The sequence below is a fragment of the Copadichromis virginalis genome, linkage group LG1 (genome assembly GCF_057382275.1).
Source record: "Copadichromis virginalis isolate Kocher_CV1m ecotype Utaka linkage group LG1, C_Virginalis_male_GT1.1, whole genome shotgun sequence".
Lineage (NCBI taxonomy): Eukaryota > Metazoa > Chordata > Actinopteri > Cichliformes > Cichlidae > Copadichromis > Copadichromis virginalis.
Window position 1 is genome coordinate 2,789,930 of NC_140618.1, and position 114,670 is coordinate 2,904,599.

Here is a 114,670-nt window from a genome sequence, read left to right on the forward strand (position 1 = left end):
AAAGAAGCATAAAATGAAAGTAACTTAAAAAATATACTTAGTTACTTTACAGGATGAAAACAATGGTCCAGATTAGTTTTGATAAATCTGGTTTAACCTGAGGGTTCGATCAGTTAGGAAGCTCTCTCTTTTGGCAGTTATCTGAAAGTCTAAAAAGAATAACCAGTCAATTCGAAAAGTTCTACTGCTTTCCTAAACCAGCTGATTCGCTCACCTGGCGAAAGAGCCAACTAGCTTAGCAGCTACTTTATAGACAAAAACAAAAAGTGAGAGAGACACAGACACCATGAAGACACAGACAGATGAATCCTTAAGTTTTACTTTTTAAAGCTAGACTTGCGTATATTTAAAAAAAAAAAAAAGGTGAGTCTGTGATGTTATCTGCTAATACAACCCGGCTTGATTAGCTTTGCGACGGTAATCAAGATGCTAATTGTAGCATATGAAACCAGGCTAGCTAACCTAGCTAAATATATTAAAACTAAATATAAATATAAAAAATAAACAGCTGATTCTTTAGTGTGACTTAGTCCAACTAAACACTGAAAAAGACATTTTTAGTCGACCAACCTTTAAACTCCAGAAAAACAAAGAGACTTCAGGCTGTTAGATGAGTCCATTATTTCAATGCACGCAACATACTTTCACATTGCTGCGCCTTGATCCTGATGCCAGGTCGTCATGAGTCAGTCGGTGGTTTTTGTGGGACAGCCCTAAAATGGTAACATCTGTACCCTAAAAACACATTGCATAATGCTAACGTTGCATTTTATCACAATAATCATGCAGCTTTACCAGTTAACGCGTCAACTTTGTTCTGTGGTTGAAAACAAGCCAGATAGAGACTAATAACATAAACACAATATACTTCAGTGTTAAATTTATGGTAATGTTGTTGTATTTCATTATCAAATGCAGTGTTTTAGAATATAAATATAACATGTTCACATCTTTCCATGTTGGCTTTCCTTTTTTAGAACTGGAAAAAAGGAAAACTGACTAACAAATTAGTCAGCTTCCCAACTGGTTAATTGGCACATACCCCAATTAGAAAGTAAAAGTGCCAAACTGGAGACCAGTGTAAATGAACGTATGGCTGCAGTGAAAAGCCGTTTTGTGCTGCCAGGCCTCCTGTGGAGGATTAGGGTCAGCATCGGTCTGATCTAATTCGGACTGACACTCAGCCAGACATGATCTAAACACCATTAAGTGCAGCGGGAAGCTAATTGTGTTTGGTTTCCATGTGTCCTCATATCCACAGGCGTTTCCGTAGTGATTGTAAACACAGAGCCTGCCCTGACATGAAGAAGACGATAATATTTAGTAATAGGTTCACACTGTAATGGCTGACAGTGTCTGTTCTTCTTCTTTGAGGATGTTGAGCTGGGTGGTCAAAGTTGTTCCCCAGCCGCCTGAGCCCAAAAAATCAGAAGAACAGAAGGATGCTGCCCCGCCCCCTGCTCCTGCCCCGCCCCCTGCAGCTGCTCCGCCTCCAGTTACTGTAAGCTTTGCCCAACTAAAAAATGTTTTATTGTGTCATGTTTACGGAGCATTGTGAGGCAGAATGGGTTGTTTGCCTTAATAACTCAAATTTTTGTGCTGTTCTGGAAACCACAAGTCTGTGTGGTACCGCCACACTTTAACAAAAACACATGTTATTAACAATGTCTAATATTAAACTGAAACAACAATGTTGGTGATTGGCGGAGGTTACCGTTACTATGGAAATGTTGAGACCCATTATTTGAACCTGAAACTCATCATCAAAATCAAATATTTTTTTTAATAATCTTGATTCAGCTTGGAGCTAATTGGCTTGTTTCAAGGCTTAAAACTCTTTTTTCTGAAACTGATCAGAGAAAATGAACAGGAAATTCACTACGGTCACTGTCAAATCCATATGGACTATCATGATTCTGTAAACTATGGTGTTGAAGTGTGTGTGCTAAATGTCCATCATGATACTAATACTTTTATCCAGAAGTAGTATTTGCACTGTTACTTTTTATGCATTATTTTAGTTAAATATATATAAGATGACTTTGTGTGTTAAACAGGAGAAGAAAGTGAAGTTTCAAGATGAAGTCAAAAGTGAAAGTAAGATCATTCACATGCAAATCGTTTAACTTTGTGTAGCTCAGTCGGCATCTTTGTTTTTTAAAAATATTAAACATATATCAATGTTTGACTGACAGCACCAAAAGCTGAAAAACCAATGCAGGAACCTCAGACAGGAGCGGAGAATGGGTAAGTTATAACCTGCAAATATACCACACAAGACACAATGTTTAAACTTAAACACAATGTTAAACCTAAACTATACAAAAGGAGCCAGCAGTGCAGCTCATATTTTCCTCCTTATTTCCTGAAACCTTTCCTCATAGTTGCATAAAAATTAGTTGTTATTTATACGCAAGTTACAACTGTATTTCCAGCAAATCCCAACACACACTGGTTTTATTTATAAGGACAAATATTTTTCCAAATGAGTTTATTTGTTTGGAAAAGTACACATGAACAGTATTATAACAAACATTATGGTACAACTGATAAATATACAACTCTGAGTTCCCAGTTCAAGCTATGGCTGATAGCTACATTAGCCTAAACTGCTGCTAAATTAGCTGAAATCTAATGCTAACCTAGTCCTTCAAAGATAACTGAAAAACTAATTTTCCTCTGAATTTTCTTAATACTTCTATAGAAAAAATAGCTGGATATTTATGACATTTTATAAAATGTTTTTTTTTATTGTTTTTATTTTTATTATTATTTTTCAGTAAAACCTAACTTAAAGGTTTTATTAATCCTAAAACCTAATATTATACAGATTTACTAATGAGTACTAATAGCTCTAAAATTCCTGTTTGATTCAGCTGTTAGACTTTATTAACAGTTACCGTATTTTTCGGCCTATAAGGCGCACTTAAAATCCTTTAATTTTCTCAAAAATCAACAGTGCCCCTTATAATCCGGTGCGCCTTATATAAGAATTCTGGTTGTGCTTACTGACCTCGAACTGATTTTATGTGCTACACGGCACTCAAAAATCTTTCAAAAAAATGTTTTAGTACGACTTTGGTAAGCTATGAAGCCGCACCGCTTGATGGATTGTTGGAGCATTACGGCTGCCATAGTCAGGAGCCTCGCAGAGTAATCTGGATCCAAAACTCCGTCCGCTTCAGGTCCCAAAGTCAAACGAACACTGCAGCATCACTGAGAGTTACAAACTGTCTAAATTCTTTCATCTGTAATAAAATGATCAGCGTTGCTGCTTTACCAGGTGTAACAATTAAGTTTAAAATCCAGGCATCCATGAAAACAGGATTTATTAAATTTAACAGAGTTAGAAGTTAGCAGGAAGTTAGCTCGCTAGCTTCCACCTGAGCATGATATAGCACGTTCTGACTGAGAGATTTCTGAAACAATTCAAACGTACAGCTCTGCTACCACTTCCAACATAAATGAAGACAGAAAACTAAACAGTAGTGACGTTTGTAGGGTTACTGAAGTTGGGCTAGCTGGTATATAATGATGTGCTACGTGGTGGCTAGCGGCACAGCTATGTTAGCATAACATAAACACCGTGAAGCTGGTGGATAAACACTAACTTTTTTCCATTCAATAAAAGTTAACGTGAGGGTTCCCGATCATTAGGGACAAATGCCAAACTTCAGTCAGGAGAACAACTGAGATAATCCATCCACAATACAAGTTAGTCTTTAATATACTGCAATAACATGGGAATAGAGCAGCTGTGAGAGAATTCAATATTAATGAATCATTGGTACAGAAGTGGAGGAAGCAAGAAGAACTAGTTGAGTAAAGTGTTTTGTTTTGCTCCTTATAATCCGGTGTGCCTTATGGTCCAAAAATACAGTACTACACGATGGAAACATGATGTTAATGATCGAGTCTTCACTGTGAATGTCTCATAGTTTAATTTTATCTGTGATAATACTCCCCTGGAGAATGCACCATTAGCTTGCTAAGAGACTTTTCCCTTCTTAATGATTTTAGTACCTTTTTTCTTACCTCTGACTCCAGTGAGGGAAGTAACCAGGGACATTTTCCTTGTACACACTAAAGATTAAATATCTCTTTATGTTTTTCAGCCTTTAAACAAGTTGCATAATTTCAGTAGCATTTTTGATTTTGAGCCCTGATTATATTTCGGTTCAGTGTTACTTTAGAAGGGGAAAAAAATCTTTGCTTTGTTCCAGGAGAGTGAATAAAAAGCCTGAATTTAAACGTTTACATCCTCAGCCCAGCAGCTGGGTCTCAGAGTGGCATGCTGACGTGGATCAGCGGCGCTTTGCCTCAACCCGCAGTCTCACCGAAAATGAGCCGAGCAAACTCCACTGCCAAGGTGAGGTCCTGATAAACGACCCTGGGTCTGACGCAGAGTCAGACTCAAGCTTCATTTTTCAAAAAGATAAGTCTGTGAGGTTTTCATAAACATCAGATGAAATCTCTGTTGGTTTACAAGGTGGCAGTCCTGATTTTAGCCCTTAGTCAGTTTTTCAGTTTTTCAGATTTAGATTTTCAAAAAACAGAAAATTGATCGCAGCTTACACACACAGAGCCACTAGTCACAAACACTGTTGCATGTCAAGGTAGAGATCGACAACAATGAGGTCAATAAATAAATAAATACATTAAAAGTAAGATAAAAACTAGAATACAAGGAGAAATGTCTAAAAATGATCAACTACATAATCATTTTCTTTGTTATTGACACATTTAACTCCAGATAGTTATCATCACACCACTTTACAAATTCAGGTAAAACGGGATCACAGTGCTCTGTTCTCATAAGACGTCCTGCAGATGTCGGTGTACATAATAAAAAGAAGATGTGCCAGAACAAAGCCCTGAGGTGAACCAGAGCTTCACACAATCCCACTGGACATTTGTCCGTTAACAAGGACCTGGACAGACTCGCGCTCTCGCACAAATATGAGGCTGCATCTTGTTAAAAGCAGAGGAGAAATCAGCAAACGGAAGTCTTGCATAATAATGATACTTTTTAAAATCTCACTAGTGGTTTAAGTGTGCTGTGAACCTTCCAGAACATAAACTGTTCCTTCTTTTAATAATAGGAGTCACAAAAAGACAAAAATAAACAGAAGCAGAGACACAAAGAGACCACTTACAGTCAGAAACTGATCTCTTTTCTTCTGCTGACTTATATTCTCCAAGCATGATCGACTCTTCTAGTGTCCAGACCTGACCTGACCCTGAATGCTCACTATCTTTATAATTGGCTAACAATCTCACCATAACAGTTTCCCAGGATTATACCTGTAGTCCTTCCTGAAAGCTTCATCTGAACCCCACACCTGCTTGATGTCTCTCTGAAAGCGCTCGTAGGGCCAGTTTGAGAAGTTAGTTTGTGATTCAGAAAACGCTGATGTTTTTACGAGTCTTGGTCTGATCGATTTGAACATCTGCTGCAGCTGGATCCAGCAGTTCTTTCAGGTCCAGCTCTTTTATTGTTCTCATAGTGTTTCCTTCTCTTTTCACTCATGCTGCCTACTCACAGGAGGAAGTTGAACCAGCCAGGTAAACAGCTGTGTGTGAAACAGCTCTGTGTTCAGTCTCGTGATATTTGTGTAGAAGCCGGAAACGTCAGAACTGTTAGACTCAGTAATGGACTTTGCATTTTCTGCCCTGACAGTAAACCCGAAGACGAGTGAGTAACCACCATAATAAAAACTAAATACTAATCTGATTCATAAGCCGATCAGCAGGCATATTGCCAAATAGTGAGCAGCTTGAAAAGCCTATCAATGAGCGGAATGCCAAATAGTGAGCAGCTTATCAAAGGCAGGATGCCAGAGATCGAGATTCTTTACGAAAAGCACCAATAGATCAGATGCCAGATAGCGAGCTCCTGTTTAATCCTTCATTAAGCTTCGCTGGATCTTCTGCAGCGCCTCCTAGTGTCCCGTAAAATCCCTCTCACAGTTATTAATGCATGTTTCTTCCTTAGCAAAGGGATGATTGCCTGGATATCTCAGGGTCTGGAGAAGGTTGTTCCTCAGCCTGAGTTGAAGAGCAAAGAGCCGCCCACAGCTGAGCAGCCGGCAGAGGTACGCCAGCACTGACTGATGGACTCCAGCAGCTTCATCTGAAAGCTGTTCATGTCTCGGCCAAGTTACTCCTGGCCAGTCCTTAATTGCACCTAAGCAGTCAGCATATTAAGTATCTGACCAAACCCGGCCATCGACTGTCAGCTAAAGTTATTAAAGCTAATTTACATCTCTGATTTCAATTTTATTTTAAACAAAAACACACATCTGACTCTGGAGTGTTTAGATCATTAATAGTTCTTTTTTTTAAAGTTCTGCTAAAGTCCAACATCCACCACAATCATTTAAAGAAATCCTGAACACAATCTGAAACCCCAACAGTGTGTGGAAAGCTAAAAGTAATCTTAAACATTGGGAAATCATTGATTACAGATTCTGCAGTGTTTCCATCTCCATGATCATATTTTTAGCTTTTACCAAAAATATTCCTGCTTTGGTTACATGCTTGTTTCTCCTCAGGTGCGTCAGGCTGCACCTGCTCCAGGTGAGAACAGACCTGAATATGTTTGCAGACACGGACTGGATTTTAGCTGCTGCTCAGTCAATCATCAGTTTCCTTGTCTTTCAGCTGCAGAGCCTCCGGTTACTGTGGTGGAGGTGAAACCGGACCGAGATGACAAAACTGAAAACAAGCCACCGAGGTCAGCGTCCTGTTTTACAACATTATCTTTCCTTTAAATAAGCGTCTGTGTTTTATTAAGATGCAGGGGCGGACAGAACTATTTATACATTAGATCAGCGGTCCCCAACCCCCGGGCCATTTGGTACCGGGCCACTAGGGCTGAGGCTCAGGTGTGAAATTCATGGTTTTCAAGATTTTTATCGTTTTTTAATTTTATTTTTTAAATGTCTTTATTGTTAACTCTGTTTCCCCAGGTCTTTTCCTTGTGTTATGAATAAATCTTTTTTGTGGTACTGGTTCTGGTTTTATTTTGTTGTATTTATCTTTGACACCTTAAAGGCCGGTCCGTGAAAATATTGTCTGGCATAAAAGGTTGTGGACCGCTGCATCAGATGTTAGAGGTGAGAGATGGATGGGTAAATGAGACTCAGGTGAAGATAATTAAGCAAAACAAGAAGTAAAACTTGAGATAGACAGAGGAGAAAATGAGACAAACAAGACATAAACAGAAGGTTAACACAAAGAAACAGAACTCAGCCACCTCACAGGAGCTAACTGTTCATGTGATATTTCAATCTGCCTGTGTTCTTACTCACAGCATGATAGACTGGATCAAACAGGGCATCGAGAAGGTGGTTCCTCAGCCAGAGATCCATGTTCGCTCAAAAACGGAGGCTGAAGCTCCAGCTCCAGCTAAAGGTATCTTTACTTCTCATTCAGCCACAAATCATCATTATAGACCTATTTAGCTCAGAGATTTTCTTTCATGTTGTGGTGGTAAATATTTGATTTGAACTGCTTTGCTTGGTTGAGCTCACCTGAAACATCATGTTCTGCTGACAGCTGGAGAAAAGAGAGTACTTATTCTTTCTAAAACAAACATTTGGACATTTAATCACCTTCGACTGGCTGTACTTTTGTGATATTTGGTCCTGGTTGAAAACACAGAGGTCAGCATAGTTGTAGATAACCTTCACAAAAACCAATAGAATCAGCATTTTATGGAAATACATGTTTAGATATTATTCAGCAAGAAAATCTTTACGAACTGATGACAGCTTTCTGATTTTTTTTTAACTATAAATGCAGTTGCTAACAGCAGTGTAAGCTGCGTCCAACATCTGTAATTCTACTTAGCCTCTTTCTGCCAGATGCCTTTTCTTGGACATGTAAAACTTTAGGATTCAGTGATGCCGTTTTGTAAAATTGTGCTAATATGATTTGCTCCTCCCCTTTTAAACAGCTGAAGCTCCGCCTCCAGCTCCTCCACCTGTCCCCAAACCAGCCCCAGAGACCGAGAAGTGAGTCAAACCTTTGTCACGGTGTTGTGTCCTGTTTTAAAGTCTTTAAAAGGGAATCAGGCCCTGCGGAATGATCTATTTTACTCTAAATTGGACCATAATTTACAAAATGAGCATCATGTTTCATTCGGTAAGATTTAAAACTAGTGATTGAGACCATAAACTCACCGGAAGGTGTTACTTAGCTCAGAGATCAGGTGAGCAGGAAGTACATTTTCTCACAGCCTTCTACAAAATCATGCCAGAGGAGTCGCCCCCTGCTGGTTATTAGGAAGAATGCAGGTTTAAGGCAGCTTTGCTTGATTTTTCAAAGCTGGAAGCTCAGGTCTCTCCTACTTTTGTCCTCACAGGTCCACCAAGGAAGCCGAGGAGCCACCAAAGTAAGTGGAAACATGTTTATGTTGAGATAGAAAAGTATTTTGTCCTTGTTAGCAGGGAAGCTAGCGTTAGTCCAGACAGAAGAAAAGCAGTTCAGCGTCAGGTTTGGTCCTGAAAACCAAACAAACCATACCTCCATGATTCTATGCGGATGTTGACTGTAGTCAACTCTTCTTGTTGTTCTTCCAGCATGATGGGCTGGATCGTCAATGGGATCGGTCGCATGTTGCCTCAGCCCGTGCAGAAGTCGGTGAGTTGCTGTTACACGACGCTCAGCTCTCGCAAACATGCCATAAAATTCCAGTTAGGTCAGGTGACCTGAAGGTGTCATCTGTTTCCTTCATACAGGATGCAGGAAATGACGAGGTGCAGACCAGTAAGTACAACAACAAACCAACATCAGAGTTGCATCACACTCAGTTGTGAGTTTATTAGTGGCCAATTGTACGATGAGCAGCTTGGACAGAAAATACTGAGATACAGATAATTTACATCCATCCATCCCAAAGGGAACAATACAACAGGAAACGCAGCTCGATGATCCGATATAAATGCACGTGAAAAGGAGACTTTTTATATGCTGTAGCTTGTTTTGAGCAGCCACCACTGACACATGAAGATCCCAATATAGACTTTCTGAAGTTGGCTGAAAGTTGGTTATAGAAATCATGCTGACTGAAAACCTGGTTCATCCTTACACTGTGACTCTTGGAGTGGGTGTAAAATGCATTTGGTTGTTTGGATGCCTTCATTAAATATACTAAAGTTCTATATAAAAACATTTACTGATTTAATAGAAGTGAGGTGGGAAATTTCTCGCGTTTCATTGTTACAACCAAACTTTTCGATGACAAACACCCTAAACCGAGCTACAGATTTAAGTCAATTAAAAAGTAATTTTCTTACTACATCTATTTTTTTAGAAGACCCCATTTATATTATTCTGTGACACGTGCACTGGCGAATTGATTGATTGGTTAGTGGTAGGTCAGGGGTTGGTGTCAGTGATGAGGCAGACTGTAACTGGGCTGCTCTTCTCCTTCTGTTTCAGGGGGGAAAGGCGGACAGAGCCCCTTAAAATAAAAGGAGAAGGAAGAGCGGGACAGAGTCGCTCACACTGACACTGACAGCAGCAGACACTTTAACTGACTGACGGACACTCAGAGCTGTTTGCGCACAGCTACGGCAAGATTCAGTCCTGTAGCGCTCACAAAGCTGCACTGCTTTTGTTTTGCACAGCCATCGTGCGGAACTTAAACTTAGAAAAGGGGCACAATTGTATGATTTTATTCAAGGGGACTCATTCTGCTTCTGCTCCCTGTTTTGATTGTTTGACTCTAACAGAGTAGCTTTGCATGATTCAAAGTCCAAAATAATCCTTTGTCTCACACCGGGTCGTTGTTCATTCACAAAGTTCTTTCTTTGTCTAAAACATTATGTTAGCTCCTCCCCCTTTCTTATGATAAGCTGCCCTTTATAAGGTGGGCGGGGCATCCGTGTCTGAGATGACCATATTAGGGTTAATCTCACTCTTTGCCCATGTTTAATATGAACTTCCACCATCTGAACAGGAGATATTTGAAGGAAAACAAACAAAAAGCAGAATATGTCCCCTTTAATGAACACCAGTTATGATTAGGAAGTCTTTATTGCTATGCTCTGTTTAAAGTCCAAGCCTTTGGTGCCCCTTCATACTGGGAACTCTGGATTGCTGGTAGTCCACGTCAACTGCTTGCTTGGTAAAGGGGACCAGTTGTTCTCATTTCCAGCTCTTTAATCTTTTAATCCTGGAACTTAACCAGAGTAACTTGGCAAGATTCTCAGGTGAAAATAATTCTTATTTATCGTATATTGCCCCTTTATGTAGTTTCCTGTCTGAAACTAGCTGCTTTAGCTCCCGTCTCTTCAAGGTACCCATCTCTAAAAGCCCAATGCCTTCTGATTGCCTGACTTATGGAAGCCTACAGAGGGGCAGCACCTTGTGTTTTTGAGATGTACTGCCTGTACGTCATGAGGGTGCTGTTCCTGTAGCAAGTGACTTCTGCGTAGTCTTTGAAACTTTGAATACAAATAAACATAAATATGTTTATTCATATTAAAATGATACCAGCCAGAAACTGAGGTAAAGCACAACTGGTCCCCTTTGAAGGTTTTTGCTAAATCATTGCAGACGACTACAAAGGAAGCCTTTTGCTTAATATTCATTATAATAAAGACATTATTTGGAAAAAAGGTGTCTGTTGTGTTGTTGTTATAAACCTGAAAAGGGCAATAGACCTATCAATCAACCAACCAATCAATCAGTTATCAACTGTTCAAAAATCTAATCATTTCTAGCAACTTAAGCTTTTTTAGGACTCAAAGCACATTTATTTCTAAATTCTTCAATTAAAATATTTATTTCAGACATGCCAGTTAAGTAGCAGGTGCTTAAATACTTCACAATATGGATCAAAAGGAGCCGTTTGAAAATCTAGACGTTCTAATAATTAAACCCGCACATCTAAAACAAATGAAAATGCAGTTACTCAGTATGAATTACCTGAATTACCCCAAACACAGTCCATTTCTTTACTTTAACCTTTTTAAAGCAAAAGTTTCATACTAGCCATCTGTTAGGATTACTAGATTGATGTATGTTTCTTATTACAACCTTTTAAATGAATACTCCAGCTTTTACTGCACCTTCTTGGAGACTTCTAAACACATAAATATAGAGAAAGTCTTCAGCCCTGTTCTTCCTGCCATGTGCCATTCAGTCAGTATCATACAGAAGAACACAGACCTGGTGCTGGAGGACATTGAACAGGAAGAAGTCAAGGAAACAAAGCCGGAGGTGAAGGAAGAGCCACAGCTGGAGAAGAAAGAGGATGTGAAGCCATCCAAAAAGGAGGTGAGCCTGACCTGACCGCATGATTGTAACACACAGCTCTGAGCCACACCAGTGTAATATGCTCACTATGAACATAAGTATTTTAAATCAAATTGTAGTTCTGCCACAGGTAACATGGTACTAACATGGTACTAACCCATGTGGAAGAATGGTATGGTAGCAGCTCTGCAGTCGTAGTCCCAGAAAGGCATGACAGCACTTCAGTTACCAGTACATGTCCTTCAGGATATCAGTATCCCAATGCCATGGGACAATCAACATGGTAGTACCAGTGTAGGCACTGTGTCTATTTATATGGTACCATGTTTGGTATTATGGTTTCACAGTAACTACAGGGCACTCTACTATGGTAGCACCAAAGTAATGGCAGCACTTCTATTACCACTGTAGTAAAGATTGTAGATGGTGTATAAACTTTTGTCCTTAAGAACAAGGGTCCAATAACCCCAGTGGCATTTGGAAGGATAAGTGTTAATACCAGTGCTGGTACTGTGGCCATCTAAATGTTACCACGGTCATTTTTGAATTAACACTTTCAGTGGGAAACTGGTACTACCAGAATAAGTTATTTAGTAAGCACTTTAGGTACTGCAGCACTTCAAATACCACTGTAGTACTGGTTGTACCATAGTATGTTTTGCAGACCCAGGATACCAGTATTCCAGTACCATGGCAAAAGTGAAATGGCAGGAGAACTGTAAACACTGTGGTAAATAGTGTGATATATGACAGCAGTCCCCAACCTTTTTTGCGCCATGGACCGGTTTATGTCTGACAATGTTTTCAGAATCAGACTCCAGTCTCAGCACTATGGGGAAGGATAAGGTAATACTAACAAAGGCCTTGTGTAAATGTTATCATGGTGCTACCAGAGTTCATTAGGTGACTGATGACTGCTCGAGTGAACTGTTGCTAAGTAACTAAAATCATGGCTGGTTGCAGACTGGAGATGCAGAATCACAGGTGGATGAGTTGAGTCCACTGATTGACAGCATCAAAAAGGAGGCTGGAGAGGCAGTCCTAGCTCACATGGAGGAAAGGTTAGCCTCAGTCTTTTGTCTCATATGTGCAATAAGGATGATGATGATGATGATGATGTCTCTTGGGCGTTCTTGGGGAGCAATTTTAGCAAGATGTCTTTGTTATTTAAGTCACATAAATTCTTCTATCCATGACTATTGATTGATCTTGTTACAGGCTGCAGCAGGAGCGTCTGGAGGCAGCTCGTGTGGCCGAGGAGATGGCCAGAAAGGCAGCGGAGGAGGCAGTCCGCCAGCTCGAGGTGGAGCATTCAGCTAAGATTGTAATAGAAACACTACCAGAGTCCAATGAACAGTAAGTAACATCAATTCAAAACATCACGCATGAGCAGCGCCATGGCAAAGTGCTCTAACCTATGAGCTTATTGGGATTTATCAAAAAAGATCCTTGTTGTATCTCAAACATCTGAGCAGTAGTATGATAAACAGAAAACAATCCAACGTGACCTGAAACCTCGAATTGCTCCTGTTTGCTTTGAACAGGCTGCCCAATATCCTGGAAGAAGAAAATGAGGATGATCCAGAGTAAGTTTCCTTTGGTGAAGCCCAAATAACAATGCTGTGGGTCTTACATGCTGCTTTTGTGCTCCTAGCTTAGGCTGCTGCAGCTTTTATATCACCTGAAAGTGATGGGACAGGTGAGACAATGTTCTTATCTCAAACACAATCCACATAGCACTTTATATTCCAAGTGTTGGGTTGAACAGTGTGTTAAATAACTTACATGCTACTGCTGAACTCCTATCAGCAACATGTACGCTTTCATGAAAAGAGAAATTTCCCAGCTCTCTTTGATGCCTTTAACAACAGGCTGGTTTCTCTCATCTTTGATTGCACTCAAATCAAAGGATGCCACATTAGCTAGCAACATTAGATAACAATAACTAGAAAAAAATCTTTTTCATCTAATGAATGCTGTCTAGCCAAATTGAAGTGTGGGGAAATGAGGATTATCGTCAGCAGAGCATTTTATTGATGGGGGCTCTTTGATTGAAAGCTGTCAATCTTGGCTAATATAAGCAAACACTAGCTTACTTGTTAGTCTTAAAGATTTGTAAGCTACCTCACACACCTCACTCCCAGGGCTGTTTGTGCAGATAAATTAGTTTTTTCTAAGTTACTTTATCAGCTAACATTAGCTAACATATTTAGCTAATAGTGTTATATTTAGCTAATAACACAGCTAATATATTTCTGTAGATAGCTATGTAAGCTAAGTTAGCTAGCTAGCTAACCGTAGTGTCCTCAAGTTACTACTTGAGAAAATCGCTGGAATGTAAATGCTTATTGGCTAGTTGGCTACATCTAAGTTAAAAACAACTGCTAACACTAACTAGTACTACATGTAACATTATACTGTACTGACCTTAGCCAACAGTAAGTCATGTAACAACACAAAGCCAAGGTGTATGGCATCAATGTCACTGTACAGGACATACAGGTCATACAGACCCCTGATGTCGGTGTGTCATTCATAACAGCTGTTTTTATGTCACGCCATCTGTAAGATCCTTCCCTGAACACTGACCTTCCACATCAGTCAGGTTCCGCAAACCAGTCGACTAGTTATTAAATGTCAAAAAAAATAAAACCTTGAAAAATTCCAACTTCTATATGTTATAATTATGAGAACATCTAAAACAATTAGAGCACGAAATCGTAAAAATACTATACATTCAGGTCCCATTCAAAGAACAGGCTGTTGGAATAGGAAGCGTTATTGTTGGATTCAGCCTGTTTTTCTTTAAATTGATAGAAAATTGATTTGAGATCGCTGCTGTCGCTCTGTGCGACTTGTTTCTGTTCTTGTAGAGTTATGAAATATTTTATCAACATTTTCAACATAAGGCCTCCAAAGGTTTGCTGTGTGCATATCCATGTGTCCATGGATAACAGTAGTGTAGTTTGTGGACAGTTTCTGCTGGTCTAGCCTTTTTAGTTTATAGTTTAACAGCAGGCTTCATCTTCATGCACCTTCGCTGCTCTCTGCTTAGCTCTGTCGCTACCGCCTTTAGCTTCAGAATGGTTGAAAGATGAGCTCAGCTGTCTCAGGTGTCTGACTGGGACTCTCCATCTTATTTAACATTTGCTGCACGCTGTTCAGGTTACAAAACCTGCAGGAGGACAGTGAAGACAGCACAGAGAATCAGAGTCCTGAGGAAAATAAAGTGACAGAGGAAGATAAAATCAAGACCACTGTTGAGGAAGAGACTAAATCTGATCAGTAAGTTTGGTCATAGAATTTGGTCTGCTTGTAGAGTAAGAAACTAAAAGATACTCAAATAGTTTGCACACACAAGTGTGCACTAAGAGGCTGATGTGCCTGCTGGCATTATCAGATTTATGAAGCTTTAAACCTTTTACATCTTTTTAGAGCAAACTGAAGTCCTGCCCCGTTCCTGGCTGGTATCTCTTCTTTTTAACAGGTGTTTGTTCGAACTCGACTCGCTCCACTAGGAGCTGAAATCAGTTTTGTCACTTGGAGAACATTCTGAAGGATAAAACCAGAGGGCCGCACTGTCAGTTCTCCCATAGCTTTTTCCTCAAACTTGGTTCACAGCTCGTTTACTTTTCCATAGCACTAATGTTGCCTGGGTACTAAAGAGTCCAATGTATTTGCAGGAGTTGGTTGGCCAAATAAAACACTACCCGGTTTTATTTGGCTCCTTTCTAGCGCCAATGAATAAGACCTAACGAGAAATGGTCATTTCAAATCTTCAAGTTGTCATTCGGTTGTTAAACTAAAGCTTTCAGCGCCTTGAGGTAACTGGTATTGTGATTTGGTGCTACAGAAATAAAATTGAATTGAATTAAACTGTATACCCAAGATGAATGTTAGAGACTTTTTTAAAATTTGCCATGTAGTTAAAACAAAATCCAGCCCTTCCTATGATGGGTCACTGATGACGTCCAGCCCACACATTGTTTAATTTCCTACATGTGTTTTGGCCATACAGTGCTTCTGTGAAAACATTTTAAATGTGTCACATCAGTGACACCTGTACATAAATGCATATTTATAAAAAGTTCAAACCTAATCTGCACCAGCGTAGCCAGCTGTCATAACAGCTCGGCCCCAAAAAGCACAGCAGGCCAGACTTTGAACAACACAACCTCACACCACAGATTTAACCTAAGAAGAATCAGCTGATTCCTGTTGTTAACGGTGAATGTCAGACACAGCCAGCTGAAGTAGCTCAGTTGGGAGAGCGTTACACCGAAGATCTAAAGGTCCCTGGTTCAATCCTGGGGTTTGGTAAGCAGACAATGGGCAAGCTTTTGGCAGCTGAATAGTGTAGTGGTAAGTTTGATTCCTTCCGAGTATCCAGTAAGGGTCCTGGCTAGGTCCAAAGGAATGGTAAATGGCCTGTATTTAAATAGCGCTTTTCTAGTCCCTAAGGACCCCAAAGCGCTTTACACATCCAGTCATCCACCCATTCACACACTGGTGATGGCAGCTACATTGTAGCCACAGCCACCCTGGGGCGCACTGACAGAGGCGAGGCTGCCAGACACTGGCGCCACCGGGCCCTCTGACCACCACCAGTAGGCAACGGGTGAAGTGTCTTGCCCAAGGACACAACGACCGAGACTGTCTGAGCCGGGGCTCGAACCGGCAACCTTCCGATTACAAGGCGAACTCCCAACTCTTGAGCCACGATCGCCACGAATGCCCTGGAATGGTGTGGCTACGTCTGCAGCTCGGACGCAACACATTTCACTGCATGTTGTACTTGTTTCGTTACGCTGACAAAGGCCTGACTTCAGCAAACTGGCATGATGGGTTCACGTGGAGTCTCCTGGTAAAGCTCTCTTTGGTCTCCAACAACTAACTTTCTGTCGTTAGATGTTTCCTTTGTTGTATGTATAGAGGGGCTTTCAGAGTTTATGGTTATCCAGAAATCAGGGCAGGACTTTGGTTCAAATAGTTTTTATGCCCAGACGTTTACTATGCACTACTCCTGTAGAAGTTGCTTCTTTCAGTTTTTCCAGTGATTACATTTACCTTTTATTTTCTGCTGCGTCTTGCCTACTTTTCTTCTGTGAATCAGGGCAGATCTCAAAAGGTAGGTTGGATTTTTTTATAGGCGGTATAACCACACAGAATAAAGCAGTTCTGTTTTTGTCAGCCAGCTACTGTGTTTCACCTGCTTCTGGTGGCTTCATTATGGTTAACTATAGTTGAAGATTCAGTCCAAGATACAGCCAAGAGGGCACATTTTGCTTTGTATAATCGATTACCTTGATTACTTAGAACAAAAAAATACTAACAGGCCCAGACACAGCCCAGTGTTGTCTTCTTTAGCAGTGTTGCTTGAACAGGGCAGGTATTGTAATCGATTATATTGATGTTCCCAAATAATGCTGACAGCATCCTGTTATTTCTAATATAACTGCCAACAATTAACAAAATAAACCAAACTAAACTGGCTCACCATTTCTAGAAAGAATTTGATGTGTTTAAATGCGATTCGTGTCCTCTGTACACACTTACCCATAATAACAACGTTATCCAGTGAACGGCAAAAATGAGAAAAGATCTCACCTCAGATATTTGCCCCATGGGGTTCAGGGTACAACCTTATGCCTGAATGTTTGACCAGTTGCAAACATTTTGTCTCATAATTTAGAAAAACAGGACCCAAGAGTACAAATGTCAGTATTTCCCTATCAGATCCTTCCACAGTAGATTATACCTCAAACAGAAGCCACTTACATTGCAATTGTAAGTTTTCCTGTGCCCACGTGCTTCTCATAGGAAACTCACTGAGATATTCACCTCACACTGTAAACTCTGACATGAACGTTGCTGTGAATTGTTGCTTGTCAGTGCAGATGATGTCAGTGGAAGGATCAGCTCTGCAGCTTTTGTGCAGGTCTGGTTCGCTCTTCTATGATGTTAATGACGGCTGCTCCTCTTCACCAGGTGCATGGTAGACGTCTGCCCAGCTGAAGATGAAATCAAAGCAACAACTCAAGTGGAAAAGGTGGAGCCTGCTCCAGACAAAACCCACAAGCCCCCAACTCCACCCACTGAATCTGAAGCACCAGAGGAAGCCACTCCTTCAACAGATGCAGAACCAGTCTCCCAACAACCTGAGCCACTGCCTCCAGAAACTCCACCCACTACCACGGATCAGGTGATGGTCTCCTGGATTCTGCTTCAGTAGATGGTAGTTTGATCCAAGCAGAAGAGTTCGAGTATGTTGACAGGTGAGCGGTAGATTGACAGAAGGGCTGTTTGATCTAGTTTCCTACCCTCACCTTTGGTCATGAGTAGGGATGGGTATCATTTAGGTTTTATCCGATACCAGTACCAAACCGGTACTTTTGAAACGGTGCTGGTGCTTAAACGGTGCTCGAACTGGTGCTCGAACTGGTGCTTAAAGAATGGAGAACACACACTTTGTCCAAAAACCTCGTTTAGCTGTCTTTTTGTAAAAAGATAACAATGTTAGCCTTTTCTGCAGCTATGGGGCATATATGGTATCACTCTTGGCTGGAAGCAGTGCTTAAACAATGGAAAAAACACAAACTTTGTCCTAAACCTCTCATGTTTAACTGTTTTCCACTTTTTCTTTGGTCATTTTAGCCTTTTTGGCCAGGGTGAAGGGAGTATCTGCCATCAAACAAGAAGACAGCCGCATGTAACTACGTCTGTTTGCTAGTTCACCTTACATGCATTAATGTAATAACGTGGTTAGCCTACTCAACGTAAATTACACATGAACAACATGAAGCTACTCATGCAGAGAAGAACGGCTGCTGCTGCATCATCATCCTCATCATTTCTGCTACACTGGCAGGGCTAGGGGCCAGGACTCTCCTCTTTGGGTTCTTGGGGGATATTGCTAACTCCGGGTCCGATAACAGGCACCACACCCGCAGTAGATGTGCTCGGTGTGAGGTCTCGCAGCAAGCTATCAAATACGGCGCATTTCTCGGCTTTTAAAAAAATGCTATGCGTTGCCAGGTGTTTCATCAGATTCGAGGTGTTACCTCCTTTGCACAGTATCACAGTATCAGCTTAAAGCACTTGTTGCTGCTGAGTTTGCATCTTTTGCTGTGAAGTACAGCCAGACTTTGACCGCTTCGCCTTGGGCATTTTTAATCTGTAGCTCTGCTCTAAAAGAACGGACGTACCTGGGCCTGCCTACTACGCTCGCAAAGGTAAAATGATTGGCTAGAATCCAAAGTGTGTGACATCTCAGTAAAAAAAAAAAAAGGACCGAAATAAAGCACTGAAATGTGCGCTGCTTTTCGGTCTGGTTACTACCGTTTATGTCAGAACCGGTGCCATCATGGCACCGGATACCGGTACACATCCCTAGTCATGAGGTAGTGACCCAAAGAATGAGATCGAGGACACATCCTGTGGAAAAGAGCTTCTCCTGAAGGGACTCTGGACGGAAGGGGAGGAACTCATTTAGAGTAGAGCCATGACTCCTACACACTGAAAAGGAGCCACCTGCAGTGGTTCATCATTTGCCCAGGATGTCTCCTGCATGCCTGCTGCATGTCGAACCAGGAGGAGACCCCATGTGAGGTAGAACCAACACAAGCTGGAGAGATTGTCTCTCGACTGGTTGGGAATGAATCGGTGTCCCTCCATGAGCTTGAAGGTGGAAGAGTACAGAGGGAGGTGTAGCTGAGAACCTGAGGAATGTAAGGAGGAATGTACAAAAGACCGAGTCAAAGTGGCTCTGAATCTTTGTGGCTTCTTTCCCAGAGAGCAAGAGGAAGAACCTGGTGAAAGTCAAAGAGACAATCTAGGAACTTGAAGAACTTATTATTGGAGGACACATTAGAAAAAGTTCTGGACTTGAAAGATCTGCTGACCTGGTGCCAGATACCACTGGCATTGTTATTTATTGGTCTTAATTTTTTTGGTATGTTCTCACTTCCTAAACCAGCACTCTACAACCTGAATTATACGTACTTCGAAGAGTTAATCTCTGATTAATTTCTTCTGATTATCCCAGATATTTCACCTAAAATGTCAGAAAGGAGTTCCAGCTGCTTGACTTTGTCCTGAGCTTTCAGTGTATTGAGTGGTCTCCATCAGAGGACCGAGCTGGCTAAGCTGTCGTGGAGATCAGTCTGTTGGTGTTAAAGGTCATTAGTTCGTGTGGACGTCGGTGAGAAATCCAATTCCTGTGGTTCCTTGGAAACAGTTGGAAAAGAGCATCTCTACTTGAGAATCACTCACTGGTTTTCTAAGGAAATTTCAACCATGTCATGTTCCTGTGACTGCAGGGCGGATTGACAGTTATATCTTGTTTTTAATAATTGTTTTCTTCTTAATTCTCAGACCAGCACAGCAGAAGCAGAAGAAGGTGGATGTGGAGGTGAGACTGAAAAATCAGGTTTTATCTGTTCGGTCTTCTTGTTTCTCTTGTTCCGACTGCTCTCTTCATGGATTTCTTTGCCCTTTGTTACCTTCACTGGTCCGGTTTTAGGACCCTAACGCTAACCCTTCTCACTGCTGTTTCTCTGTCTAGTTCCTGACATTTGCTCTCCGATAAAGAGCTTTCTGCTTCGATTCCCTCATGCTGCCGAGTGCCTGGAGAGCTGCACAAAGCTGATGCGTAACCATAACCTCACCCCTCCCACGCTGTCCGTGCCGGCACCACCGCCAGAGCTCGCCCAGCTGACCCAGGAGCTGTTGCAGCTCACCAAGCAGGCGCAGCAGTGCTGTATGAGCATCTACAGCCGCTTCAGGGGCCTTAACTCCAAGTCCCAGGATCCTTAGCAGCCGTAACCCCCACCCCCCTCCAGCAGACTCCTAGAGACACCTTATAGATTATAGACTAGATAATCTGTGTAGATCGAAACCTTTGAAGTGCCAAACCAAACAAACACACTTCCAGTGCCTCCGAACGTCCTATTTCCCCCTCATCCTCACTCCTATCATGCTCTGCAGCTCTGATGTGCTTCACCATCAGCTGCCAACTAAGCGCGCCACAGGTAATCAGGAGGAGGTGGATGTCTGAGCTGCTGTAGGCTGTGTGCTTGTCCCTTTGCTGTTTTTAATGAGTCGTTTAGAGCTGAATCACCAACAAAACTGGGCAACAGAATCTCCATGTTTACCTCGCGATAGTCTGTGTGATGGGATTTGTTACTGAAGAGTTCTTTATCTGCCACGTTGTTGCCCCTGGTGATGGATTTTCATGAAGCAGCGTGATGCAGATTTCCTGTTGAGGCCGAAATATTTAAGCAAGCATGAATCAGTTTTTGCTCCATTTATGTGGACACAGGAAATCAAAACTGGACTTCAGTCCTGTGATTCTCATTTAAGACTGAAGAGAAACTCTGTGACTTTACCTGCATCATATTTTCTGTGACCTGTTAGAATAAGAGAGGCCATTTATCGAGCTGGTAACATTAAATGCAGGGGGGCTTCTGTGGATTTGGGGTTATTTCCAGACAGTTTTACATATTTAATGCTGAATAACTCTTGTAAACACCACACATCTGTAAACTGGAGAACACACTTGGCCCGTAAACGTATAAAAATTTATATATTTATTTAAATACACATTTTTCTTACCATAAAACCTCATCAGTTCTTTTTTTTTTTTTCCTCTGGATGTGTCCAGAGGCAACAATCAGCATTTTATCATCTACAAATAAATGAAAGCAGAAGTTTAAAGTTGCGCTGGTGCTTTGGAAACAGCAGTTTAACACGTCGACCTGAAATGCGGTTCAGTTGAGGGCGAGTTGATTCGTGTAGGAAGACGTTGCCTGAGGTCCAACTGCATTTATTTTCTGGTCCTCAGAAAACTGCAGTAAACGTTTGGCTGAAGCTTCAGAGCTGAAGGTGGAGGCGATGGATGTGATGGAAGGGAAAGGTCTGAACATCCCCCAGATTATCACCACCCCAGAACCAGAACCGAACAATCTCACAGCCCCAGAGCTCAGGTAACACACAACGTGTATGCTGCTGCTCACGGCCTTCAGGGGGCGCTGTTACCACGCTAAGACATGTAAATGTATGAAAGAATCCATGTTTAATGTCTGTGTTATCCTGTCTTCATGTCCAACTTTGCATCCTTTCATGGTTGTTCTTGTCCTGCTAAAAGTTGCTGAGCGAAACATCTAACAGCTCCAAATATGATTAAAAACACAACTCTGAGTTAAAATCAATGTAAATGGTTTCCTTAAATCTTTCTTTAGCTCCATCCTTTCTGAAACTGTTTGAACTGATTCATATCTCCATGTTCAGAGGCCTGCACACCAAAGGACGTTTGACATACCCATGTTATCACTGTCAGGGTCAGAGGTCACCTGAAGGTGGTCTTCAGCTCCATAAGTTAACCCAGTTAACCTTCAGCACACAAACATCCAAGGAATTTTACAGGAATGGAGACGTGCTTTTCCAGAGATCCGATTGGCCAGTAGGTGGTATTTTTGTATCTGCTGATCTCAAAGATAACCAGAAATCTTCAGATATCAATAAAATTCCTCGACGTGTAGCAACAAGAGACGGAATAAACACGCAGTGGGCGGGTCCCAAGTCAATATTCTCGCAACTTTAATGAAAGCAGGCACCAATGGGAGCAAAGAATATTTGTAAATGACCAGTAGTGACAAACACTGCTGGTCAATACACACTACAATATACACAACTTTGTCAGTATTGACAAGCAGAGCAATGCACGGTTGCTCTGCTTGAAGGGTCTTCATCCCAAATCTTCCTGCGCAGTATCGGCCTCCGATGGTCTTTGAGGTAAGTCGTATGTTCAGATGACGTCTCGGTGGAATAAAAATAAAACAGAGCTACACGAAGCCAAAATCTTTAAAGCAGTTTTTAACCCAAAGAATTAAATTAGAATCACTTTTCACAGTGGTTCAGTCTAAATATCAGGAGAGCAAATCAATATGCTTTCAGATGTGTGGCCACAACTGAAGATTAGCTTCAGAGAGTCTGACAGTGTAAATGTAGGGGAGTACAGAGCTCGAATAAAAGCTTTGTGAATCTGAAACTGTGTTTGAAACCATTAATGAAGCTGACTTGTTAATCTGGTCGAAATTAGAAGCTGGTCTCGCCGCTCAGCAGCCGTGTGAGTAACGTCTTGGGTGGTTATTGGGGCAGTTATTCTAAGGCTACTATCTGAATGAGTCAGTGGAGAGTCTTGACTTTATTGTCATTGATCACTGAGACCAGTTAACAACAGTTTAAAGAGCTTTTTTTCTGCTTCTACTACACAAGTTAGACAACCATCAGTTGATTCAGGGGCCAATGCGATGTTCTGTTGTACCACGATAAACACATCTTTAAGATTGTCTGTCTCCACAGACGGTATGTGAGCATCATATGGACACCTGCGCTTTTGGTGAACTTCTCTCACTATAGTACAATAGTACTGTGACCTCAAAGCAGCCATATTATTGGTCACATGATGTCATTAACCCATTTAATCCCACTGGCAAAATTTTTTGCCGTTTTAACCCTCTATGACACAAAAAGTAAACTTATTGTGTGTAGGGGAAGTCTAAGGAGTAAAGTTATTTTGCAAAAGGCTCCAACAGCACAAACACGGTGCAGAGGTCCAGTTCAGGGTTCACCATCCCCCTCTGTCACAGAGGCCACGCCCACTAATATTGCAAATTTTAATCCCGATTGGCTCTCTGTTGAAAGAGCAGACAAATTTCTGTCCAGGACTCCCGTCTGGTCCCTGTCTGATGAAGATAAAAGCAAGTCTGAAGTCTGTGTTTGAACTCACAAGAGCTTCGGGTTCTCTGTGGGCCTTGAAACACCAAGCGTCTCCTGGAAATGTTGAAAATGATTCACAGTTTCTGATTTGACTGAGCTCTCTTCAGTATTGTGATTGGTGCTGTTGTTGATTTGTTGAGCTCACTAACGTTTTAGAGGCATTTTTTATCGTGCTGTGTTCTGGATGGAGGGACTTCCTTTAACCTCAGTAAGAGCATCAGTCTCTGACAGCTTTAATGTGTTCTGCCATTCTGAATCTGGACTAAATGCAGGCTGGAACATCTTATTGTTTCCTCTCCACGTGTCCGTGTTGATGTCTGTAGTGTTGCAGGTGATGTGTCTGCAGACGAGGACGATCCCGAGCTGCTGAGGGTCGGTTTGAAAGTCTGGTCCACTCAGGGAGACCACCTGTCTGCAGACGACGAGTGAGAGAAACCCCACAGACTCACAATGAGCTCCCTGCTTCCATCTGTCTGTCCACCATGTTTACCTTCCCGTTCTTCCTCCTGCAGGACACGTCCGCTGTCGGCGACCAGCGTCGGCAGCGTGATGGTCCAGGACCGCCTCAACGAGCTCGTCAGACTGTTCAAAGGTCGGACGGAGCGGCAGAAAGAACGGCTGATCGACCCGGACGAATCGGAGGAAGAAAGTCCCGCAGCCTGTACGTAGAAACCGGTTTCACGAGTCAGGTCGAGTCAGAAGCTTTGATAAGATAGAACCAAATCCTGCATCAAAACGCCGCTGCAGTGGTTTGCTCAGTGATTGTATGAGTTTAACAATATTCGTGCATGAAGGATTTGAATAAATGATGAGATTAAACAGTTTGCATCAAATACTGAATGATTTTCAGCTGCATCAGTGTAAAACCATCAAAATGATGTTCTCGCGCTTCCTGTCTGATCCCTACAGCTCCAAGCAAAGCTCCGCCTCCCCCGCCTCCCCCGCCTCCCCCAGGAGAGGAGAAGAAAGACACAGCAGCAGGAGGAGGAGAAGAGGAAAAGGAGGAGGAAAAGGAGTTTAAATTTGAGCTTCTGGGATATGAGGTCAAAATTCCCAATCTGCCCAAACTTCCCCAGATGCCTGGCTGGCTCCGAGCCATCCTGGAGTTCCGCTTCCCCTCGAGCATCGACCCGTTCACCGGTGAGAAATCGAGTTCTCCATCACCGCACTTTTCAGGACAGCCATATTCACCCACTGCTTCAGCTTCTGGAGTTGGGTGGAGATGAGTTTCAGGGGTAATTTGTGACAGAAGGGAAGGGGAGGTTTACAGGATGGCAGTGAGACCTGCTGTGATTCGTTGGCACAGACACAAACACGGGAAGCCGAGCTGAAGATGTTCAGATGTTTATTGGGAGCGAGCGTCCATCAGGGGGACAGCTCAGAGAGGCTCAGATGGTTTGGACATGTGCAGAGGAGGGAGGGTGGAGGATGAAGACGGAGCTGCCAGGAAGACCTCAGTGGAGGTTCATGGATGTAGTGAAGGAGGACTGCAGGGGGTTGGTGTGACAGAGCTGGTGTGGTGGCCCCTAAAGGGAGGAGCCAAGAGACAAAGAAGTAGATTGTTTCCCCGTTGAATGGCAGTGCGCACCTTGCTTTGGTGTCCTTTCACCTTGTCGTGCACCTCTGGATCTTCAAACTCTGGCCCAGCAGGTGCAGCTCGGTCTTTAATATCTTTTCAGAGATAGATCAGTGAGGAGCTCAGAGGGTCCCAGACGAGTGAGAGGGCGATGCTGCAGCAGCATCAGGGCACCTTCTGGAGCAAAGTGTAAAACACAAGCTGTGCAGTCTCTCATGTATCCTGTGGAGGAGACACCTCAGAAGGTGCAGAGAGGCCAGAACACCGTAAGTGCCTGTATCAGGGGTCACAGGGATCTGATGATGTCACACTTGACGCACTGACCATAAAGTTTTAAGGTTGGATCGAAATTTGATTGAACTTGATTTTTATTTGTGGGACGTGGACGAAGTCAGAGGAAGTGAAATCTGGTGAGCAAAGGTCACGCTGGTGGCCAAAAAGTTTCTGAGCTGGTTTGAGATGAAACATGACGCGTCAGGTGAGGTCATCCCCCCGGGTCAGACTGTCACCGGGGGGGACGAATTTACGATGCGCTACACAAAGATCAGGTTCTTGGTTATCTGAAGTTCAGGTCACCACAAACAGGTGGCGCTGCAGTAAGAACATGAAGTTAAATGATAGTCAGCTCTCTGCTACCAGGGTTTTTTTATGGGTTCTTCTTTTTCCGTCATGTACGGAGGTCAGAGAGACGTTTGACTGTGGATTTCTGCCCCATAGACCTGATCTACGTCATCTGGCTGTTCTTCGTGGTGGCGGCGTGGAACTGGAACGTATGGCTGATCCCCGTCCGCTGGGCGTTTCCTTACCAAACCCCCGAAAACATCCACCTGTGGCTGCTGGCCGACTACACCTTCGACTTCATCTACATCATTGATATCCTCGTCTTCCAGCCCAGGTTGCAGTTCGTCCGCGGAGGAGACATCGTGGTCAGCAGAAATGAAACGATAAATAAAACTTTGATTTTATCTCATAAACTCTCACAAACACCTTTGATCTGGAACTTCTTTTCCACAGTGCGACAAGAAGGACATGAGGGAGCACTACATGACCACAGAGAGATTTAAGGTGAGAACTTTGGGCCAGGGCCACCTGGTGGATGGTAAAGGTACTGCAAGCGGGCCACAGGAAGTTAGAAAATACAATGAATAATTAAAAAAAATTATGTTTTAATTGGGTTTACATTTTAATATTCCCTTTTTAAAAAACAAATCAAATCACTTAAAATAACAAACGTTATTCTCCCTTTGACCTTTTCTCAACCCGGAACTCTCTTTTTTCAAATAGCAGGAAAAACTAAAATGATGAGATCAAAAATAATAATAAAGAAACACAGCTGTCACTAAAGCTTCGGCTGGGATAGAAAAGATTTTCATATTTCTAAAACTGCTGCATTCATCTGAAGTTTAGGATCTGCTGTTGTATATAAAAACCATAACTCTCTGTGGAAGCCTGCATTCTCTCTAACGTCCAGCAGGGGGCGAATGTAAAGTCTGACCTCAGTAAACACAGTTTATAGTCTCAGTCTCTAGTTTTAAATATTAGTACATTAAAGTTGATCTTTATTTTGTGAATCATGGTCACATTACAGGGGAAAAGTGATAAAGCACATTTATGAGGTCTGGCTTCAAAAATCTAAGATGCCAATGGACAAGTCTTAAAAACAGGACCAGTGGGTTTATAAGATGTATAAATATAAACCGGTTTATAAAATCTGGCTTCTAGTGATGGCTGATGTATCTGGTAATGGTCATAATGTGGATGCTAAAATATGTGTACGCTGCTGGAAAAAAGATGTTATAATCCTATAGATTCATGAATCCTAACAAAACAAACGAGTCTGCATCTTTGATATTTTTGCGTCTTTACATTGTGCACACAGTTTTTTAAACTCAGCACAACCTCAGCTGTCTCCGTACTTTATATTCAGGTTCTCTGAATATAAAGTACGGATTGATTCAGATCTCTAGAACTTCTTTAACCCTTTGGTTTCCCCCTGGTGAGTGTTTGCTGTGTGCTTTGCAGATGGACATCATCAGCCTGTTTCCTTTGGAGGTATTTTACTATTTCACTGGAGTCAACTCTCTGCTGAGGTTCCCTCGCCTGCTGAAGGTCAGAAGGTTTTTCTGCTTTGTTCACAGCTGATCTTTGTGGTCGGGATGAACAGCTGACCTCTGTTTTCCTCTCTCAGTACATGGTTTTCTCTGAGTTCAACGACAGAATGGAATCTGTGATGAAGAAAGCGTACATCTATAGGTGAGAAGGTCTCCAGCCTCACTCTCCACTGTTTGTCCTGGACATAACATCACTCAGGATCACTGTTCAGGTTGGAGGTGTGAAGGTGAAAATGTAAAGAAAATGTTTTAAAGACCTCAGCAGTGACCGGTGTCCACCTGTTCCTGTTCCTGTGTTTGATGTTTGAACCCATCCTGGCACAAAATACCAAGACGCACCCAAAATTTGTAGGTCTTCAGATCTTGTCCCGTATAATTTGAGGCGTTGTTGATGACATAATGAAATCGTCATCACAGCATCAAACACGCCCGGAGGCAGTAAGTAAACATAAGCCCTCAATTTCTCCACGTAACAGGCACGATGGTCACCCTGGAAGTGTTTCACTTCATTGCTGAGGGTGTAGTTTGTCCCGTTTACCTTCAGCAGGTTTATCAGTCGTTTAGGTCTCAGTCACACAGGCTTGCAGTCCATCCAGCAGCCTTTTGTCTTTACCGAAAGCATATTCCCTGACTGGCTGGTGAGTGGTTGCTGGCTGTTGCTGGATGTCATCAGTCCCAAAGAGTGCGATGCACCAAAACCGTCCATAGGATTGCTGCGGTCGTCTGTTATTTGATGGAAGACTCTGAATTGTCTGTAAACACTAACTGAATTCTTAGCTGCAGTGAAACTTGAAAAAGTGCAAGAAATGGAGAACGTTTGCCTCCAAGCCCATAATGCCAAGATGTGTACAATCAGACACATGCAGTCCTACTGTGAGCAATAACCAGGAAACACCAGGAACTATTCACAAACCAGTCAGGGAAGCACATTCTATATTTGTTACTAAGTTAAGTTACTTGAAAAAAGTAATCAGTAACTAATTACTGATTACTTCCCCCAAAAAGTAATCCCGTTACTTTACTGATTACTTATTTTCAAAAGTAATTAATTGCTTAGTTACTTTTTAAAAACACGATTTACAACCTGAAGAGGTGATAAAGCGATAGATCTTTCAGCCCAATTCTACTTTTTCTGCATAATCCATCATACAAAATGTAATCAAATGGAAAAGTCTCTTTTTAAAACTTGTTTTATTAGTTTTAATCTTTTAACTTTATGCATCAAGCAAAAATTTAATTATATGCAACATTCTCTGACTGGAAGAAATTAGTTTAACATTTAAACCTATTTTCTGCACATTCCAGCTCATAAAATAAAATATTTTTTGTGTTTACTTTCAAAGTAAGTAAGTAAAACACTGCAGAAAATAAATCAAATCAAAGACTCAGCGGTCCTGTTGCTCTATTTTCACCTGTAAAGCAGGAGTGGGGTAGGCGGAGGTTTACCCTGGTGCAGGTGAGCTGCAGCGGTCAGTTGAAGAATCCGGGGGGGGTTCTTCAACTGGGGGGGTGTTCGTCTTGTAATCGGAAGGTTGCTGGTTCGAGCCCCGGCTGACAGTCTCGGTCGTTGTGTCCTTGGGCAAGACACTTCACCTACCACCTACTGGTGTTGGCCAGAGGGGCCGATGGCGCGATATGGCAGCCTCGCCTCTGTCAGTCTGCCCCAGGGCAGCTGTGGCTACAACTATAGCTGCCTCCACCAGTGTGTGAATGTGAGAGTGAATGAATAGTGGTATTGTAAAGTGCTTTGAGGCATCCCAATATAAATGCAATCCATTATTATTATTAATCCGCGAGTTTCTCTGTGAGTTTCCCATTACGTCGTAGCTACTCGGTGCTTGTTTGGAAGTTTGAGGGTTTTTTTCGCTGTAAAAAGAAGTTTTCTTCCCACACAGTGAGCAACGGACACTAATGTTTTTGTCACTTTTTATGGAATCAAACTCAAAGTAAGGTCAGTACTTCCACGCTTTAAACGCTGCACGCTCATACTCTCTCTGCACTCGATATATGATCCACTGTTGATCTGCACACAGCTGTTGTCACGAACGTCGCACTCGCTTACGTCACTGTCATGAGACATTCTCGCAAAAAAAATCATGGTTTTAGTAACGCAGCAACGCAGCGCTCCTACGGGAAAGTAACGGTAATCTATTTACCGTTTTTGCAATAGTAATCCCTTACTTTACTCGTGACTTGAAAAAAGTAATCAGATTACTGCCCATCTCTGATTACCGGAGGTTCCCAGAAGGTTGCCAGTCTTGTCTCTAGCTCTATATGAATCTTCACACATCTAAACTGACAAGTGATGATGTCACAAACCTCGTTAAACTTCTTTTCTCCGATCAGGATAAATGTTTTTTTTGACTCTGCCCTGTAAGAAATATTTACCTCAGAGATCATAGAAAATATGAAAATAGCAACATAAAAATGGTAAAATATTACATTTAACAGCATAAAAATATAAAATACACACCCAGAAAAACTATTTTATTCTTTTACTTTAGTTTAGTTTTCAGTGGCAGGGTTCAGGGACATGGTGCAGTTTTTTCAGCTGACAAGAATGGTCATCATTTTAGTTTTATTTTGATGGGAGAAGGTTTTGTCATTTAGGCACCAAAAAATGGCCAAAAGAGTTTTTACCCAGAGCAACAAAAACAGTGTACCATCTGCAAAAAGCCTAAATGCATTCGTAGTGGCCCCAGTTTGGATCCTTGAGGAACGCCCAGGTTAAATATAATTTATTTCAGTAGATCTCTTTCTTGTTGCTGTTCTTGAATTTTTGATGTTATTTTTGTTTCTGCCGCTGTATGTCAGGGTGATCCGAACCTCAATGTACCTGCTGTACTCCCTGCACATCAACGCCTGCCTCTTCTACTGGGGCTCCGATTATGAAGGACTGGGATCCACCAAGTGGGTCTACAATGGAAAAGGCAACGCGTAAGAATTCAGATTTATATTTTTGCAATAAGAAGGGTTCAATGTTAACGATGTGAGACTGATTCTGTCTGTTTCTGGATGTCAGAATGAGGAAGAAAGAGGAAATCTGAATATAGAAGAGCCATAACTGTTTGCTCTTCAACAGGGCAAACAGACTGTATGGCAGTTACGTCATCTGTAAAACTGGAGCAGTGTGATCGTGCTTCATTTTCACTATGTCTGATTTGGTTATAGTTGTAGCTCAGACATCAGTGGACAGATCTACTAACATCAGGGTCACCGACTTATTGTAACAAAACCTTTTATTCACTGTAATTGACAGGAAATTTCTGATGTGAATGTGTTATACTGTGTCTCTGATCCACAGGTGATGGTTAGTTTGGCCTCACAGCTGTGGCTGGGTTATTGATTGAATTTACCCATATAATTACATTTTAACTATCACAGATTCGTCAGCTTTATGTTGCATTTTGCTGAAATCCTTGAAGGAATCAAAACCCAGTAGAAGTTTGAATTTTAAAATGTTCTAGGTTCTTCAAATCAGGTTAGAATATCTTAAAAGTGCATTTCCACTAAACTAAAGCTGAAGCTCTTCATAAATCGATGGACTGTTTTCATTCCTGCAGGTACATCCGCTGTTACTACTTTGCCGTGAAGACGCTGATCACCATTGGAGGACTGCCCGACCCAACCACTGTCTTTGAAATCTGCTTCCAACTCATTAATTACTTTGTTGGCGTCTTTGCTTTCTCCATCATGATCGGTCAGGTCGGTAAAACCACCATTTACAGCTCTGCTTCTTTTTGGCCATCCATGACCTAACGTGGTTCCGCCCCCTTTGGTTTTTGGTGCAATGTGTCAGATGAGGGATGTAGTTGGAGCGGCGACTGCCGGGGAGAACTACTACCGTGCCTGTATGGACAGCACGGTTAAGTACATGACCTCCTACAACATCCCTCGCGAGGTCCAGAACCGCATCAAGACCTGGTACGACTACACCTGGAAGAGCCAGGGCATGCTGGGTAAGAAATGTCTGAGAGAAGCTGTCTGAGACCTGGTCCCTGAACGCCTCGAGTTCAAAGTAACAGTGACCATTGTGGTGTCCCGTGTGCAGATGAGCAGGAGCTTCTGATCCAGCTTCCCGATAAGATGAGGATGGACATCGCCGTGGACGTTAACTACGCCATCGTCAGTAAAGTCGCCCTGTTTCAGGTCAGAAACGGCGAATAAAAAATAAAAACATTTTTATACACATGAATGCATAAATGTGTGTGTGTGTGTGTGTGTGTGTGTGTGTGTGTGTGTGTGTGTGTGTGTGTGTGTGTGTGTGTGTGTGTGTCTCAGGGCTGTGACAGGCAGATGGTGTTTGACATGCTAATGAGGCTCAAGTCTGTCGTGTACCTGCCCGGAGACTTTGTTTGTAAAAAGGTAAGAACGCACCTGTCGAGCCGGCAGAGGTGTTACTGAGCTGATGGTGACACAGACTCTGTGTGTGTGTGTGTGTGTGTGTGTGTGTGTGTGTGTGTGTGTGTGTGTGTGTGTGTGTGTGTGTGTTTGTGTTTCAGGGGGAGATCGGCAGGGAGATGTACATCATCAAGCAGGGCGAGGTTCAGGTGGTGGGCGGTCCTGACCTGGAGACGGTGTTCGTCACCATCAGAGCCGGCTCGGTGTTTGGAGAGATCAGGTCAGAGCTGCTTCCCGTCATCCTGTTAAACAATTAAAAACCTGCACGTGGCGGCTGCAAATAAAGACGTTCAATCGTTCTCAGGATGTGCGGCTGGGCAGCACGCCAGACTGAAATATATTATAGATATATCATCATACTGTGATTATGTTTTGTTAAAATGATAAAAATAAGACAACTTTCATACCACAGAGGGAGAATGAAATTTACCCAACAGGGTGTTAAATGTTTCAAAAAAGTGAAATCATGTCAGTAGATTAGTTTTTCATGATCAATAATCATAATAAAGGATGTTTTGAAAAAACTCTCTGTGGTCTCTGATTGGTCAGTCTGCTGGCGGGAGGCGGAGGAAACCGGCGCACAGCCAACGTGAAGGCCCACGGATTTGCCAATTTGTTCATCCTGGATAAGAATGACCTGGCAGAGATCCTGGTGCATTACCCCGAGTCCGAAAAACTGCTGCGCAAGAAGGCCAAGTAAGACCGAGACCCTGTTAGAGCGGAACGCAGTTTAATTATTTTAATCCAAATGCGAGTCCTTTCACACCGAATTACGACATTTAAACACAACCAGCTCGTCTTCGAGTCAGCATCTTTACTCTCGCAGCAGCAAAGACTTCAGCTACAACCTTCTGGTTTATGGCTGCCATCGTAACCCCAAGAAACCTTCTTGGCATTTTTTAAAGCATATTGTCAGGGTTTATTGGGAAGTTAAGGTGGAGAACTATTACAGAACCTGCTAACCTGCAACACGTTGTCCAAACCACGGCCGTCGGGTGGAGAGACAACGAGGTTAGTGTTTGCGTCCCACCAGCTCTGTTTTATAAACAGCAGTAAAGACTCTCACACTGAGCTGGAAGGGTTAGGTCCTGTTGTCCTGTCACAGTAGGAACACTATTATTAATAAATACTGATTCACTGCATTCATGACCTTGCAGAGTCTGTAGAGACACACTTATGTTACCACAGTTTACAGATGAATACCTGAGGACAGATTTGTACTTTAACCAGCCGGACTCTGGTCACCATCCGGCTGGAGGCGGATCCAGCATGTCAGTAAAGCAGCCCCACTTGCTAATAACAACCATCAGTTAATAGGAGGCTGATTGTTTCTGCTGCTTCCTCAGCTCGCCTTCCTCTCGTTTGTCTGATCTCTCTGTCTGGGACAGGATTAGACTCACCTCTAATCAGCTCACGGCGCTCGCTCTAGTTTGTGTTTGAGAATCGGGTCAGCTCATTGAGGTGATCCACCTTCCTTTATCTGCTCAGTCAGGCCATGGCGCTGAAGCAGACCGGCCGGAGCCGCGGCAGCCGCCGGAGCTGCTGAATGTCAGATTGTGGAGGTTTGGAGATGTAGGAGCAAGGTTTTCAGTTTCTGAGCTTGTCTGGACTGCCGCCCTGTGTTTGTCTTTGTGCAGGAAGATGCTGACGAAGGACAAGAAGCCGGAGGAGAAGGAGGAGGGTAAAGGTGCAAAGACAGTCATCCCGCCACGACCGGACACACCAGAAATGTTCAAGGCCGCCCTGAAGGTGACGGAGCAGGCAGGCATCGAGGGAACCTTCGCCAAGCTGAAGAAAGTATACAGACCGTCTGAGGCGGGAGAGGCACAGGTAGGCCAGCATCACCACATCACCTCTGTGCAGCTGCAGGGAAGGAAGGATAGATAGATAAAGTGAGGAGACTGAAAGGTTCTTTTCAGTGCTTTATTCAGTGACTCCACCAGAGCAGCTTTGAATGATTCACAGTTTATAATAAGCCACCTTAATCTGATGCTGCACTGTTGTGGAGGCCCTCACGTTATCCCTTGTCTGAAATGAGCTGTTTAACTCCTCCTCTTTAAACCAGCTTTATTCTGACTGGGTCTTCTTCATGGACAGAAGGTTTGATCAGCAGGTGGGAGGGGCTACTGCGTCCACTGCCATATTAGGAATATCAGTAATGTGTCAAAACTGAAATGAAACGATTCATGTCCTAATGCGTGCTGATTGGTAAGAAACAGATTTAGAACATCATCCCTTGATAGAAATGTTCATATAAAAGCTAATTTGCTCGTTTGTTTTCGGGAAACATTCACCTCAATCACTAAAACTGCTTGACCTTAACTTACTTGATAACGTTAAACGCTCTCAGAACCTGGATCAGCTTTTATTTTTGTGCCCACATAGAGTTTTCTCAAATTAGCAGACTCCATTTCTTAGGTAGAGGTAGCTAACGTTAGCTAATGTTAGCTCATGTCAGCTAATGTTAGCTAATGTTAGCCATGGAGTTCTGTAGAGGAGCAAAGCACCTGGGAGACAGCACAAACTAGGAGGGAAGGAAGGAACAGTGGGGGGCGGTAAGGAATTTTAGAAAAAAAGTAGAAATGATGAAAGAAAGCAAGGAGGAGGTGAGGAAGGAAGTAACGGTGCAAGGAAGAAAGGAAATAATAAAGAAGTGAAGAAAGGAAAGGTGGAAAGAAAAGAAAGCAAGGAAAGAAGGGAGGAAGGAAAAGAGGAAGGAAGGATGTTTGTGAAGGAAAGAGGAAATAAAGGAAAGGAGCAGTTAGAAAGGAAGAAAGTGAGGAAGGATGGAAGGTAAAAAGAAGAAAAGAAGAGTGGGTAGGAAGAAAGAAAAGATGGAAGGAAGAAAGGAAGGGTGGAAGGACAGAAGAATGAAAGTTGGAAAGGAAAGAAGGAATAAAGAAAAGCATGAAGGAAGTAAAAAGAAAGACTGTAAAGGAAAGATGGAAAGGAAGGAAGATAAAAGGGATCAAAAATTAATCGTGGGTTTTTCAGGATTTGGATTTTTCCTGTGTGTTTTGGAGACGCCCTTAGAGACCAGCAGCAAAGGAAAGTCATTTTGTCCTCCATCTTTCATCCTGTCCTTTCCTTCTTTGTTCTTCAGGCTCCTCCCTCCATTTCTCCAATCCCGCCCCCTTCTCCAATGCACCGCCGGTCTCCGGTACCCCTGAGTCCAGCTCCGGAAGACGGAGAGGAAACGGTGGCAGAAACAGCCGACAGCTCGGTCATCATCAGGATGACGCCGCGGCACAAAGGGGAGGAGGTTCTCACCGTGGAGATGAAGGCAGGAGAGAGAGGGGGGGAGGAGGAGAAGGAGGAGAAGGAGGAGACGAAGGAGAAGGAAGAGGAGCCGTCAAAGGAGTGAGCTGACAGGAAGCTGCTGCCCTCCACCTGCTCCAAGGAGGAAACAGGACACTCTCAGGTGTAGGACATGCTTCTTCTTCTGTGGTGGATTTTATTGTCACAGAAAAACACATTTCATCTAAACTGTCACATGACAGGAAGGAAGGAGAAGAATGATGTAAATGAAAGGAAGCAGGAAATAAAGCAAGGACGGAAAGAATACTTCCTTCTTTTCTTCCTTCCTCCCACCTTAATTCAGGTTTTTTCAGGTCTCAGAGCTTCAGAGAACTTTGATCTCACGGAGGTTACTGTCTGGCTGCAGTACCGTCTTTGGCCACACGAACTGACTTACATGTACCAGCCATTAGAACCCAGAGGGGCGCTGTTTCACCACGCAGGAGGAGTGTGTCTGTAACAGAAATGATTAAAGAAACTCATTTTCCCAGAATCCCCGGTTTCTGTCCTGCAGCTTCTTAACCACTGACTTTCTGGGGCCCTCCCTCAGCTGATTTTAGAGGCATGTGTTGGGAACTACAGGAAGCAGCGGGAAGAAGAAGAAGAAAGGCGTGAGCTGCGTCTTCTTCATGTAAAAACAGACTGAACATGTATTTGTGGCGTGTGAGAGATCTGACAGCCGCTGATTGATTTTCCACCGAGAGCTGCTCGATAACGCTGTCTGACATCAGCTGAGCTCTGAGGACATCCAATGATTTTAGCCGGCAGCTTCCAGGTCATTCAGGGTCACCAGGCTGACGGTTCAGGTTTAGCGGGTCAGTTTGGACCTCTGAGTCATGAGGTCTTCATCAGCACGCACAAAAGTGCAGCATATATTTTAATGTCTGAACATGTTGCTTTTCCTATAACACAGTAAAAAATATCATAGTTAGAACAAATGGTTCACTGTTTGAACTCTGGAAGCTTGTTTCTATCATAGAAAAAAAGATTTTCTGCCATTTATGAACCAAAATTTGCCCAAAAAGTTTGACTAAGTAAGATAAAATTTGGGGATACTGAACCTGAAATTTTGAATTTATGATGTCAAAAATGTACTGAAACAAGCTTCTGTTCATAACAAAAACCGCACATGAAAAATCTAAAATAAGCAATTAAAAATGAAATCATGAGGCAAGCTTTAATACAATAAAGCCTACAGTCATTTTAGCTGTAGCTGCTGGAGGGCGCTGCTGAGCTTTATGATAGGATAAAGAGCCTGGGGGTAGAAGCTCCTGCCCACAGAGCTGCTGTAGTGTTTATACAGGACAGGAAAAGCTTCAGGAAGCGCAGGAAACTGTGTCGGCCGAGCCGAGAAAAAGGCGGGAAAACAGAAACAATGCAGCACAGGAAGCTTCGTGATTACTGCTGATTGTCGAGAGTAGAAGAAGAAACATGTGACAGTGCTGCTTTGGCTCAGAATTCAGGTTTTATTGTATTTGTACTGAAGCAACGACGTCACTGTAAGAATTAAAAACCAGTTTGTAAATAAAATGATTATAACGAGCGTCTGTGTTTCAGCTAAGATTGCTGCACATTTCATTTCTTCATATTTTGTAGGGAAACATGCAAACACACATGGAAATAAAGGCAAAATCAGAGTTTGCGCGACTCCGGTGAGCTTAAAGCGAATATTTGGTGTAGCACCTTTATTCTCAGGGCTTCTTGAAGGATGTTCAAAGCTCTTCTTTGGGTGTTTCTGCCTTTCCTTCTGTTCTCTGTCAGGATGATCCCACACTGCTTCAGTAACGCTGAGGTCCGACTCTGGGGAGGCCGACCCATGACCGATAGACCAGGTGTGCTTTTACGGCATTGTTATGCTGAAAATGAAGCTGCTGCCAATATGCACATAGTAATAAAACCAGACATAGCAATAAAATAAAAAATAAGAATGAATCAGTTATCCACAGAGTTAAAAGCCAGGGAATAAAAATAGGTTTTTAACAAAGACTTAAAACTGGCACTGATGCAGCCTGTCTAATGTGGAGAGGAAGGTTATTCCAAAGCATCGGCGCAGCAACAGAGAACGCTCGGTCTCCTCTCAGTTTCAGCCGTGACTTTGGGACCGAAAGCAGCAACTGCTCAGCTGACCGAAGGGAACGAGTGGGGACGTGGGGCTGTCAGACAAATAAACAGGTGCCAGACCATTTTAGAGATTTAAAAACCAATAAAAGGACTTTAAAACGGATCCTAAATTCAATAGGAAGCCAGTGTAAAGAGGCCAAAATCGGAGTGATGTGATCAAATTTCCTTCTGCCAGATAAAAATCGTGCTGCAGCATTTTGCACTAATTGCAAGCGTGACAAACTGCCCTGCCCAACCCCTATTAAAAGAGAATTGCAATAATCTAAACATGAGGTAATAAAGGCATGAATAACACTTTCCAAGTCACGCTTGGAAAGAAAGGGCTTAACCTTTGATAAACGTCTGAGTTGATAAAATGCTGATTGTACAGAAGTGCAGAATTTTAACTCCGAGATTTGTGATCAAACTCTTTAGTTGGGAAGTCAAAGCTGCAAGATCAACATCCAGAGTATGAGAAGAACGATTTGGGCCAAATAAAATCGCTTCTGTCTTCCGATCATTAAAATTTAAAACGTTTTTTGCCATCCATGCTTTGACATCAGTAAGGCAGTCAAGCAGAGGTCCAGTTGGGAGACTATCAGAATGACTAAAAGGTAAGTAGAGCTGGCAGTCATCTGCGTATAGATGGAATGGCACTTTATGCTTTCGGAAAATCGCGCCAAGAGGCAAAAGGTACAACGAAAACAATAACGGCCCAAGAATAGATCCCTGTGGAACACCCCAAAGCAGAGGGGCCACAGAGGATGAGGCCGACCCCAACTTAACACAAAAGGTCCTACATAAGAGATAGGACTTTAACCACAAAAGTGCCAAACCAGAAATTCCCACACAGTGCTGCAAGCTGGAGATCAGCAAATCGTGATCCACTGTGTCAAATGCAGCGGTCACATCCAACAAGACCAGCACTGCATATTTACCACAGTCTGTTGCTATCAGGAAGTCATTCATAACTTTTACGAGGGCTGTCTCCGTACTGTGGAATGGCTTAAAGCCGGACTGAAAGATTTCTGACAATTTAGAGTCATTCAAGTAGTCCATCAACTGAGTATAAACAATCCTTTCCAGAATCTTACTAAGAAAGGGAAGCTTAGAGATCGGTCTAAAATTTGACATGACTGAACTGTCTTAAGTAAAGGATGCATGACTGCATGCTTAAATTACCTAGGTACCTGACCAGACAAAAGACTAGTATTAATAATGTTCAGAATGTGTGGTCCGATGATAGGAAATACCTTTTTAAGAAAACGGGGAGGAACAACGTCATTTGGAGAGCCACACGGTTTAGCATTCAGCACAAGTTTCTCTGAATCAGATAAAACAATTGGTAGAAAAGCAGAGAACAAACTTGAGCAAGAACCATGCATGGCTGGGTCAGCAATAGGTAGAGTCGGAGGTCTCAAACTAGCAACCTTGTCCACAAAATAATTAAGAAACTTATTAGCCGTCAGTGATGTGTTTCTGTGACAGGCGGCTCGTAACAAAGAGCCTGAAGCTCAAACAGGTTCTTTGCTAACTTGTCTGTTACGTGTCGACACAACACCAATTCATCCCTTCAGTTGGGAGCCTTTTTATGCTTGAATGATTCATAGATTGGGATTAAGAGGTTTAAGCAAACAAAAGCATTCCTCTGAGAATGGTCATCCCAAAGACTGGAAATGAACCTCGTGACACCAAGTCTGACTGCTTAATATCAGCATGGACTTTGCTTCCAAGTGTCGGTCCTTTAAAGCTCGCACTCTGTCACTCAACCATCCGGATGTGTTCCATCACTTCCATGACCACAGGTGTAGAAATGCAGATAGCTTCTACAAACCTGAAGGCACTGAGACCAAAGTCATCAGGTAAGTGTTCACTGAGCTGAGGTGAGGCTCCTTGTCTCATAGACGTCCTCCTCTCACTCCTGACCAGCCACAGCAGATGATTACCAGGTTTCTTCCTGTTAAAGGGGAGTTTTTGCTTCCCACTGTGGCCATGTGCTTGCTCATAGAGGGGTTGCGTGATTGTTGAGGTTTTCTCTGTGTTATTGTAGCCCCCTGCTGGCTGTTGCAAACAATGCAGGTCTAGGTCGTCACTCAGAGGCTATGTGTCTCTTATAAACACTGCATGGATGCAAACTGTTGTTTTAGAAAACAGGAAGGTATTTGGGGGGTTTCGGTTTGTGATCTCGAGTCGATTAACGATCTCTGCGTTTCCTTGTTTTCAGCACTGATGGAAAAACTATGAAACCCTTCAGTTTACCTTTAAAGAGGCTGCTGTCTTTAACTGCTTCACTGTTTGAGGCCTTGATGTGTTTCACGTGTTTGTGTGAGCATAAGAGGTGCTGCCTTCAGGGTCCATGGGTAAACATAAACTCTCTTAACTGAAACTAAACTAAAAACTAAAACCAGATGTGAAAAAAATACTTTCTTAGTAGAAATAGAATATAAACTATACTTGCAAAGTAAAATGGGCGATCGTGGCTCAAGAGTTGGCAGTTCGTCTTGTAATTGGAAGGTTGCCGGTTCTGACAGTCTCAGTCGTTGTGTCCTTGGGCGAGACACTTCACCTACTGCCTACTGGTGGTGGTCAGAGGGCCCGGTGGCGCCAGTATCCGGCAGCCTCGCCTCTGTCAGTGCGCCCCAGGGTGGCTGTGGCTACAATGTAGCTGCCATCACCAGTGTGTGGATGTGTGGATGACTGAATGTAGTGTAAAGTACTTTGGAGTCCTTAGGGAATAAGTAAAGCGCTATACAAATACAGGCCATTTACCAAAATCTAACATGTCAGTTTTAGTTTCTGTTAGTTTGATCAAACGTGAAGAAGCTGAAACTCAAAAATGAAACTGAAACAAACAAACCTGCACGTCCTCAAACCAAAGTGAACAAATGAACAATACAAACATAAAAAGCTTCCTTTAAACGTGGGTGTTGTGTGAAGTCTTTGGCTTCTTTAGACAGAAAACGCTGAGTTAGTTCAAAGGTTTAATTGTGCTTTGATTAAAATAAGACGATTTTAGATTTCAGACTTCTTGCTGGATCGCGGCAACTATTTCTAAGTGATTTTTGAAGCTTCCTGATGGATATCAGTGAGGAGACGAGGACAGGAAGTGGAAATGACTCTCAGCCCAAACACATGCGCTTCACATGTTCAGCTCTGACTGAGTAATGGTTTCATAACCTCAGAGAATATGGAATTTTTCTCACAGCAGAGACCTGCGGGTCATCCTCGCACGTCCTGATTGGCTGCAGTGTTTGAGACTCAGCCCTATAACAGACCCACAGGCCTCCAGCCTCCACGTCGCCGTCTTTTTCCACGAAGCCTGAGGTGGAAAATCACCAAAAGTCTGAAGCCACACAGACGTCTGTGGGATATGATGAAACTTCCACCACCAGTAAAATGAAATGCAGCAGCAGCAGAACAGACTGGGAGGCTTCCAGTTGCTGGATGAAACTGGTGGGAGGTGCATTGGAGAGCATTTTCATGTGTTCATCAGTTTTCCTGTGAATCTTGAAACCTGCAGCTCAGCAACAGATGTGCCTGCTGACAGATGCTGAAAGATTTTTACACAAAGCAGCGACTGAAATAGCCGCTGACAACATTTTAAAGGTTAGTCTGATAAAACAGAATATTCAGGAGGAGGCGTCACGCTGCTGTTTGCATCTTCTCCCTGTGCCTGTTTGGGCTGTTAGATAAACTGCTGCTGGATCCAGAGAACACGTGGGTCAGTTTGCTGCTCGCTCTGCCTCATGGATAACTGTGCGCTCACCTTGGTAATGACAGGTTTCTGCTGTGGCGACAGTCTGAGGACCAGCTGCTTGTTTCGGTGCACACACGATGCATTTCTTTCTCCGAGGCTTAAAGATGAAGCTCTGCGTGACCTCAGGTCCTTTCCGTTTACTTGCATGGACAGGAAGCGACACATCCAGATGTTCAGAATGAACGTTCTCCTGTTCTCCTTCATATTGATTTGGGGATTTCTGCATGAAGGTAAACCTGGCCTCCTCATAAACCCCATGGCAGCACTGAGCCAGAGGAGCAGCACTATGCAGCGCACCGTTGCAGGGCAGGTTCCTGCATCTTTTTTCAAATGGTTAACATAGTGCCAGTTCAGTTCAGTTTCATTTACACATCATCAAATCACAACAACAATCACCTCAAGGTGCTTTATATTGTAAGGTTAAGATGCTAATAATACAGAGAAGACCCCCAAACTCAAACATCTTCCTATGAGCAAGCAGGAAAAGCCCGATTTAAACGAGAATCCTAAATCTTTAAATCTGCTTCCTTCACCAAGATGAAGGATGAAGATCACTGTGTCACTTTTTTTTCAAGTGAAGAAGTTAGAAACACTTTCTAAATTTGACTTTTTTGCATTTAGAATTATATATAAAATTCGATTTATCCTCAGCAGCAGAGGTGACTCCTGGTCTTCCCTTCCTGGGGCGGTCCTCATGTGAACCAGTTTCCTCGTAGTGCTTGATGGTTTTTGGGGACACATTCAAAGTTTTCTGGACTGACTGACCTTCAGTTCTTAAAGTAATGATGGGCTGTCGTTTCTCTTTACTTAGCTGATTGGTTCTTGCCATAATATGAATTCTAACAGTTGTCAAGTAGGGCTGTGAGCTGTGAACCAACCTGACTTCTGCACAACACAACTGATGGTCCCAACCAGATTAAGAAATTCCACAAATGAACCCTGACAGGCTCACCTGTGAAGTGAAATCATTCAGGTGACTACATCATGAAGCTCACTGAGAGAAGGCAGCGAGGTTTGCAGCGCTGCCAACAAAGCAAAGGGCGGCTACAGGAAACTAAAATCTAAAACATATTTAGAGTTAGTTGTCATTTTTTTCAGTTTGTGTTTACATTTTAGAGAGAAGTAAAAATAAAGAAAAACCATTCAATGAGAAGGTGTGTCCAAACATTGTGCTGGTGTGTACATTTACAGTGATGCATTCAGGAGGGTGGCACTGAGGTCCAAAGTCCGGATTAAGTCACACCCCCACACCTGTTATTTCTTCCTTTCTTCAAGCTTCCCTTAATGTGCCGCTCACCTGCATCTGCAAATACTGCATAAATAGATGCATTTATATAAAGTCTGAAGTCTTATTGTTGTGGTTTTATCTCACAAAGTGAAAACATGTCTCGCGCTCTCTTTGCAGGTTTTATGTAAAAATATGTCACATTTGCCCAAAAACACCAAGATGAGAGCTTCTGTTATGTAAACAGTTTCAGCTGCAGTGGGTCAACGTGACACACTGGCCACTTTGTACTGTCTGTAAAGATGTCTGTATCAGTCATATTACTGACATGTTGTCACCTGTTTGACTCTTTGCAGTGATACATACTGACACATGTGCGGGTCATGCTGATGTTTTAGAAAACAAAAAAGAATAATCATGAAATAAAGAAAAATCTAAATTTTAAAGAGCTCATCTGAGCTGATGACGTGTGTGTGCCAGATCTTAGCCTGATGTTTTTCACTGACAGTCTCACAGTCAGACCCGCCCTCCGTCTATAAAAGTGCCATTTTTTCCACTCCGCCCATGCGCGCTCAAACACACACGCAACCACAGAGTCACCGCATATCCCACAGTCCGTGAAGGCAGCAGCACCAAGCAAGCAGTCCGGAGTTTCCAGCGGCGCAGGGCAGGAGGCGCACACGGATTCGGGGCCTCGGAGATCCGCAGGTTTCACTTTGAATCCGCGTCTGGTTGCTGGAGAGTCTGCCCGAGTCTGCAGAAGACTTCACTGCGAGGAAGGAGCGGGAGAAGAGGAGAAGGAGGGAGAGGAGGCGCTGCTCGGGACCGGGAGGTAAGGAGAAGTCTGCTTCCTCTAAACTTTTCCTTCCGTCGGGCTGTCAGCTGTTCAGAGTCTGGGTTCTGGGTGCTGTCCTTCACATGACCCGGGTCTGACCCGGCTCGGCCCGCCTGTTTCTGCCTCTTTTCATCCGGCCGTCCAGCAGCTTCCACCGCTTCAAAGCTCTTTTCTTTCTCAGCGGTTTTTACGCGGACAAAAGCCCCGCGGCCTCACCTGGCCAGCTCTCCACGTGTTAGTTTCCATGGTGATGATGACGACAGGCCCGCCGGCTGTCAATACCGCTCCATCAGTTCATGCCCTGATCGATGGCAGGGGTTCAGTTTGACCTGCAGCACAGAGGTCCGAAACCTGCGTTTACGCAATCCCGCTGATCAGAGCTCAGCTTCACCATCAGCAGACGACCAAGTTTCTGTCAGCAGCAGCTTCTTTACCTCACAGGAGCAGAAAGCAGCAGCTCTCTGCTTTACTGCTGGGAAAACACGTTTTCAGCTCATCGGAGTTTCAGTAAAAAGTCAGAAAAGTGAAATATTTGCACGCACGTGTTCTCGGACACTTTGTCCACATCACAGAAAACTTCTGCTTCGCGTCCGGTTTGTTTTTAGAGTTTATTCTCAGAGTGGCAGCAGATGCATGCTCGTGGAAATGACACAGACGGTGTCCACCTCATCGACTAATCGATTAATCGTCTGCCCTGCTGTTAGCTTTGATCAGCAGATCGCAGGTTTAGTCTGTGAGTGTACAAACGCTGAAGAGGGAGAGATGCAGGAGAACAAATATCTGGATTTTCTCCTTCAAAGATCTTAAACTTATTTTCAAACTTGATCTAAACGATCATCGGAGCAGAAAAATAAAAATGAATATTTGGTTCGGTTTGTCGTTGCTGTGGTTTCGTGTCCTTGAGCAGCAGCTGTGCAGAGCGGAGGAGGAACAGCGAGGAGTTTATTTACTGAAAGTTGCATTTAAACAGCAGCAGGAGAAACCGTCACATTTAAGGCAGTTTACAGACGGAGGGAATAAATTTGCCTTCTTTTATCTGATATCCATCAATAACTGGAGCAAGAATGAGCAAAATGGTCATAAGTCAGAACAACTTTAAATATAGTGACGCGTTTAAAGAACTTCTGAGGAGAACAGTAGACCTACAACCTCACGTTTAGGACCATCGGGTCCGCCTGGGGTGGGATGGTGATCTATTTACATTTATTTCTGGAGAGCAGGAGTCTTCTGACTTCTGTTAAAAATGATCGATTATCGTTTTTGCTGAGACGCATCAATGAGAAATGTTCTGGATCTTCATCATTGATGTTCACAGTTAAGTCTTAGAAAGCAGAACCAATAAAGGTGTCACGTTTTCACATCTGAGCACCTGTAAACGCCGAGTCAGCTGACTGTTACCACTCTGTGGTCGTTGCTGTTGTTGCTTTGGTTGCCGTGGTTGCATTGGTTGCAGGAGTTGCTTCAGCGTGTTGGTCTTGCTTCCTGGTCTTTTGCGGGTTTCTTTCAGCTGAATAAACTGTTTAAACCTGAAGTCAAACATTCGCCGTTGCGGCGCTTTGAATCGGGCCGAGAGCTCGGCTCAGGAAAGATGCTGGAAACTTTTCAGCTGAGAGGTGTGTGTGTGTGTGTGTGTGTGTGTGTGTGTGTGTGTGTGTGTGGCGAGCATGTGAGGCCTGAAGCGAGCTGCACGAGAAGCTGCTGAAGTTTTTCCTCTGGAGTCAGACGCTTCCTGTTCCTGCAGCAGTGATGGAGGAGGTTGGCCTGCAGGGTGTGTCTGCACACGCTGACCACCGCAGCACAAAACCTTCTATAAATACAGTCTCCTCTCCGAAGAAGCCTCGTCACACTTCACTGGCGTGGACAGACTCCTTCTTTAACCCTTAAACTTCCAGGTTTCCAGAGTTCGGAGCTTCTTTCTCTCTCTGGAGCTTTCCGGTTTCTCCTGTGATAACTGAGAAAATGTCCTTTAACATGAGAGCAGGAGAAGCAGGAACCCCACACAGTGTCACCACAGGAGCCCGACTATGACCGGTCTCTTTTAATTTCACCAACAGCTCCAAATATTTAACGTAAAAGCAGGAAAAGGAACAAATTAAACCGTTTTGTTGTCGGGCGTCTTTCAGCACACGTTCTTCAGAAAACTGTGTTTTTCTGTTCTTAGTGTTCGATTCCCCGTCACGTCTGACGTGACGTGTTTTTAGTCTGCGGCGTACACACAGCACCGCTTTTATCCAGCCGGCTACGACCGAAGCGTGGCCTACAAAAGGTCGATTGTGAAAGCTTCGCCAGGTGTGCTGCGTCACTGTGCTGCCACAATTCAGACAAGAGTGACCACAAAGCTTTGTTGGGTTTTGTAGCTTCCAGGTAACAGGGAGTTGCACCTTGTTTACTGCACCGTTCCCAGGACGGCCTCTGCAGGCTCACGTGTGTTTACGCCGACTTCCTGCATCAGCCTAACTTCCACGTTTCAGAGCGACCGTCTCTGCGTGGATCCTTTTACGGCGCCCGTCAGAGCCAAAAAAAAGAGCTCGTCATTTTCCTTCTTAAATCTGTTTTTATGTTTTACTTTGTTGCCTGAACTCGCCCGGCCTCACAGCTTGTGTGTCTTTCATATTCAGGCTGCTTACAGGACGAAATGATTGGGCGTGCATCAGAAGTTGGTGACGGTGAGCTCTGCCCGTGCAGCTACCCATCAAAACATCTGGAAACGATTCTAATGGTCATCAAAGCACAACTTTATTGATATACACAGAGGTGTCAAAACTCGTCATTGAGGGCACAGAGGAGTTGGTCAGATGTCGTCTTTTTGGGGTAGCGGGATAAAGGCGGGAGCTGCAGATGTGTCAGTGAACATGTTGGCAGGTCAGCAGTGATTTTACACTTCAGACTCTGAACTCAGCAAACAGCCGGTTAACCTTTAATGAGCCGAGCGGCTGAAGCTGGTTCCTGTAAAGCTGAGCAGCTGGAGTCAGAGCTAGTGTGATGCTCAGTTAAACCGGATACCAGCGAACGCCTTGTCTCAGCAGCTGTTAGCACATCTGCTTTATCAGGAAGATGACTTAAATGAAAGCTCACGTTTGCTCCTGTTTGGTGTCTTTCTATTGGTTTCTGCCGTCGCTGCTTCGGTTTGGTTCTAAATCTGATTTCTGACAGCAGAGATCACAGAGGAGTCGTGAAGGCAGCACGAGCTCTTCTGTTGTGTGAGGAAATTTAGTTTACTGCCGTTTGACTTGTTCGTGGACTCGATTTACTCGTCAGATGTGACGCTGCTGTGAGACGCCCGCGGGCCTGCAGGGAGGGTGTGGTGCTTAATGTGTAACGTCTTTTCAAGTATGGTGATGACGACGATGATGATGATAGTTATTATGTCATCTTGACTTCACGCTGAGAGACTGAACCCAGCATGAGAGGGGGAGTGTGTGCACTCACACACTCCCCCTCTTGTTTGTGTGTCTTAGTGGGGACTTGAATAAATTTGAGACATTTTGAGGACTTTTTGTTGAGCAAGACGGAGTCCAGATTCAAAAATGTAGTAGTTGTTTTGTTTTTTTTTTCTTGTCATTTCTAACTTTATGTGACTCCATCACTCTGTATGCATTGGGGTGTCTTGCTCTGCACTATGACCAAAATCTCATATCCCGATATAACACTTCTTATCCCGATAACGATATATATCGCACAAATTTTACATTTTCGGTAAATTCTGTGGATCTCGGGCAGCTCGACCTGTGTGAAGTGTTTTCAGCTGTGCGTCGTGTACCTGGAGTCGAGTGTTTTGTCTGATGCCTAAAGCAATACGTTTTTAGACAGAAGTTGTAACCGCCGTCATTTTCTTTGTATTTATTACATGGCGTGCGTCGGGGCAACGCCCGTTTTAACGTTTGAGTCTGAGGTTTATTTGGAGCACCTGACAGCTCGTTTTTGCTTTCATCCGTAAACTCTCTACAAACTCTTTCACGTGATTCTTGCGTCGGTGGTTGAAGAGGTTTGTCGTGTTTGAGTCTGTGGTGGGGGCCGGTTTGCGGCGTAATTTACGGAGTACAGTTTTCTGGTCCGTGTCAGACATTTCATAACCAACCCATGTCCGTGCTACAGAGGCAGCCCCTCGTTTAGGAATAAGGTCCTCGATTTGCTTGGACTGGTCCTTCTGTTTGGAGCTCCCTGGTTCTGCCTCGTCGTCACTGGCTATGCTGGGATTCTCTGTGCGTGCATCCACGTGGTGACTGTAAGCGCCATTTATAGTCACGTCATGTTTGTATTTGAGGTCATTTGTTTGATGCATATTCTGAAATTTGATGATTGAGAATAATGTATTTTTCTGTCATTTCAGTTTATTTTGAAAAGTCTCAACAGCTTTATTGTGAAGGGTTTATATGGAAAATAAACAAGCGGACTCCGGAGCCACACGATAGTCTTACTGTCATTGTTGCTAACGACAACGCGTAAAAACAGTTGCTTGTCTGTCTGTAATGTGGTTATTTAAATCTTAGAGCGAAGTTTAAGAAATGACCAAGCTGCTACAGTGACCATCAAAACCATGAAGCAATATTCTGTAAACAGTTTATTTTCTGACACCACGAAACAAACGGTCGCGTATAACATGAAACGATAGACGTTTTCATATCGTCGTATCGAACAGCGCTATGTCCTGCCTGTGAATGCTTCAACATGCAGACTGGAGGGATCATCCACCAGCCTTCTGATTGGTCAATGATCTGTTTGACATCCTGAGCCAGAGCCACTCTCCTACTGCTGGTTTGCAAAGTGCACACTGTCAGATTCAGCGACTTGAGTTTTTCTACTGCAAAGTTTAAACAGTTTATTTTGAAAAACTGAGAATCTGAAAGACATTTGTGCTTTCTTTCAGTCTTTGAGTTTGTATTTGTTTGTTATTCACCGTTGAAAATGTTGCTAACGTCTCGTTCAGTAAATGAAGTCACTCTGCAGGACTTGTTTTTGGATGCCGGGTCCCCCTAAGCAGATCAGCCACGAGGCCTGAGAATTATGTCAGCGGCAGTGCTCACAAAGATGTGTATACAGATGTGACTGTGTTATGTAAGGCGTGTGATTAAAACCAGACGGCTGTAGCCGGGCTGAGTCCAGCAGGCGGAGCAGCTGAGTCAGATCTCCCATGATGCCTTGGGGCATCTCTGCTGTACGTGTGATTGGGTCTGGGGACTTCATTTCCTGCTCAGTGGGATTCCAATAAAACAGAAAGCGAGTGGCTTCATGTCGGCCCTGCAGAGCTGCTGAAGCCAGCACGGGTTTATTGACTGAAAACAATGACAGGAAACACACACACACACACACACACACACACACACACACACACACACACACACACACACACACACACACTAGTTTAACAGTGATATTTGATCCAGATGTTATTTTTTTATTTAAGTGTGACGATTTGTTTTGCTGGTGTTTGGACTTTAAAGCGCAGCAGGTGGTTTGTGGGAGATTTGAGTCGTTTTTGTTTTTTCACTTCAGATTAAATACTCCAGCTAAAAGTTTCAGGCCTGGTGAGATGAAACTGAACCATCGCAGTAAGAAACGGTCGCTGTAGATCAAAGACAGAGCTGGGCATCGTCTGGATTTCTATAATCGATTCGATTTCTGACACAGTCAGAAATATTCTAATTTGTGCCGTCGGGTGAACGAGCCGCGCTCTGTGTTTACGTCTTTCTGCTCTCATTTACTGTTTTAGCTGTTTGGCAGCTGTTGAAATAGTTCTGTGAGCTTAAACTGAGATTCTGGCGTTTCTGGCAAAATTCATTTATATTTAGAAATCGATTCAGGATTTAATTTATCGATATCGCGTTATTCAAGCTAAAATAGAGTTGTTGTTTTTAAACCCAGCCCTAGTTAAAGCGGTCTCAGAGCCGTTTCTCTTATTTAGCCTAAAAGGGATGGCCAAATCAGAAACCCCTCTGCATGCTCCTGCCTGTCTTGAATGACTTCTAGCCTGTCATATCCGGCTTTATCTTCCTCTGATAATCAAAATAAAAATCAGGAACGGGGGCTCCGGTGAGAAAGGAGCCGACGCCACGTATCCTGGTCCTGTTCCGGCCTACCTTCATCCATCCTCAGAAATCAGAAAGCTCGCTGCTGAGTGTCAAACGCCTGACGAGTCTCACAGAGGCGAGAGCTGCCGGCTGTCGCTTCAGCTGTGATTCTGTTACGAACCGTTTGTGCCGCGAGTCTGAACGTCGTTCCAAAGTCTCGTCTCTCTGTGAGGACGTGGGCTGTTGGATTCATTGTTTCATATTAAATATTTCAGTGGTTCTGCCCGTGTGAGAGGAGGGTCTGTGGTGAGCTTAACCTTTTTGTGCTGTTTGATTTTTGTCCTCTGGAGAAGAAAACATGACTGAGATGAAGTCATTGTTAAAAACGGGTTCTGATCCAGAAACAGTAGTTCAGTGACCGGTTAAAACTTTTAGACGCTCTGACAGGGCAGCACACCTCGTTTTAAGGATGTTGTGGGGACTCGGTGTCAAATAAAATGTGTTTGATCAGCCTGATCCGTGCACGTCGTTGTGCAGCGCGTGTGCAGCAGCGTTCAGTTCAAATACAGACAGATTCTCAGCTGCAGGACGATCCTGGCGTTTAATCAGGAGACCTCGCGCCGAGCTGACCGCTGTCTCACATGCCGATAAGAGCCTCCAGCTTACCCAGAATGCACTTCATCAAGTTCATCAGAAAACAAATGAAACATCTGGGACACCAACACTGTTAATTCAGACTGATGGATCCTTCACACTGATGATGAAGATGAGATTGTGACAAGAACAAACCAACGACAGTCTGAAAATGTTCAGAGTGTGAAGGTGAAGCTTTACTAAAATGTTCTGAAGTTACTGCAGAACAAAAATCACCCGACGTCCTTTACTGTCATAAAAGTCTGCTGCTCTGCGTCTCTGAGGGTTGAAGTGTTTGAAGCAGGAAACATGGAGTTTAGTCTGAGGTTTGGAGCTGAGGAGAAACTCCTCCTCCTCCTCCTCCTCCTCGCTGAGTTGTTTCCTTCTGTTAGCTCTTTCCTTCCCTCTCCTGTTTTCCTTTTTTCAGCTGGTTGATGTCACGGCTCCGTTACTCAGACTCTGTGTGTTTCCACCCGGCTGATCTCTCTGTAATTTCCTCCTGAAATAGCTCAGAGCAGAAGAGGGCGTAAACCACCAAGCCCAGCCGCCCCCTCCCCCCTCTAAGTGCTGCTGCAGTGGTGAAAAGAGCAAAAAGGTGGGATGAAGACGGAGGGTGGAGGGAGACAGGAAGTGCAGTTCATGTGCTGGTTTCTCTGGTTTTCCTGAAACGTGTCTGATTCCTGACACATGAATAAATCATAAATGAGAGCGCACGTGCTCTGTGACAACAACACAACCGTTACCAGCTCCGGGTCTCCATCCTGAACCGAGGCTCATCCCGGTAACTTCGGGGTTAACCCCTCTTACCGTCGTGATCACCGCCGCTGCAGACCAACCTGTACGTTGTGTTTAAGGTCGCTTTGGTCCTGCTTTTGTTGCTTTAAAGCTTTAATAAGATTTAAAAAGGAGCAAAGCTGAGCGTCCTGCACACGTCTAAGGTTAATTTGAGACGATATGTAACTGCTCAGCATTCAGATCCTCCCTCTGCTTAATGACAGAGCTGTGATGGCGGGAAGGCCGTTATCTTCAGAGTCAGGTTTTTTTGGTTTTCCATCTTTTCTTTAAATAAACTGTTTATATCGTCTTTTTCTTCTTCACGCAGCTCTGTCCTCTCTCTGCAGCAGCTGTGCAGGGTGTTTATTCTCTTCATAGTTTCTAATCCTGAGACTTCGTCAGTGAATCTGTTTGTGGAAAGTCCGCCTCTCAGAGCTGAACTGATATTTCTGGGTCAGACTTCTCCGGCCGATAAGCCCGATAAGGAAAAATATCCTGGATGTGTTGAACTGGTTTCAGAATGAAGCCCATAAACCATTTATTAAAAAACTTTGCTGAAGGATTGATGTGATTGGTTCAGCTGTGTTTGTTAGGATTACTCTGAGACTTCTGGACAGATGTGCTTCAAAGTTGTCACACAAATGTCTTCCTTTAAATACTAACTGGGAGGTTTCATCTGATGTCTTCAAGAAAATATCAAACTAAACGTGACAAAAAACAAACAAACGTTATTATTTTAAGCTGAGTTTAGAAAGTCTGTGACGGGCAGATGAGCCTCCAAAGGAAAAAGCTCCTTAAATAAAAACAGCAGGTTTCCAGTAATCTGCAGCAGGTCTGAGCCTCTTACAGTCGCCGACACACCTGAGACATGAACGCATGCCTGCACTGCCCCCTACAGGACCAACACAGTAACTACATGTGTGAATCCTTTCACTCTGACCTCGCTGTTATCTGTAAAACATTCCTGTGATTCACTTGATATAAACATTACGTCTGAGCTTGATGTGGAGGGAGGGTGTGAGAATGAAACACCGGATTATTTATCCACGTTTATCTAATCAGCTGATCATGTTGCAACAGTTTGGTGTGTAAACATTTTCCATTTCCATCGTCTTATCGTGTGTGTGTGTGTGTGTGTGTGTGTGTGTGTGTGTGTGTGTGTGTGTGTGTGTGTATAAAGGAGAGTCCGATCTGATAACTGACACTCCTCCGTGTTGGGGTCATTAACTCGCCACAGCCCGCTTTCTCTGGAAGACTTTATACCTCTGATTTGATCAGTTATTGTTTGATGGCACGTTCAGGTCACCTGAAGAACAGGAAGTGGTTTCAGAGGAGCGCTGGAGGCGCGAGGCCGGGATCTCCTTCTGTAGTTTTCTCCTGTTTCTGTGACACGTCGTTTTCTCCCTCAGGCTCTGACTGAAGTTTAGAGAAAACGGCTAAAGGAAAATCCGCTCATCTCTAACACAGTTTGAGCACAATTAAATCACAATAAATATACATAAAAGCAGTCAGCCTGGTTTAAAGCCAGAGAATAAAAACTGGCTTTCAAACAGGTGTTACAAGTGTCGGCTGATGGACCGGCGGTTAGTTCTGATTTACTGCGGAGGATATGAGATTTTGGATATGACCAAAAGGTTTATGTGGAAAATAAACAAGCGGACACGCGATGGTGTTACATCATTGTTGGTAACGACAACGCATAAAAACAGGCGCTTGTCCGTCTGTAGTGTGGTTATATTAAATATAAGAGAAAGAGAGAACTTTAAGAAATTAATGTAGCCACTACAGTGACATCAAAACCATGAACAAATATTGCCGTAAACAGTTTATTTTGCGACACCACGAAACAAACGATAGCGTAAAATGAAACGATAGATGTTTTTATATCGTCATCCGATATATATCGTTATATCGAACAGCCCTAGTCTACTGTACAGTATAAAGCACCTTGAGGCGACTGTTGTTGTGATTTGGCGCTGTATAAATAAAATTGTTCAGAGGTTTTGTAAGTCTGAGATTTTAAAAACTACAAACATACAAGAAAGAAAATCTGCTGATTTTCTAACTAACGGCAGAATGTTGTTTTGGAGCCGCTGTGAGTTTAAAATAAAACTACAGGTTACAAGAAGAAAGTTGTGAAAGTAACGAAGCCAATAAAAATGTGTTAAATCTGAGTGGGTTTCATCTAAATTTACAATTAAATGTCAGGATGGCATTTAAGAGTGCATGTTTTCCCAGGCTGCCTCATTAGCACAGAGCCCTGAAATCCAGGGTTTGAGTCAAGCCCTCGTTCTTTGTTTACCATCAGCTGTAGAATAAACTGCGTGTCTGCGGAGCACGTTTGGACAGTTAGAAATTAAAACTAAAGTCCTCCTTGGCTCATTGAACTTCTGCAGGAACTCTTAAAACTCTCTGAGATCTCGATGACCCCTGGGTCTTCCTCGTGAGGTTTTTTTTAACGTGTGACCCTGAGTTTGGACCGCAGCCCCGCCCTCCCCTCATTAGCGCCCTGAAAGGGGTCGGTGGACCGGAAACGCCCCCCTTTTGTTCTTGCAGGAACGTTTCCAGAAAAGGTCCCGGCTCTGTTTACAGTGAGCTGCAGGATGGATCGCTGCTATATGCAGTGAGGTCTGCAACCAATCAGAGGCGAGCATCAGGATTGGCTGGCTGTGATTCAGACCGTCAGCTCCCACTGGGTCAAAGTCCCAGCATGCCCGGCTCTGCCACATATATGGCACATATTTGGGAGAGGTGGTCGAGGTCCCCACGACATGAAAGAACGAGGTCACTCTGACCCTAAAACCCTTCACTTTACCAAAATAAAAGCCTTTGTGCCTCATCTACTTTCCCAATCAGCAGGTCATTGTTCCCACAATAAAAGCCTTTTATGATTTTCCAATCTGCACATTCAGAATGAGACGGTGATGTCAATCAGATTGTCCCTGTCACTAAAATAAAAGCCTGTTCTGATCTAAAATTATACTTGGACATCGGGGTTTTTTTTTTTCAAAATTAAACTTTTCTGGACTATTCTACCAACTAGAACATCACTGCTGTCAAAATAAAAGTCTTCTGTCATCTAAAATTATAGTTGGGACAGCACTTTCCAAAATAAATTCTTTTCCTCACTCTAAAAATCAGCCTTTACTGATCTTTATGACCAGTGTGCTGCAGTTATGTTTACTGTTCTCTACTTTATTTCTACTCTCTCTTTATTGAATAAAAGTGCTCCAGTAAAGTGAAAGTTAGAGATGTGATCAGTTTAAGCAATGACTGCAAACGGATCAGTGATCAAAGAACTGGAAGTAATCCCGACTGTTATTAAACGTGAAAACCGGCACGTAGCTTATCCTGAAGATATTAACATAAATCCATCGTTTAGTGTCGTGCTGTTACGTCACCGCCGATCCTCTGCAGTTTTATCCTGCAGCAATAACAACAGATGGTCCCGGGACGGCAGAGAGAGAGGAGGGAGAGGAGGCCCCTCGAGCTCTTTCTCTGATCCACTCAGTCTGATGGAGGTGAAGACGCGACCTGCCACAGTGCTAATCTGTTCCATTCACAGAGCAAGCAGTTTGCTGCACCTGCTGCTCATCCACAAACTCTGTGAGGAGAAGTTCTTGGACTCCACGCAGGAGCTGGATTCGTGCTTTTCTTGCAGGTCTGCACAACAAACTTTGTTTTTTCTTGCAGTGGAGCTCAAGGTCAGAATATCACTGCAGGGAAAACTCTGCTGAAACTTTGCATCTTGCTCTGCGTCCATGTTGCACTTCGAATCACTTTTCTCTTATCTGGGGGTTTTTGTTTTTGGTGCACGGCTCTGCAGCCTCGCTTCAGAGCAGGAGGCGTTTGCACAGTCTTGAGTTTCACTGAGAAACTGAAGCTGGCGGCTGCAGGCTCTGGTTACCTGTCTTGATAACCGTTGGCGTGACAGCAGAGAGGAGGACGGGACAAGGTTCAGAAGTTTTTATCGTCTGTGGATGTTGGCGGGGCGGGGTTCGGGACAGAGGTGAACAAACACAGCAGGATTTAAACAGCTGATCCTTTTTAGAGGAAACATTCAGAGCGAGGATCGTCAACCTCAGCGGGACCCAAACGAGACGCCTGTGAGCTCCCACCTGGGCTGGAACAACCCTGTGATGAAACCAAACACCCACCCGAAGCACCCTAGAGTCTGAGGGGTGGGGGGAGGGGGTCATGTATGTCCTGTGCACCCTGGCGGTTCTGACGCTCCACAACCTGATTAAGAACCGGAACAAACCGGAGCAAAGCCAGTCCACCGAGGCTGCGGGACTGGAAGGTCGTCGGAAGGATGGGGGCGCCGGCGACGGGTGCTGGGGGACGTCCGGGCCCCGGGATCGAGTGGATGGATCAATGAACCGCAGAGCTGAGGGGAGGAGGAGGCGAGGGGACATACGCAACCTCCCTAACGGCAGGAGGCATGTCCAGGTGAGGAGGAGGTCGGGTTCAGGCAGCGTGAGGTTTCAATTCTTGAAAATATTAAAACATAAAAACTTTAAAACAAGTTTGGGAAACGGGGGACTCACTCCTAATTTTAGAAGGAAATACAAACTTTTAGTTACTTTTAGTTACATTTTCGGTGAGTGTGAGTCTGCACTTATTAAGGATTGACCCCCTGATTTGATCTGAAGCGCGCTCGATCAGTAAAGCTCGGAGTGTAAAGCTGAACCCTTGTTTACCAAACGGGTGACGTGCAGCCTGAGAGACTTCACAAAAATGAGCATCAGGATCTTTGCAAAGGTCTTTAAAGTATTTTTATTTGACTGATTATTGTTTTTAGACTGATTTGTTTACATGTAGAAATATTTTTACTTCATTTCAGTATCGTTGGCCTCACTTCAGCTGGACCATCAGGTGCACTGGACCATTTGTAGCCTGAAGCTTTTACACCTTTAATTTGGTCAAATTAGTTATACAATAGATTATAACACTGCGTTTAAACAAGTAAATCTTTTTTAAATTATGATTTTGTTTCCATGAAAACGTGATCAGTCTATTTTTAAATCAAAGAAGTAAATGTTGTTAAAACTGTAACCGTGATGATCACAGCAGCAGTTATGAGAGCTCGGTGTGTTTTTTGTCCTCGACGTTTCGGTGTTTGTGAAATCTGCTTTGGTGATTTATTATTATTATTATTTTTTTTTTAATTTGTATTTTATTAGTGAACAAGCTGCTCTTATTTTGAAAAGTCAGCCACTGCTAACCAGTTAGAGGTTAAACATTTGAAATCCACTGAGGAGAACATGATGCACAGGATGCTTGAATCTAACGCGACTTCATTTGTGAGTGCCGGTGTTGTGCCAAAAAAAGGTCGTCTACCAAAAACTGACTGCTTGTATTTAAACTGCTATAAATAACTGGTTGGACTATAATATGTGAAACATATGTCAAATGTATCCCTCATGAATGATATCAAGTCATTTTGAGCCACAAACAACATTCCTGTAACAAAGTAGAAGCTGGATCAGTTTTTGGCAGTCACTTATATATATGCTTTATTTATCCAGTTAAAAAATATCTTGTTGTTATTAAAAATTTGTTTTTTTAAGAGTAATCTGCCCAAGAGGACAGCTGACAGTGCAACAAATATACCAACAGTTATGTAAACATATTTTAAGTGGACAAGAAGGACTGGATTAGTTACAATGTAAGTAACACAGTTATAAAGAGAAACGGGTCATTTTTAAATGTTATATTCAACCCCTTTGTGAACCTGTTCACTGAAGTCTATTTACAAACACATGTTAAGATATTACACATAAAAAACACACAAACATTGGAAATCACTGTTTGACACAACACCGGCTCTGAGGCCCTGCAGGCACCAAAATGGAACGAGTCCTTTCTTTGAAGCGTCAGGTCTCGCTCATCTTTGCATTTCCTGATTAATCCTGCAAACAGTAAAACAGACATGGCTCAAACCCCACAGAGGGATTATACAACACTTACACTAACACTGCTAAAGTACGAGTTAGACTCCCGGCCGACTGTTTGGTGAAGACTTCAGTTTTCGTAATGAGCGACTCGTTGCACACGTACACAAACTGAAGGCGCTGACACACATTCACAGACGGGACTTGTGTGATTTCTGTGGAGTGACTTTCACTTACAGCGGGGCGATTTCATTTTCCAATCCTTTATTGTTCAATAATCATAAAGTTGTGATTCAGCAGTTTTTACCTGAACTTGCTGACGGACTGAGGAATGTTTACAGCTGCACAGTAAAAGTTATCATATCTGACTGCAGCAGTAAAATGTCACTAAATGTTAAACTTGACGGGAGTTCTGTTGTTAGGCAAAGGTGAGTCTGCTCTCTGATTGGCTTAAAAATCACCTGTCTGATACGAGAGGTCAGCTCAGCAGGGTTTACGCGGTCAGTGACTCAGACTTGGTGGAGCTCTGATACAAACGCAGATAACACTTGATTGTGGAAAAAGCCATTAAATGATAGCAGGGCAAACTTTTACTGCGGAGTTTATTTTGTGATGGACCGATGTGACGCATGTTTGGGTCTCATTGTCAGATTTGTGGTGTTGTGCGGTTTCTGTGAAGTTTGCTGCTATAAAAACTATAAGTGCACTTGTTTTACACTCAGGTCAGCTGGTGTGAAATATTTCACAGGTGATCAACCTGTGAGTTCACATTTATGTGTCGGCTGTCAGAAACGGCGCCACCTGCTGGTCGTGTAAACTGATTGCACTTGTGTAGACGGAGGTGAATGATGAGCTCGGGATGAACAGATGTGGAGTCTGAGCTGGAGGACGGACTGTAAGGATGATCTCAGGTTTCACTTCAGCTTCTTTGTCCCACCCTCGGGAGGCGCTAGAGAACATGGAGCAAATATGTGACTTGAACTGCCTGTGAACATGCGAACTGTGTGCGTTTATTTTAGTCCCCCTGCTTTACTGTAAGTAATAATTAACCCCAGGAGGCATATTTGTATAGTCTGAATGCAGGGACAGGCGGGCACAGTGTTGTTCAGATATGGTCACTTTTTAAATGTTTTCCCTGTAACTCTCTAACACTCTGAACATGATGAAAACCTGCATCAACAGTGTAGCCGCTGGGACCCATCAGAGGCTTCATGCTTCCAGTTAAATCTGATGTTTGTTTGTTTGTTTGTCACAGGACATTCGATCGCATGATATAAATGTCTGAAATCCTCTGCCTCCTTATAGAGAGACGGCATTCAGGGTCGAGCGCGTTGGTCACATCAGTTATGTAACCAAATATTCATCAGCATCCTCTGATGGTATAATCTGTGAGCTCCCGTCCTGCAGGACAGGACAAGCTTCGTTTTCCCAGAAGTTTGTATAACATATTCTGCAAAGTTCCCCAAAGATTATACTTTATGAAAGGCACAAACAGGATGTGTAATGTGTTAGTGGAATAAAAAAAGTAAAGATTTTACAGTTTAAGATGCGAATGACTTAAACAAAAACAAAAAAACAACCTAATTTGATATCAGTTAGACAAACGTCATCAAATACATTTAATAAAAGAAACTTAAAAGCATGATTTTTTTTTTTTTTCCTTTCTTAATTTTGATTGGGTCCTTGAGCTGAAACCCTCACCTTCCCCTCACGTAAAGCCAACCTTGTGCATTGTGGAGTCCTCGCATCTTAACTGTAAACTTCACGTCCCCACAATCTGAGTAATACGAGTACACACAGTGCTGAATATTTGAGGTGGGGGAGGAGCAGCCGCTCTCGCTTCAGTGGAGGCTGAAATATTCATCCGCTGCTGGGATGGAGCGAGGAGGAGGAGGGGCTACAGGAGGTGTGATGCTGCTGTGCTGTTGCTAAGGAAACGGAGGGAGGAAGCTGTGTGTGTGTGTGTGTGTGTGTGTGTGTGTGTGTGTGTGTGTGTGTGTGGTTAGGGGGGTTGGTGGGTGTCTTTGACTCTGATCCTGCTGCTGTGTGTCGGCGCGAAGCTGCAGCAGTCTGGGCGATGCGGCGATGATGATGTGGACGGAGAGGCCGCAGGGAGGTAAGAGCCGGGCGGATGGTGCAGAGAGGGAGGTGGGGAGGGATGGAGGCGCTGCAGGAGGAGGCGGACATGTTGAGCAGACATGGAGGTCTGGCTGTAACCTGATGCAGAGCAGACGCTCGTGTTTCATGACCTGAATACGAGCCGTCGGTGGCACAAAGCTTCATCCTCATTCATCTGGTTCCTCTCCTCCTCCTCGCTTTCACGCCGTTTTATCTCGCCACAAACCTCTTCCTGTCCATGGAGAGTTTACCAAGGGACCCGTAGATTGTCCTAATTGAAGCGCACGTCTGCTTTCACGCATTGTGTCCTTGCAGCATGTGTAGGCGGAGCCACTGCCAGGTATTTTTAGCCTCTTCATAATGACTTCAGCAGTTTGTAAAAATAAGTGGGTCAAAAACGTGAAGCGTCTGTGGGACGGAGCAGGTGCAAGCGTCCTGATGATGATGTCACTCATTTATCTGCCTGTTGTCTGAAGCTTTATTTAATCCCGTTTAGACACCTGTGAGCTGAAACAGCAGCTAAGGTTGTGCAGGGAGTCTGCCTCTGCTTGCAGAGAACATCCAGATGTTTCCTGTTCCAGATGTTGTTCAGCTTGCTGCCTGGAACAGATAAACGCTCTTATTTTGTTTGTTCTGCTCTTTTCTGAGAGCTCACAGATGCAGATGAACAGGGACTCAAAGGGCTGCGTTTAGATGCCAAAACAAAGCAGGTTGGATACAGATGTCTTTATCATGCCATCCTCTTTGTGAGACATGAAAAATTATTTCAGGGCATCAAAGATGTTGTTGTTGTTTTCAGTTGTAGGAAATGGTAAGATTATTTGAGAGGTTATAGTCTGAACTTTGACCCTGCAGTTTTGCTCTGTGGGGCAGACTGGCTCTAAAGATGAGTGTGTGCAGCCAACAGAGAACAAGCTGAACAGACGTCCCCATCAGCAGCGTAAAATTCCCCACACAGCTAACCACAGTGAACACAGGTTAACATGGTGTTGTTAAATGTCGGGTTCCCTTTTAGCTGCTTCAGCTTCAGGTTTGAAAAAATGAAAGATGTACTTCCTGTGTAGAATGTGTGTTTGTGGGGTAGCGATGATGATGATGAATGATAATGAGATCTGAGTCTGAGTACAGGGAGAGAAACGTAAAGATTTGACCCAGTTTGGAGGAGGCGGCTCTTAAAGTCTCTCCAGGAGGTAAACTGAGCAGGATGCTCACTTTGTTACTGTGACACTGAAGAGAAGCCGAGGATGCCATCCTTCTCCTTCATGCTTATTTCTTTCTAAGGATGTAAACGTTTGCAGCATAAGAGGATAGAAAGTAATTCAGAGGTTACAGTTGACAGAAACTGTATCTGCACGGTGAAATCTGAGGGTTAAATTACAGGTTTATCATTTTTTGTCTCCGTTATGACAGGATCAGTGTAAAAGCTGAGAAACGTGAAGATTTTCTTTCTGCTTTTGTCCAGTTTAATTACAAACTTTTTTAAAATCACGTCTGAATCTTAGATTAAGGATTTTTATTTCCCGTCTAATTCGGTTCACTGTGAATTTGTTTTTTTAGAGCCAAAAGTGAACGTGAGGTATCAGCCGATGAGGGAACGTTCACATTTTAAGAAGGTGCCTTGGTTAACATAACCATAAAGTGGCATTAGCCTAAGGTTATATTAGCACATTGTGGTTAAAGTAAGGTTAATAGTGTGTGTGTGCGTGCGTGCATGCGTGCGCTCATTGTGATAACTGGCAGTGTGAGAGGTGAACGTGAGCTCTGCTGTGTGCAGGGAAAAATGTGTCAGCAGCTGTCAGCATTAATAAAGCTTTGATATACTGTGCGTGCGTGCGCGCACACGCGCTAATCTGCACTTTCACCATACATTGCATGAGTCAGCAGCTCCAGCCGTGTAATTCCTTCCTAACTTGTAGGTTTGAAATATCAGCTCCACACACCAGGCAGCTGGAACATCTGTCTGTACGTGCTCTGCTGCTCTCTGTGAGCGGGAAAGCGTCGGCCTGGCTGCTGTCAGGAAACGGAGCTGTGGCCGGCTCTGGATTGGTCAGCCGCACGCCGGGATGAGTAAAACGCTCTCGGCCTAAGTGCTCGTTTATCGACCGCGTTTCCGCTCCGAGCGTCTCCTGCTGGCCTTTGTCCTGCAGTTTAACTTCATGTGTCCGAACATATGCTCCTGCCCAGATGGTTTCCATGTTCTTTTTGTTTTGTGTCTTTTCTATTCTTGGCGTTGATTTCTGGTTCGTGATCGCCTCTCTCTCCTCCGTCTTCACTTGGCTCGATTTACCTTCGAAAGGATCCTGTGATCATCAGCCTCTGTTTTCTCTGGACTTTCAGGCCTCTTCGTGCTGCTGAGCCTCTCTGTGACGATCAGCTGTGGTCCTGCTAACGTTCACGTCTCCTTTGGTTGCATGTTGTGGGTTCAGAGAACCATTACCAAATCTAAATGCCACAGTCCAAATCCCCTTCATACGGTTTACCTGCTCAAATGATGAAGAAATAACAAAAGCAATGAAGCCCACCTGTGCAGGTTTTTGGGATCCTGCCCAGCTTTCTTTTGTGTAATGCCCTCAAATTAAAGCGGATAATCTGCACTGCGAGCCCACGTATCTGTAACTTAAATATATTTTTAGCAGTTTTACTCTGATGACCTTCCAGAGATGGGATTTGTGTCTGGCTGGAATCGATCCAGCGGCCTTTTGCTTTCCAAGAAGGTGTGCTAGCCGCTGCCAAAATATTATTTTTTAATATTGTACATAATTGTAATAAAGATCTGTTAGTGATACCAGGTGCCTCTAACCTTCCCCATGGTAGAATTAATCCATCACAGTGACCTTGGGCTATGAACGGATTACTGAGCAGGGTCAGAGGACCTGTGGACTACAGCAAGGGGTCCTGTAGAGTCTGTGCTGGAGACGGCAGGTAGTTTGTAGTTTAAGTGGACTTGAGTCCATTGAGTGGATGAAGTTTCTCCTGATAATGTTCGTCATCTCTTCATTCCTTGTAAGCAGACAATGTCGTCCACTCGATACTGAATCCAGCTGGATCCACATTAGTTTGTTTTCTTTAAACTTTTCCCTTCGATGCATTTGTGGTGAAAAAGAATGAAAAAGCTCGGCTATAACGTTCATGTAGAACTTTATGTTTAACTGCAGGATTCTCAATCAGGTAATAATCACAGAACCGGTTTGTGAGGTGGAGGCAAACCTGTGGTGTAAAATTTCTCCTGGAAGTTTAACGTAAACGAGCTGAGGTGTGATTGGTGCTAACGACGTGTGAGTCGCGGTCACTCGAGGGTTAACGAGGCCATCTGCTCTCAGGATTAACAGATTACGCTCACGCTTGGCTCATCCTGACCAGAGAGACTCCCGATCAGCTGTTCTGGGATCAGCTGCTGGTAATCCTGCAGGTGATGTGGCGGTGAGGCTGTAGGTGGGTTAACTGACCGCCGTGCAGCAGGAAGCTCTGACCACCTGTCTCACATGTCCCACCTGAGACTGCGGCCGGTCGCTGGTGCAGAGTGAATGGGTGACTGGGACCAGCTGTGCGGAGTGGCAGCATGCTGGGCTGGGTGGGAATGCTGATCAACAAGAGCTGGCTGGACCGACAGCGCTACGTCCAGCCTTCAGAGAGAAGAGCTCGCTGTGGACCGGAGGCTGTTAGAGAGGGAGGCTGTCGGCTGATTGGTGGAGTGCTGCAGGTGAGACGGGACGGGACACCGACGGGCTGTGATGTCGAGGTCTGAACTGAGAATGCTAATGTAAGCAACTTAGCTTAAGCCTCAGGATGCTACCTAAACGAGTCAGCCAGGTGTGTGTTCGTCGTGTGTCGGCATCGCTGATATTTCCAGGAAGGATTCACTCAAAGACGTTTCCTGCTCGGCTCTGTGGAAGTTGCCAGGTGTGTTTCTGCTTTAGTGGTCATGACCCACTACACGTGCTCATTAGTCTTTTCTGGTGTTCATCCTGTACTGACGTCCGGATCGGCTGCTATCCGGCAAAGATGAAGTAAACTGACGTCACAGCTGCTGTTGTTAGCCACCTTTTCTGCTCGTCGTGCAGATTCTCGATTCTTGTCGCTGCAGCTGGATCGACGACACGAGTGCACGGCTGTCGGATTTTACTGCAATTCAGTGATCATTAAAGAAGTTCGGAGATTCACAGATCAGTGTTTCAACAGTTTGAAAAGATGAGACTTTGTGGAAAACTCCCTGCAATTTCTGTACTTCCTGTTTCTGATGAATCCTCATCCTATATCAGCACTGATATAGATTTTGTCTGAGTGGCGACACCTACTGTTCAGGAGAATACTGCAGCTGTAACAGCAAGCATAAATGGAGGTGGCTGTGCGATGGCGGCAGGTTTAGTCAGACCTTCAGTATTGGGTTAGTTTGGTTACTTTGGAGTTTTCCACAACTTTTCAGTGGTTGGTGCCACTTGTGAACCCAAATACGCCACGAGTCACGCCACGCTGGTGAAGACTCAGGTGGGTGGTGATTGGTGACACAATGAGAGTCTCCACCTGTTGTTACAACCAGGTACTACAGCCAACCGGCAACTGCCGTCTGTTTGGCTCTCACACATAAACAGACGATTAAAGTCCGCCTACCTGCTGCCGTTTCTTGAAACGTCTGGTTTTAATCCCAAAAAGTTGATTCTGTTCATCTGGACGTAGCGTTTCAGAAACGTTTTGTCACTCATCCAAGCGACTTCTTCAGATTCAGTTTCACAGTTTTGAGATATTCCTTGCCTGCATGGTTGCTCCTGCATCAAGACGTCTGGTTTTAACGTGTGTAATATTAAATAATATTTGCAAAGTTGTTTCACATAAACGTTCGTATCTACTAAAGCAGGAACGATGGAGCGTTTGATGGAGAGGCTCTGATGGTGAAGTGGCAACTAAAGCGCTTAACATGTGGAAACGATGTGTGAGAAACGTTATGTGAAAGTGTTTGGCTCATAACCTGTTGGGTCAAACAAAAGGGGGTGGGGCTTATCTCAACCAGCCACCAGAGGGCGCTGTAGTGTAATCCATCCATCAAGAATAAACTTCAGCAGCAGAAGCTGCTCTTTTTATCTTCACATCTTCTTGTTTTTAACCTTTCTGTTTGTCCCTCTGTGCTTCCAGCCGGTCCAGCGGTCCAGCGCTCTGGTCAACCCGGCGGTCATGTTCGGCACACGAAAGACCTGGGACCTCGGCCACGCCCCCTGCCTGCAGGATCTCTGGAAGAAAGACCTCTCATTGGATGGTGAGTCAGCCGCCTACCTCGGGAAAGAAACAGCAGCGTGGCTGCATATTTTCTGTGTGTGTGGAGGAGAGGTGAGTCATACCTGTGTGTATGATTGAAGCTCGGCGGTCAGAGGGATCCTGGGACTGTCAGTGGGGGGGACAGGTGAGCTGAAACCGTCACGTTTGCTTTATTGACTGCTGCTCGCTGTGTTTTTCTCAGCTGCTCGTTTCTCAGCGCGAGTCCCCGGAGAGCTGGATCAGGTTAACAAACACTGCAGCTATTGTCTCTCCTGTTCACTCGTCAGACTTTCATTCTGCCCCCTCAGCCACAGCCGTGTGTTTAAAGAGGCTCAGGGCTCCAGGTTTGTTTGAACGAGGGTTTAGGCGATTACAGGAAAGGGCAAACCTGCAGTTATTTTCATAATGTTGGTAAAACTTGTGTCTGAAACTTCAAGTTTCAGTTTATTGTGAGTGAAACCGGGTGAGCAGGTGGAAAAAGCTGAGGTAAGCTGCTTCACATTCCTGCTGCATAAAAACTTAAATGTCCTCTGGATTAAAATTAATATCAGCTTAAAACTTTTCATTCTACCTGCTCGCAAGTTTCATCACGTCCTTGGCACTGCTGCAAGAAAGTTTGGTGAATGACTTTTGAGTCATTATTGAACTGCTTAAAATAAGTGTGTGTGTGTGTGTGTGTGTGTGTGTGCGTGTGCATTTCCTGCACTCTTCTATATTGTTATGCACCATTTTGATTTGTATCCCTGCTGAGTCGACACATCCAGGCGCTTCATTCGTCTGTCGCCTCCTCTTTGTGATTTGCTGACTTGAGTGTAATGACTTGATCATTTGCTCTGATATCGGGGCGATTTTCAGTCCTTTGTTCGGGGAATCTCAAATGAAGAAATATTCTGCACACAGCATACGTCACATATTTAAGACGTGCACATCTGAGCTCATTGAGACTTTAGAAGCCACTTCTTTTAAATTAGAGTTTTCTGTTTCATGGTTTGTGCAGTGCTTTCACTTTTAAAACTTTGAGAATCTTCATAAATTACTTTGGTGTCTGGGTTCTCCCTTAGAGATGTTACTCCTGCAGTTCAGTTGGTTGTTCTGAATGGGATGCTTCACGAGTGCCTCCTAGATGAGGTGTTTAACTGGCAGGAGACCTCAGGGCAGATCTATATCTTGGCTGGTCTGGGAACGCTTCAGTGTCCCTGCTGGAAAGCTGGAGGAGGTGGTGGTGGCTGAGGGGAGGCAGGTCTGGGCATCTCCACCCCTGAAAGCGTAAAAATGGATGGATGGATTTCTGTTGTTGTTTTTTTAAGGCTGGCTATGAAGACAGGGGAGGTATCATGTAAAGCACATCATACTTTTTTGGGGAGGGAGGCATTTTTACTTTAACGAGTCAGTAACTTCACCTTTTGTCATCTATTGAAAGATAAACCTGCAGTTTTTTCTCTCTCTGAAAGTCCCAAGGAAAGGAATCTCCTGGTGATGAAACTCTCTCCCCGGAGTTTCATTTGGACTGTGGGTTCCTCCTGTGGTGGAAATGCAGGTTGTCTGTTGCCAAACAACAAAGGCTTTAAACAAAGTGGTGACGAGCCGCCGTCTGTGAAATTCAGGGTGGATACTGACGTGGATTTGGTTACTGTGCAATGTCCTCTTCAAGGTCTCCATTAAAACTCTTTTGATTATTTAGCCAGAACAAAACTGGTCAGTGGGATCTTCTTTGCTGAAACGCTTTATAGAGGCTGAGGGATATTGAGGTGAAGGCAGTGACGCTGCAGTATTTCCCTGTCAAACTGGGTCATACTCAAAATCGCAACCAAGTGATGAAATATGAAAGTGTAACTGGAGGCCGGAGGAATGCGGACTGTCAGACATGTAATTTTCTAACACGTCAGCAGCGTGTTGGACCTGTGAGCTGAGGTTTCAGCATTTTTTTTTTCTTCCATGTGTAAACATTTACTGTGATGCAGGAAAAGCAAACGCGCAGTACTTCTGTGTAATCCTGTTTTCTAATCCGTCATTATTTGGTTTAAAGCAGGTTTTCTGCTCAGTTTGAGTCCACGATGCAGCTCTGAATGTTAAACTTGGACAAGAAAACACAAAAACAATGTCTGAAGGTTGGCGAACAGCTGACTTACAGAAGATAAGATTTAAACGGTTTTATGGGCCCTTTGTTCACCTGGAGCAAAAGCACAAATAAGAAAAACAATTCAAACAAAATCAGGGAAAAGAGACGAATAGCTCGAGACTTTAGTTTCTGTTGTTTTCTATTGTAATATTGGGCGTCACACTGACCATCAGTGCCCAATATTGCAATAAAGGAATACACAGTTTCAAATCAAATCAAATCACTTTTATTGTCACATCGCATGTGCAGGCACACTGGCACAGCACATGCGAGTGAAATTCTTGTGTGCGAGCCCCACAAGCAACAGAGATGTGCAAACACAACAACACAAACGAGCAAAATACAAGAATGGCCAACCTGAAACTAATAAATATATGTACAATATATAATAGTGTATGCATTTCTGGATGTGTATACTAAATATTTTCGTGTGTGTGTGTGTGTGTGTGTGTGTGTGTGTGTGTGTGTGTGTGTGTATACACATTTTTACAAATTAAATAGTAAAAAAAAAAAAAAAAAATAATAATAATAATAATAAAATATATAAAATATACAGAGTTGAATATGTGCAAAACAAGTGGCATTTATATACAGTGTGGAGTGCATAATGTTTCACAGCACACTTGTTTTCATGTCTGCCAGCTGGAGTCATGTGAGTGATGAGTGCCATTATATTGTCAGATGGAGGCGGTTTGAACATAGCTTTGCTTTGCAGTGAGCTCGGTTTTACTTCCTCACAAACGACGTTTGGTTAACACACCACGGGCGTATTGTACGAGGTGTTGCAGAATAAGCAGAAATCTTCTGTGTCTTTCATTAAATAAGCGGCACATAACTTAGTTGTTTAACTCAACCGTCTAGATGTGTGAAATTCTCATCCCTGAGGAGCGGCCAAGTCAAGGTGTGACTAAGGGTTCTCACAAAGATGGAAAAACGGGTTTGTGTGTATGTTTGTGTACCTGTTTAAACATATTTGTGGGGACCAACAGTCCTGTCCTCACAAGTTTTAAGGCATTTTTGAGGCTCAAAATGTGGTTTTACTTTCAGGGTTACACTAGGTTATGGTTAGGTTACGGCTGAGGGTTAGCGTTAGTGTTAGGCATTTGTTTTTGAGGGTTAGGAAAGCATTCTCCCCATTAGATGTCCTCACTAAGATATGAAAGTGTGTGTGTGTGTGTGTGTGTGTGTGTGTGTGTGTGTGTGTGTGTGTGTACAGAGAGCGGATTGTTCTCAGGTTGATAAGATTTGAGGCCTCACACACTTAAAGAAACTTGTGGCGACGTGTACACACACACACACACACACACCCCTCTGTGAGCAGGTTAATGTGTCAGTGGCTGTTATCAGTAGTTATCTGGTTGGACTGGTTTCCATGGAGCTGCAGGTTTACTCAGGAGGAGAACGGGAGCTGAGAGAGAGGAGCTCAGCTTGTTTCTCGCTGTGACCTCAATAATCACTGATCACTTACAATCTGCTTATAGATTACCTTACACCCACTCAGAAGGTGCTTTCTTCTGAGCTTATCAAGGTGGGCCCATAGTTTAATTTCACAATGAGGTTTTAACACGTGAACTTTAACAATCGAGCCATTGTTAGATTTTTCCACGTTCAGTCGGAGGATCCGTGTCTTCTTCTTTTGGAAGATGCACTTTTAATTTTAACTTTAAAAACATTACTAAATGGAAATGATGCTGAGTAACACGTGACGTCGTATAACTAAGCTGTGTCTCCGCAGCGAGCTCAGTGGACTTCCTGATGAGTGATGGTGAAGACGACGGCTCCTTCCTTTCTCTGCCAAGCACCGCCTTCTCGCAGCGCCCCTCTCTGACCGCCGAGCTCAGTGAAACGAGCGCAACCAGCCAGCAGCTGATTATCCAGGTAAACGACCAGCACAGACAATCGACTAATCAGGAGACTTAAAACGACCGTAAAAGCATGAACTGAGGCTCAACTGAGCGCGCTCACTTCATGCTGCACGGCGGCATGTCTGCAGCGACGGCGCTGACTCGCAGCTGACATCAGCAGAAAGTGACAATGTTCAGCTGACCGAGCCTCTGTCTGTTTACGCCTCGGGGACGCTTCCTGCCGTCCTGCTCGTCACATCTGTGACACGACTGCTGACGCTCTCTGAGTGTTGTTGCTCCGTCAGGTGACGTTGGCGACACGCAAACGTTTGCAACAGACTGACGAATGAGGGCTGGAGGCCCAGACTATAAAAGATGTTCACTTTTATTCTTTGTCTTCCACCTGTCAGATTTCTGGTTTCCCTCGTTTATTGTCCGTCCATCATTCCCTCCGTTTTTGTTTTTCATGCCGTCTTCATCTGCAGAGGGTCACCTGGTCGTGCTGGTGGACTCCTGCCCACGTAAAAACCTTCACTGTCCTTGTTGCTCGCTGTAGATTCTTCTTCTTTTGTATTTTTCTGTAGCGTTTCCCTTTTTGTCTCTGACAGGCAGAGGTCGTAGTGACCGTGTAGACGTTGTTGTGAGCTTCTAGAATCAGTTGCACAGCCTGGATAATTGTTGCCGCTGATTGATTTGTGCTTCTCGTGTGTTTTCAGACCCTACAGGACAAAGTTTGCGAGTTTCAGGCTCGACTTCACTCTGAAGAAGTAGCCCGCCACCTGCTGGTCCAGCAGCTGCAGCAAAGTGTCAAAGAGAAGACGGGTAGAGGCGTTAAGACGCTACAGGAGGAGCAGACGTCAGAGACGCCCAACGGTCAGTGTTTGTAGAAAGAAGATTCCATTCGATGCGACTGATCTTTCATTTTATTCCAAGATGGCAGGCCCTGCAGTCCTCTGCAGTGACGTAAACGCGTCTGTGTGTTTGTAGGTGTGAGGGTGGTGCAGCCCAGTGACCCTGCGGATCGTCTCAGCTGTCCAGAGGAAGAGCAGCTCGTTACTCGGCTGCGCACACAGGTACGTCTGCAGGAAACCCGCCGATCAAACAAGGCAGGCCTGACACTTCCCACAATGCTTTAGGGGGACACAAACATATGATATCAGCTAGCTTGTAGTCGTGAGTAACACGACGGTCTGCAGCTCTGATATTTGTTTAGAAGCTCCTGTTTGCAGGATTTGGTGGTGTTACAGACAGCTGTTAGTGAATCTGCTGCAATACTGAACACATGAACATGAATATTCAGGCGAAGGATCTTTAAGTTCTAATAGTTTATTCTGATCAGCGATGAGATTATTCTCAGGACAGTAAATCCAAAGCTGTGTGTTTCTGTGTGTTCAGACTCTGAACACTCGAAGGTGTGTAACTGAATATTTCTTTGTGTTTTCTTTGCTGTCGGGCTGACATCTGCACGTTGGCGTCAAACGTAAAGCGAGTCAGAAACGTTGACAGATTTGTTACATCAACAAAACGAAGCTGCCGGTCCGATCTGCAGCTTCATGCTCAGCGACACGTCACGGTGCAAACGCAAAGATCCCAACTATCGAATCAGTGTGGTGACATTCAGCAGAAAGCTGATCCGAATGCGATCTGCAGCTGAGCCGGCGCGTTTTGAAATGGACATGTTTAACTGAGACGTGCAAGATATAAAAACAGGGTTAAAAGTTTGTTTTTTACCTTTTTAATGATGTTCTTTGGCATCTGCAGGTGGAGGAGCTGGAGGAGAAGCTGTTGGATCAGACCCAGGAGGTGGAGAGACTTCGCTCTGAACTGGTGAGACCCTGCTGGACCATGTTGGACCATGTTCCTCAAAAACGCATGCGTCTTTGTTCTGTGTGGGGACACTTGCATGCTATAGTCGTAGGACCCACATCTTAAACTTTAACCTGACTCAAAACCTGAAGCTCGTCTGAAGGCTGTTCCAAAACGAGGGCTGGATGCAGTTTCCCTGTTGCTCCTGTTTGACAAAAACGACTCATTTTCAGTAAAATGTCCCAGTTTTGCAACAAAAGTGTTTGACTTTATGCAACAACATCCTGACTTTGGAAAAAATGTTCCTGCTTTGCAGAACAAATGTCCTCATTGTCCAGCCAGGAAAAGTGAGACAGCACTCGGTCATGTGGTCATGATGTTATCGATTAATGGGAAATTTCCCCTCCTGATTTATTTATTTATTTATTTTAAAACTCTCCAACATTCAGGAGAATGTTTACTTCATACGTCTCAGTAAATGGAAGTGGAGCTTAATGAGAGAAACACTTTCCTAATAAAACAACTCAATAAGTGGTCAGCTTTAGAAGAAGGTCGGGTTTCACGTACAGGAAAAATGTTTTTCACTTGTTTCAAATCACTTTTATTGATTGCCAGGTTAATGCGTCCCTCCTGAGGACTCTGCAGTGCTGCAGACATGCAAACATCAAACAAACGTCCTACTACACAGCACCAGTTTCATTTTGCCCAAAAACAGTGGCCACAAACACACGACTTTATTTTTCACATTTTTACATCATTTCAAATTTTGCCAGGAGGCTGGGCTGGCCTTTGTGAGGACCCTAATGTGCAGCTGTGTTAAATGTTGGTACACTCTGACAGACATTAAGGTGTTTGTGTGTCTTTGTGTCCTTTAGGGGGCGACAGACCTGGAGAAGCAGCTGGAGCTGCTGGTGGTGGAGAATGAGCGTCTGAAGCAGGAGCTGAAGTCATGCAGGAGCTCAAAGCTTCAGAAGCTCGATGCTGCCGCAGAGACCTGCAGCCACTGCCCCCACAGCCAGGTAACGTGCATGTGCGCGGGCTCGCTCAGCAGCCTGCTCCAGGTGTGCTGACGAGTTTAAACTCCTCTCTGTGTGCTGCAGGATGCGGAGGCCCTGCAGAGGGAGGTGTCCCGCTGGGAGACCCAGGCCCGGCAGAGGGAGCGGCGGCTAGCTGAGCTGGAGAGAGAGCTGCTGGAGAAAAGCTCCAGGACGGAGGCCCTCCAACGGCAGCTGGACGACTCCACCCGGCAGCTGGACGACAGCCGCAGGCAGCTGGAGGAGTCGAGGCGGAGGCAGGGGGAGGCTGAGCAGAAACTCACCCTCCGGCTGCAGGAGTGCGAGGAGGAGCTCGCCAGACAGGCAGCGACGCCCCCCAGAGTCAAAGTGAGGATGCTGGTCAGGTTGAAGGAGATTAGATTCATGCCTTCAGTTTTTCAGGAGTTCCATTAGATCTGAAGTAGCTGAGTAACTCTACCATGAGAATGCAGCATCGTCTTGGGTGGAAACTAAATCTAATCGGCTCTAATTGTTTGGTGTTCCTCAGTATGTGACGCAGACGGTGGAGGTGGAGTCGGCGGACTCTCAGAAAGCTGTGGCCGAGTTGCAGGTGAAGAACAACGCCCTGCAGGAGCAGCTTTCCGCGCAGAGGCAGCTGCTGCGAGAGCTCGAGACGCAGCTGCACGAGTCGCAGAGGACCTGCGCTCAGCTCAGGACGCAGGTAAGTTCACCTGCAGCCGCACGTCAGCTCGTCCGGTTACCGTAGAGGCTCCAGAAGTGCTGCATGACCCAACCTGCAGAAGCCAGCTTTGCCTTTTCCTCGTCTTCCTCTTTAATGTCACCGGCAGCTCTATGAACGTGAAAGAGGAGACGAGCTGGAGAGGAGCTACGAGCAGAAGTCGTTTTTGTTCAGTGCTTTTCTAACTACGCATAGATGATGTTGGGTCAGAATAAATCATTTTGATGTGAACCAGACGTTTTCTTCACCTGTGGTGTGGTGAGGCAGGTGATGAGGTTCTCCTATGAGCAGACCTCAGATCAGCCAGTTTCCAGGTTAACCCCTACGCTTCACCTTTTCCTCTCCGCATGCATCCGGTTGCAGCTCCTTGCAGATCGAGGCCGTCTGTGCGGCCTCCTGTCCAAGGCCGGCGGCCGGCGCAACAGCGAGGTGGTTCGCAGGTTATCGAAGGTTGGCCACCCAGTCCTTTTCCCCGCCTACCCCGTGACATCATTAATGTTCAGAGAACAGAGGTCACAGCGAGCGACCGCCCCTGACCGAGAGCGCCGGCACTGAAGCTGCCAGATAAACCAGACACGTCAGCCACTGACGCCATCGTTTGTTACGATGCAAAGACACGATACACAAGTTTTATTAAAACATGATTACATGAGGGCAAAACGGCTGTGCAACGATGTGATGGCAGAAATAAAGATCTTGTTTAATTGGATAAAAATTTAAATATGAAGACAAAGTGTGTGTGTGTGTGTGTGTGTGTGTGTGTGTGTGTGTGTGTGTGTGTGTGTGTGTGTGTGTGTGTGTGTGTGTGTGTGTGTGTGTGTGTGTGTGTGGCAGCTTATGAGAGTTTCTCAAATCTGTGGTTTGAACTGGTTTAACTGGGACGCTTCAGAGCCTCAGACCCTGTGTGATCACCCAGTGTGTGATTTTTAAACCATCCCAGTAACTGTCCCAGTGCTCCCTGGTTATTGCAGGCTGTGTTCACATTAAAAAACAAAGCTTTTATTTTGGTTGTTCTAGTTTAGCATAAAGAAAGCGTTAGCCCAGCTCCAGGTATCAGCCAACCTGGCGAGCAGCTGCTGGATGAACCATTAGTCATCAGTGTGAAGAAGCCTTCCCGTATGTTCCTGTTCCACCTGTGTGATACACCTGTGTGTTCTCCTGTGACACTAGCTTTTGTGTTAGCTGTTCGCTTTGACAGTGTGTTAAAAAAAAAATTTACTAACTGCTGCTTAGCTAACCGATGTTAGCTGATGTTTGCTGGTGATCCTGAAGGTTTTTTTCTCCTCGCTGCATTTGAAGCGTCACTAAAGTCTGAGATGTTTCCGTGGTCTTGTTAGCTTTGTGATCAGCTGTGTCTGGTACAGCTGATGTAATGTTATTCTGAATATAACTTTAATTAAACATGAAAACAGTCTGCTAATGGAAGTTATCCTCTAAGAAATTCCATGTTTGAAATGTAAAATTAAATTCTGAGTTCTTGTGAATCCAATAATTTTAGCTGTAAATGTGAAATTATATTTAAAATTTGAGTTTCCAAGTAACATCTGTAAGTCATTTTAGTCCAATCCTAATTAAAGATGCCTACAGTTTATTTTTCACTAGCAAAAACATTCATTTATTAGTGAAACTGTAGATCTGTAATTAATGTATTTATATTTTGAAATATCTAAATGTAATTTGGCCTTTTTGTAATTTATGTTGATATTATCTGCAGCAGTATCAACATTTCACATAATGTTTAACGTTATGGAAACAAGTCAAACTTGAATCGGGGATATTTAAAAGTTTTCCGTGAGGCTCGTCGTACAGATGAACGCAAAGGCAGAAACTCGATGATGTGCTCGGGTGTGTATTCTGACACTGGCCTCCACCTGTGTGCATCCGCCCTCCAGATCCTGGTCTATGAAGGAGAGATGGAGCGAGCTCAGGGTCAGCTGGAGGCGGAGATGCAGAACCTGGAGGAGGAGAAGAACCGTGTCATCGAGGAGGCGTTCATCCGAGCCGAGAGCGAGATGAAGGCCGTCCACGAGAACCTCGCAGGTCAGACGCAGTTTCCTGTTGGTCTGAACCGCAGACTGTGTATATGGACTCTGTGACCATTCCCATGTTGTGTGTATCCATCACAGAGACGCAGGTATCCTGTGTTCTTGGTAACATCCAAATAAAATCACTCGGACATCTTGGAGAGTCTGTTAGCACAGTAACCTCACTGCAGCCATATTGGTCACCTGAAGACATTAAAAATGCTCCAACAGCACAAACATGGTCCAGTTCAGGGACTCTGGTTAGTTGAGGTGAAGTCAGCAGAAAGCTACACAGGCCACACCCCTAATAATGCAAATTTTAATGCAGGCGACTTACCAGGCATTATAAAGGAGGAAATCATCTGCAGAGACCGAACAGTTTGTGTATCCGGCTGTAAACACGTTTATTTCTGCTGCAAAGTTTTAACTTGGGAGTCTATAGGGACCGACTCACTGCTGCCTCTGCTGGATGTTGGAGGAACTGCAGGTCTTGATGCTTCCTCGTTAGCTTCATTTGTTGTTGTTGTTGTTGTTGTTGTTTACAGGTGTGCGTATGAACCTGCTGAGCCTGCAGCCGGCCCTCAGGACTCTCACCTCGGACTACAACTGTCTGAAGAGGCAGGTACAGGACTTCCCCTTCATGCTGGACAAAGCAATCACGGAGGCCAAGCAGGAGGTGAGTCAGAGCCCCGCCCTCATGGTTACGCTCAGAGATGGGTCGAGTCAAGACGCCCTTTAAATGGGAAAAAAAAAAACTATAAGTGTTAATTCATACAAATGATTTTGCAGTCATTTTATAAATTGTGTGTGTGTGTGTGTGTGTGTGTGTGTGTGTGTCAGATCTGCCAGGTGATCAGTGAGGTGAGCAGCACCAACCAGGAGCTGCTGCGTAAATACAAGCGAGAGATGAACCTGAGGAAGAAATGCCACAACGAGCTGGTTCGACTCAAAGGTCTGAAACAAGCTTCGTGTTTTCTGTCCGAACGTTTCATAGCTCCCGCTCTCACCTGCTCGCTCACACACCTGATCACAGATTTTAATACTTTAGTAAAACAAAAATCTTCTATTAAAGAGCTTTAAAGAATCACATATTAGTCTGCAACATGGAGCATATTGCTGCATTTTATTTTGAAGGAGGTGAGAACCTGCTTTTCCTTGTTTCCTGTCATGTCTTACTGACGAGCTCATACCAAAAACTTAAGCATCAGGCTACTCAAAACATCAAACACAGGTACAGAGGGGCAGCCAATCAGAATAAAGTTGGCATAAAGAGGGCGGAGCTCTAAATCGGCTTGTTTCAGATGGAGAATGAACTCCGCGGAGGATAAAAGATTATTTTGAGCCATGATTCATGCAAAGCTGCTCTGGTAGAGACCGATAATCTCACCTGTGCAGATGCAGGAAATGATCTCGTCTGTTTGGTCAGAACAAAATGTTCTAAATTCACCGTGCTGCTGTGTTTGGTCTCCAAGGTAACATCCGTGTGTTCTGTCGCGTCCGGCCGGTCAGTCAGGAGGAGCAGGACTCCGCCGATGCCAAAACCATGCTGAGCTTCGACTCGGACGACGACGCCATCCTCTACCTCTCTAACAAGGGCAAGGTCATGACCTTTGAGCTGGATAAAGTCTTCCCCCCTCACGCCACGCAGGAAGAGGTGAGCGTCCTCGGAACGTTTAGATTGTTGAACTTCAAAATAATGAAGCCCGAAACGACCTCCAGGTCAGAGGCTCGTCTTGTGAGCAGATACCCCATCGGTCATGATTTTTGTGGTCATTGTGAATAAAGGTGTGCGTCTCATCTGCTGGTTCTCTCTGATTGGCTCATCAGGTGTTTCAGGAGGTTCAGGCTCTGATCACTTCCTGTATTGACGGCTATAACGTCTGCATCTTCGCCTACGGGCAGACCGGCTCCGGGAAAACCTACACCATGGAGGTAGGACATTTATCCGCTCAGAAAAGCTCAGTTTTTGCTCCAATAACAAGACACAAATTCAAATGTAAGTAAAATTTAATCGAGATGTCGCTGAATACACCTGTAAACTCCGCCTCCTCTGCCTGTGGACCTTCAGGGTGTCACTGATAACCCCGGCATTAACCAGCGTGCTCTGCGGCTGCTGTTCTCCGAGGTATCGGAAAAAGCTCCAGACTGGGACTATAAGATCACCGTCAGCATGGTGGAAATCTACAACGAGACGCTGCGGTGAGGAGAGAGCTGTCCCGTCTGAGGGCCTCTGACCCTGTAGACTGATGATGGCTTCATTTACATGTAAACTACAGTGTTTGTGTTTACAGCGATGAGGAAACATGAGGATGTGTTTCAGGGTTTGAAGTGTGGAGGTCCGTTATCACAGGTTTTACTCCCGCCTCCTCGTATGGGAGCAGCTGCAGAGCAGTTATGTAAAGCTGGACCACTCCATCTGTCCAGCTGTTGTGTAACAAAACATCTGTGCAAAGAGTCAGAGCTCAACATCTGGCGAAAGGTTTTCTTGGCAGAAACATTCAGAGCTCTGAAGGTCAGATTAAACTCAGATTATCAGACTGAACAACACGAAACAGAAAAACGCAGAAATGGGAGAAAGGCTTCACGAGCTGCAGTTGGTGAAAGGTTAAAGATTTGTTTCATGCTGCAAATTACGGATCTCTTCAGACCCCTGAGGGCCCCTGAGTTCTGTTTTAATCAGCCTTCGTTGTTGCACTCAAGCCCTGAGTCGAAACCTGCAGGCACTCAAACGCCTCTGTTGCCTTCAGGGACCTGCTCGGGGAGAATCCGTCTGACAAGCTCGACATAAAGATGAATCCCGACGGCAGCGGCCAACTCTACGTCCCCAGACTGACCGAGATCACGGTGCAGAGTCCTGAGGACATCAACAAGGTGAGGACTTCCTGCTTGTCCTTTAGTGTAACATGCCTGATGATCATTTGTCTTCCTGTGATGATGGATGACGGCTTGTGTTTTAAATGTAAAAAAACAAACAAACAAAAACAACAATCAACTTTTGTGGATTTTTTTTTTTACTGTTTGCAAACATGTGGATCTAAAATTCATCTTGCACAGGAATGATGTGTTTAGCTCCCAGCGGCTCATGGTTACTCTGTTTACCTGTCTGCAGGTGTTTGAGTTGGGTCACGTCAACAGAGCGACAGCCTGCACCAACCTGAACGAGCACAGCTCGCGGTCACACGCTCTGCTCATCATCACGGTGTCTGGATTCAACACAGCCACTGGCAACCGCACGCTAGGTACACACACACACACACACACACACACACACACACACACACACACACACACACACACACACACACACGCGTTTGTTAGGGTGTCTGTGTGAGGACTTGTGTTAATGCACAGTATTACCAGGACACCAAACCATAAACAGCCCTTAAAAGGTACCAGAGTGTGGATCAGATCAGCTGCCTCCTCTTTCTAAAAAGAAAAGCCTGACTTACCAAATATTTTGTCTTTTATAAAAAAATCATTTCCACATAAACTTTACTCTTCCTGTCCCAAAAATGTCTTATTTCAAAGATTATCTTTACAACATAGCTGTATTCCCCAAAACTTTCAATAAGGGGTCCAGATTTCATCAGTTTGCCCTCTGAAGAAACATCCTGGTTCGATTCAATGACTTTCCATGTGGTACTCACTCTGCTGTGCTCCGGTTTAGGGAAGCTGAACCTCGTGGACCTGGCGGGCTCGGAGCGGATCGGTAAGTCGGGGGCGGAGGGCAGTCGGCTCAGAGAAGCTCAGTGCATCAACAAATCCCTGTCGGCGCTTGGCGATGTCATCAACGCGCTGCGGAGCAAACACTCCCACGTCCCGTTCAGAAACTCGCGCCTCACGTACCTGCTGCAGGACTCGCTGAGTGGAGACAGCAAAACCCTGATGATGGTGCAGGTGAGTCCAGGAGCTGGCCAATAAAAGCAGCAACCTGAACAACCCCACAGGGCTTTGATGAAGGTGACGACTTACTGTTTATCATCATCAGGTCTCTCCGTTGCCCAGCAACATGAGCGAGTCGGTCTGCTCGCTAAAGTTCGCTCAGAGGGTTCGCAGCGTCGAGCTGAGCTCCTCGTCCTCCAGGAAACACGAGAACTCGTCCACGTCATCCTCGCCCACCCACGACAGCATTGAGGTAAAGACGTATTTCTTCTTCTTTGGTTTATTCACGATCAGCTGTTGAATAAGGGCGGGGTTAACGGTGTGATGTAGGGTAGAAATAATTGGTTTTATGAGACAATTAACAAAAGTTACCTTTGACCTCTCTCTAGCTGGACTCCCCCCCGGTGACCCCGGTCCCTCTCCCCATCTCTCGGGCCAGCAGCGCCGGCTCCACCCTCTCCTCCGCCTCCAGAACTCCCAGCAGCTCCCGCAGGAGGTCCCAGTCGCAGCTCTCCACAGGTACACTGCGCTCAGAGGTCACATGATTAATTGGGATTGTTGCTAATAAATTATTTCAGCTGTAAGCTCAGTGTTGTAGTTTTAGCAGCAGCTCGGCTCTGTGAGGACGGCTGCTTCCCGTCTGAACTGAACCCTGCTTCTTCCTGAAGTGCCCCAGAGCGGCTTTGCATGATTCAGAGTTTAAAATAATCCTTATTTGTCTTACACTGAGCCTTGGTGCAGCTCATCCCCTTCTGCCTGAAGAAGGCTGTTTAGCCCCTCCCCTTTTGAGCTTTTGACTTTCTACTGATTGGCTCTATTTTTTTATTTTTTATTTTTTTTACTGATGGTTTGAAAAACCATCTGTCTGAGATGACCATATGAGGATATCTTCTTTATGACATCACACAGTGCCAAGAGTTACAACAAAACATTTTTTTTTTTTTTTTTTTTTTTTTTTTTTAACACTGAGCAACCTTCATGCCATTTTTCTGCAGTGCATTGTGGGAAATGTAGGGCGCTGGTGCCTGAGCAGGGGAACAGCGGCAGCGTAAATAATAATAATGATGATAACTCCTGAACATCGCAGGTCTGAGCTGTAAGAGTGGAGGAGGAATTTTCCAGGAACGCCCGCTGTCAGTCTGTCCTCCTCCTTCTTCTTCTGTGTCCTCATTCTGTGGTCTGATTGGTTGGTTTGCAGACAGACAGGTAGACAGAGCCAGCCCATTGGTGGGGGACGGTGGGCAGGTAGGTGGGGGTGTATTCTGATTGGTGGACAGCTTGGCATGGAAGCTCTCAGCATGGCATGGTGCCCCCTCCCCCTGTCTCCTCCACCATCCATCTAATGCTCCTCACCTCTAACCACAGTGTGTGTGTGTGTGTGTGTGTGTGTGTGTGTGTGTGTGTGTGTGTGTGTGTGTGTGTGTGTGTGTGTGTCGCCTGTTCGGCTGCTGGAGTCTTGTATTATCACTCATCAGCTTCTTTTGGAATTCAAGTCACCAGAAATTTACACGTTTGAGGTTTCATCTCATCCCAGGACAGAGAGGTGCAGGACGAGTTGGATAAATTAAAGATGAGAAATGATTCTTACATTAACATCTGGGAATAATAAAGAAGGTAAACGATGAAGGCACTGAGTGCAAAAGCAGCTTAAACCTGCATCCTTTCTGATGACCTGCAGGGGGCGACTCCTCAGTTTGAAAAAGAAGTGCTTTGAAAATATGATTTGTATCCCAGGTAAATACTTTCCTGGTGAGTTTATGGCCTCGGTTGCTCCTTTCAGGTCTTATCAGGTGTTTAATTTTTAAAATAAAGTTGTCTTTAGTGTCCAGAAGGACGGACGATAAACCCCACGTGACGATCTCCAGTTTCAGTCAGGTCTGGTTACAAAAAGCCATTATGGAGACGTAAAAGCACTCAGAGGCTTCGGAAGCAGCTGGAAGGTTTTTTATTTTATTTTTATAAAGCATTTAGTCCTTAATGGAGCGAGGCCAGCAGTGTGATCCCGTCTCTAATCCTCCTCCTCTCTGTGCTGCTCTCAGATGAAACTGATAAAAACACCTGCAGCTTTTTTTATTTACTCATATTTCTGAATCTGCAGCAGCTAAAACCAAACGAGCCGCCTCTCTCTGTTACGGTCTCGTGACGTCCGACTGTTGGTGGGTGTTTGAGTGCGCTGGTGTCCGGATAAATCCCGTCCCTCCCCCTCGCTGCTCTGTGGCCTGGCTGAGCGTCCTCGCTGATGAGCAGAGGATTGTGGGATTGCTTCCTTCCTTCCATGTCTGCACTGATAAATCTGAAAACACTGTTTGTGTCAGTTTGATAGGAACACTTCTGGTTGTTGCTCGTTCACACTGCAGTCAGGCTCAGTCTGAGGTTTCAGCCTCGGTAGATCGACTGACTCCTGCTGGTTTTTCTGGGACCACGTTTGACAGAAATGCTCGGTGAGAGATCGTATTGATTACCAGAAGCTAATTGAACAAATGTGACATGAAGACTTGGCCTCAGAGTCGATCTTCAGGTAACGTTAGCAAAGGTGCTGCTGTTTCCTGTATTAGCAGCGACCCGATGACTGTGGAGTAAAATCCTCCATGTTTCTGTGTTTTTGGTTAGAACAGGAAGTGTTATCATGAGGTTCTTGAACCATGACTGTAAAAAGCATGAAATTGGCCAGATTTAACTCTTTAACTTTAATTGTACGTTTCATGTAGAAGTTGGAGGAAGCCAGTGTGCTGAGCAAAGATCACGTCTGTCGGTGTTCAAACGCAGACGTGATCTTTGCTCAGGACACACAACTTATCTTTAAAAACACACCTGAATGATTCTTTGACTTGAAGATTTCTGTGGTGTAGATGGAGACTCTGCTCTGAGCACCAGTAATAATTCTCATCTAAAAAGTTTCCAGACTAAATTCCTGGTAAAAACTGGGAGGTGGTTTAAAAAAATGTCAGCGGTACACAAGAGAAATATTTAAAGCCAGTTTGTTTTCTTCTGAGCAGAGGTTAGTAAGGGCAGCACAGGTGTCTGTTTTATTTGTGGTCCGTGCAGAGGCGTTAGAGGAGAGTCTGCAGGAGCTGTCGGGATGCTTTGTAAACTGCTGACGAAGTCGCTTCACAGTGTAAGAACTTTGTGATCAGCTCTAGAAAGAGCGAAATGAAGAGAAACAACATGTTTTCACATTTATTGTCAGTAGTGTGGACATGGTGAGTTAAAGGGTCACATGACTGCTGGCTGACGCTCTCGTTTCTCTGCAGGACGACTGAAGCTGACGGCCTGACGGACGCCGCGCCGTCGCTGCAGGGTGTCAGCCAGCACCCTGAGGCCTCTGCTGCTCTTCCTGGATTTATTTCCTTCTTAGCCAACGACAGGAGCGGCAAAAGCGATCAAAGACCGATGGAAACTTTACAGGACAGGACGGTCTTAAATCTGGACAGACTGTTATGAGACGATGGCCAAACGTCTGGACTGCTGTGACGTCTGATATGAGCTGACAGGACTCGCGCTCCTCCGTCGGGACTCAAAAAAATCCTTATTAACCCTGAAATCAGTATCTGCTCTCCAATCAGTATTTCTCATTGTTTCTTTGTTGCACTTTAAACTTTTAGATCATTTTCTAACCCGAACGTGGCTGATGATGTGCATAGATGCATAATGTGTTTGTATATTTATGTTTGACATGCTTTAATTTTTTTCTTTTGGAGAATACGGGCACATGAATTTTTCCGCTTTTGTTTTTTTTGTGATCCAAATTTAATTTTTTTTGTCTCCATCTGTTTTTAATCTTTTTTTCTCTGCACCGTGTTCGATGGAGGATTTTCAGGCTGAAACCTTAAAGTGTACTTTTTTTCTTCATAAAGTTTAGATAAATTTTAAGGTTTTTTTTCATGTGTGTTGTGTTCCCATCTGTAGTTTCTGGAGGCTTTCCTCCTTTATCCAATCAGGGTACTCCACTGATCCCAAGCTGTCCAATAGGACGTGAGCAATACGAGGAAATCTGTACGTCGCGTCTCAGTCTTCTGCTCCGGTGGACGTTCCTTTTATTTCAAACTTCCTTCAGCTTGAAGAACAAAAAGACTCGAATCGTATCTAAACTCATTTCTTCTCTGTGTGCTTCTGCTGTCGTCTCTTCACCTGTTTGGAGAAAACAAAAACCTCCAGGAAGCCACTGGTGACCTTTGACCTGAGACAGAACACGTGTAGCTGTTGACTTGGTGCGAAGTGGACTGTTAGCTGTAGCTGTAGTAAACAGGAATGCTTAGAAACGCGATGAGCTGCTGTGTGTTGACCTGATGATCAAACTCTGCTTGCTGTTTTTGTTTTGTAATTACTTTTTAATAAACGCTCCAGAACAAACGCACACGTCGGCATCGTGTGGACACAAATATTTAAAAGAGCAGTAAAAAGGAGTGTTTGACACACCATCACTGTAGATTTGAAAATGACATGACCAAGAGGTGAGTTGAGTTAATCTAAAGAGCGTTAATAAAATGACTGAATTAACCACTTTTTTCCCCTAGCACCACTTTCAGACTCAAATAACTGGACAAACTGAGCTGAGTTTGTGATTAAACCTCATTTCCTGTCTATGCTTCCAAAGTTCCCACACAGCTTAAATCACATTTAAGGATCGCATCAGTCAGGAAGGCTTTAGACAAAAGGTGAATGATCATTTCTACCTGCAGTAATTGGCTCCGACTTGATGTCACCTGTTGACACCTGCTCAGTTCCTCAGGCTGGCGGAATAGGAGAAGGTGGGCTGCAAAGCGGCTTGCAGGTGCAGAGATTTGTTTAGGATGTGTAGATTTGCCAGGGCCGTCACAGAGTTTGGCTCGACTGGATTAATTAACTTTGAGGTGCTTCAGGATGTTTCAGCTCTCACCCAAAAGACTTTACTCCTAACCGCTAACGGGGAGTCCCACGTATTTGACCCCTACTGGGGTTGTCCCCTTGGAGCTGGTCCTGGGAGTTTTCATATGACTCATTGTAGACACGTGGTTAAGGTGCGAGTCTGGTTGGTTTGAGGAATCTGGTAGCTGATAGCTGGCACTTGGAAATAATTTCAGGTGGACACGGAGAGACCCAGGCGTTTAATCTCTAGTGTCAGCTGCTCTATCTATAGAGACGCCATCGTTCAGCGTCTAGATTTGAAAAAGTTTTTTAGATGTGAGACGGGAAAACCCTGAATGATCGGGAACCTACAGACTTGTTTTAATAATTCAATTCAATTTTATTTATAAAGCATCAAATCACAGCAGTCCTCTCATTGGAAGAGAGCCAGAGAGAACTGAACTCAACCATGCTAACCTTCCCTCCTTTGCTTTAGCTGGCACTGGGTCTATCACCAACCCTCAGTTTGTGTTCAGGAAGTGAAAAGCATGATCAGCTGATTTGGGGTCAGCTGATCGACTCGACTGTTGAATATTCTGGGTCTTGGGTTGCTTTCACAGAACGTTTTTGGTTGTCCAGTCAATGATGCTGGAAATCTGTTTGTCCCAGTAATAAACACCGGTGACTCCGCCCACACGTCACACTCGGCTGTGTGCAGTTTTCAAACCTGTGCCAAGCTGTTATCTGTATTTCAGTCACATATTTTACTATTTTAAATAAATTGTAGTCGTTTACAGAAGCAAAAGAATAAAAACTGCCCAAACACTCATGACCTGACCGTACACTCAAGAAAAGATCTTCAAATATGAGTCAAAGTGGTCTTATGTTGTAGAAATAATGCTCGATCATGTCTTTCCACAAGCTTCCTGTGCAAATGTCTAATTCTTTACAGACTTAAATCTGTGAGCAGATCACCCGACATGACTTTCACACGCTTGGCTCTAAACTGATGTAGAAATGCATGTTGCATTTGAGGTCTGCAGGAAATCTGAGAGACAGCTTCTGGTGCATTCATGAGTCACTCTGAAGAGTACAGTAACTAACTTCATTTTGTCTTTATTTAAATAAACAGAGCTGTACATAAACACAGTGGAGAAAGTGAACAGTAGAAAAGTGAAAAGTCCGAGCCTTTCATGAATCGCTCGTGTGGTGCAAACCTGTGAGCACTTTTTAAACATCCAAACCTCTGAAGGCACATTCCCGTCAGCGCCTCCATACGAGACCGAGACTCCTCCCCGATTCGAGTACCGACCCGCTCGTTTAGCAGCGGCGGTTTAATTTCTCGACTTCCTCTGAGTGTCACTTAACGTCTTCAACATTAAAACATTTCTTCTTCTGTGACGGAGGCCTCAGGAGAGAGTCGTGACAAAAGAAGGACACACAAAGTGCGGGGTCTTGGGAGTCAGCTGATCCACGGCGCCGCCCTCAGGGCGAGTCGTCGAGCGGCGACATGAGCAGCTGCAGCTCTTTGAACGTGCTGCCGTGACGACCGACCTGCGTCGCCTTGTTCTTCACGATGTTGCTCAGGTTCTTCAGCTGCTCGCAGCACACTCGGCACTTCTGGTGTCTGGAAGCACAAAAACATCAGAGGCTCAAACGCAGAGGACAAAGACGTTGGCGAGTCTGTCCGATTAAAATGGTTTTCCTTCAGTGATTGAACAAACCGCCACTGATGATGTGTTGCTATGAATTATGGGACATCTTTGCTCCAGTGTCTCGTCTGATTTACATCATCTCTGCACAAACCTTTATAAGAGAAACTGACTGTCGCTGGTTACAGTTCAATTCATTTTATTATGAAGGTTCCTGTCGTCTGAGTACTACACCAAAGGTGGTTTAATGTTTCCTTTTTTACCTCCCTTGGAGGAGGAGACACTGAAGCATCCTTCATTCACAACAAATGCAGTGAGGCGCAGAATGAGTGCTGCCCCACCGCACTAACATGCTGCTCTCTCTGAAGCTCATCTCAGGAATAACGTCCGTTAACCTCAGCAGCCTGTGTTGCTGCTGGCGAGGACGCAGGCCCTCGCCAACAGCACAAAGGTGACACCTGCTGGACAAACAAACCTACTACAGTCACTAAAATACAGCTGTGGCTCCTGCAGATGCAGAGTGCAAAGAGGAGACCTGGAAGGGAAAAGCAGCCGGCTGAGGAGCGATTACAGCAGGAATCAAGTCTCTGGGTTCGAACACGTGTCAGACATCTTTAAAAACGTCCCACACAGAACGAGAGGTGGAGTCAGCCGAGGTTTGGGGCATTTCCTCCTCAGAGTAATCTGAGTAATCAGCAGATTGATTGACGGTGCTGCTAAATCAGTCAAGCAGCTGTTGGACAGATGTGAGACTCACCGCTCCTCTCGTGTGATGTCGACCCCGACGGACGGCGTGGCCTTTAGAGTGTCCGAGATCAGCGTCCAGAAGTGCTTCATGACGAGTTTCAGAGACGTGCAGCCGGTCTGTATGTAGCTGAGAAAACGCACAGAGAAGGAAGCTGATTGGATGATGGAATTACACGACATACCGACACACTGACGGCATCGGGGCAGGTTCAGGTTCAGGACGGGAGGAAGCGGAGATCTGCTCCACCTCCTGACAATCAAAGTACTCCGGGTGACCTCAGGTTACCAAACAGGAAGTGATCTTTCTTTTTACGTAAAATCCGAATTAGAGTTTTAAATTCACTTTGAGAAGACGAAATCATCTCTGATGCAACCCGAGCTGCCTCCCGGCAGTTCGTCTGAAGCATCATCAGAACTCATTTCTCTCATTGTAATGGTGACACTTGATGAAAACGCCCACAAAGATGCTGACGTTGTTTTAAAACGTACCCTCTGCCGCTGAACGCTCGCGCGCCATCTCTGGACAACAGAAACTTTACCTCTGAGCCGCTCACCTCTCGTACTTGCTCTGCAGCAGTTTGTCGAGCTGAGGAAGGACGACCATGCACACGTCCAGCTTCCACAGAGATCTGGAACAGCAGCGCAACATCTGGTTTTATACGTTCATAAAGGTCAGCAACCCGCAAACAACTGCAGGTCAAACTCTTCAAAATGAAACTTAGAAGACAGATGCAATCAAATAAACAATAAAAACTTTTCAGTGATTGGAAACAGAACAGACTGAAAATAATAATAATAATAAAGCTGCGTAGAACGATTCGTCTGTCATCAATCGTCAGCTTCTGTCACTGTTTTTAGATTTTTTGGGTTAAACTAACAAAGAAAGGTTTTGTTTTTGAACTCCAGTGTAAATAAAGGTTTGTACTTGTATAAAATCAGAATTGTGTGTGTGTGTGTGTGTGTGTGTGTGTGTGTGTGTGTGTGTGTGTGTGTGTGTGTCTCCACGCGTGTGTGTGACATCTTTGTCAGGACAGGAAATTGGCATGCTACTATAATTGTGGGGACAAAATGGCCTATTGTTGCAGAATAAGCAGATTTCTTTGTGTCTTTAATTAAACAAGCGGCGCACAACTTTAGGCTCTACAGCATAGGTGTCAAACTCTGGCCCGTGGGCCAAATTTGGCCCACAGACTAATTACATTTGGCCCGCGAAGCCATACCAAATTACTATCAGAGCTGGCCTACTGGTATTATACAGCTAATATATATATTGTTTAGTATTAAGCTTTGCTTGTTCCATATTCAGTTTTTCAGCAAAACTTGTTTGAGTCCATAAGAAAAGATTCATTCTTATATCTGGAGGAAGATTTTTTTTTTTCAATAAATATTAACGTTAGCCCGCGACCTTGTTCCAGTTTTGAATTTTGGCCCACTGTGTATCTGAGTTTGACACCCCTGCTCTACAGTAATTAGTCATTTAACTTGACTGGATAGATGTGTGAAACTCTCCTCCCTGAGGAGCAGCCAAGCCAAGGTGTGACTTAGGGTTCTCACAAAGATGTAGAAACGGGTTTGTGTGTGTGAGTGTGTACCTGTTTAGACAGCTTTGTAGGACCGAAACTTGAAATGTTACTATACTTGTGGGGACCAACAGTCACCTGTGAGGACAAAGTGCCTGTCCCCACGAGCTTGAATGCATTATTGAGGCTCAAATCCTCAGGGTTACGAGTAGGCGTTCATTTTTCATGGTTTGGGTAAGCGGCTCTCTAAAGCATGATGTCAATGAGATGTCCTCACTAAGATATGAAAACGAGTGTGTGTGTGTGAGACTCACGGCTGGGGGTTGATGATGTTCAGGATGTCCACGACTATGGACGGATCACTCATGGAGACGGCGGTGTCAAGAGCGATCTGCACACAAACAAAGAGCAGTTTGAAAATATTTTGATTGACACAAACGAACTGAAAACAAAACAATAAAAGAAGGAGCTGCATGAATGAGCTGCCCGGCTGTATCCGGGCAGAAGACCGCCAAACGGTCATGACCTTCTCACACACGTGCGAGCTGCTGGTACCGGTGTGTCAGCCTCACCTTGATGCCGTCTCGGGTCCACACCCCTCGGACCGTCTGCAGGTTCTTCAGTCGGCTGCTCAGCATCACACACATGGTCTCGTGACCCTTCTTCATCTGGGTCAGGGCCTCCTCGTCACTCAGGGCTCCAGATCTGTGGTTGGGTGAAGACTGACCGACCACACACGTTCAGCTTTATTCTCATCATCAAAGCTGTCGCGAGAATCTAAAAACACTGACGCGTGCACTCACGGGCAGGAAGTCGGCCACGTTCAGCCCGATGGGCTCGTTCCGGGCGCTCGAGATGATTTTGAGCTGCGGTTTGGATTTGGCCGCGGTGACGGGGGGCTGGGTGGGAGCGGGGTGGCTGGAGGACACTGTGCCCGCAGCTGGAGGGGACGGACGCTTCACAGCGGAAATGACCGTAGGCTCCACCCTCACCACGGGAGTGGAGGCAGCCAGCGGAGGACCCTTTAAAACAACAGACACGAGCAGTCACAGCCTTTATTCTCTGATCTCAGCTGTTTTTATGGGCATTTGATTTTTGGAAAAACTGTTAATAATGACAGAAACAAGAAATTATTACAAAATAATTTCTCACACATCATTTTAGTTGTTAATTTAGACTCATAAAACCTCTCATATAACCGCACTCAGACCAAAGTCACACAGCTGTTAAAGGTTTTAGATGGTTTTGAATTAAACTGATTTTCTGAAGACAAAGAAAAATCTTTAACTAAAGAAAGAGAAAACCGAGCGGCTGGAGGACTACTTTGTTGTAAACAGCAGGTATTTGAGCTCTGATAGGTTCGTTGCATTTATAGTCCGCTGTCCTAAGGCGTCCATGTTTCCACACAGACACACGGCTGCTGCGTTCACTGACCTGCTGTTTATCAGGAAAATTAGACTTGATGTCCTTCAGCTGCCGGCTGATCGCCAAAATGGACTCTGAGCAGAAGAAGAAATCATCAGGAAACGACCCAGTAACCACAAAACAGGAGCTGAAACACCTCTGTCGTGTGTTTTTGTGTCGTGTGTTTTTCACTGTCGAACACGTGATTTATTGTTCGTGTTTCATCTATAAACTGAAACGTCGGAGGCGCGTCGTCTCCTGATGTCTCACAGAAACGTGAAGCTGTGCTGGACTCACCGTCCTCTGGAGGAGCGGGAAAAGGCTCCGACATCTTAGGAGGAGTGCGAGCTGGAAGAGAGGAGAACGAGGAGCTCAGACTGCAAAATAAATGTGACGACATGAAAACAAAAGAAGAAATGACGAGAGTGTCTTTGTCCTCATTAGGATGAATATTTTAAAAAGGCACAAAGAACCAATCAGATCCTCCCATCCTGTTTGGCTCTTACAGCGAGTAATGTTTACTCCTCTCACTTTTCAAATATGGCCTGCTTCTCAAAATCAGCCAGAGCAGAACTGATGGCGATGCTGCAGGTGGATCAACAGGTGAGGAAATAGAAGCTTTCGGGGAAACTAAACACAGATTTTGTTGGTGCAGTGTTGATTAAAGATGAACTCAGCGTCCTTTTCAATAGCAATATTTCACAGATCTCGTTGTATGTACGTATAACTGTATTCGTTATTCAACATCTGAGCTGCGATGCTCCGGGTCCACCTACAGATGGCGCTCTTTGGCTGGAAGATGGCCTTGTAGTCCTCGGCGTTGTGGATCTCAGCAGACGACAGCTTCTCGTCCGCCTCGTCCTCGCTAGGGCTCCGCCTCTCCCCTTCGGGGCTCCGCCTGTCAGACTCTGAACGGTGCTTCAACCTGATGACATCACAAACATTTGTTTGTTTGTTTTTAGAAGAAAAACTGCAAATTTTTTACTTTATTTACTTTTATTAAAGAATCTGGAAGCGAAACTTTTCCACTGAAGTCAAATAAGATTTTTTATATATATTTATTTATATATATTTATTTATATATATATATATATATATATATATTTATTTATATATATATATATATATATATATATATATATATATATATATATATATATATATATATATATATGACATGTGATCTGAGTGTTTGATGAATGAAACCAGTGGCTCATGTATAAAACTTTAAATCCAGGAGTCAGTACTTGCAGTATCTGGAGTATTTTCTCCTGTCTCTCAGTGTGCCGTACCTCTGCGATCTGCAGGTGGTCGTGGGTCTCTCGTAGTTCTTTCGCAGTGCCGCTCCTTTGGGGTCCTTCTTCGGCTCTGTGAGCGGCTGGTCGTCCTGGATGATCCCCTGGATCACGGCGCCACCGCTCTTCTTTACCCTCTTCAGATCGACCACGTAGGACGACACACTCGACAGGTGATGAGACACGCCGATCTGACATGTGGAGAAGGTGGAAGATTAAGATTACCTAAAACTTCTGCACAGTACTGTTACTGAGCGGTGGGCGGAGCTACACACCAGCTGCTGGTTGCAGATGGCGAGGTCAGACACCTTTCCCCAGCTCACCGGCACCGCGTCAAAGCAGCGGTCCGGTTCCCAGCCGAAGACCCGCAGCGAGTCCGTGGCGCCGCTGTACAGGCAGGAGCCATCTGGGCTAAAACATATACACCTGAAACCACAGGGACAGGGGTCAGAGGTCACATTCCAGTTACACCCTGCTGCAACGGGGAAAAACTCACCTGACCGGAGTCGTGTCGCCCTCCAACGAGCCGATCATCGTAAACTTCTCCAGATCCCACAGCTTGATGGTCCTGCAAGCACATGCAGAGTTCATACAGCTGCAGCTCATTAGAGACACCTGTAGGTGTTTTATAGTGTCAGGTGAAGACGCTACAACACGGCTGAGGAACAGGAAGAGACCTCCAACAGATCCACGGTCAGCAGTGACAAGTCAGTAAATGAGGAGAAAGAGAAAAGAGGAACGAAACACGAACAAAAGAGGGAGTGGAGGGCAAAGTGCACCTCTCAGTGCATCATGGGAAGTCCCCAGGAACCTGAGGGATGGTTAGGGTCGCCTAACCCAGCTCTAACTACAAGCTAAGCTAAAGACATTTTTATAATTAATTGAAGAAAGTATGTGTTTGAGTCACTTCTTATTCTCATAAATGAGAGTAAGATTTATTCCATCAATAAACTGTTTGAGATAAAAATGACCCTGCTCCCTGTTCTGTCACTAAAACAGGCCAAAACCTACAAAATGTCTCATTTCTTTGAAGTGACACATTCAAAGCTTTAACGGCTCCATCACGATCACATGACAATCGGAAAATCAGGCCACAAACTACAGCTTTGCTTGCTGGTGTAACTTATAAACTGTCTCTAACACCAGGTCGATGTCCTCAAATTAAACATAATAATCAATTTAAGTGATTCATGTTGGAATACTTATTTATACTTCATATGCAAAAATAAAGAAATGATTAAATACTGAGTGCATTTGCTGGTTGTGTTGGAGAAAGGATGAGTTATTATTTCCATTTTATTATATTTATATTATATTTCCTGTTTACTTTTAGTTATAAATGTATGATTTAGTGGCACATGCAGAGGACATGTAGAAGACACAGGACATGTATGTGAAAAAAAGTAAAAGAATTTCAGACTAAAAGAAATGTTACATTTAAAAAAATGCCACAAACAATCAAACTCAGCACCAAAATAAAATCTTGGCGGCACAGAGAGAGGACAACCTCGCGCAGCCTCTGAGCTTCATGAAACAGAAAAACTAAACGAGCCACAAAGTGTCACAAACACTGATTCCACTCATGAGTCGCTCCTTCAGCTCCGAGCTGCTGCGTCTCGGGCGCTCGGCCTGCGGCGACGTACCTGTCGGAGCTTCCGGAGGCCAGCAGGTACTCGTTGGGGTGGAACTGGACGATGTTGACGGCGGCGGTGTGAGATTTGAATTCCGTGATGGTTTTCCCCTGAGCCAGGTCCCACAGCTGATGGAGACAAGAGGACAGGGCTGAGGTCATCGAACAGGAAGAGAGCAGAGCTCACCTCCTTCAGCCAATCAGAATGAGCGATTTTATTACAGGATGCTGCCGGTTTGATGCTTTCACAGCATTTACAGAATAAACACATCATGTTCACACTTTTAAATTCCCAAGATGCTCTCAAACACCCGAACATCCGACCGCTGCAATTGAAATGAAACTTAATTCTAAACATCGATGAAATGTTAGCCTAACGAGTCGTTACACATCACCAGCTTATTACTTTATTTAAATAAATGTAACTGAACCTGGGTCAAGAAGTGTCCTGAAAACTATTTTAATAGAAAAGATGGATCTTAAAAATCCTAAAACACTGAAGTGATTCAACAGACGGACCTTTTAAAACCATTTTAAAATGTAGAAGAATCTAAAAATGTTGCGATTCAATCGCTCGTTTTATTTTATGGGAACACGTGACTACCAAACATGAACCAGGACCAGCTGGAACATTTTAACGTCTTCCAGCCTTTCTGCACAGTTTCCTGCTGCTGATGTTCTGCTTCACAGTTTACATTCACAGCATCGTGTAACTCCTGCAGGTTATAGTTACTCTGAAGGTTTCTCAGCATCTACTGTTACAGAGTCAGAGTTACCACAACATGTAAGTACCGGGAAAAACAATCCTTAAAATATATTTTTTACATTAAAGGTGAGACGTCAGATCAGGTCGTACCTTGACGGTGCAGTCGTCGCTCGCTGAAGCTAACCACTTCCCATCAGGACTGAAGGCCAAACTCCTCACAGCCTGAGTGTGACCCTGCAACACCAACACTGGTCAGATTTTTGCTATCGAGACTCATGTGAAGCTTTTATTTTGAAGGAAAGTAGAAGCTCTGAGCCTGGTTCTGGAGTTTTTCCTTCCCACTGTCGCCAAAGTGCTCATAGGAGGTCATATGATTGTTGGTTTTTCTCTGTATGTAGATCTTAAAGTATAAAGCGCATTGAGGTGACTGATGTTGTGATTTGGCGCTGCATAAACAAAATTAAATTGAAGTCTCTCAGTTCTTTTAAATGCAATAATCCGTTTACTGTAAGACTCCATAAAAGCTCCGACTGACACAGTTTAATCCGAATCATTCTGAGCGTCCTCGGCTTTGGCGCACAGTGACCACGTGTCTGTGTGTGTTTGTTTTGTATGTGATGGTACAACTGTGGAAAACAAGCATCAGAATGTAGAGCGGGGCTTAAACATCTGAAAAACATCAAAAATCTGTCAGAAACCTGAAAACAATCAGGATTTAGCTTTTCACACGGTGCTGTTTCCAGGTCAGATGAGGTCAACTCATTTGCATAAAAGATCAGATTCCACTGAAGCAAATGTCCACATCACACTTTGTTAGGTCACCACAGGTGTGTTTACCAAATCCACCTGCAGCCACTGTCCACCTGTTAGAAACGTGCACCTGGATTCGAGCAGGATATTAGGAGCCGGCCTGTCATCCTGAGCACAAACTTACCTTATATCTGAACACGTATCCTTTCCTCCGCAAGTCCCACAGCTGACAGCAGAAAAGAAGAGACATTTCATTAGAGCGGATTAAGACTTCAAGGATGTTCTCACACAGGAAAGCACGCCTACCTTAATGTTTGTGTCCATGGAGCTGGAGGCCAGGAAGTCTCCAAAGGGATGGAAGCCCAGGCTGGTGATGTTGGCTTTGTGTCCCATCAGAGTCCTTAAAACTGAGCACAGGAAGCAGCAGGGTCACCTCTTTGCATCTCTTTCTAACTAAGACCCAGCTTAGGTGCATTAAAACGCCTCCGCATGATGGGACGGACGATTATTCTGACTGCGGGGTACAACGTCCTCCGTTACAGCCTGAGACTGAACACTGAGGAAGCTGTATCAATTTTCAAAATAAGAGTAGATGGAAAAATACTACTAATAATAACATATACTCAATCAGACTGATGTACTATATTACAGAGGCTGACATCATGTGGTATGACGGATGTCCTGTGTCCTCGAGGCAGCAGAGGTGGAAGAGCTCATAGCTCAAACTTTGCACTCAGAAATTTAGAAAAAACTCACCACACTAATAAAAAAAAGCAAGTTGATTTTAACATGTTTCAGCTCTTTGTGTGTCATATTTCTAATCGACTGGTTCGCTCACTTCACTTCTCTTTGTCAGTGTGAACCTTACGCTGTCCACCGCTGATCTAAAGCACCTGTGCAGATAAATTACGCACACAGACAGTTTAGAGGCGGTGAAGCTTTGACTAAAAAGCCTCGTAGCCACAGAACAGACAGAGTCTTACTCTTGGCAGCCTCCAGGTCCCAGACTCGTATTGAACCTGACTGCGACCCGGCGGCGACCTGCTCCTCCGACACGTTGAAATGGATAGACTCCACTGGGTTCTTGTGACCAGTCAGACTCTGAGAGGAAACAGTCAGAACAGACATCATCACCTAAAACTGCACCTCGCTCCTTTCTCAAAAACTCAAAACACAGACTGTATATCAAAATGTTAGTGTTAGTGAAGCTGCTGAGGGACACCACGTCACCTGTCAATCACAAAATAAGCCCACCTTCATCTCCTGCTTTATCGTCCCCTGAACACTAATGGAAACCATCATTTCCAAAATGAGCTTCATCTTTTATTCAATAAGACCTGAAAACAGCGACTGAGACCATAAAGCCGTCAGGAAACTGTTTACTGAGCTCAGAGATCAGGTGAGGAGGCGGCTCGTTTTCTCACAGACTTCTATTCACAGTCAGAGGAGTCGCCCCCTGCTGGACATCCATGAAAATCGCAGGTTTAAGCTTCACTTTTCAGAATTCAAATCTACACCCATCCTTTATACAGGGAGTGCAGAATTTCAATGATTTATTTTTACCAGTGAAACCAATATAACATCTCCACATTCACAAATATACATTTCTGACATTCAAAAACAAAACAAAAACAAATCAGCCACCAATATAGCCACCTTTCTTTGCAAGGACACTCAAAAGCCTGCCATCCATGGATTCTGTCAGTGTTTTGATCTGTTCACCATCAACATTGCGTGCAGCAGCAACCACAGCCTCCCAGACACTGTTCAGAGAGGTGTACTGTTTTCCCTCCTTGTAAATCTCACATTTGATGATGGACCACAGGTTCTCAATGGGGTTCAGATCAGGTGAACAAGGAGGCCATGTCATTAGTTTTTCTTCTTTTATACCCTTTCTTGCCAGCCACGCTGTGGAGTACTTGGACGCGTGTGATGGAGCATTGTCCTGCATGAAAATCATGTTTTTCTTGAAGGATGCAGACTTCTTCCTGTACCACTGCTTGAAGAAGGTGTCTTCCAGAAACTGGCAGTAGGACTGGGAGTTGAGCTTGACTCCATCCTCAACCCGAAAAGGCCCCACAAGCTCATCTTTGATGATACCAGCCCAAACCAGTACTCCACCTCCACCTTGCTGGCATCTGAGTCGGACTGGAGCTCTCTGCCCTTTACCAATCCAGCCACGGGCCCATCCATCTGGCCCATCAAGACTCACTCTCATTTCATCAGTCCATAAAACCTTAGAAAAACCAGTCTTGAGATATTTCTTGGCCCAGTCTTGACGTTTCAGCTTGTGTGTCTTGTTCAGTGGTGGTCGTCTTTCAGCCTTTCTTACCTTGGACATGTCTCTGAGTATTGCACACCTTGTGCTTTTGGGCACTCCAGTGATGTTGCAGCTCTGAAATATGGCCAAACTGGTGGCAAGTGGCATCTTGGCAGCTGCACGCTTGACTTTTCTCAGTTCATGGGCAGTTATTTTGCGCCTTGGTTTTTCCACACGCTTCTTGCGACCCTGTTGACTATTTTGAATGAAACGCTTGATTGTTCGATGATCACGCTTCAGAAGCTTTGCAGTTTTGTGACTGCTGCATCCCTCTGCAAGATATCTCACTATTTTTGACTTTTCTGAGCCTGTCAAGTCCTTCTTTTGACCCATTTTGCCAAAGGAAAGGACGTTGCCTAATAATTATGCACACCTGATATAGGGTGTTGATGTCATTAGACCACACCCCTTCTCATTACAGAGATGCACATCACCTAATATGCTTAATTGGTAGTAGGCTTTTGAGCCTATACAGCTTGGAGTAAGACAACATGCATGAAGAGGATGATGTGGACAAAATACTCATTTGCCTAATAATTCTGCACTCCCTGTATACAGTCTGCGCTCTGCCATGATGTGGTGCACTACACACAACGTAAGAGGTCAGGCAGGTTAGTTTAGTTGGAGGAAGATGGCGAGCAGTGGAGGGGAAACATGAGTCTGTTTAATTCCCATGGAGCGAACTCTGTTTTCATCATTTAACAATCAGAAATGAATCAATAATAAAGATAAAAGCGTGAGGTGGTGACAGGAGAGAGGCAGGTGTGGGCATCATGACCTGCAGACTGCAGAAGAGCAGTAGGTAAAGGATGGGTTCCTTTGAATCTGCTCATGTTTCAGGCCTAAAAAACCTCGACGGAAACCTTAAAAATTAGAAACCCATCGCATTTTGCATTGCGGGGGACTCACCATGATGCAGTTGGCCTTGCTGACGGCCCAGATGTTGACCCTGCAGTCCTCTCCTCCTGTGGCCAGCAGGCGGCCCGAGCTTTTCCCCAGAGCCAGACAGGAAATGTAGCTGGATTGAGCCTCGAACTCCTCTGTACGGCAACAAAGGAGGAACAAATTCAGGTCGGGCTGGGCTGCTGGACAGGAAGGGTGTGATGATCGTTTGAGTAACTTTAATACTCACGAAGGCGCCATGCGATCTTGGTTGTGCTGGAGGCAGCCATACTGGTCATACTGGGAGACTGGCTGCTGTGTTTGACGACCCCGGCTGAGGTTAATTCATGAGACGGACATCAGCTCCTGGTTTAAAATGGAGCACTGTAACAAAAAATAATTTCCCCCAGGGATCAATAAAGTATTCTGATTCTGATTCTGATTTAGTGTTTGCACTGAGCGTCAAACACCTGCAGGAACACAACACAGTGATAAATAAGTGATAGAAGAGATAAGACATATAAAACCGTCTCAGTCTCGCCTCTCTGACGCTGAGCTCTCATTTCTACTCCCAGTGAAGATACCATCGTCTTCAGCTCGGCCTCCAAACCACACAGGTGTCACTACCACCCTGTAAACCCTCCCTTTCATGCTGGCTGCCGTCCTTCTGTCACAAATCACCCCTGAAACTCCACCAAGCCTGCACACTTCTTCATGTCTCTTGTGTGCTGTCCCTTGTTTTGGATGGTTGACCCCAAGTATTTAAACTCATCTATTATTGGAAAACACTGTATACAAGCCAGAAGCCAGATGATATAAGTTAGTTAAACTGCAGGAATGTCTTAAAGATATAAAAACCTTGATGACCGTTAATTTCCTACAAATATAGTATCTAAGCAGATTCTTACTCTGGATGGCATTACCTTGGCCTCCAGTAACGCTGTGAGGAACCTTGGAGTCATTTTTGACCAGGACATGTCCTTCAACGCACATATTAAACAAATATGTAAGACTGCTTTCTTCCATTTGTGCAACATCTCTAAAATTAGAAATATCCTGTCTCAGAGTGACGCTGAAAAACTAGTTCATGCATTTATTACTTCCAGGCTGGACGACTGTGATTCATTATTATCAGGATGTCCTAAAAACTCCCTGAAAAGCCTTCAGCTAATCCAAAATGCTGCAGCAAGAGTCCTGACAGGGACTAGAAAGAGAGAGCAGATTTCTCCTGCTATAGTCTCAGGCTGCTGAAGGATTCCCATGATGCACTGAGTGTTTTCTTTTCCTCCCCTCACTCCCATACCGGCCCCTCCCCGAGCGTGGTTCTTCTCGAGGTTACTTCCTGTGACAATAAGTTTTTCCTCACCACTGTCACCAAGTGCTTGTTCATTTTACCTTTATTTATACAAATAGTCCTGAGACTCAATGCCTCATTTACAAGAGAGACCTGTTTCAAACAGGCATAATAAAATAACACCAATAAAATATTGAATATTTTACCAAGTGTCTACACAGTCAAACTAAAAACAAGATTCCCAGTGATGATTTCACAAAACCATTTATGCGTCTTTTAAAGTCTACGAGCAAAATCAGCTGAGAGCCTGAAATCCTTCTGTCATGTAATCCATGAGGACGGGACAGAAAAGGAGAATACCTTCTCTCTGAGGTCTGAACAGTGAGTGCAAAGAAGTCCTGAGACCGCAGATTGTGACTAAACTATTTGTCAGATTACAGGTAATCTGACAAATAGGAGACGAGTAAACCAGAAATGAATTTAGAGACAAAATGCTATCAATGAACCATCCTGCATGAGGCTAATGAGGACTAATCAACCAGTGAATATAACGTACAGTGGTGTGCTAAAGGTTTTGAGCCGGTGATAAATCTTAATGCCGTGATAAACAAAGTCCAACGATCCATTTCTAAGAAAAACAAAACTCCAGCTTCAGCCTAGCTTCAACAGGAACTCGATGTTTGTAAGACTCCACAGCTTCATTGTTAATACATGTACCTTGAGAAGATACAAGAGAGGGAAGTTAGGATTAGGGTTAACCGAACCCTCTGAGAAGAACACAACCGTGGTTTTTTTTATAGATGCATTTCAAAGACAGCCTTAGCAGAAACAGCTGTGACTGTGTACGATCAAAAGCTAACTGCAAATGTTCGAAAACCATGTCGATACCAGGGTACCAGATTATTACCACAATTAATCATCTGCGTAAAAATAGGCAGTTGCACTTAGATTTTGTCCCACAGCACTGACATAAATAGTAAATAACGCAGGTCCCAAGACAGAAACCTGTGGCACTCCATCAGTCACATTTAAAAAACTGGAAGAGAGACCATTAAACTGCACACACTGCTTATGGTGAGAAAGGTGCTTAGCTTGGTCTGAACGGCCCTTTTCCAATAACCTCTGACATAAAACCCCACGATCAACAGTGCCGGAGGCTTTCGATCAATAAAAAGAGGGGTGCAGTATTTCTTTGCTTCCAGGGCCTCGTAGATATCATTGAGAACTTTAAATTTTAAACCTTTAAGTTACAGTACTGGAGAGATAAAATATCATTTTCATTCTGATAGCTCTAAGGTTGATTATTCCTCAGCCATTAAAGAATCTCAGCTAAAATACAGAGTTTGCAGATTGGTTCATATTATTACCATCCAAGAATCATCACCTTTCAGGAGGGCAGTACAAAGGCACACTGGGATCTCTGCTGAAGTGTTCAGTTGTATGGAAAGATTAAAAATATAAGACGCTGGCTCATCTATGATGCTTGCAAGCAGACGCAAGAAAAACGGAGACAGACTGTCTGGACCGGTGACTTTTTAATGTTAATGCTCTTCAAAGCTGTCAGAGAGAGAATTTATAGTCTGCCAACGCGTCCCAGGGACTTTGAGACTGTCAGTGGTTAAGATCAGAAAGTGATCACATTTGGATTTCCTAATAGAAGCAGCGAAGCTATTACGCAGCTGCCAAACCTTAGCCATTGGCATCAGTGTCGGACTTTCTTGAAGCTGCTCAGGGCTGCTTCCTGTCCCGCCCTTTCACTCTGACCTGGCTAAAAGCAGCATGTTTGTCCACAAGGCAGATAAAACTCTCAGAGTAATATTTACAAGCTAAGTTAACACCGTCCATCAATGTAAAACTGACCCAATGTAAATTCATGAAGTCGTGACAAAAGGCTTGCTCATGTAAAAGCTTTAAATTTCTGTTTGTGATGATGCTCAGAGCATGAAACTGTTCCTCGCAGCACCAACCACGCAGCGATCAGTCAAGTCGCTGGTAAAAACTGCTGTGGAGAAATGATGTGGCACATTAATCAAAGATGATTTATCTGGGGAATAAGGTGTGTGGGGCTTTAGTCATTTGTGTTAGATTAAAAACAGTGTGCCTTAAAATAATCAGACACAGGAGAAAACCGATCCCAATTAAAATCACCTACCAGAATGATTTCATTATAATAGCTGAGCCAAAGAGGAGAACGTGCCAGGGTCAAAGTCAACAGCAGTTAAAGACCTAGCTTTATAAAAAAACTGTCACACTTCTGCCTTTCTGAGGCTGCTTGAGCGATAAATTTTAAATCCATAAATTCCCACATCTCACGTCTCAGAAACAATTATTCATTTGGCACTACCTCCGGTGCTTGCATGTTAACCTTTCCACTCGTCTCTCTCATTGTGTGAATGAGAGTGAGACGAGTGGCACGTTATCCTCTTCGGTTCAGCTATTTTCCTCCTACTGACTTTCATTCCTCTTGTGTTCAGAGCATACCTCGACCTGCTCCCACTGCAGCTCACGGTGTCATCTGCAAACATCACGATCCACAGAGACTCCTGCCTGGCCTCGTCTATCAGCCTGTCCCCATCACCACAGCAAACAAGAAGGGGCTCAGAGGAGATCCCTGATGTAATCCCACCCCCATCTTGAACCCATCTGTCATTCCTACCACACACCTCACCACTGTCTCTCTCTGTCCTCATACATGTCCTGCACCACCCTCACATCCTTCTCTGCTACTCCCGACTTCCTCATGCAGTACCACAGTTCATCTCGTGATCCATAAAGACACGGTGCAGATACATCATCAACAACCTCAAAGCAACCGCACAATTCAAACTCCTTGAATTTTTTTCTTAAATAACATAATTCTTCACCTGCAAACACAAGATTTCACAAATGAACAAACAGAATAAATCTTGTTTGGTGTTATCAGGTGATGTCGGTTGGTGTCTGATATTCATTTCCTGCTATAACAAAAGTCTCCCAAATATGGGATAAATAAGATATTTCTCATCCTCATCAGCACCTTCATCTACATCCAAACTGTTAGATAATATCTATTTTTCTAACACAAAAATAATACTTAAAATCTGCAAGAACCTTCATGTGTTACTGTCTGCAGACTGAAGCGAACATTTCTGTTTATGGAAACTGGCGCATTTTTCTCAGATCATAACGTGTATGAAAACACCGGTAAACTAACTGAGCAGTGCTGTTGTGGTCAGGAGTGTTTGCTCTGCTCTCCTGGAGCTTCAGCTAACTTCAGGTAATCTCATTAAGGTTCTTCATTAAGCTCATTAAACCACAGACGAGCTCATGTTCAGACTAACACAGCAGAGGAGGTCCGTCTGCTCCCCACTTTAACCCGTTAACTCTGACTCTGTGGCGGGTGTTCCAGATCAACTGGCGTTTAGATCAACTGGCGTTTAGATCAACTGGCGTTTAGATCAACTGGCGTTGGTCGAACAGATGTGTGGCAGTCTTGCGTTTCAGGAGCTCCTACCGACAAACCAGCAAAAAAACGCCAAATGTGTCACCTGTGACACTTGTGAGGTTGTCTCAAACACACTCCGTCAGTCTTGATGCTGTTGAACAACAAAATGTTTAAAAATGTGGCGAGTTTACCTGGTGATATCCTCATGCGCGACGCGATCAACTGGCGTTTAGATCAACTGGCGTTTAGATCGCGAAAACAGCAAACAAGTATGTTGTTCACAGGACACAAAGAGTAAACGATCGTTTACTCTTTGTGTCCTGTGAACAACATCGGCGTGGTGTTACTTGTTTGCTGTTTTCGCGATCTAAACGCCAGTTGATCTAAACGCCAGTTGATCTAAACGCCAGTTGATCTGGAACACCGGTGCTGACCTAACCACCCGCCGTACCGAGCTCCGGGCTAACGTTAGCCGAACACTGAGGCCGGGCATCGGCGTCAGGAGCAGCGGCTCCCCGGCGGAACTTGGACCGAGCAGACGCAGTCTGGCGTTGGGCAGCTTACCTCGGTCTGTCGGTCACCGACGAACGGCTTAAAGTTGATCCGGTGAGGCGGCGACAGCAACTTGTCGACGGTCCGTTTACTGCTCGGCTGCAGCTTAGCAACTGAATCACACACCTCACTTCCGGTGACGTCATTACCCTTTTCCCCCAAACAACTTTATTAACAAATACGCTTCGAAGTCATGACTGTAGAAAACGATCACTAGGTTGAACTTTTCAGTAGCGCCGTTAACTTAGCGGTATTTATCTTAAATTTCCATTTCTCCAGATTTGACATGTTTCTCTTTGTTTTTATTTTTGTTACGTTTGCCAAACTTTTCCCTTTTTCTCAAATCTTTTCTGGTAAATTTAGATTTTTTTCCTTATAATTTCTCCTAAATGCATCTTTTATTTTCTTGTGATTAAGTATTTTCCCCCTCACATATCTGTCCCTTTTCTAAATTTGGTTTTTAGTTTCTCATAAACCTGGTTACCCGCCCCCTCTAAATTTGCCTCTAATGATTTAAGCTGCACTGAAAGAAAAGCAGCTTTGTAAGAAAATGAAAGCTATCTAAAATGACATTGTGTATTTACAAAACTAAAATAAAACTAAATTAATTAGGAAATTAATTCATTAGTTCAGGGCTGGATTGGGACAAAAAATCGGTCCGGGCATTTTGACTAGTGACCGGCCCACCAGGTATTACAGGAAAAGCCATAAAGCCTTTGAATGAAAACAAACGCTGTTGTGACAGTGATGTACAGTCTTGTTGGTATATGTAGGATTTCTATACATTGTACATCAGATGAAAACTTTGGTTGTAAGATTCAGATAATTATTTATTAAAAGCGAGACATTTTAAATGAGAATAAGAAAGAAAAGTATTTCTTTGCGCCCCCCTCTCCCTGTTAATGCCCTACCTGCCCCCCTGGCAAAACTTTGCTAGACCCGCCCCTGCACAGTTACCAGCTGTCAGCTACATAAAAAAGGATCCTGGTGTTATTTGTCTCTCAGAAACAGTTGATAACTTCAACTCATTCATGTCATCTAAAAGGTAAACCTGTTTCTCCATCACCTGTTCAGCTCTGATGATCCAGTAAGGACATCTCCTGGTTTCATCTTCATGTTTCCCTCTCACATAACCAAACCGACATCATGACCAGCAGCTTTACAGCTGTGGCTCCAGCAAACATCAGCTGATACTAGAAATTAATATTAAATACATTCTAACAACAGCTGATCCAGCTTAAACGTGCTGCTGTTGTTTAGCGCGACATCTGCTGGTTTCCTGTTTCTGGCGCAAAGTGGGCGATCAACAAACGAGAGAGAAAAGCCGATCAGTTGATCATTGATCAGTTTCATGATTGAATGAGCGAAGAAGAGGCAGCTAACAGCGTAAAGACGCAGAATAAATCCAGCTTTGTGTCTTTTTCATTATAGCTGAAGTCCGGGACAAACTGCGTCTCTTCTCAGCTCAACACGAAACGCGTAATATTTTCTCTGATGATTCCGTTTTTACAGGACGGTTGGCAACTCTACTAACTAACCTTATGAATAAAGTAAAGTTCACTATCAGTAACATCATAGCACCCACCCAGCTGTATAGGAACTCTGTCAGTACAAGTTATTGTAACTGACTGTAAAAAGTCAGCATAACGAAAATAAACTCCACCTAAACTTGGTTCATATCTGACCCAGATAGACTGCAGGTCATAACTTCTTACCTGAAGTTCAGTTCACCTGACACTCGGACCGGCGGCCGCCTCGGGGCTCTCCTCCTCCTCCTGCCTCCCCTTTCCCTCATCCACCTGCTGGCCTCAGTGGGAGCTCCGCCATAGCCACCACCAAACAACTTCTTACACATCTGCCAGCATCTGGCCAATCCACCACCTTTCATTGTTTATACTGTTACAAACAAACAAAAAACCATCGGCCCATAAAAACGAAAAATCACCAAATGCCCGGTATGCCCATGGCCAGTCTATGCATTAGTTGTAATAACGTAATTCGTTTAAATTAATTTAGGCTATTTTTAGCCTCACTAGGCTTTGGTGCAGAGGTTCACTGAGAGGTTAACGAGTGTGTGTAATTTTTCTATTACAGTATCATATATACTTACTGTACTGTAATGTACTTAGAATATTATTATCATATTATTATACAGGTAAATCAGTATCCTAGTAATTATTCATATTGGTGTTGGTGATATTTGCAAAAACATTTAAACAGTCATAAATTAATTGTTGGCCTGTAATCTGTGAAAAAAGTGTTAGACATCTCTCTCATGAATAATTCATTCACTTTCCACAAAAAAAAAAGAAATCCTATCTCAAGGCAGAAGCTGCCTTGATAATAGCTGAGTTATCAGTTTTTAGCAACAGAAATGTCTTTTTCCAGAGAGACGTGGCCAACAAATGTAACGTCACAGTTATAGAAACATGATTTAAGTGACCAAAAAGGACAAAATAGATATAATAACTCAATAAATCAGAGTCACAAATATATTCTATGTATTTCATATATACCTATTATAGTATACAGTCAAAACAAAACAAAAACAAAGAAACTTCGGAAATGACTTTTTGGCACAACACCGGCAGGTGGCAGTATTTCACCTTTAAGCTTTTTTGACACGCGTCAGAAGGAGAAGAAGAAGAACCGGGACGTGTTTGTCAGCACTGGATGTTCCGGTTGTTTACAACCAGGAAATCTGTCAGTTTGTGAACCGGGACTCCGTGAACCTGCAGCGGTAAACATGGCGGCGGTGGACGTGGAGGATGAGAGCATCCTGGCGTCCATCTTTAAGGACAGCTTCCCGGACAGCTGGAGGGACAACCCGGACTTCGCGGCCTACCTGTCGGAGCTCAGCTCCTTCGGGGTGGAGAAGCTGGGTCGGGAGCCGGAGAGGCTGGCGGAGGAGCGGGCTCAGATCCTGCAGCAGACCCGGGAGCTGGCCTTCTCCAACTACCAGACCTTCATCCGCACCGCCGACTGCACCGAGCACATCTACCGGGACTTCGGGCGGGTGGAGAGCAGCGTGTCCCGGCTGCTGGACAAGCTGCCCCGCTTCGGAGAGAATTGCAGGTCGGTGGCTCCCTGTGGAGGGGATGTCAGCAGGAGGAAACTGGGGTCTATAAAAGTGTCATCATTTACTGTTAGGTTAATAAAAACTTTAGATATTTTTTAAAAAGCACACAGGATGAACTGATCAAGGAGAGAGATGCAGATTATTATTATTGTAGCTCACTGTAGGATCACAAAGTGAATAACTTAGTTATTTTCTTAGGAATATGCCACAGAAGGTGAATTGACTGGGAATAAAACAGCAGCAGATTAATTTCCCTTGAGCTGGCTCGTCAGCCTCCTTTCAGAATAAAAAACAGGCAGCCAGACTTTAGCCACAACCAGAACAAAACTACAGACTGGGAACATTAATGAAAGATAATAAAAGGTTCTTAGAGCTATAAAGTGTTACGTGTTACACATAGTTGTGTTTTTGCTGTTGTGCTGTCTCTCTGAGCTTTGGGGGCTCATTTTGTTTTCAGGCACTTCATGAAAGAGGCGGAGGAGATCGGAGCAAGCCGCCGGATGAACAGCCTCACTCTGAACCGCCACACGGAGATCCTGGAGATTCTGGAGATTCCTCAGCTCATGGACACCTGCGTCCGCAACGGCTACTACGAAGAGGCTCTGGAGCTGGCGGCATACGTGAAGAGGCTGGAGAAGAAACACTCGTCGCTGCCCGTCATCCAGGTGAGTCCAGACCAGGCTGACCAAAAAGCGGGTGTGTTTGGGGTTTTTTTACTGCCTGAATGAAACTCTAAATGTTATTTAGGAAAATGAACTGTTAGGGCTAAATAAACGTTACTTTTCTTTGATTTTCTGTCGTGTGATGTTGGAGAAAAAATGTTCAAATAAACAATTACACGTGTGAAGAGAATTAAAGAGCTCAGGCTCCAGACCGCTCTGAATACTCAGTTTTCTTTTGTTACGTGCACAGCTAACAAGCTCTGGGTGTTGCCCCTCAGCAGGCTTCCAGGTGTTGGCCAGCTGGAATAAAGCAGGCTTTCAGAGAAGGTGAAAAAGCTAAAATGTGACTGCGGGAGGTTGTTGATGGGGCTCAGGTTCAGGTACAGGCTGGAAATCGCTAGTTTAAACTCTAAATTGACAAAAACTGGAGAAAAACAGTTGAGAAACTTTCTCTTTGCTGAGATATAAAACAGAAAAGGTCACTGTGGAGAACATCTAATGTTTCGGCTCCTCTAACCTTTGACCTTCTCCATCTTTAGGGTATCGTGCGTGAAGTGCGTCAGTCGGCTCAGCTGATGCTCAACCAGCTGTTGCAGCAGCTCCGCAGCAACTCCCAGCTTCCCGTGTGCCTCCGCGTCATCGGTTACCTGCGGCGCATGGACGTGTTCACGGAGGCGGAGCTGCGGGTGAAGTTCCTGCAGGCTCGCAGCACTTGGCTGCACTCCATCCTCGCCGCCATCCCTGAAAACGATGCTTACTTTCACATCACCAAGACCATCGAGGCCTGCAGGGTGCACATGTTTGACATCATCACCCAGTACAGAGCCATCTTCTCTGACGAGGACCCGCTAGTGCCCCCCGCCGGTGGGCTCATGGCTGTGAACGAGGGCGCCATCTTCCACGGCTGGGTGGTGCACAAGGTGGCAGAGTTCCTGGAGACCTTAGAGAGGGACCTGCAGCGGGGTGTGGGCAGCCGCCTGGACTCCCTGCTGGGTCAGTGCATGTACTTCGGTTTGTCCTTCAGCAGGGTGGGGGCGGACTTCCGCGGGCAGCTGGCGCCCATGTTCCAGCGGGTGGCGGTGGACACGTTCCGCGGAGCCGTGAAGGAGGCGGTGGAAAAGTTCCAGGAGGACATGAACCTGTACACCCTCATCGCCCTGCCCTCAGTGCTGGCAGGGACCATCCCCGTCGTAGCCCCCGCCCCGCAGCCCGGCACCCTGCAGCCCCCAATGTCCCTGCTGGACTTCCAGCCGCTCGCCTGCTTTCTCAACAACATCCTGACCGCCTTCAACGACCTCCGCCTCTGCTGCCCCATCGGAGTGGTGGAGAATGTCACCAAATGCCTGGAGGAAGCCCTGAAGATGGTGAGCAGCTGGATCTTTGGTGTAATCTGGGTTAAAGTCAGACTGATGCTGGATTAACAGCTGCTGACGGTGTCGTTTTTTGTCAGGTGACCCGTCAGATTCTGGTGTTTCACCGGGCGGAGGAGACGGCCTTCAGCAGCCGGGAGAAGGAGCTGTTTATTCAGTTCTGCTGTGCGTACGCTGAAGACCTGCTGCCCTTCCTGAACCGCTGCCTGCAGGTCCTGTTTCCACCGGCTCAGCTCGCTCTCATCCTGGGTGAGGACTCGCAGCAACGTCTGAGTTTGTTTCTTCGTTTAAAACGGACGCGGTGATGCTGAAGACGTTTAACGACGGGCCTGGAAGTGAAGCCGTTATTCCAATAATGCGGTCTCAGTTTAAACTGTTGTCCTTGCGTTGTTGTTCTTGTTGGTCACCTTCGGTCTCGGGCTGGAAACCGCATGAACGTACATGGTAGACTGTACATAAAAGATGGGCATAGCCACTGGGACATTTGTGAAACCATGGTCTGAATTTGGAGTAATGACCGCTTCAGCCTGTAGGGGGCACTAATAAAACCACAAAATCACCACACAAGCTTTTTTTGTGTAGTAAAGTTAAACTTTTGGTCCAATCAGTCAATGAGAAGAAAACTTCACAAAATTAGTTTAAAAGAGAAAAAAATCTTTAACCTCTTTTTCTTTTTTTGCCCTGGACTCTCTTCTCAAAGTTATTCTTTGTAATGGCTAAAATAGCTTAAGAAGTGCTGAGCAGCAGAGTTTGGTCTGAATCAAATCTGTTGTCTCTCCGCAGGTGTTCCTCCCACCCAGCTGCACAAGTACGGCCATCTGGGCTCCATCGACCTCGCCACAGTCCTCGAGCCTCTGGACTTCCTGCTTCCTCAGAAGGAGCCGCCGGTGCCAGAGGTCGACATTACGGCAGAATTGAGCAGCCTGACGTTTGACATGGAGCCCAAAGAACCGGCGCCGACCCCATCCGATGTCAGAGACTCCAAACCCGGAGCTGAACTGACAAAGACAGAGTTTAAAGAGCCGAAGCAGGACGAGGAGTGAAGGCGAGGAAACGCTGGCTCTAAACTGTATCCTGTGACGGACATCTGTCAAAACTGAAGCATTAAAATATTTTTATATATGTGAGAAAAAGGCTTTAATGGTGACATTTCTTCTCTTATTTAAAGGTTTACTCACTAACGTAGAAGGAAAATAAGCAAATAGTTTAGTTTGCTTCTTTTTCCATCGATGATGGAGTCCACCTGATTTTAACTCTGCTCCCGGAGATCTTCAGCTCGTTCTCATCCTTTAAGAAGGAAAAACTGAATGTTTGTGTTTTCCTGGTAACGTGTCAGAAATGTGAGAAAACCAAAAGTTTGGTTTATTATAGGAAAGTCCTGAAGGGCAGAAACTGACTCTGCATTTTCATCCAGCGTCGGCCTCATCTTTGAGCTTTTTCTGCTGAGGCAGCTGGGAGTTGTAGTCCGTCAGCTGGGAGTTGTAGTCCGTCAGCTGTGTCTGATTTACATGGTGGGTTTGTTAAAAACTGTCTGGACACAAATCTTCAACTTTGATTCAAAGATTCATTGGAAATCAATAAAGATCAATTATATTGACGAGTCAGTCTCATGTTTAAAGGAGCGTACTGCAGTTTCTGCACAGTCACGGTCAGTCTGAGCTGATCTCCACCTGTCTGGAATATCTGAAGATAAACTCAAGGATCTCCACCTTCACAGATCTACAGGTGAGCACCTCGTGGACGCTACTTCCACCAACTAACAGCCTTACTACACCTGCCTGTTAGGTCTTATTTTCCTGTTTAAAAATATAAACCTTCCAGTGATCATGTTCTCCCTCTGCGTCGTGTTTGAATCGTTGGTTTTTGTGTAATTTTACTGTCAGACGGCGACGGGACAATTCAATGATGTAATGCTGTGTTACCATAGAAACACAGCATTTCTGGCACAACTTCAGTGACTCACAAGGTGCAACGAGAAGATAAAGGCGTAAAAGGTCCAGCACTATGCGGCACACAGTGGTGTTACCGTTTAACCACACGCCAAAGCATGAAATTGTAATCAATAATAAAGTTTATTTATGTCGAACATGTGGCCCTCGGCCCCAGAGGCAGCCCACTGAAGGGTCACGTTTGGTCCGGCTTTACAAAGTGAAAACTGCAGAGAAGTCAGTTTGCGTTTTTCAGTGCAGGACCCCGACGTTACAGGACAGTTAGAAATGTTTCTCATGATGATGTTTTTATCATAAAGATGTAAAATACTGAAGATCAGCCATAAACACTGAGCTGGAAACTATAACGTAGTTCAAGCAGACTCGCTGTGAAAGGTTTCACTGCTCTCTAAAACAAATATTTTAATAAGAATATTACGTCTGGCAAAATTTGAAGGAAGGAGGATTTACACCTTAGTCGTTGTTTAAACCCTGAACCTGATGTGCACCTGCACGCTGTAGCCGTGTAACCCAGAGTGACCGTTATTGGTCCGTTCAGTACTGCCGTTTGCTCTTACAGATGTTCATCCACCTCTGCCATCCTTCATCTAATCGACTGGAGGAGAAACGTCTCCAGCAGCGAGTGTTTAGGAGCAGAGCTTTATTTCTTCCTTCTTCACTCACAGAAATCCTGATATGTAGCAGAATCTCTGTATCACGTCGCCGCCCTGCAGACCGAGCGCGCTCCTGCCTCTGTGGTGGAGGTAATGAGCAGAAACAGACACCGATGTGAAATTTCACACACTTTTAATGTATTTATTATTCTGGCTCGTTCCATAAGGGATGCTATGTAATCTGTAATAATCTGGAGCTGGTATTGTTAGAGTCACTCGTGCTGCCAGCAGTTAATTCGCCCGTGTGTCGCCGAGTGTCATCGACTTCCTCTGGCTGTCACGCGCGTCTCTTCTGCTTTGAACACCGTGTTTAGAGCTGTAGTTAATCCTCATGTCTTGGATGTCTGACTGTCCATGAACGCACCAGAAGACCTGGTGAGTTAATCTGTCGCACGTGAGCCGATGGATGATTTGGGAAATGACGGTCCGGTCCTTTAATTTAAACACGATGCATGCTCGCCATCTTTACTTCTTCTTGATGAACTTCCTGCGGGTGGCGTTGGGGTTGGCCCGCCTCCTGCCGCCGCCACACTGGCCGTCTCTGATCTGCAGGTTGGCGGCTCGGCTGTAGATGTCGTTCTCACAGAACGGTGACGCTCCGGCCACGTAGTCCGGGTTGAAGACATCGGTCTTTTGGCGAGCCTTCCGGGAGAGCCTCTGCTGGGGGAAGCGCTGGTCCTCCACCAGCTGGGGGTTGGTGGAGTGTTTCCCCCCCTGAGGCAGAGGCAGCGTGTGCTGAAACACAAGACGGCAGCGATCATGTTTAGGACGTTTAGACCCGACTCAGGCAGAACTGAAGCGGTCTGAAAAAACGATTTACGCTGCAGATGCGAACGCAGAGTCATTTTAGAAGTGATAAAACGCCGCGTCTCACCCGGAGCCCTCTGGGGTTCAACACTTTGGGGTTTTTGGAGAAATGCATCTGCATGCTGCCATCCTCGTTCACCGTCACCGCCAGCTTCTTCAGGGTTCTGTTCCCGCAGTGAGGACAGAAAGCTTTGTTCATGTCGCTCGTCGTCCTGGAATCGAAACATTTAACAGGTCAATGCTCCTGGACGGGCAACCCCTCGCTTTATTCTCCTTACAGCCTCTAAGAACAGGACAGGTCACTAACATCTGTCCGTCTGAAGAACATCTGTCCTCTCATGTTAGGTTTGTTCCAACCCTGCACTCCATGCTCCATCGTTCTGATCCACTTTAACATCTGTGCTTTTTCTTAAAGCAGGCGTGGGCGAACTCCAGGCCTCGAGGGCCGGAGTCCTGCAGGTTTTAGATCCAACACAGCTGATTTAAATGTCTAAATGACCTCCTCAACATGTCCTGAAGTTCTCCAGAAACCAGGTAATGAACTAATCATGTGATTCAGGTGTGTTGACCCAGGGTGAGATCTAAAACCTGCAGGACGCCGGCCCTCCCACCCCTGGTGTAGAGCCACTTTAATGGATTATATTCAGATTTTTACATGATGTTTTATTTTGACCTTATTTACATCTGTATCTCTGGAGCACCTTTATTATATTTTTCTATGTAAGCATCATTTTTACTGTGTTTTATTATTTTTATTTTAACCTACTCAAGCAGCAATTTAATACATTTATTTATTTATTTTATTCCTTTCATTGACTTTGTCCATTTTATTTATGTATTAATTTATCTTTATTCTTTTAATAAAGCAGTCCTGACATTTTCACTTGTTCAGCACCTTTATTCTACTCTTGATATAAATTTAAATGTTTTAAATGTCGTGTTTTGTATTTTTCGCTGGAACGGATTCGAGCTGCCTCCCTTTCAGCCTGAAGAGGTTTTGTTAACTTTGTTCGGACTCACTTGAAGCAGGCGTGACATCTCAGGATGTAGTTCCTCGCCTGCTTGATCAGCATCCCGTTCACAGAGAGAACGTGAAGTCCGATCTGAATGAGAACGTTCTGGGACACAGACAGCGAAAGCTTTTTGAAGTCCGGCGTAAAGCAGGAGAATATTTATTCACGCAGCGGTTTACTGAAACCATTCACACAAACCTTTAGACAGAAGGTGAAAAACAGCGAATGCACCGTCTGCATCCGTTACCTGCATGGCGAAGTCGGTGGTGAGACAGCCGACTTTGATGTCAGCTGGAGCCGTCCAATCAGCGGAGTCCATTTTCACCTCTTTGATGTTACCGGGAGTGATCCATCCTCCTCCATCGTCATCGTCCTCCTCGTCATCTTCGTCATCAGGCTCGTTCTCTTTGTCCTCGTCGTCCGATTGGCCCGCCGACGCCCTTTGCTCCGCCCTCTCCTCTGTCTGTGGTGATTCGTTGCCCTCTTTCTGTAAACAAACATCATCATCATCATCATCATCACTGCAGTCTGACAGGTGACAGAAGTTATGACTCAGTGAGAGATGTAAAATTCCTCCTTTGTCTCCTTGCTTCCTCTCACATGCATCCTTTCCTACGGGGAGATGTTGAGGAGGAAACCCTGTTTATCCCACGCCATCAACGTCAGGAACGTTTTCCACACGATTCACTATTTACACATTACAAGAATAAGACCTCAGATCACACTTGAACTACTTTTTCTCTTGAAATGTGCTGCAGGAGGTGGAGGTGGTGGGCATGCACATGAAGTTCAGAGGCTGCAACACAACAACAGAAATAAAAGGGTAATGCACTGATGCACTAGAGTCTGACTGGCGTGTGAAACCATGCAAACACAAAGACGCCTGCAGCCCTCAAAGTCTCATGGAGGCTCCTTTAAATATGAACGAGGTCTCCTGCAAACTGCAGCCGGTCACACTCAGCCACAAGCGCTCACTGAGGGGCTGAACCGAGGCTCAGAGGAACACAAAGGATTATTCTGAACTGTGAATCATGCAAAGCTGCTCTACGAGACTCCCAGCATGAAAACATTCTTCCCTTTCAACTCACCAGTAAACCCAGCAGCTCATCGCTGAAGGTCAGGAGCGGATCCCTCCAGAACAGAAAGCTGCTGAACTGGTCTCCGTCCGAAGTCGTCCGTGTGTCCGCTTGTTTCTGTCCGCCGCTCGATTTTAAACCCTCCGCTGGACCCTGACAGAGCAGCAGCGATAACACACACGCTGTGTTTACGTGCACAACCTGGAGACACAATCTCTTTTCCAACAACACGGCACCCAACTCCATTCATCCACCCATGCCTCCGTCCATCCATCCACCCATGCCTCCATCCATCTGTCTGTCCATCCATCCTTAGTGGCCGGGGAAAACAGATGTTCCTCTCTTCAGACATTTTCTCGGGAATTTCCACCCAGCTGCGAGCTTTAACCTCTCCAGTGTGTCCTGGTTCTGTCCTGGGTGAAACAGTTAACCTGCAGCGCTGCAGGTTTTCTGGTCGGACCCCCAAAGCACCCTAGCTGGCTCCCTTCAGTGTGGAGGACTAACAACCACTGCACGATGTTCCAAACCAGTTCCACATGTTTTCACAGGAAAAAACCCAGTAAAGACACAGCACCACAAAACCTCTGTGCTCAGAGGTGGAACCACGCCACTGGCTGTGGGAGGGGACAGACATTCACACATGCAGCTCACAGAGTCCGTCCTCCATGATTTTATTCTGTGGATGTTACTTTAAACTCTGCTTCTTTGGTCTTAGAACAGTCAGAATAATGGAGCTGGTTTCATCAGTGGCAGAGAGATTGTGTATGTGTTTGTAACAAAGGCAGCTCGGCTCGGTTTCTGAAGCTTCTCGCCTGTTTTCTACGATCGCTTTAAGACACGTTCACAGAGGAAAGGTTCTGAGCATTGAAACTATCTGTGCAAACACAGACGTCTGTGTCAGCAGAGGGATTTAAAACCCTCTGAGGAAGTCGTTACAGCGAGAGTCGGTGAGACTGTGAGGTCCAGGTGCTCCTCGTCCTCTCGCCACGGCATGAAGTCTCAGACCGTCACTTATCGTGCTTTTAACGTTTGTCGCATCAAAAATACAAAAGAATAGAAAAAGTCTGAGGAAATGAAGACGAGCTCCGAAACAACATCAGAACAAAGCTTAGCGTAAACAAAGCGTAAATAATAATAATGATGATAACTCCTGAACATCGCAGGTCTGAGCTGTAAGAGTGGAGGAGGAATTTTCCAGGAACGCCCGCTGTCAGTCTGTCCTCCTCCTTCTTCTTCTGTGTCCTCATTCTGTGGTCTGATTGGTTGGTTTGCAGACAGACAGGTAGACAGAGCCAGCCCATTGGTGGGGGACGGTGGGCAGGTAGGTGGGGGTGTATTCTGATTGGTGGACAGCTTGGCATGGAAGCTCTCAGCATGGCATGGTGCCCCCTCCCCCTGTCTCCTCCACCATCCATCTAATGCTCCTCACCTCTAACCACAGAATGTGTGTGTGTGTGTGTGTGTGTGTGTGTGTGTGTGTGTGTGTGTGTGTGTGTGTGTGTGTGTGTGTCGCCTGTTCGGCTGCTGGAGTCTTGTATTATCACTCATCAGCTTCTTTTGGAATTCAAGTCACCAGAAATTTACACGTTTGAGGTTTCATCTCATCCCAGGACAGAGAGGTGCAGGACGAGTTGGATAAATTAAAGATGAGAAATGATTCTTACATTAACATCTGGGAATAATAAAGAAGGTAAACGATGAAGGCACTGAGTGCAAAAGCAGCTTAAACCTGCATCCTTTCTGATGACCTGCAGGGGGCGACTCCTCAGTTTGAAAAAGAAGTGCTTTGAAAATATGATTTGTATCCCAGGTAAATACTTTCCTGGTGAGTTTATGGCCTCGGTTGCTCCTTTCAGGTCTTATCAGGTGTTTAATTTTTAAAATAAAGTTGTCTTTAGTGTCCAGAAGGACGGACGATAAACCCCACGTGACGATCTCCAGTTTCAGTCAGGTCTGGTTACAAAAAGCCATTATGGAGACGTAAAAGCACTCAGAGGCTTCGGAAGCAGCTGGAAGGTTTTTTATTTTATTTTTATAAAGCATTTAGTCCTTAATGGAGCGAGGCCAGCAGTGTGATCCCGTCTCTAATCCTCCTCCTCTCTGTGCTGCTCTCAGATGAAACTGATAAAAACACCTGCAGCTTTTTTTATTTACTCATATTTCTGAATCTGCAGCAGCTAAAACCAAACGAGCCGCCTCTCTCTGTTACGGTCTCGTGACGTCCGACTGTTGGTGGGTGTTTGAGTGCGCTGGTGTCCGGATAAATCCCGTCCCTCCCCCTCGCTGCTCTGTGGCCTGGCTGAGCGTCCTCGCTGATGAGCAGAGGATTGTGGGATTGCTTCCTTCCTTCCATGTCTGCACTGATAAATCTGAAAACACTGTTTGTGTCAGTTTGATAGGAACACTTCTGGTTGTTGCTCGTTCACACTGCAGTCAGGCTCAGTCTGAGGTTTCAGCCTCGGTAGATCGACTGACTCCTGCTGGTTTTTCTGGGACCACGTTTGACAGAAATGCTCGGTGAGAGATCGTATTGATTACCAGAAGCTAATTGAACAAATGTGACATGAAGACTTGGCCTCAGAGTCGATCTTCAGGTAACGTTAGCAAAGGTGCTGCTGTTTCCTGTATTAGCAGCGACCCGATGACTGTGGAGTAAAATCCTCCATGTTTCTGTGTTTTTGGTTAGAACAGGAAGTGTTATCATGAGGTTCTTGAACCATGACTGTAAAAAGCATGAAATTGGCCAGATTTAACTCTTTAACTTTAATTGTACGTTTCATGTAGAAGTTGGAGGAAGCCAGTGTGCTGAGCAAAGATCACGTCTGTCGGTGTTCAAACGCAGACGTGATCTTTGCTCAGGACACACAACTTATCTTTAAAAACACACCTGAATGATTCTTTGACTTGAAGATTTCTGTGGTGTAGATGGAGACTCTGCTCTGAGCACCAGTAATAATTCTCATCTAAAAAGTTTCCAGACTAAATTCCTGGTAAAAACTGGGAGGTGGTTTAAAAAAATGTCAGCGGTACACAAGAGAAATATTTAAAGCCAGTTTGTTTTCTTCTGAGCAGAGGTTAGTAAGGGCAGCACAGGTGTCTGTTTTATTTGTGGTCCGTGCAGAGGCGTTAGAGGAGAGTCTGCAGGAGCTGTCGGGATGCTTTGTAAACTGCTGACGAAGTCGCTTCACAGTGTAAGAACTTTGTGATCAGCTCTAGAAAGAGCGAAATGAAGAGAAACAACATGTTTTCACATTTATTGTCAGTAGTGTGGACATGGTGAGTTAAAGGGTCACATGACTGCTGGCTGACGCTCTCGTTTCTCTGCAGGACGACTGAAGCTGACGGCCTGACGGACGCCGCGCCGTCGCTGCAGGGTGTCAGCCAGCACCCTGAGGCCTCTGCTGCTCTTCCTGGATTTATTTCCTTCTTAGCCAACGACAGGAGCGGCAAAAGCGATCAAAGACCGATGGAAACTTTACAGGACAGGACGGTCTTAAATCTGGACAGACTGTTATGAGACGATGGCCAAACGTCTGGACTGCTGTGACGTCTGATATGAGCTGACAGGACTCGCGCTCCTCCGTCGGGACTCAAAAAAATCCTTATTAACCCTGAAATCAGTATCTGCTCTCCAATCAGTATTTCTCATTGTTTCTTTGTTGCACTTTAAACTTTTAGATCATTTTCTAACCCGAACGTGGCTGATGATGTGCATAGATGCATAATGTGTTTGTATATTTATGTTTGACATGCTTTAATTTTTTTCTTTTGGAGAATGCGGGCACATGAATTTTTCCGCTTTTGTTTTTTTTGTGATCCTGTTGGGGGAAAACTCTGTAAAAGACCCAGGAGAAATAAAGACACAATGAGACAAAAGTTACTTTCTTTATCAAACGTGTACACGGGTGAGCTGCTAAGGACAACTCACACCATGCACAGTGGCTTGGTAATTTTTATAGGAAAGACAGTGAGAACAGGATAAGAAAATACAAAACAAATAAAATAAACAACTCCATATGTGGCGCTAGTCTCGTCAGCAGAGAGCTGGGAGAAGGCTGTGAGAGATAAAACAATCTAAAACAATATGTCCCAAAACAGTATGTCTTTGCTGAGAAAGTCTAAAAAGATAATTCTAAACTAATCTAACCATAGACAAAAGGGCATGCTTGCACATTTAAAAGAAGGTAAAGAAACATAGAAACATTTTTCCTGTAACATTCCCTCCTGTTTAACTTATTTTAAATGTATACAACAATTGTCTGTGAAGATTATTTATTAAGTATCTTAAACAATTTTTAATTTTTCAAAATGTCAGCATAGCAGAAATGGCAGTCATTTGGTCTAAAGAATAAAACAAAAGAAAATAATAAAAAGAAAAACATAGGAAATGAAAATCATAGTAAATGAAATAACAAGTGGAAAAAATAATAAAACTAAAACTACAAAAAAATAAAGGATAAAAACCTTATATTTTAAAACGAAAACTTACAAAAAATAAAAGAATGAAAAGTAAAATGAAAACTTTATATTTTAAAAATGATGAAAACCTAATATGTAAAATGAAAACTTCAAAAAATACAAGGATGAAAACCTTATATTATAAAATGGAAACTTCAAAAAATACAAGGAT

The 114,670-nt window shown here is 44.4% G+C and overlaps 5 protein-coding genes across 16 annotated transcripts; 3 read left to right on the plus strand and 2 right to left on the minus strand.

The window, feature by feature from the left end:
- The first annotated feature begins 1,375 nt into the window (after positions 1–1,375).
- Positions 1,376–35,968, plus strand: cngb1a (cyclic nucleotide gated channel subunit beta 1a). Its single transcript, XM_085472326.1, has 37 exons — positions 1,376–1,501; positions 2,058–2,097; positions 2,196–2,247; positions 4,267–4,369; positions 5,546–5,565; positions 5,681–5,695; positions 5,996–6,095; positions 6,555–6,579; positions 6,664–6,736; positions 7,316–7,416; positions 7,961–8,018; positions 8,369–8,398; positions 8,586–8,646; positions 8,745–8,772; positions 11,156–11,289; positions 12,232–12,329; positions 12,487–12,624; positions 12,813–12,854; positions 17,257–17,470; positions 19,642–19,678; positions 21,110–21,251; positions 23,370–23,471; positions 23,559–23,707; positions 23,956–24,186; positions 25,340–25,548; positions 25,637–25,687; positions 26,645–26,731; positions 26,811–26,875; positions 29,548–29,670; positions 30,297–30,438; positions 30,533–30,692; positions 30,785–30,882; positions 31,015–31,098; positions 31,236–31,354; positions 31,684–31,830; positions 32,772–32,964; positions 34,238–35,968. The coding sequence occupies exons 1-37, from the start codon at positions 1,376–1,378 to the stop codon at positions 34,496–34,498; spliced, it is 3,858 nt and encodes a 1,285-aa protein (XP_085328452.1). The 3' UTR covers positions 34,499–35,968.
- A 6,085-nt stretch (positions 35,969–42,053) lies between these two features.
- On the plus strand, positions 42,054–80,785 carry kifc3 (kinesin family member C3). Of its 10 annotated transcripts, XM_085473018.1 has the most exons (23): positions 53,767–54,212; positions 62,903–63,023; positions 66,877–67,019; positions 67,702–67,858; positions 67,973–68,058; positions 68,747–68,812; positions 69,667–69,810; positions 69,892–70,173; positions 70,334–70,507; positions 70,889–70,975; positions 72,418–72,565; positions 73,095–73,225; positions 73,390–73,501; positions 74,022–74,203; positions 74,377–74,481; positions 74,618–74,748; positions 75,297–75,420; positions 75,659–75,788; positions 76,217–76,446; positions 76,538–76,684; positions 76,821–76,950; positions 77,519–78,949; positions 79,683–80,785. In XM_085473018.1, exons 1-22 carry the CDS (start codon positions 53,961–53,963, stop codon positions 77,695–77,697), a joined length of 3,261 nt encoding a protein of 1,086 aa, XP_085329144.1. In that variant the 5' UTR covers positions 53,767–53,960; the 3' UTR covers positions 77,698–78,949; positions 79,683–80,785. The 10 variants fall into 10 exon arrangements, with proteins under 10 accessions (XP_085329062.1, XP_085329144.1, XP_085328568.1 ...); XM_085472936.1 differs by lacking the exons at positions 53,767–54,212; positions 70,889–70,975 and adding an exon at positions 42,054–42,345; XM_085472442.1 differs by lacking the exon at positions 70,889–70,975 and having other exon boundaries at positions 53,769–54,212.
- Positions 80,786–82,353: 1,568 nt separating this feature from the next.
- Positions 82,354–99,768, minus strand: LOC146718108 (katanin p80 WD40 repeat-containing subunit B1-like). Of its 3 annotated transcripts, none has more exons than XM_085473141.1 (20): positions 99,444–99,768; positions 94,412–94,545; positions 94,189–94,319; positions 91,943–92,060; positions 91,266–91,366; positions 91,144–91,185; positions 90,360–90,443; positions 89,517–89,632; positions 88,370–88,441; positions 88,149–88,299; positions 87,871–88,064; positions 87,355–87,503; positions 86,876–86,926; positions 86,609–86,673; positions 85,978–86,196; positions 85,747–85,896; positions 85,489–85,565; positions 84,209–84,283; positions 83,665–83,781; positions 82,354–82,882 (listed from the first exon to the last, which is right to left on the minus strand). In XM_085473141.1, the coding sequence occupies exons 2-20, from the start codon at positions 94,458–94,460 to the stop codon at positions 82,741–82,743; spliced, it is 2,103 nt and encodes a 700-aa protein (XP_085329267.1). In that variant the 5' UTR covers positions 94,461–94,545; positions 99,444–99,768; the 3' UTR covers positions 82,354–82,740. The 3 variants fall into 3 exon arrangements, with proteins under 3 accessions (XP_085329267.1, XP_085329350.1, XP_085329426.1); XM_085473224.1 differs by lacking the exon at positions 99,444–99,768 and adding an exon at positions 97,937–98,051; XM_085473300.1 differs by lacking the exon at positions 85,978–86,196 and having other exon boundaries at positions 85,747–85,854; positions 99,444–99,750.
- Positions 99,769–101,127: 1,359 nt separating this feature from the next.
- Positions 101,128–105,677, plus strand: LOC146718109 (conserved oligomeric Golgi complex subunit 8-like). Its single transcript, XM_085473424.1, has 5 exons — positions 101,128–102,506; positions 102,968–103,175; positions 103,712–104,536; positions 104,623–104,791; positions 105,326–105,677. The coding sequence occupies exons 1-5, from the start codon at positions 102,178–102,180 to the stop codon at positions 105,583–105,585; spliced, it is 1,791 nt and encodes a 596-aa protein (XP_085329550.1). The 5' UTR covers positions 101,128–102,177; the 3' UTR covers positions 105,586–105,677.
- Positions 105,678–107,260: 1,583 nt separating this feature from the next.
- Positions 107,261–113,374, minus strand: LOC146718110 (RNA-binding protein NOB1-like). Its single transcript, XM_085473870.1, has 5 exons — positions 110,053–113,374; positions 109,212–109,451; positions 108,972–109,069; positions 108,019–108,163; positions 107,261–107,879 (listed from the first exon to the last, which is right to left on the minus strand). Exons 1-5 carry the CDS (start codon positions 110,284–110,286, stop codon positions 107,610–107,612), a joined length of 987 nt encoding a protein of 328 aa, XP_085329996.1. The 5' UTR covers positions 110,287–113,374; the 3' UTR covers positions 107,261–107,609.
- Positions 113,375–114,670: the final 1,296 nt, after the last annotated feature.

What these genes read in the sequence shown, in the direction of transcription:
- LOC146718109 (XM_085473424.1), top strand. Translation starts at nt 102,178, where the DNA reads ATGGCGGCGGTGGACGTGGAGGATGAGAGCATCCTGGCGTCCATCTTT. An exon ending in TGGAGGAAGCCCTGAAGATG is followed by an intron (nt 104,537 to 104,622) that starts GTGAGCAGCTGG and finishes GTTTTTTGTCAG; the next exon opens with GTGACCCGTCAGATTCTGGT. An exon ending in TCAGCTCGCTCTCATCCTGG is followed by an intron (nt 104,792 to 105,325) that starts GTGAGGACTCGC and finishes GTCTCTCCGCAG; the next exon opens with GTGTTCCTCCCACCCAGCTG.
- cngb1a (XM_085472326.1), top strand. Translation starts at nt 1,376, where the DNA reads ATGTTGAGCTGGGTGGTCAAAGTTGTTCCCCAGCCGCCTGAGCCCAAA. An exon ending in AAATGACGAGGTGCAGACCA is followed by an intron (nt 8,773 to 11,155) that starts GTAAGTACAACA and finishes TGTGCCATTCAG; the next exon opens with TCAGTATCATACAGAAGAAC. An exon ending in TGACCACAGAGAGATTTAAG is followed by an intron (nt 25,688 to 26,644) that starts GTGAGAACTTTG and finishes TGTGCTTTGCAG; the next exon opens with ATGGACATCATCAGCCTGTT.
- LOC146718110 (XM_085473870.1), bottom strand. Translation starts at nt 110,286, where the DNA reads ATGGAGTTGGGTGCCGTGTTGTTGGAAAAGAGATTGTGTCTCCAGGTT. An exon ending in ATGAGCTGCTGGGTTTACTG is followed by an intron (nt 109,452 to 110,052) that starts GTGAGTTGAAAG and finishes GTTTGTTTACAG; the next exon opens with AAAGAGGGCAACGAATCACC. An exon ending in TGAACCCCAGAGGGCTCCGG is followed by an intron (nt 107,880 to 108,018) that starts GTGAGACGCGGC and finishes CTTGTGTTTCAG; the next exon opens with CACACGCTGCCTCTGCCTCA.
- LOC146718108 (XM_085473141.1), bottom strand. Translation starts at nt 94,460, where the DNA reads ATGACCAGTATGGCTGCCTCCAGCACAACCAAGATCGCATGGCGCCTT. An exon ending in CCATGGACACAAACATTAAG is followed by an intron (nt 91,186 to 91,265) that starts GTAGGCGTGCTT and finishes TTCTGCTGTCAG; the next exon opens with CTGTGGGACTTGCGGAGGAA. An exon ending in ACGTGGCCGACTTCCTGCCC is followed by an intron (nt 85,897 to 85,977) that starts GTGAGTGCACGC and finishes GTGGTCGGTCAG; the next exon opens with TCTTCACCCAACCACAGATC.
- kifc3 (XM_085473018.1), top strand. Translation starts at nt 53,961, where the DNA reads ATGTATGTCCTGTGCACCCTGGCGGTTCTGACGCTCCACAACCTGATT. An exon ending in GAAAGACCTCTCATTGGATG is followed by an intron (nt 63,024 to 66,876) that starts GTGAGTCAGCCG and finishes GTGTCTCCGCAG; the next exon opens with CGAGCTCAGTGGACTTCCTG. An exon ending in TTACTCGGCTGCGCACACAG is followed by an intron (nt 68,059 to 68,746) that starts GTACGTCTGCAG and finishes TGGCATCTGCAG; the next exon opens with GTGGAGGAGCTGGAGGAGAA.